The following is a 144,179-nucleotide window of genomic DNA, read 5'->3' on the forward strand; positions in this document are numbered from 1 at the left end:
CATTACTACCTTTCTACCCTTTACCACTGCTCACATCCAGCCCCCCCTGCCCAGCGAAGGGACCAGCAGGGTCACTCCAGTCTCAGTGGCTGACCTTGGTGAGCCATCAGAAAGGTTCACTGTTCCTCAAGGAAGGTCAAGGTCAAGGAGAACCATGTGATTGCATGTGTAGAGGGTCCCTCAGGGGTTTAGGATTCTGATTGGTTCAGTTCATGGCCATTTCCTGCTTCCTAACTTTGATCACTTGTTATGTGCCAGTTTTCACTTCTGACAAATACTCAAGCCCGTGAACATCTTATGAGACAATCTACAACACTCAAATTTAGTAACTTCTCAGTATTAATATGCTATATCTTTAAATGTGTTTGTTTTTAATAGAGCCAGTGCAGGCTGTAGACATAATTGCAAAGATAAAGATATTCCCTTCCTCCCTCCCACTTCCCCTTTCTTCAGTTTTTCAGAGGATCTTAAATCTCTGTTATAGTCACCCATTGTAACACTAGAGGGGAAATCAATGGGGAGGGGAGGGAACTTTGCAAGGGAGACAGGAAATCCTAGAGACAATTAAACTGCATCATAAAACAAAAATTTTACAATTAAGAAAATACACAAATGCTATGACATCTTGAAAAAACTTATATTCCAGTAAATGCCTTAATGCTCCATGTAAGGGCTCAACGAGTAAAAAGAACCTAGTATAGAACAAATACAGGCAGGGACAAACATCAGAAATCACCATTTCTCCCCCCAGACAGCAAATCTCATGGTAATCATTAACAGGTGGCCTAACAGTCTTAGCCATTGATTTGACAAGTGTAAAAGCTTGACAAAACTATAGTGCAGCAAGATAGATATTTTTTGGTTTTGTCTTTCAAGTTTTTCCATTTGTACATATCATATCTGGTTCATTTCACTCAGCTTGATGTCCTTCAATTGCATCCATTTTGCTGTAAACTGTAAACTTTATAGCCAAACATTCCATTGTGTATTATATCACATTTGCTTTGACCATTCATCTGATAGATGCTCTACTGGATTCCCTGCATCTTTCTCTTACAACCTTGATCTAATGACAATATTTAGAAGTCCAGTGTTCTCTCTGTACTATCATGCCGCCTTCATGCCATTTCATTGGTGCCACTGGATGGGCAAATTCCCAAAGCACTTCATATTGAATCATTTCACTATCTCCAAAGGATTTTCATGAACTCCTGTCAATGACCACAGTAGACCTGATCAGCTCTGGGGATAAAACTGCTGCTCCTGCTTTGTACTGGAGACAGCTCATGGAGACAAGCAGGCTTTGGCAAGAGCCCAAGTTTGAACCTAGGGCAGAAGGCGCGCTCTAGGCTGGGAATACACAAGCCAGTGGGAAGTGCTCCGTATCTATCCCATGACAAAAGCAAGAGGAAGTGGGGAGAGCCATCAGTAAGAAGCTACAGGCAAAAAGCAAGCCTTAGTGCCCTGACGACACCTAGGAGACAACCTTAACTCAGATCCCAGCACCTCCTTCCCTCTTCTCGCTGCCTGCTTACAATCCTACCAGTCCAGCAACAAGGATTTCTGCTCCAGAGACAGTCATCCTATTCAAAGATCTTCCTCCTTCCTATAGCCCCACCCACTTACCTACAGCCTTGGGAGGTTCAATAGACACTACTCAATCCTTCCCTCCTCAACTCCGATGCTGTAGATGTGCTGTGCAAGCCCTGGGAATGTGGTCATCACCTACAATAGCTCTTTATTGAGGAGATCTCTCTGGGTCTCGGGAGTTGGGGTTTAGTGTAAATAGCCATAGATTGAAAGACAGTCACCACCAACTGCCCTGTTGCCTTAGTTCAGGTTGCAATAAAGGTCCAATGCCTCTTCATATATCCTACATTATGTGTCCTGGATACAAGCTTCTAGGAAATTCAGCACTGAAACTCTGCTTAACGACAGACTCCCCCAGGAACCTCGAGCGGCATCTCCCTAACCTCACTGGGGTGAGACCCTGGCCTCAGCCTGAACCCGGGCTCTGCACTGACATTTCCTCCAGGAACCAGACACCTGCCTTTCCACCTTCAGAGTTAGTCCTATTGTTCTGCTCCTTTCTTCTGATTCCAAGTCAGTCAGAGCACCGTCAGAGCCAGCACAGAAGCCTCCCCAGGACCACACTGTGATCTTCATCTTCAAAGCTGCCCTGCCAGGCCTCAGACTGGAAATTTGCATAACCGCTAAAGGAAAGTAAATTTGGGGGCTGGCTGCCTTTGATAACCAAATGCTCCTCTGGCTTTGTTCTGAAGGCACCTCTCTAAAAGGAATTCAGTGAGGGGAAAATAACTAGACTGCATTTGGCACAGTGCAGTCACTGTGACTGGCTTGGGGTCTTTGCTTCAAATGGAAATCGAGTGGCTTCTGTGTTCCACCCAGGTCAATTGAGTGGCTGGACTGGACTTCGGGTGTCAGCTCTAGGAGGGAGCCACCTGCAGAAGCAGGAGAGAGGTCAACACAAACCAGTCCCCAACCTCACTCAGCTTTCATCCTGCATAGGTCTGGCTCCATGACTCCGCGAACCAACGCCCAAACAAGAGGGCTCCTTGTTCAACAATCTAGAGAAAGCACCCTCCAGAAGGGAAGTAACATGTGAAGCACCTATTCTTTTTTCTCCCATTTTTCCCCCATTTCACCCAGTTTTTATTTGCTGCTTAATGTCATTGTCCATACAGAATTAGATGTTCGTAACTCATAAGTTGCATTGTCATCTTTGTATTGCACCACATCCACCGCAAATGTTAATGTGAGAACACAGGGACAAGGCCTGGGCCCCTGGGCAGAGGGAACTGAAGCTAGTGGGACATGGCCTGGGTCCCCAGGCAGAGGGAACTCTGAGGCTAGTGGGATGCTCATTGTTCCAGAAAGCCCTGCTGCTGGGACATCCCACACTGCTAAGTCAATTCACTGTGAACTTCACAAAGCAGACTTCTGAATATTCACGCCACCTTCTCAGGGTCCCAGAGGCACTCTGCACCTTCCCCAACAAGCCATTGAAAGGGACTCTGCTGCTCCAAGGAAGTGAAGCCCTCTTTTATAATCCCTACCCCCCTCTATCTGGGCAACCACACACACTTTATCCCCTTCGCATTCTGTTCTCTCTAAAATAAAGTTAGCTCTAACTAGTTGCCTCATCCCTGTCTTTGAACCCTAAAATCCTAAAACCTAACACCACCTCAGTTCATACACACATTTGAACAGAACAGATGGTAGCCCACAAAAGTCCATGTTCCCTTTCCTCCTTCCACCTTTGGCCAACCAACGAAAAGGAAATAACGATGGGAAAGACACTCCGGTTTGCTCCATCTTTACTGTGATGTCACTTGTAGCCACAATCTGAACTGTAAGGATGCCCCCTCCGAGCATCTGGGGCACCCTGGTACAGTCCAAGGTCCAAAGCATAGAACTAGGTCAATGATGGAACGCAACTGTTATGAGCAAGCTGGCACCTAAGCCCTGGGACCGAGTCTATTTCACATCCTGCAGGTCAGGTTTAGGGGCCAAGCAGAGCAGTCACCTGATGGAGATGGGAGTTGCATATTACACAACGTGAACAGAAGTTTAACAGGGAACCAGCACTGAAGCCCTGGTCATTTGCCATTGAAGCTTACCGCCTTACACCATGGCTTCACATACTCCCTGCTTTGTCACCGTCCTCATGTTCACTTAAGAAATATCAGGGAGCACCTGCCCAAGTCGGCAGAGAAGTTGCTAAGTCAAACTGAGCGCCACCCTTAGAGCTTCCAGAAGCCTGGAGGCTCTCACCACAGACAACAGCAATTAGGAAGTGACAGGTGCTGTGCATAAAGTGAGCAGAGTTCTTTAAAGGTGAACAGCTGGAGACTAAATCAGATGTTCTGAGACAACCTTCATGTAAAATACAAGATCAGTAAATCACAGGCATGCATGTATATATACATTCTCAGATAACTACCATGGAGACCAGCATACGGGGAAGGGACGATATGTTGCAGAATACACCTCTACTCCCCGAAAGAGGACTTACTGACAGCAGGATACCAGGCTATCTGCCACTGTCTATACCTACAAAGCCACGATACACTTCCGTGGCAAAACGCGGGAATTGTGCCTGATGCTGAAGATGTGTGGAAGAAATGGTTGAAGGAGCAAACGGGGAGGGGGTTAATCTGTCAAACCATAATAGGGAAGACAGTGATAATGTCATCAGCTGCCAGCTGCCGCTGGCCTGGGGGTCTCAGGCAGAACCTCTGAGCCCTTGGAATCCAAACTGAAGTCTGAAGCTTTAACACTTTTGGTAGCTTGGAGAAAGGCAACAGCATCGCAGAAAGCAGTGACTCGTGTGGTGGGCGGCAGCAGGCCTTGCTCACAGCTAAAGCGACCGGCCCTTGGAGCCTGCAAATTCCACAGCCAATACCAGCGAGATGTGCAACACACTGGGGTCCCGGCGGCCAAACGGTGTCCTACAGAGCAGAGTACCACAGACCTGCCACGCAAACGGTGTTTGTGGCAGGGAATGAGCTCGGCTGCCACAGCACAAAAGCCATCACAGGTGAGACAAACAGGCAGGACCAATCGTGTGCTGATTAAACATTGCTTACCAGAGCAGGGAGCAGAGTGGTTTCAGCCGCAGGACCAGCCTGAGACGTTCAGGGACTTCCCCCTTTTGTCTCACTATGGAGTTGGTCTAGAGATGGTGCTTACCTCCTGGGGAAGCCCCTGAACTGTGGTCCGAATGTGGTCTAGGCAGCTAGCGCGGGGTCCTAGTCGCAGCTGCACCTTCCCTGCCTGTACAGTGCTATCTGCGCACCTGTGCACCAGGGAGGCCCCTTGGGGCCACGTGCCTCCTAACTTCTTTCTCTGCTTGCCTCGCACCCTTAGCCTGGGCTCCCGACCTCCTGGTCCCCACACCCAGCACGTGCTTGCCTCCTGCGGACGGACTCTAGGAACAAAATAACAGCAATCTCTCCCTTTCACCCTTTTGCTTTCCATGTACTTTATCACTTGTTTAAGCTATGTTGGCGCCCTGGCTTAAAATGCTTTTCAAGTAAAGGCTAGAACCTAGAAATACATATTTGGTCCAAACTCGACACTAGACCACCACAGTCCTCCTGCTAGGAGTTTTGTAAACCAGCGAATATGAACAACAGGGAGGCCCTCAGCAAGCAGCAGAGAGGACCCGTGATGGCCACCCTGCTGAAGCCACTGCCTTCAAGCAGACACTCACTCGCATTTCGGCAAGTTTGGAATGCACTTTCGCGACCTCGCCTCATCTCCGTGCAGAAGGCCAGCACCCGCCATGACCCGTGCCCAAGCTACTCAGCAAGCGCATGCGCACAGCAAGGACCGCCCATGCTACCTCCTCTTCCCCCATCTCCCAGGGCTAAGATGCAGAAAATCCCAGTTCCGTACACTTTAGCCGGCCACCCCGCTATGTGGAAGTGGTCCGAGGCCATCTCCGCCCTGACAGATCCGTCAGACTCCCTCTAGGTCTAAGGACCTCCGTCCCTAACTTATCTTCTGTTTTGGAAGGGGAGAGAACACAGCATTTCCCAAGGCCAAAGCTAGTGAAGGTGGTGCTGCAGGGGGCTGGGGAAAGGAGCCAGGGGGGCAGACCCGCGGCCGGCTCCCCCTCAGCATCACCGGCCTCGTTAGCAGTAGCAGCCGGCTCCCTCCCTGCTTCTTTGCTCCTGCTGCCTGTCTCTTGGAGACTCTGCTTTGCGTTCACAAGCAACTCCTGCCCGAATTTCCCCCCATTAAAAAGAACAGGCGAAGCCCTTGCACTTCAGGCATCTCCGAGAAAAAAAGAAAGTCAAACGCAATCTCCTTATTAGTTGTTACAGTAACAGCAAAAAAAATACCTCAGACACACACACAAAGCCAAGAGAAAACCCACTTTCGGAGCTACAGTCACACACTTCTCGCGTCCTGTGTGTGACACACAGGGTCGCGGTCTTACCTTCGTGCCAGGACGCCCACATTCTTGCTGCGCGCCAGGAAAGTGTCTGCCCCGTCCGCCCGCCGCGAACCGTGGTGCTTCCGGCCGGCGTGGCGCTTCCGGCCTGGTGCTTCCGGCCGGCGTGGTGCTTCCGGCGGCCTGGCGCAGGTATCTTATATACCGTGACGCTGGCCGCCAGGTGTCAACACTTACCTGAGGGGCCGGCTGCACGGCTATTACCTCAGGGTTTCTCAGAGCGAGGTTTTGTGCCACCTACCAAACGCATTTTGAATTTACCTAGAGAATCTGATTAAACATGCAGGTCCCGAGCCCCTGCTCAGATCTGCTGAGACAGGTGCCAACAGCGTCTGAGATCTGCGAGCTGAAGGCTAGGGGGAAGAAAACAGGACCTGGCGTAGTACGCACAGGGCCCGGCCTTGGCTGAAGCTAATCAGGGTAGATTGCAACCAGTTCACATTGAAAGCATCTGAAGGCTGAACTCCATCAGAAACAGGCAGTCTGAACCACCATTTAAACTACGGAATGCAAAACTTCAATTGGAAGGGGGAGGTGTCAGATTTGCTTGCTTCACAGAAATCTGGGAACACTTTTTTGGGGGGGTTGTGTCAAAAGGAAAGATGATTTTCTCAAAAATCGAAACTGTCTCAAGAAGAAATAGTGAAAGCTCTTGGTTGAACGGAACACCTCTGTTGTCTTCAGCTTTGTGGTTCTGGTGCAGTTGGCTGAAATACCTCGAGCCTGCAGCCAGCCTTCTGAAAGGCAGGGATGCTGCTGACATATCCACATCTGACATGAAATACTTAGAAAACAACCAGTGGATTTCCGAACTGCAGAGGGCACTTGAGTAGCCGCTGCCCAGTTCTGCCTGGCACTGGAGCGCATCCCCCTCCCCTGGGCCCAGACGGCACCTAGGGATATGTCGGAAATGTCTCGAGTTCATCAGCGCTTCCCAACTCACCCCCGGAGTGTGGCCTCTGGGCTCAGGCGATTTGCAGGAGTGGCACGAATGTTGAGTGTTTGGTTCAAACCATGTACAAAGCCACGGTATCTCACACTGCTTAAGTGTTTACTGTGGAGGTTGGAGATTTGGAACAAAACATTCAAAATCATCTCAAATCACCATTTTCCTCATTGAAGGCTGGAGATGGGAGTGCTTCCATTTCTATGTGAAACTAATACAGTGTTTGAGGTTCATGAAACCTAGAACAAGTGTTCTAAAATGCACCTGTGGAGGGATCCAGACTGCCGTTGGTTCCTGTACAGAGTTTTGTTGAAATGTCACACCTCCTGTCTGCTTAGGTGCCATCTGTGGCCACTCTCGCATTCCGGAGGCCACAGGGCCCGCAAAGCCTTTCCACAACAAGCTTACTCTGCCCGGAGCCCTGTGTCTCACACATTTACAGGGCAAACTCAGGAAACAACTGCTGCCTGGGTTCAAAGGTGAGTTTCTTACACAGCAGGAAACAGATGTTGCGCGTATTAATTATTCAGGGTCCTTCAGGCTGTTTCCCCATCTGTAGAATGGAGATGATACTGATACTCACGGCTCCGCTGTGGGAATTAAATAACGCAGCTAAAGCCCTAAGAATTGTGCTCTGCAATGAACAAAAGCTGTTAGAAAATCTCACAGAACTCTCCTGTTATTATGTCTTTTCCTTAAACTCCTAAAAGAGCTTCTCACTTGTAGTTATAACTGCATTCAGCAACATTTCTTGGCACACTCATTAGCTTGAGACTTGCTTCAGCAATTTTGACTTCATTAACATTATCATTATTTCTTTAATTCCATTTCTATTTTTTTCCAACGAATTCCCCTTTTGGCTGCAAGGCCCCCGGGAACGAGGGAGCGTCTCTTATAAGACAGTTTTAAAAGAGACAGCAAATAAGGACAAGATCAAGCCTAGAAAGTGAACAGTGAGTGCACTGGCAAGTGTGCGTGGCAGAGCCAATTTCTCAGGATGAAAAGCTGCACACCTGGGGAGGCGGGATGACTGTGCATGCCGTGAGAGCCGGCGGGGGGCAAGGAGAGAAGACACGGTCCCTGCAGCTACGAGCACTAGACCACTTACAAATCCCTGGTCCACTAATTAATTGTTAGCTGAACTTAATCCTGCTTTTTGCAGTGTGTCTCAACCCATGCGTAAAAGACCTCTTGACCAGCATGGTCTGTGGAATCCCAGCGGACTCTGATCCAAGCGATGGGGCTCGGCACACCTGATTTCCATCAGGTTCCATTCATTAGACACAGGGGTGTCGATCTCCATGATCATGTGTGTCTATTTCTTTTTATTCATTTGAGAGGCAGAGAAAGGTCTTCCACCTGCTGGTTCACCAAAGACCCACAGTACCTTCAGCCCCAAGTCAAGAGGTCTCCCTGGGTCTTCCACATGGGTGCAGGGACCAAAGGACTTGAGCCGTTCTCTGCTGCCACCCAGGCCCGTCCTGATCCTGTATTTTACCTGGCATGCTTACCAGCGACAGAGATGGACACTGCCCCTGCTCCATGACACGGACTTCCAGCAACTCTAACTTCAGAAGCTCACAAGATTCAATTCTCATCTGCACTCCCACAGTGAGGAAGCCTGGGGAACAAGTGACCTTCCTTTTAGACACCAGCCCGCTGCCCCTCGGGCCTGTCCAGCAAGTATCACTCTGTATTGTAACTACGACTCTCTTTCCTTGTCTGCACTCCTCTGGTAGGAAGCTCCTTGGCAAGCAAGGTGGGTGTGCTTTTACTCTCTGTACTGCTGGCCTCCAGCACTGCCCTGGAACTGGTAGGGGTGCATCACAGCTGGGGCTTAATGAACGAGTGAGCAAACGTGGCCAGTGGCTGGATTCATTTTGGACATAACGCAGAACCTTGCTCACAGCTCCCGAGGGGGACTTCCACTCACTTTTCAGAAAGGCAGAGGATTAGAGGGAAACCACAGTGTCAGAATCCAAAGACTGTGTGGTGAAGAATGGTGCTTTATTTTAAGACGTCTTATGAAGCTTTGTGGAACAAAAGCACGCTTTCTAGAGAAGGACAGGGGAGGCGGAGGATGAGAGAGAAGCCGGAAGCCAGTGAGCCACACGGGGGAGGAGACAGGGGTCGTTTGGGGGGAGTTGTGAGTATTTACCGGTCAAAGTGAGTCGCAGCACTGGGTGTAGCTCTCTGACAACAGAATCGAGGGTGATTTCTGGTAGATAACCGGGACCAGGGGACTAATAATTGGAACATGGTGTAAAGAAATAACCAATAATTAAGAGCCATTTTATTGTCAATACTGACTGTGGTACAGCTGAAACACTCAGAAGGAAAACCGCAAGAATCCACAAAAGGACAGAGTCCGAGCAGCGCGGGGGACACGGCATCTACAACAGAAAACCATTTTGTCGCATTGACTCCGTTCGCCCCAGCTGCGAGAGACGATCACCAAGTCGGTATCTATAGAGCACGTTGCAATTACGCTAACACGTAAAAAAAACAAAAAACAAAAAACCACCAGACTGTATTGCAGAGTTTCCCGATGGCCACACAATTAGCCAGGACTTGAGGCCGCTTCCCTCGGTCGTGGCTTCTCTTGCTGTCGCTCCGTGACCTCCGCTTAGCCGATGCACCTGAGTGACCTGGCGCTCCTCGGTGCTGTCAGTCCTCAGATCGGTAGGCGGGGAAAGTTTCCGTTCTGTGTAGCTTCAGGGGACTGCCGACACCTTTCCCAAAAGGAATACAAAAGCAACAGTTAACTTCCAGGAAAACCCACAAATTAGCCAAGAACGTGTTTCTAGAAAACGGATCCTTGACATACGCAGACCTTTGTCTGGAGACAGGCCAGTGACAGCCCTGAGAGCATGGCGAACGTGCCGTGTGCAGGTGACCTACACCCTGAGCCACGGTCCCTAATCCTTCACTGTACCAACTCCTTCATTCACGGTGTCTGGGGAAATGAAACTGTGTAACACTAGACTAGGAGAATTTATGGTTTGGATAGTCTTTGGAAAACGGGTCAGAAGTAGGATATGCTTCCACTAAGCCATCTTGTTGAAACAGTGGAAGGAGATCCTCTTTTGCACAGGTGTGTTAGCAGGGAGCTGGACGCTAGCAGAGAGGAGATGTGGCCTGTCTGCTGCACAATGCCCACCCCAACAAGGGCTGACAAACTCCACTTGGCATTTATTATTTCAGATTTAGCTTCCAAATAAAGCAACACCAAGAAAGTCACAAAGACAACACACAAGAACACTACTGGCCCTTTTGTGATATAACACAGTGATTAGCAAACAGCTCAAAGCAGCCACAGGTAGTAAGTGACAAATGGGCAGGACTGTTCCAATAAAACTTTATTCAGAAACACAGCGGGCTAACTCACGCCCACAAGCCAGGGTGGGTCCTCTTTGTAGTGCTGCACCCTTGATTTTATGAAACAGAGATGTTTGACTGCCATCTGCTGGCCGCGTCCATAGTTGCAGCCTCCTGGATCTAATTCTGGTGGGGACATCAACTGGATCTGGGTTACCATGGCAGCTTTCCACTCATATTGCCCCGTCCCCATTCTTTCATAACCAAATGCAAAGATCAAAGTGTGGTTAGACCTGGAGAGACACTGAAGCCAAGTGGAGCATATGTGCTGGTCCACCTGCGTGCCCAAGCAGATTGTTTTCAATTAGGGGACCTTGGTGGCATGGCCTATGTTGGCCTTCTCTTGTGCTGTCACAAACAGCTGTGACCACAGCCCACTCCCACCTGACCTTCCTGACACAAATCAGGAACAGAAAAATGCATTGTTGACCCCTCGCTGGTTTCCACAGGATGGCGAGTAAACATCAACTTTTCCCTCCCGGCCCTGCTGTTAAAGCCTTCAGACTGGTGTGGTCTCCCGGAAGCTACTCAGGCCCCAGACCCAAAGCAGGCCACAGGGGACGCCGGGTGGGGATCGTCACAAGCCTCTAACCCAAGCCACACACAAAAAAAGGAACCACCAACCAGTCACACAGGTGCCAGGCACAGAGGCGGTGATTAGGATTAAAAGTCTTCAACATAAAATATTCCAAGTGACTAAAAATCATCTCTTCCAAGCTCCCAGTTTGAAGATAAATTCCATTCTCTGTTTAGCACCGCATGCTAGTGCGCACACACACACACACACACACACACACACACACACACACACACTGGTGCAGAGTAGAGGTGTCAAGGGCCTTTGGCTATTTGAAACAGTTTTCACAGGCAATAAAAAAATCATCAAGTTAGAAATGAACCTAAAGGCCTGGCCTGGTGGCCTAGCAGCTCAAGTCCTCAACTTGAATGCACCGGGATCCCGTATGGCGCCAGTTTGTATCCCGGCTGCTCCACTTCCCATCCAGCTCTCTGCTTGTGGCGCTGGGGAAGCAGTCGAGGACGGCCCAAAGCCTGGGACCCTGTACCCGTGTGGGAGACCTGGAAGTGCGCCTGGCTCCTGGCTTCAGATTGGTTCAGCTCCGGCCATAGCAGTCACTTGGGGAGTGAATCATCAGAGGGAAAGTCTTCCTCTGTCTCTCCTCCTCTCTATAGATATCTGACTTTGCAATAAAATATATATATATACACACACATATATATATCTTAAAAACACAAAAAGGAAAAGAAATGAACGTAAGTTAGTAGATTTCCCAATCCTGCCTGTGATTGCCTTGGGGGTCAGACCAATGATCTTTCCAGCCTTCCATGGCCTGCAGGCCAGGCATTCCCCACCCTCATACACAGAATCAGCAATAATGGGTGGGAGTAGTCTTCTAAAAAAATCCAAGTCTTTAATAAAGTTTGGACAAATTCCCTGCAGGAAACAGAGCACAGTCGTGTCAGTGCAAACCCAAAACCTTCCGTCAGGTGCACAGCAGGTGCACAGCCGTCACCTGCACTTTCACAATAACTTCTTAAACTCCCTGAGTTTTCAAGAACAGCAGCTGGCTGCATCCATGGGGTGCTGACACCACGGAAACGGCTCCTGCCATGAGGGCTGGGTGGATGGCTGTGTCGCTGAAGCACAGGACAGTAATGGAAGGATGTCCCTCATACAAAGGGGGCAAGCTGGCTCGGCGTGGGCCACATCTGCGACCTGATACTGTCTGGAAGGAGTAATGTTAGTTTCTCCAAAGTTGCCACCTGCTGCTAGAATCCTCAAATTCAGCATGGAGGCCTCATGGCCTAGAGATGGGAGCTCGGGAGGCATTTCACTGCCAGGCCAGGCACCGTCAGACCACTTCTCCTTGTGGGAGGGCCCAGACTTCCTCTACAGGTAAGCTCATCCAATGGATCAAAGAGCTCTGCACCTGCAGTCTCCCGCCCGCTGGCCTCGTGACCTTGAGCAGGCATTGCAATTCAAGGGCGACTGCCCAAATTGCTGCCAAGAGAACCCATTAAGGCAAGGTGGAAGATGCCAGGCACACACACACAGTGCCCTCTCCAATTTCCTAGCTGTTTGATGACACGGGTGCCCACTTTTCCTTGGTTTCGTTCTGAAACAAGTGATGCTACCTTTCAGAGCGATGCCAGCAGAGGGCTGTGAAAGCATTGCAGCAACAGAGCATCCTGGGCAGGGGGCAAATGTTTCTAAGACGTCAGGGAATCAGGGGAGCAGCAGGCTGAGGCCACACCCCCAAGCTCACGTGAAAGGGGGGGGGGCCTGACTTCCTGTTTGGCTGCTTGTTCCCTTACAAACACTTGATCTGAAAGATGCCCCCAATCTGCCACTGCCAGGCTTTGGACCCCCAGGGCTTCCCCTCACACCTCCAGCACCTGAGGCACCCACCTAGCTGTCTCCTCACTCCCTGCTGCTTCCTCTTTGTCTGAATGCCTCAGGACACTGCATCTGCTGATGCCTCCATGCAAGTATTCCCTTCGCTCTCACTACGGCTGCCTGTTCCAGACTTAAGGTCTCCGAGTAAACATGGAAGCTTCCAGCAAATGTCCCATCTAAGGAAATTCCTTTGTCATCATTTTCCTAAAACCAGCAGCTTGGCCCGACTTCCTCTTAATTATAAGCCATTTTGTCTCCAATGTTACAGGAACCAAACTTGATATTAAGCAGATCTGCTTAACAACCGACTACACGTCTCGTTCAACTGCAAAGCCTTAGGCGGGAAGAACGCCTGGTGCCTAGTCCTGTGCACGTTGGTCACCTACCAAGACACAGCATAAACACTGGCCAAGAAAATGAATGAGTGGGTGGATAAAGGAGAGATGAAGACGCCTTAGGTCCTTCCTGAGGATCATGTAACAGAACATGTAACCAGCCCCTGAAATGTTCCGTTTCTTGGTGCAAATGAGCATTCCAGTTGTCTCAGGCAGCTGCACTGAGATCCACAGAGATCAGACAGGAGGTTTCTATGCAAAATATACAGTGTATCCCATGAAAGTAACATTTAAATGCTGTTTGTATTTAAAATGTGCAATTACTTCTACAGGTTTGAAAGGGAGAGACAGAGGTAGGCGCAGAGGCAGACAAAGCGAGATACCCTGTCTACTGTGCAGAGTTAGACGGGCTAAGAGGTAATGAGGGTCTCTAGGCCCTGGCGAAGTCACTGTTTGAAAATGTAAAATCTCACTTCTCTCCATTTTTTACCTAGTTGCCATTACCCTGAGTTGTCATCACGACGAAAGCCAGGAGACAGAGCGCACACCAACCCCAGCTCTGAGTTCCTGTCAAGGAGAAGGGGCCATCAGAGGAGGAAGCCACCAGTCCCACCCTCTGGAATCCTTTTTGTTCTGAACAAGGAGCTACACATTGCTGCCCATTGTGAAGGAGTCCCCACCCCGTCACCCCCTTTTCGTTCGTTTGTTCATGCTTTGATTGGTCCATTTGTCCCCTCCCTGAGACGGTGCCTAACACACTCCATCTCCACCATTCTCTCAGGTCTGTTCCTTTTCTACCCCTCCTATCACTAGGACAGGAGACCTCTCTCTCTTAAATCAGCTTTGCTTTGCACAGTGAAATTGTCCTCATGAAAATTCTTCTTTCCTGTGAGACCAGAAATGATTTTGCTGTTGTCTTTCACGGCAAATTCCCAACACTGCCACCCTTCAAATGCCTGTAACGGCTGGGACCAGGCCAGATCAGGATGAAGCATGGCACTCAGGCCTGTCTCCCCTGGATGGCAGGGACCCATGTACTCGAACTGTCACTGCTGCCTCCCAGGAAGCATTTGAGCTGGAAGCCGGGATCGGGAGCAGAGTTGGGGCACACAATGTCCTCATGGAAGGTATGGCCCGCCTGCAAGAACGGCATTATGGCAGACCCTCACTGAAGAGGCCTCTCTTTGCAGAAACAGGCCAGGGCTCTCAGCACTTCCCCTGGAGCCTGTCATTGCGCTTCTACAGAGAACAGAAGGCTCTGGGCCCAAACAAGTGAGAGGTAGACCAGAGGCCAGGCATTCTCTGCTCCAGGCCATCCCAGCACCTGTCGGAAAGACTTGCCTTCTGATTAAGGAGAGGGGTTAGCATGTACCACTTTCCCCAAACTTGCCTGATACATCTGTTTTCAGAGGGCAAAGAGGACATACTTTAGGAACAGCTCTCCACAGAACATGGGCAAACAACACTCTTGCTAATTTATCCAGCGCATGCTGAAAAGCGTGCTATGCATAGGACAGTGTTCAACACGGCTTCCTGAACACCTCTCTGTCACCAGTTCTCCACTTTCACGACACATCGCCCTCGTGCTGCAGCTCTGCAGAGGGGCATCGCTATTAAACTGGAAAGCACAGTAGGAGAGATGGTGAAGGAAGATGAACGGATTCGGCAGGGTTAAAACTCAGCTGTAAGACAGTGATGACTTCATCACCAACCAGCAGGTGGCAGTCTAGGACTAACTTGGAGGAGATAAACTTTTTTTTTTTTTCAAGATTTATTTTATCAGAAAATCAGATTTACAGAGAGAAGGAGATACAAACAGAAAGATTCCCCATCCACTGACCCACTCCCCAAATGGCCACAATGTCCGGAACTGAACCGATCCGGAACCAGGAGCTCTTCTGGGCCTCCCGCGTGGGTGCAGGGTCCCAAGGCTTTGGGCCGTTCTCCACTGCTTTCCCAGGCCACAAGCAGGAAGCTGGATGGGAAGTGGAGCTGCCGGGATTAGAACCGGCACCCATATGGAATCCTGGCGTGTTCAAGGCGAGGACTTTAGCCTCTAGGCCACACCGCCGGGCCCTCAAATACTGTTTCACCAATTAATTCAGACCACGCCTAGAAGAGAATCAGTGTCATTTCTGAGGTTAACCTGCAGCACTGCCAAGAAAAGCCGGTGTGGGATCTGTCCTGGTAGTAACAGAGGCAACACCATCCGGGGACACCAGCGACACAAGCACACAGATCTTCCAGTCCCTCCCTCCCTGCCCCGATTTCCTTGTTTCTGGGAGTAGATGAATTCACGTTCCCATATTCTGGTTATGCAGACAACCAGCCTTGATAAGAAAGACGATGTTACATAGGTAGCCTGGAAACATCTTCTACCTTCCATGATTATTATTTACGTTACAGTCTATTTAAAAAGTATAACTAGTAATTAAAATAGAAGCAATGAGAAATGTTTGTATTAAACATTAATGGGGGCCATGGCTAATCCTCCGGTAAACATGTGGGCGCTGGTTCATGTCCCGGCTGCCCCACTGCCCTTCCAGCTCCCTGCCTGTGGCCGGGAAAAGCACGGGAGGACGGCCCAAAGCCTTGGGATCCTGCACCCACACGGGAGACCCCAATGGGACTCTTGGCTCCCGGCTTCAGATCAGCTCAGTTCCAGCTGGTGTGGTCATTTGGGGAAGTGAACAAACTGCAAATCTGTGTTTCCAGTGAAAATACATAAGTCTTTAAAAAGAATAAATATTTAAATAAGAAATTGAATAAACTTGAAAATTATTTAAATAATGAATGTTTTATACCTATTTCTGCAAGTAGTAACTATTACAATGAGAGTCTAAGTCCTAAGTATGACAAAAATGCTATTGCAAAAATTACAACATCTTGCCAAGTTGAAACGGGAATAAGTTGCATTCACAACAACCCCTCCTAACCCAGCTCTTTAAGGGAAGGTCACTGCATCACAACTCAGCCGGACACCGAGGAGGCGTGTGCAGGGTCTGCTGCAGGCCACACGTGAACAGATGGAATCAGAGCAGAATGTAAACAGCATTGGCACCACAGTAACACAATGCGCTCCCCGTGAACGCCAAGAGACCGGCTCTGTGCAAGCAGCGGACTATGGCATGAATGCAAGGGCCACAGCCGCAACTCTCCTGCCCTCCTGACTGTCACTGCTTCCTGCAAGTGCCAGGCCTGAGTCGGTGGCCACACGAGTGACACGGGATCCTGATCTTCACCTTGGAGGTGAGCATGATCAACACGGCCATTTGAGGGATGAGCAAGTCTGGAGGTGAGATGGGGGGAGGGGGCAGGAGTTCCCTGGGCCGGGGGAGGGGAGTGGGCGGTGGACACAGCACTGTGAGCCAAGCCAGAGGAACAGAGGATCAGAAGGGGGGACTAAGAGGAAGCTGCTGTGAGCAGCACGGAGGAGGCCTGGAGGCGGGGCCACTAGGTTCTGTGCTCATTCATGCATGCTTGCGCTTGTTGATTCAGCAAAGCTCAGCTTACAAAGAGGAGTGCAGACTCTCGTCCCCCTCCCCACAAGGCCTCCCCACATGGTGTGCCTGCTGTATTAGTCATGGATCTATAAAGTGTACACACACAAGTGATTCTTTCATCAAAACATCAAAATGCACATTTTAAACAACAAGGACAGCTTAAAAAATCATCCTCCCTGCCTAGCCCTACATCCTCCTTTGGAGACTTTTTCCCCCTAGGTTCCCAAGGGCTTATTAATGCTGATCTCACACAGGGAGCGCAGACCCTCTCATTGAGACAGAGCTTCCTATGTGTGAGCATTCAAAAGAATTCCCTGAAGGCTTCTTAAGGCACTGCTGGCTGGTCCACTCTCCGGGCTCCAGCTCTGTGGGACTGAACAGGAGCCAGCAGGGTTCACCTTTGGCAGACTTGCAGGTAACCCGGCCTTGACCCAGTGTTGGGTTTGCTGCGAGTGTAGGCTGCTCAGCCATCTCCTCCACGCTGTGGCCCAGAATCTCTGCAAGGAAGAGCCTAAGAACCTGCCTTTCCAACAACTTCCCTGGATCATGGTAACAGGTGGCAAAGGTTTGCGAGTCAGACTCTAGAGAGGAGCCTGGCCTCAGGAGGAGGGGCTTGGCAGCAGGACCAGGACAGCAGCAGTCACCCAAGCTGTCCCCATCCCCAGAGCTGTCCCCCACAGGCACCCATGCTGACCCCATCCCCAGGACCGCCCCCTCCCTACATGGAGTCCCAAACTTACCCTGCAGGTGGTAGAGCTGTCCAGTGCTGTGCTGCCGCGTGATGTGCTGCCAGTAGGCACTGCGGGGCAGGGGCACCATGGTGCTCAGTGAGGCGGCTCGCTCGCTCATCTTCATCTGCAGCTGCAGGCAAGTGGAAGAGAGTGGTGCGTAAGTAACACTGGGCTGAGACCAACCAAGCAGACACTGGGAGAACACAGGGCCCCAGCACCAGGGAGCTGGCCTGCCCCACAACCCCACCCCACCCCTGCCAATCCAGAAGCATTTCCAGTGGTGATGCCCAGGGTAGAATCCATTGTACATTCTGCCAGCAACATGCCTTGAGTTGCCTTGGACACACCTCCTCTGATTTGGCTCTGATTTGGGGAGGGGATGGAAATGAAAGGAATGAAAGGGAAGGGGAGGGGGCACTGCCCAGGCCCGCAGCAGTGGGTACAGGAACAAGCACATACTGGGCACGGTTAGAATTAGAAACCTGGAAATTTAGAGTAGCAGGGAAACCCAAGATGTGGAATTAAAACATCACATACTCTTTTACACTATTTTTTTACAATAAATAAAATAACTAGAAATTACTCCACAGAATTGCAAAGTCAGGGCACTTCTGCTCTACTGGACACTGACCTTCCAGAAATGCCTGCCTCTCTCAAGCCATGGATAAAGTCAGGCTGTATGAAGCCCACTCAACAAGGATGCTATGTCCACATTCATGGTCACTGTCATTGTAAGGGGTAGCCTAGAGAGCCCAGCAAGGCTGGAGGCTGGCTTGAGGTCCCCAAACAATGCAGGACAATGCTTGCCTGCAATGCTGGCAGCAGGCAGGCTGGGAGGCAGAGTAAGGGCTCCCCAACACACCAGAAGACATGCAGCCACAGGCCTAAGCAGGACTAAGTGGGACTAAGTGGGCCTCACAGGCCTGCAGCCGAGGGCTCTCCGAGCCACCTGTGTTGCTTGACTGCCTGCACTGTGGCTGATTAGGGCCTTTCCTGGACAGAAGCTTACCAAAGGCTTGTTCCTTCTATCTTCAAGTGACTTCAGTTCTGAGAACGTAGGCTTCCCTGGCCTAGAAAAATCCCTGCATGGGCTAACAACCTCACTGTCATACAGGATGCTCCTCGATGTGTCGCCTGAACTCAATGGGGCATTATCCTGAAGCAAGCTGCACACCACACATGACCCACAATAACATCTTGCAGATCCAGAGGACAACATCAACAAAGCTCACACATCAACTGTTTCACTTCCTGCAGGGGTCAGGAAAACTTACAAAGAGTTAAGTATCCTCAGGCAAACAGCCACACTTGTGAGCGGGATGCTCGGCCTATTCCACATCCCAGTGTGACTGTACCATGTGGTGTGGCTACTTCCACCTGCTCCCTGCCCAAGGACTCTCACTACTTCTCCTCTGGTTAACACCTACCGTCCCTTCAGGAGCGCACTAGGGAATCTCTTTCTCCACACGCTCCCCTTGGATTGCTCCCTTGCCAGGAACAGGAACATTTCCTCAATACCTCACTGAATATTCTTCCTCAAACCAAGCTACTGTTCCGAGGAAATGCTAAACTAGCCTGCCTCCATACAACAGATCAGGACTCCTGGAGAACAGGGAGTAAATCTTTATTTTCTGTGTCCCCCATAACAGAGCAAGAACCTCCAGAGGCTAAGTAAATATAGGATGAGTGGATGAAAGGATGGAAAGAAGAATGGAGAGATGGATGGATAGGTGGTTGGATGGATGGATGGATGGATGGAGGGAGAGTGGAGGGATGGATGGATAGGTGGAGAGGTGGATAGGTGGTTGGGTGGATGAGTGAATGGATGAATAAGTAGATGAATGGATGGATAGATGGATGGATGGATGGGTGGATGGATGGATGGATGGATGGATAGTTCCCTCTGTTACCAGTGTCACCTCAGGAGCCCACCAAGGAAGTAAGACCTAGCTTCTGCCTTTCAGTGCTCCACCTCTCCCAGTAGTGAACAGCAGGGTTACACATAGGTCTATTCTTAACCAGGCCTAAATGAGTTCTAATACGTGATTTCCAGCGGCACTTAACTGATGGTGAAGCCTTAATTCCTCCTCCATGAGATGTCCCACTACTATCATAGATAAAATCATATCACAAATAAAAAGTACTTCAGAATTCTGGAAGGAAATAATAGCAAAATATATTACAATAAATAAGCAATTACACTCTATTTCAGCAATCCCTTTCTTGAGTTTAAAAACTTAGTTAACTGAAGTTCAGGAGCTAGATGAGATGAAACTGACACTTCATAAGGATACAGATGCATTCATGTTTGTCAGAGTCTGCTTTACCTTTTAAATCTTGCATCTTTAGAGACAGAGAGACCTAAATTCTGTTAGCTCAATCCCCAAGTACGCCTGCAGCTGGGGCAGGCCAGAGCTGGGGGTGGGAACTCAATTCAAGTCTCACATGTTTGGCAAGGACCCAAATACCAGAGTCATCAGCTGCGGCCTGGCAGGGTGCACATGGGCACAGAGTCGGGACCCAAACCTGGGACTCAAGTCAGCCACTCCCTAGGGGGTGCCCACACAACCACTGGGCACCAAGCACATTCTAATATGATATGACTTATTAATGGCAAAATACACCTGAGATTTCCCCCTCGTCGGGCTGAATTACATTCTAGCAAAACCCTGCAACGGCACTGAGGCATTACAAAGGTTCATTCACATTTCTGTTATGGACCAACTAGTAAGTGGACTTGTGGATGAGTCTCCATTGGCACCACTCAAGTTCACTGTTTCAATGTGACAACCATAACAAATCTATAAATAAAGCAAGCACAGCTGGGTTCCAATAAGACTCTACTTACCAAAATAGATACAGGCTAGAGTTTGTCCCCCTAAATTAGAACTATTCTGCATGACTTGGAAGGAGTACTTCCATCAGGAATTGATTGTTGGTTGAGAAAACCAGGGTGTAGCTTTTAAAAGTGTAAGATGGCCACAGTTTCTTGACCCAAGGCCCCAAACACATATGTCTTATATGTACATGTGTATGTACATGTGCATATACATGCAAACATCCGTTTAGGATTATATGTCTGCACAGAGAGGACCATGAAAGATACAAACTTCAGGTTGAAGTTGCTAATAAGGGGACAACAGGGGAGAAGAGATGTGTTCAAAGAATCACAAGACCATTGCAGCACTAATCACCATCTACATGACCATAATTTTGCAGTTAGTCAAATTTTACCTACATGTGCTTATGTCAAAATAAATAGGATTCCGAAGCCAGGCCTTATCTCTAAGGATAGTTGTGGAAATTAGCTGAAATGAAGCACCCAGACTTTCAGCAAAGAGCCAGATGGAGCGGCTCATTCCAACTGCAATTATCCCTCAATTAGACTAAGCCTCGGAGCTCGGTTTCTGCTCACGCACCCCCTGCCTGTCAAGCCCAGCCCCTTCCCTCATTCGGGCCGCTGAATTCCACACTCCCCGCGCCTTGCTTGTTGCATGTATTCCTTGTTTCACCCATTTAGCACTCCAGCTAACCTTTGGAATTCTCACTGTGCTGGACCCTAGAAACGTACAAGTGAGTAAAAGGCAGTAGCTCTGTTCCCCAGGACTTGGCGGGGCGCAGGTAGCTGCTGGTTGAAAGCCCAGCTGTGGTCTCGTGGCCTCCTGCCCCCACGGCAGTGGCACTTCTCTTGCTGTTAGAGAGAGCAGACCCCGTGGTCAGCAGAATTCCTGCACCAGGATCAGAACGACTCACATATGCTCATATGCCCAGTGCACAGAGTAGGCACTGATTAAAACTCAACTGAAGGGTTGAATCAGCAGAATACCTGTATAATCCACCTTCCTTCTGCCATCTTATCCTCTCACAACCCAGGTTGCTTTTGGGCCTAGCAGGTGCCAATCAATGTGCCCAAAAATTGCTTCATCTTGTTCCACCTGTTGAGATACAAATTATTTCATTTCTGCCAGGAAAATAGCAGAAGATGATCAGCGTTTGGTCCCCTGCACTCACCTAGGAGATGAAGAAGAAGCTCCTGGCTCCTATCTTTAGCCTGGCCCAGACCAGCTTTGTAGTCATCTAGCAGGGAATCACAGAGTGAAATTTCTCTCTCTTTAAGTCTATCAAATAAATAAATGGTTTTTAAAAACAAAACAAAAGAAGATACCACGTCTGTGTTTAACACCAGGCCTCTGATCCAGGACTGCAGTTGCTAACAAAGCTATGGCAGTCCACATGGAAATCCTAGAGATGTGATGAAGACCTCGAAAGATGGGCTATGTCCGTTCTGTTCACCTTGAGATAAGCCCTTGACCTTCACTGCCGAAACAACAGGAAGTGGCCCAAAGCACAGACTCCAGCAAGCGGGCATGCTCCTGCACGACAGGGCAGGACGTTAGAATGTCTGCCAGGCCCTCACTCTACCCTCCTCCACTCCCAAAGGCCTTCCTTCTAGCGGAAATTAAATATCTGCCAAGCACATGGTCTCTCCTCTAGCTTCTCCAGAAGCCTGTCCACGTGGGCTGCCTCTTCCCGATTCCAGCTCTGACAGGTGTTTGGCAGCAACCGCCTCAAGCTGTCTCCGCTTTCACCAAGTCCTCTCCCCTGTCCTGACATCTGGAGGAACACGGATGCATTTTCCTTTTATCAACACATTACCCAGATATCACAAAACATTATTGCACTGTCCAGGAAATCAAACAAGCGGGGGCCTACTTCTCCCATGTTACAAAACAAGAAGAAAGTGGCTAGGAGAAAGCCTGCTTTTCAGCTAAGGAGAAAATGTAGACTCCTCCGGGTGCGCAGAGCTCTGCCTGAAACAACGCCGCCATTGAGGCGCGTGCCTTCCACAAGCAGGCTGTTAGTGAAATCAACCATTTGGGACCAAGTTTCTGAGTGTGGTATTTTGCTAAGCACCAGATGCACTCAAATGGTTATTTTCATGGGGAATGAAAGTGATTTGCATCCATTTACTCAGAGCCATCTGAAAGCTCAGCCACATGCACAAAACCACATCGCTGCTCCCTTTGCCCCTGCTGATTCTCTAGCCTCCTCGCGCAGGGAATCCTCTCCCCACCTGTGCACTCAGACACCCCCGAGAGACTGAGTTTCCCACGACTTTTTCAAACAGACTTGCTTTGAAGCTGAACTGGATTTGGTTTCACAGAGAAACAAAAGCGAGACATAGAGAGATGGAAAGAGATCTTCCAGCTTCTGATTTACCTCCCAAACATCCACGACAGCCAAGGATGGGCTACACCAAAGTCAAAAGACAGGTCTCCCGTGGCGGGAGAGGGGGCCCCAGGATTGGAGTACTCATCTACTGCACTCCAGGGAGCACATCAGCAGAACTGGAGTCAGAACTGAGCTGCCCGGATAGGAACCAGGCATTCCAATATAGCATGCAGATGTTCCACGCAGTGTCAGACAGGCTCTCCGATGCCCATGTTTTGCCCAGAGCCTGCAGTTATGAACAGACCGGCAGACTCAGGCACCATGTAGAGGCCTTGACCTCCGTGCTGGTGCTTGTCTGCACTTGGCGTGGCAGAGCACTCATGACCAGCTGTAGATTCATGAAGCTCCTACTGAATGTCAGGCCCCACTCGGCAGGCAGGGGCTTTTCTGCATAGCATAGTCTGATGGGACATACTTGGTCCGTTATTTGATAATGCACCCATACCGCCAGCCCTATCACCCAAATTCCCAGTACTATCTGCTTCTAACCTCATCACATCAGGACAGACCTTCTTCTCCCAGCCCACCTGATGCCAACTTGTGTGAGCAGAAAGGGAAACATCAGAATAGCTTTCAAAGCTCCCTACTTCCTCTTCCTACGTACCAGCCCATGTGACCCACACAGCACTCACATATGGCATATGAAGTATCGTATATGTGCTGCCGAAGCGAGCACTGCATATGAAGTATAAAATGAAGAAAAGAACCTCCAATCACAGACATACCGACCAACCCATTGCATTGTGGCCCAGTCTAATCAGAGCTTGAACTTTGGTACCTGTGACATTTGGGACCAGGTTACCGTGTACTCTGAAGACCACTGTGTGCACTGGAAGACGTTAGCCGCACCTTTAGCTTCCGACCAGTGGGTGGTAATAGGAGCCCCAGTACCGACCACCAACAGTGAGCAAAGTAGTACAAAATACCACATTGGAAACAACTGCTACCCAGCGAGAACCAATGGTTTGGGGTGCTCACGTTCCAGTCTGCCCGGCAGCATCCTGGTCACAGCTGCTTTCAAAGGCCAACACCCTGAGCAGTCCCACAGGGCCCAAGGATAAGCACGGTCCATGATTGGTTTGAAAATCCTAATAGTTTTGGGATAGCATTTTCATTTATACCCAAGTCTATAAACTGACACTCAGTTTTCTTCCTCATAGCTTCCACTTGAACACTCAAAGACATCCCTGCTTAAAAAAAACTGCCCTGGGTCACCCTTCTGATCACAGCTCACAGGGCACTGAAGAGCTTCTCACACAGCTTGCACCTTGCTGACTGAGATGGCCCAGTATCCTGCGGCACATGACTCAACTGGCAGCAGGCCAGGGACACAGGCACACACACACACGCCGAGCCTTTGGCTGCACACCCAGCCTGACATATTCCTCAGTGAGAGCTGCCCTTGGTACCACCATGAAGGCACCTTCAACACGGACAGAAACCTTGAAAATATCTTAACACAAGTCTAACAGATAGCCGATTATAAGTTGTTGCCCTTCAACCAGGGACTGCAAACTCAAGTGCCCACGTGAGTCATAGGGGCAACGTCAAAACCTTGGTTATCCCGACAACAAGAAGTGGTGAGAACGTCATTCCACAAGAAAAGCAAATGGCAGCTGACATTACACTGTAGCTCAGGCAAGCTGCACGTTATGGAATATATCCCATTTTAAACATTGGAAACAAATTTAACTTAAAAAAAAAAAGCACCACATAAGCCAGTTCCTTAGACCAAACAAAAAACAGCCTGCCTGGGCCAGTGTAGAACCCTTTCTCTCCAATCCGGACATTTTCACTTCTTTACCCTGGACTGGCCAGTTGAGATACTGACTGATGTTTCGTTGCTGCTTGAACTTGAGCCAATAGGTAACTTGCCGTTTCTCCTTCTATAGCTTCATAATGAAGAAGGTTTTGATAAAGTAAACACATTCTTGGGCAGGAACCAGTTAAGTGGCCAGTTTCCAGCTCTACAGAGACCATCAACTGGACCCGCACACACACACACCACTGCACCCCCTGTCAGATGCTGAACCCTTCCCAGCTGGTGTCACCTATCCTGGCTCCACCCTCAAAGCTCTGCTCCAGGGAACCTTCTGGTTGCCAACTGAAATACCAACATGCATCTACTGGGACAGCCACACCTGGAACCTTTTCTAAATTATATTCATCATCTCTGAAAAGTGCCAGTTCATAAATGGCCTGTGGTTTCACAGATCGCTTTTATGATCCTTGCCTTTGGCACACTGTTGGATTGGGGGGAGAGAGAGTGAATCCACATGGCTTAGAGGGAAGAGATGTTTTAAATATGTCCAGTTGTATTTAATTCCCAAGAGAAAGATTGAGCAGGAATTGGGGAACTATGATCTGCAGCTGATATCTTTGTTGAGCGTGGCGCAAACTAAAACCAGTTTTTATCATGTTTTAAGTAATGAAGACAGGAGGCAGTAGCAAAGACACAGCAGCAGAGCCCTCATGGAGCCCACAAAGTCCAAGATACTTGCTGCTTGGCCCCTTAGAAAAAATGCCTGCCAACCTCTAAAGGAAATGGATAAATTTCCTATTTCCTGACTTACACTGAGTAAATTCCATCATCCCTCACACCTCATCACTACCCCCTCTCCTCTGCCATGACTAACACGGAAAGAATCACATTAGTGGCTACTGTTCCCGTGGCTATCACATTGCCCCGTGATCCTGCACTGTCGAGTGACAGAGAACCCCCCAACCAGCCCACTGTCGTGCCAGCATCAGACTTCCAAGAGTTGCTGTCTTGCAAAGTCACCATCTGGAACATTAATGTGATTTTTTGAGTTCATAAACAAAGCCACATCATGCATAACAGTCCATTTGTGCAGCGATGAGCTAAGAAACAAGCCCAGCATGGTGACAGGAGTGCACAGCCCAGGGGAGGGACTATGTGAGGGAAGGTGACAAGTGACAAGCAGGTAAACTCACCAACACACAGTGCAAGTTACGATATTGTTCTGAGATGGAAGCGCATGTGCTCAGGAAGTGGGGTTGTTTTCTTAATACTCTGGAGCAAATTCATGGCGCATCACGCAAGTCTGCGCTTCGCTGCAACCGATCCTGTCTGAATGAAACTTAGTCTATCTCAGTATTAAGAATTTTCTCCATTTAGCTTCTTTCAGTTTCTAAATATTTCCAGCTGACTGGGACTCAATTTGATCAATTTAGCGTTAGCGGGTAGCCCTGAAGACACTCATGTGAGGAGCCACTCTGCTTTAAGTTTTGGCTTCACTGCTTCCTTAGCCTCAAAAATGAGATGACACTGCCTGCATCTGGAGGGTAATGTTGAAGCTGTAATGGTAACACAGGTGGGACACGTGTGGTAGGCCTGGCACCCATTACAAGCTCAGTGAAGCCAAAGTGCGTTCTCTTCTTCTGACTCCCCAATGCCTTAGCCCTCCCCTCCCATCCCCTCCTCTCCCTCCTCCTCAGCGGCAGAAGTGCACAGCTAACACTTAGTCATCAATACTGAGCTGGACTTCCGGCACAGCCCCTATGTCTTGCCTTGCAAAGTTTCCTATCAAGTCTGCAAGCTCAACCACTTAATTATTTTTACTTGCATTTTATACACTCACAGAGAGAGACCCTGCCCCCTTCTCTCCTCACCAGTCGCACCAGCTCCATTCGCCATATGCTGGAAATTCAACCACCCTTCCCCCCTATTTCTAGAATTATGTCTGTATGGGTTTCCAAAGTGAAGTGAGGAAAGGGACACTGTGCTCGGACACGTGTGAGATTGCTGTAACCTGCCTACTATTCTACCTTGCCTCCATTCATTTTAGGCACTTGATACACACACGACTCTTCCTGCAGTCATAATTACATACAGTCCTTCCATTTCTGCCTCACAGAACTCCTCACACATCACGTGCAATCATCAGTCCTCCATTGGTGGACATGTCACCGCTTGCCAGTTATTTATTTTACTACTGCATGACACAGTACCATAGGCTCTGGAATTTCCCTTCCTCTGTTCCCAAGCCCAGCTCCCCCTCACACACACACACTGATTTCCCCTATATTATTACAATAGTATAGTCCTTCACAAGCAGTCATAAGTCCATCATTCTGCTATTAAAGTGTATCCTGACGTTGCGGGCATGGACAATGGCAGAGAGTCCAGCATCCTATTGTCAAGATATATTTATCGGTTTCACTGGGGGTCCGTCCTCGACATAGAGATACACACTGCATTATATCTTCACATCTATGTGTGGCCATCTCTACTACACAGTCACTATTTCTCCCCTTAAATGAAAAGCCATAAAACAAAACCAACAGAAAGAAAAATAGAAAAGTTACAATCACCTCTCTCCAGTTATTTCTATTACAAGTAAGTTCCCCGAGAGTAAGAACTCCTGGGTCATTTCCCAAGCATCACACACACTGTTTAATGCAACGGTAGGGAATCTCTTCAGCCATTTGGACATTTATAACCTCGTTCACAGGCCATAGAGAATTACCAACGTAAGAATTAGACTGCTAAAGATTTACTAAATTCCAAGTGGTTGCTTGGGCAGGCCACACCACATGACATCACAGTTCCTGGGAAGCCAGATGTTTCTCTGCCGCGAGGGCTCCAGTGGGTAGTAGGGCTCAGCCACTCTCTGTAGCAAGAGAAGAAGGCGTTTTGCCCTGAGGCTTACAGTGGCAAGAGGCCCCCATAGCGGAGTGTCTGAGTCCAGTGTCTGAGCAGACTCCTGTCCCCGGCACCTGCTAATGTGCACATCGCGAGGACAGTGACAGTCACTCAGTGACAGTGACAGACCCTGCACCCACAAGGGAGACCCAGAAGAGGCTCCTGGCTTCTGGCTTTGGTTTGGCTCAGCTCTGGCCATTGCGGCCACTTGAGGAGTAAATCAACAGATCTTTCTCTCTGTCTCTCCTCTCTGTATATCTGACTTTCCATTAAAAATAATTTAAACATATATATTTAAAAAAGGCAAACATGAGCCTGGCAGGACAGTGTAGCAGTTAAAGTCCTTGCCTTGAATGTGACAGGATCCCAAATGGGCGCCGGTTCTAATCCTGGCAGCCCTGCCTCCCATCCAGCTCCCTGCTTGTGTCCTGGAAACGAAGTTGAGGATGGCCCAAAGCCTTGGGGCCCTGCACCCAGGTGGGAGACCTGAAAAAAACCCCTAGGTCCTGGCTTCGGATCAGCTCAGCTCAAGTCATTGCGGCTGTTTGGGGACAGAGCCCTAGGACAGAAGCTCTTCCTGTCTTCTCTCTGTATATCCACCTTTCCAATAAAAAGAAATAAATCTTTTTTTTAAAAAAAAAAAAAAAAAAGGCAACCACAAAGCGGAAAAAAAAAGCCTGTTCTGCAAAAGAATGGCAGAAGGAAGAAATGGCAATCCCCCTTACCTTAATCTAATGAATATTCATGTGCATTAAGCATCTACTAGTACCCATCTTTGCTGGTATATCCTTCTAGGAAGCACTACGGCTGGGTGTAAAGATGAGTGTTTGATTTTGAGGAATAAGGACAAATAAGTCTCCAAAGAGAACACAGCAAAGTGAACTCATCGAACAGTATTTTGAATGGTATAAATCAGAGCTCCTTATCCAAGCTTTAAGCTCCTTTAAGTTTGTAAAAGATTTCTCAATGTTGTATTGTATTTTCCCCATAAGACCTACTACATCGCTTTGCAAGCAGTGCGTCGGTATTCTATATAAAAGCTGTTCCAGCAGTAGTTAATATGTCAGCATATTTAAAAAGGTTTAATTCAGGAGGGAGAAAAAGCTTATAATTGCCTTAAGTGTATGTTTAAAAAAATCCATAAGTTAACCCAATTGACTAGAAGTCATAGATAAAAGAAGAGGTGAAGACAGAGGTGGGGCGATTCGTGAAGACATAATGCAAATACACCAAGCAGAGGTCAGAGTCAGGGTCCAAACAGCAATGAAATTCATTCCTTGATTTCTCTGGTGTCCTCTGCATGCTAAAAAAAAAAAAAAAAAAAAAGCTGGCAAGCTGCATCTGAAACTAGTTTGAATACAAACTGATTTGATTCAAGATTTATGGAAGAAGAAAGCTACTTGAATTCTACAAATTCATTAGCAATATTTATTTGTGAAATCCAGTTTAGAAGTAACTCCATCCACTGAGCAAGGAAGAGGTGGCACAGACCAGCTTGCACCTCACACGCAAGCCTGTGTGTCTTCAGGGCCCCGGAGGCTGGGGGAGAACTCCCCATGGGGCCTGCCTGCCACTCCCGGGGTGGGGGCCGGGAGGGGTCCCCCTCTGCAACCCCAGGGAAAAACCAGCAAAATAGCAGCCATTCTTCACCCTGAGGCTCCCGCCTAGAAGGAACGTCTAAAAATGACAGATCGTGGAATGAGGAACATCCCACACACTGCCACTCCTTGTTCCCAAATTAGACTGTGCTAGACGCTGATCTCAAAGGTGGCAAAAATAGCTGGCTGCTCAAGGGAGGACCCAAGCTGCCCCGTGGTCCCTGCTGCAGGAGCAAGGCTGCTGGCCGCTGGTGAGCAAGCAAGTCCTCTCCCCAGCTCCATCCATGCCAGGTCCTTCCTCTAACTGCACTCGCAGCTTCTTCCCACGCCCCCTTTCCCCTTCAGAGCAAATTACAACAAAGCAATGAATTATGAGTCCGAAGGTAAGGGAGGAGGAATTATAAGATTGCTGCTTGATACCAAAACCACTAAAAGAAATGGAATTTCTCTTAAGAGCAATTTTTAGATGCACATTGGTAGATGCTGCTCATATTCAAGGTGCTGGTGGTTGAGCCTGAAGTGGTCCCAGGACTCACATGACTGTTGAAGCTCTAATGCCTTCCTGTCTGGCGGAAGGATGAAAGGTGGAGGCTTAGTCCAATTTGGCATCGGAGAGGCTGCGCCCCCTGGGAGGTCCTCGGGTCATGGGGTGTGTCCTTAGTGGGCTGTTCTTGGGAGAGGTTTGATTAATAGAGCTCCAGCTCAACTTAGGTTCATTCATTCTCTCTCTCTCTTGCTTTCTCACTCTCTTTCTCTGGCTCACAAGAACTATGACACAATGGACGTGTGTTGTAGAATTTAGATATCTTTGCTATGCAACAATAGAAAGCACCTGTAGTAATACACACACTCATGGACCAGCAAATGGGCAGCAAGATGCCAGAAGGACTCCTTGTTGAGTGTGCCTATAGTCAGGGGCAGCAGATTGAAGATGTGCTGTCCACACAGGGCACTGGGCATGGCATTGCCAAGCCTTTTCACTTTTCAAGACAAGGCAAGGATCTCAATGACATAAGAACCTCATGTTCTTCTAAAGGTATTGGCCACTAAGAGGGAGTCCCCAGGGCAGCAAGGAGCTGGTCTCAGGTAGGGCAGAGATGTGTGAGGCCCTGACTTAGATACATGGTAGGAGGGCTTTATCCCCGCACATCTGCTATTTCTAAGCAAAGGCATTAAACCTTCAATCCTCAGGTCACCGTGAAAATTACAAACTGCTCAAATAGTCCTTAAAATACCATGTATCACAAACCAATATCTTAAAACATCAAATAACACTGCCCTACAGGTTCTGAAGGTCAGTTTACTGGGCAATGATGCGAAAGCATTGGCATGGCTGGATCCTTCTGGAGGCCAGGAGAAAGATCCATTGACAGGCAATATCCACTGACTTCTTCTGGTTGATGGTCCCTTCTTTCACCTTCCAAGCCAGCCATATGATATCTTAAAGTCCTCTGTCTCACTCCCCCATCACCTCGCCCTCCTTCTGACATGAATTATGTCTCATTAGAATATGTGCTGAGGCACTGGATCCACTTGAATAATGCAGGATAATCTCTGCATCTCATGAGCCTTAACTTGGTAAACTTTTGCCAAGTGCCTTTGACCACATAAGGCTGGAAGATCTGTTCGGGGAGCCATTATTCCACCTGCTGTAACTATTAGTACAATTGTCCTTCCCTCTGTCTTCCACTTGATGAGCTCTGGCCCCCCCAGGTCACAGGGCTGATGCGAATCCATGCACTGCAGGCCCCCTGGTGCAGCACTGCAGCCTGTGGTCTGGAGATGTGTTGCGGGGTGTTTCACAGCAGGAGCGGTTAACAGTGATTAGCACTCCTGGGAATGAGGTGTGGGCCAGAGGTGAGTGGCACCATCTCTCTCCAGCGACAATTGTGGGTCACAGGGAAGCAAGGCAGCCAGGACACAGCAGGCCTGGGTGGGTCCATTCTCTCCTTGCCAGAAAACTCAAAATGCTGACCCAGGGAGGGAGGCTGGGCCAGCAATGTTGTCTTCACACGTTTCTTTTCACTGTTGTATCTCTTTCCCCCCATGGTTAGGGATTGTTTCAGTACATTGATTTTAAGCCTTGCACGATCCCTGGCTTAACTTCCTGGAGATTCAAATCCCATTTTCAAGACTACTCATTTAAAAGAGAAAATTGTTGCCTTAAAAAACACCTATTTTTGCACAACTCGTTAAGCATACGGTAAATGAAGAGCAAATGACATTATTTTCTACTTAAATCTGCAAAGGGATGATCTGAACGAATTACTCATATTGTTGATTAATTTTAGCAAAAATAATGAGAAGGTAGTAAATGGGAAAACATGTGCATACAGAACCTGCCTTTCAAACACAAAATAATTTGTGCTAATTAGGGCTTTATAAATAAGGTAATCCTGGAAAAAACTTCTTAGATTGCTGAAAGGCACCTACTGGGATAGCTATACAATTCAAATGCAATCATGTGTGGCCCAATCAGTTTTAAATGACTTGAATAATACTCTATAGTTCTCTCTCCTCTAGCTCTCTCTCCTTTCATCTATCCATCAATATCCAGAACTGATCATTATTTGGGGGAAATGGACGTTGAGACTACAGTTGTTTACAAAGGAAGTATTTTCAAAAGGCTACTGGGAAGGAAACTCAAATCCTTAAAAATTAATCATAACCCTGGGGTCAATAATCGGTGTTTAAGAACTTATGCTGGGCCTCGCACGATGGCTCAGTGGCTAAATCCTCCCCTTGCAAGCACTGGGATTCCATATGGGTACCAGTTCATGTCCTGGTTGCTCCACTCCCCGCCTAGGTCTCTGTTTATGGCCTAGGAAAGCACGGTAGGGTGGGCTGATGCCTTGGGATGCTGCATTAGCATAGGAGACCCAGAAGAAGATCCTGGCTACTGGCTTCAGCTTGGCATGAAGCCTAACGGTTTTGATACACATTGCATGTTAGACTATCTGAGTTTACACCCTTGCTTTGGCTCCCAACTTTGCTTCCTGCCAGGGCAGAAGCAGATGCTGGTGTCTCCTGTGGAAGCTCTGGATTGCAGTTCTGGCTCCAGGTGTTGGTGCAGCCTCAGCCTGGCTGTTGTGGATACTTGGAGAGGGAACCAGTACACAGCCATACTGTCAGTCCTCTCCTGTCTCAAAGACTCAGAAAAGAAAGAAAGAGAAAAGGAAAAAGAAAAGAACTTTGCGTGTGTGAGCAACGGCTGAGTTCCTGTAGGACAGGTGTACGAATGATTTGCTTTGTCCTGGCTCCATCGTGTTGTCTTCAATTTTCAAAACAAATCTGATTGCGTTTGAAACCAGAAAGTAGCAAATGTATGTTTCCAATCATTTCGTATAATGCTTTTTGATTATCTAAAATGTGTAAATTATGTCATCCCCAAGTCCATCTTGCCTTTAAGTTTGTTTTACTCAGGAACTCAGGGAAAGAAATGTGGCAAACACGAAAATGGGTTTGATGGAGCCCTTGGTTGCTAGAAAACCCCCGGACAGGGCCATTCTCATCAAGCATTTCTGGCATCAGTCTGGACCCAACATTCTGCTCAGCTGCTAGTAAGGGCAGTGCTAAGAGCTGCCTTCTTTCTTTCACTGCAACTTATTCTATCATGGCCTTTCGACTGAATGTATTACAAAGGCATCTCAGTTCAAGCTCAAAAGAACAAGATGAGACAAATACCACTGCCTTTCCCACGTCACAAAGGGGACGACTGGAGCTTGGGGAAAGGCAGAACTCGGTCTCATCCACAGGTCTGAACATTTCAGGGTTGGTCTTAGAACGAGCTCTGGCTTCATGAGCAGTGACCCTAAATACAACACGATGGCCATCCCTTCTCTGCTTTGAGTCTACTCCTCAACCTGTCAGATTAGTCAGGGTTTTAGAGAAAGCAGGAGAATGTATTATCCTCTCTCTAAGTGTGTGTGTGTGCACGCACACGCTCCTGTGCACACATAAGTATACATGTATATTTATATGGGGATGGAGAGAGAGCAGGGGAGCATGTACCACAGGGAACAGGCCAGTGCAGTGATGGAGGCTGAGAAGTCCTATGGTCACTGGCTGAAGGCCCGAGAACAGAAGAGAGGCAAGTGTGAGTTCTCTCTAGAAGGCAGACAGAGATGGATGCCCCAGTTTGTGACTATCAAGCAAAGACAGCCACTCTCCCTCACCTGCCTTGGATTCTATTCGGGCATTTGGTGAGCCCCGCCCCCCCGGCACCCCCGAGAGGGAAAATGCTTGATTCAGCCCAAGGATACAAGCCCCAATTGCGCTCTCAGACACACCCAAACTAAGGTTTAACCATGGACCTGGGCATCCTGCATCCTGATCAGCTTTGCAGATGATAGAGTAATTCAAGATGTTCACAGAAAAAATGGAATAAAAAGTAGAAGTGCACCGATGTATCAAAACTATTTTGGTGCAAAATTATTTTTTTCATAGTTTGCAGGAAATGTGTATTAAACTTTTTGCACTAAAATAAATTCTAATTTTACTTAATTCCAGTCTTCTATGAATGCTGCACAGTTTGTATATGCCTACTAGTTTGCCATTACAACCCCTGACCATAGCCCAGGACTGCATTGCAAACCTTTCTCGGCCACTTTGGCAGTCAGGCCTCTGTCAGCAGGTGTGAACATGTAAGCCACTTCTGGCACATGGCAAGCATTTGTTCTATTCCAACACTCAGCCCAGACTGTGCCTAATTTCCAGGACCCATAGCAAAGGTAAAATGTGAAAAAGAATAAAAGTATTTCTAAATAAGAAGGAAAAATTAAAACCTCGGGATAAGAGGAAAAGTGTCAAGATTTTGGTTTCTACTCATCCACGTGTGTTCAGAGCACAGCTGTGCCCATCTGGACATGTTTGCCACGGCTGCTCCAGCTGCTTTTGTGCTGCAATGGCCTTTAGTGGTTCCAACAGGGCCCACATTACTGCACACTGATGAAAGCATTTACCATCTGGTCCTTCACGGTGCATTTCCTGACCTTGGCTCCGACACCCAGAAGGCAGGGCACACGAGGCCTCAACCGGGGCTGCCTTGGACCAGGCTGCCCTGCATGCTTCCCTGCTCCTTCAATCCAGCCAACCCACAGGTTAAATCATAAAGTTTCAAACTACCCACATTCTACCAGGAAAAACCCGGTTCCTCCCAGGTGCGCAGCTCCGTGAAGCTGTTTCCAACCACATATGTGGAATTTGCTTCTTTCATATTTAAAGTTTAATGGATTCATTCTACTTGAAGAAACTTCTGAAGTATAACTCTTTGGACAGTCCATAGCACAATCCAATTCAAGAAGAGGTGCTCCGGGGGTGGGCTAAAGCATCTTGCACATCAACACATCCATGATGACTGTTTATCAACCCAAGGCAGTACATGCATGGCTCTGTGTGGCAGGCAAATTGGTTCTTGTTGTCCTACAAAGTGTCATGTTTTTAATTGGAATTAATTTCCAACTGTTACCAACTAGAAAATATTACACAGAGACACATACCCATACTTCAAAAAGTTAGTGGAAATGGCATTAAGAGATAAATTTATTTTGGTGCAAACAAAAATTCAGACATACACTGGTTTTCAAGAAATTCACAGAAATGGGTATTTCTGGGGAAAAAACTATGGATGGATCCCCATTTCTACTTTTGAATTTAAAAATTTTTTGTTATTTGAGAAACTCAGAGATAGGAGAGAGAGAGAGAGAGAGAGAAATGCTCTCATGCAGTGGTTGACTCTCTAAACGACCACAACAGTTGAGCCTGGGCCAGGTTGAAACCAGGTCAGGAACTAAGTGCAGATTCCCATGTGGATTGCAGAACCCCAAGCACTGAGTCATCAGACTTTTTGCCCGGAGTCTGCAGGACTCTGCTGGAATGGAGACAGGAGCCTGGACTTGAACCCGGACACATCAGATGGGGTAAACACTAGGACAGATGTCAAACACTAGGACAAAGGCCCACCATCTTAACTCCACTTTCCTGAGGACTTTTTCAAGTATACACATACACACACACACACACACACACACACACACACACACACACAATCAGTTTCCCTTGAAAAGTCCAGAGATCGACCTGTTTGGAGCTCGTAATATCGTGTCAACACTTGTCTCAGGCGTTTCATTTGAGTGTGCTTGTCAGCAACACCCCCCCCCCCCGCCCTCTCATTTCTCCACCCTCTCATTTCTGCTTTCACTCTGGACTCTTGGTACTTGAGCTTATTGTCTCTATTATTTCTGATACAGCTACAAATACACCCCCACAGGCACGTGATACACAGTTATGTCTACTGATATCCGTACACCAAAATAACTTGATGTGGACATGCATGCATGTTCAAATCACAAAAATGCATAAACAAAGGGTCAGGGATACATACATGCTTATACTGTTAGCAACTGGTCCCTCTGGAATTTCATGGATGGAACTGAATACAAAGAATACATGACTGAGTATAAGAGTAAACCATGTGCTCAAATAATGCCGGCCATATTCCAGCCCAAATTTCCCAGATTGCATTCCACAGTGGCATACTCCGGATCATAAGGAAGAAATCCCAAACCTACCATTGAATTTTTCACGCTCTGTAGCAAGCGCTCATGCTGCTCAGCGATAGCCAGGGCAGCAGAGTGGACTTTCTGATAGATGGCCTCTCCGTCTCGCGTCTGAAAGATAAACAGCCCTTCGCCAGTCTCACACATCCTGTGGAAGCAAAAACAAGAGGTGTCTGAAAACCCAGCTCCCAGACATTCGAGGCACAAAGAACCCGGCATCCACCAGAGGCTGATCCCTTTGGCTATATTTTACATTAGGACTGGAGGCTCGCATCTACTGGACAAAGTTAACTGCAATCAAAATGGTCAGAGTGTCCAGTAAATTGTTACTAACATGGGCAGGGAACCCATTCACTCTAATATGAGCAGACTGTGAGTTGCTATTCTTACTTGCAATTCACAAATCCAAGGAGAAGACTAATTTTAAAAGCAGGCATCTGAGGTGGCAGTGAACATGCACCTGGGGTCTCCTCACACCCACATCAGAGTGCCTGGTTTGGATTCAGATTCGAGTTTCCTTCCGATGCACACCCCAGGAGGCAGCAGATGTGGTCCAGGACTGTAGGTCCCTGTCACAGCTTGGGGTTTCTCCGTGGAAAGGAGAGCTTTCTCTCTCTGACTCGCGCTCTCTTCCTAATAAATGAACAAATAAAAATAAAAATACAAAATCCTAAAAATAAAACCAAGCCAGCTCTGGATAGCCAGCCTCGTGTGCATGGCGCAGAGGCCCGTGTGTAGGTGCAGTGCCTGCTGCCACGCAGAACTCCACGTCAGAGGGCAGCCCGGGCCGCTGAGAGGCGGAAGGAAGCCTCCACGCTTCTCTGAGTCTAGCCTTCCTCACTGGTGGTGGCTTTAAGGATGCTCTCATTTCCAGCATCACAGACCAAATCCTACTTCAGCTTCCACTTGGTGTGAAGAATTCAAGCAGCTAAGAGCTACAGACAACAAAAAACAGCAAACAAACAACAACTATGATGGGACAAGTACCATAGCATAGCTGGCTGCTTGTGATGCCAGCACCCCATATGGGTGCCTACTTTAGCCCCAGCTCTTCCAATTCCAACCTAGCTCCCTGCCAGTGCATCTTGGAAAGCAGTGGACTAGGGCCCCAGTGCTTTGGCCCCTGCACCTATGTGGGAAACCCAGAAGAAGCTCCTGGCTCCTGCCTTCAGTCTGGCTGAACCTTAGACATTGTAACCATTTGGGAAATGAGCCACTAGATGGAAGATCTCCCTCCTTCTCTCTCTCTCTCTGTCTCTCCAGTTCTGTCATTCAAATAATTAAAACCTTAAAAAATTGTTTTAAGTTAACTTTGGGGTCAGTGTCACGGCACAGCGTATTAAGCCACTACCTGTAACATTGGCATCACAGAGTCCTGGCTGCTCCATGCTAAAGGCCTAGGAAAAGCAGCAGAATATGATCCCTGTCACTCATATGGAAGAACTGGAAGAAAGTTCTGGCTCCTGGCTTTGACCTGGCACAACACTGACCGTTACAGGCATCGGGAGAGAACCAGCAGACAGAAGAGCTCTGCTTGTCTCTCCTGCTTGCTATGTAACTCCGCCTTTCAAACTAAACATACAAATCTTTTTTAAAAACTTGTTTATTTTGGCACAAAAAGTATTGAAATTTGCGCAGTTTTCAGGATCCACATTTTCAGTGATCTTTACAAAGATCTTTCATATGCGGACACTTACTAAAATACGTTTAATCATTGTCATTTTAAAATAACATTCACAAAATCACATGTACGGCCACTAAAAACCTGTGATTTTGAGTTGTACACATGTCAATGGTAATTTATGAAGCTGTTTTTCTTTTACAAAGCTTAATGATTCTAACATGCAAAAACATGCTTCCCGCTTCTGAATGTCTTGCTGAAAAATTCGACACCAGCTTTGCTGCCTGGGCCTTTTGCACATCTCAAAATCTACTAAACATGGCACGGAAACTAAGAAGTTCAGCGCTAACCACTGTTGTCGTATTCTTTTTAAATCTACCCCGTCCATGAACGTATGCAAAAAACACATTCTGGACTGAGTTTCTGGCTTCTGGCTTGCGTGCTCAGCAGTGAGCCAAACCAGTGAGAGAACCAGGGGCCTGGGAGTGTAGCTTTCTTCCCATAAGACAAATCAACATTTAAAAAAAATCTGCAACAGAAAGACAAAACGCACTATAGAACTCTACAGAGAACAGACATGGAGATTTCGGCGGTGTTTGCTCAGGGCCTGGGCCCTTCCTCTGGACAACGGGACACAGGCAGACGGTAACGAAGGAGCGGGACCTCCAGTCTCCCACCAGCTCTCGGCTGCCTCCAGCCCAAAGGCTTTCATCTTCTTTCCCCCCTCCCAGTTTTTTGTTTGGAACCGTTTCATAAGCAGCTTTACAATACACTAAAATGCTACTCCAGGTCCTCACTAAGATTATATAATGGCCTACATACCCAAGGCAGTAAGAACAAAACGTGGGGCAGAGGGGTCAAGAGGACGTAGAGGAAGGGAGAAAAAAACCACATGAAAGCAATCAGAAGGCTAATGGTCTTACATAACCTACCTCAGCGGCTGGCTTCTCCTCTCAGGGAAAAGGCCCAGAGCCCAGGGAGATGCACTAATGGTCCACCCACAGCACACAGCAAACCCAGTGCATTGCCTTTTGAGCTCCTCAATTCTTTTCTTCCCTTTCTCCATGGATTTTTAGCCTGAATGCTTGTCCAGCATCCAAAGTGGTCCCAAATGACCCAATGTCCTTCCTTCAAGGCTCAACACTACAGAAACTGGCGGATGAGAAACCCAGAGAAGATGAAATAACGGCATCTGTGTGAGAAGCATTCAGACCCGGAAGCTCACCACTCTTGTGAGACACCATACTTCCGAACTTCCTAATAATTACTTTACTTCTGTGACAGGCTACAGACAGACATGAGCTTATCACCGCAAACCACGGGCTGTTGAATTCCTCAAGAACCCAGAAGAACTCAACAGCTCAGAAAATATTCCTCTACATACCAACTACGCATCCAGAAAACGTAATAAGAAGAGAGTGGCCGAGTCGGGCAGCATCCGGCAAGAAGTGCCCGCCCCGCAGCCCCGGGCCCAGCACAAGATGCCATCTCTGTAACTGATGTCACTGGTTAAACTCTCCTAACTATAACCAAGCAGGACTCACTGCAGGTATCCAACACGGCATGTACACCACACGCAGGTACAGAGTGTGCCACTGTCGCACTGCACGCAAGCTCCTGCACAGGGACTCGCTTTGATATTCACAGCTTTTCCACTCGTGCCTAGAGCACAGCTTGGCTTACAAGGGGCTGAGACAGACAGTGCTAGGAATGCCTCACTGGAGACCTCCCCTCTATTTCCTTGAACAGGCTTAACTGCAGTCGAGAAATGCTGAATTATCGTGGGGCGGAGAGTGTTTTGGAAGAGACGCAAAAGATCCCTGAGAGAAAGGACTGCGCATGTGCAATGTGCAGGTGTGCCGCCACTGTGGCCGGGCTGCAGTGGATCAAGCTTTGGTGTCCTGAGACAATGTCTTCTCCTTCAGTAATGACATGTCACACCAACGTACTTCCTAAAAAGAATACAATGAGGATCGAAATTATGAAAATCAAAGCAAATTATCTCATGGTAGATACTATTAAAAGGTAAAGTTAGGGGCCTAGCACGGTAGCCTAGCGGCTAAAGTTCTCGCTTTGCACACACTGGGATTCTATATGGGCACCGGTTCTAATCCTGGAGGCCCCCCTTCCCTTCCAGCTCCCTGCTTGTGGCCTGGGAAAGCAGTCAAGGACCGCCCAAAGCCTTGGGATCCTGCACCTGTGTGAGAGACCCGGAAGAAGTTCCTGGCTTTGGTTTGGCTCAGCTCCAGCCATTGCGGCCACCTGGGGAATGAATCAACAGACAGAAGATCTTTCTCTCTGTCTCTCCTCCTCTCTGTACATCCGGCTTTCCAATAAAAATTAATCTTTTTTTTTTTTTAAGATGTAAACTTAGGAGGAAATGAATCCATTGAAAAGTGCTATATTTCCTCACTGTCAAGATACATTGTGTGTGTGTGTGTGTGTGTGTGTGTGTGTGTGTGTGTGTGTGCACACAGGGGTGATTGGAAATTCATATGTTGTTAAAAGAAGAATGTATATTGTACATAACATTTACACTTAAGGGTGCTTTTTCTTCTCTCCACACTTCTGGAAAAACAACTGCTAATCCACTGCTGCAATGTACATTTACAATTACTGATAATAACTGAAAGAGTAAGGTCCTGGTGCACCTGCCATGAGGCAGCGCCTGACCCACGCCGTGCCGGACGTAAACACCAACACCAGCACCTGTGACATCAGCACGACCGGTGCAGTTACGTCATTCTATGCTGCAGTCTGCACTCTGAAGTCACCAGCTGCCACTAGCACTCCCAATGTGACAAGTGACAGTCTTCACACACTGCCCAATGCCCTCCCATCGGCTAAGAAAGCCCTAAAGCAAGCGAACTTGGCAGAAAGATTGAGGAAATTAGACAGCTTCTGAGTTAAAGGAAATCTCTGCCCTGCCATACCCCAGGGTGACGGCAATATCTCGCAGCTGTGTCATCACTTTCTGTCCTGTTCTTGTCATCACAATTATGGCCTGACTGATCTCGGCTCGGACAGATGCAACCCAGTGTCCTGGGCGAGTAGTGATCTAAGATCCGGGCACCCCAGCCCACTGGCTACTGTGGCTGCTTTCCTGGCGCTTGTGGTGAGAGGTGGTCAAGAACTGGAATCAGCTGAAGATTCTGCATTGTGTCCTGAAGGACCAGTTGGGTTTCTGAGCAAACGCAGCTCAAGTGAGCATCTCTCATTCACAAGAACCTTTGGTGATCATCCAGCCTTTGTGACACCTGTGTAATGCTTTCTTCCCCAACTCCAACAAATGCACTGCAAACGCAATCAGCAAGACTGTGCCATGAACCAGCTGGCTCCATTGTGAATTCCAAACAGACACAAAAATAAACAAAACAGTACTACTCTGCCTAGCAGCAAGCGAGCTCACTTCTTGGTAAATGAGAAAGTGCTGGCGACGTAGCAAAGACCTGCCAGCAACTAACCATGGTATTTCCTCCAAATTCAACCACAAGGACCAAAGATGCGAGGCGGTTGGATAACATGGACCAACAACACAAGTGGGTGAAGGTAACAGGTTCAGGTGGTCTATGGTACCACGTTGTGACTGTAACTCATGGTAATATTTCTATTCTGTATAAAGAACTTGAAGAGTACATTCCACACACAAGCAAAAGGAAATGGAGAGGCTTACTGCCTGGTACAATCGACGAACGCTGAATATACATGTTGAATCATCATATTGTGCCCCACAAAAACACAAAATTATTGCATGTAATCTGTAAACATTCAAAGAGAGTGGAGCAGGTGTTTGGCCTGGTGGTGAAGAGGTCAGTGAGGGTGTCCCGGTCTCAGAGGCCTGGCTCTGGCTCCTCACTCCACCTTCCTACCCTGCCCCACTCTGAGCAGCAGTAACCACTCAAGTAACCAGAAGTTCTGAACTCCTGGCTTTGGGCTGGCCCAGCCCTGTCCAATGTTGGCTGCAGGGGAATGAACCAGTGGATCCCACTGCCGGGTTCATTTTAGGGATCAAAATGAAAACAGAAGAGAAATAACATCATCATATATATTTAAGTTTATGTATGCCTGTACTACCTCAAGTTGTCTCCCATTTTGTGAAACACAGATGCACTTCTCCGCACCTGCACTGGGATGTTTGGGAGCAGGGGTGGAACATGGGGAGCTCCAAGGCCACCTGTGTCACATGGCAGAATCAAACCAAAGGGCAAGTTTTCGAGTCTCCTGATGCTTCACTGGCTTCCCATTTCAAACATGAGGAGTGAGGTCATGTTGATAAAGGTTGGTGCTGCGGCATAGAAGGTAAAGCAAGTCAGCTGCTGCGGTGCCAGCGTCCCATGTGGGCATTTGTTCAGACCCCAGTTGTTCCATTTGTGATCCAGCTCCCTGGTAATGTACTTGGGAAAGCTTGCAGAAGATGGCCCAAATATTTGAGCAACTGCACTCCTATGGAGAAGAGCCCTGGAAGAAGCGCCTGGTTCCCGGCTTCAGACTGGCCCAGTTCAGGCAACTGCAGCTATTGCAGTAGAAAGAAAAAAAAAATCTCTGTCTGATTTTGCTTTTTCAAATAAATAAATAAAACCTTTTTTAAAAAATCACCCAGATCCTTCTGGAGTGGTAGGTATTGTGTTTTATACTCAGCTAAAGACCTGGCTTCAAGGGAGTCTTTAAGTAGGATTTGCTGTTGTTACTCTAATCTCTGAAAATAGCAAGGCCAATGAGGACAGAATTCTCAAGGGAGACTTTATAAGGGAGTGCTGATTATGTTTTTGTCTTAAAAGGTGGGTGGCTGCATCACGGAACAACAGCAGGGAGCAGAGAGCGATCAAGGCACCTGGGCACGGAATGAGTGGGGCTGGAAGCTCACAGGCAAAACTGGAAAAACTTGAGAGTGGAAATGGGGATTCAGAAATGGGACCTCCCGTGATGAAAACCATCAGCGTTAATTAGCTAGAAATCAGGTGTGCTGCTTCTCGCTCTCCAGCTAGGATGACCGAGCCCACTCCCAAGCTCTGACCACACCTCGCAGCACACCGAAGCACAGATTCACAGGCTGGGTGGGCAGGACCCACTCAGGCCTCCGTTCAGGTTGTGCCTGCCCCCCTGTCCTTGTCCTGCACACCCACTGCCACAGGTTTCCTAACAGTCAGGGTCCCCAGAAATGCAAAAAGACCTTCACTCTTGTTTTTTAAGACACAAAATCTAACTGTTACTGTGTGGACATGAAGCCTTGCATGGAAACAATGAATGAATGAACTGCCCGAAGTCACAGGACACAACTAATATAAAGCATAGTGGCTGCTCACCAGTCACTGCATCCGCTCTGACTCACTTAACATGTAAAGTCAAAGAAAGATCTCTCTTCCCACTGTTCCCTTCTCATCTGATGAAATGAGACACATCTGACTTTTTGTGCCAAGGAATCATTTTCACATTCTTTCTGCAAGAAAGCATTTGCAAGAAATAGGTGGGAATTAGAAGAGCTTTGATCAGTTGCTGAGCCCAAATGTAACGTGCAGCCCTATCACTCACTCCCTGATGGGATCAAAGGTTCACAGGGTAGAGGAGGCAACTGCAGCTTTGAACTCAACACAGCAGAGCCAGCCTGCACATCACCATCAGCCTGGACTCAAGCCCCAGCCTTTCTCCTGCACCCTGAGCTGCTCCTGCGCGCTCCCCAGCACGCCTCCTTGTCTCCTGCCCTCAGGCAATCCATCAGCTACTGTCCAAACACTTAGATCCCTGATCACTGTGAATAAACCTGTTTACAGCGAGGACTGCGATGCTCTGCTAATTAGAATCGACTCAAGAAGTCCAGCAAGAAAAAAAAAAATCAAAATACAGATCATGTGTTCATTATCCTCTGTGTGAGGAACAAGTCAACCTTGTCACGTGGCCCAGGGATCCTGGACCGCAGGCTTTGCTCACCTCCTTGCCACGTGGAAACACACGGGTCGTCAATCATCCCCCCCCCCATCGGAGCCCCAACAAGCAGTCTGTGTGCTGCTGCCCAGGAGTGCTCCCCGGCCAGCAGTGCTCCGCGTGTCGTCACAGTCACGCATGCTGAATCCCAGGGGAGAAGACAGCGGGAGCGCCTCGCCTGCTGCCCCTTACCCCACCCTGTGCACCTGTCCCCGGCTCACTGCACAGTTTCCTCCTTTACAATAACGAACAGCTGCGAGTCCAGCGGAGTCCAGCGAGTTCCTCCCCAGCACCTTTCCCATCCTCACCCTGCCGGGGTCCTCTTCCTCTAGAATCCTCCGTGGTTCACCCTCTCGCACCTCTTCTAGCTCTTTACACGGCCTCTTATCCCGCGCAGTCCGTCCTTGGCACTTTCCATTGTCCTTCCCACTCTAACTTTGCATGGTAGGATATAACAGCTATTGTACTTCTTTAATATTTGTCAATGCCCACATCCTCTCTACTGAGGAAGTTTCACTAAAGAAAAGCAGTCATGCTTCATGTTCACTGTTCTATCTACAACCCTGGGAGCCACACAGGCACCTGACTGCACTGGGCGCAGCTCTGCAGAACGAAGGAATGCCGCCTGCCTGCAGTTGCTATAATCCTCAGCGACGACAGCAAGGTGATCACTCACACCCTCGGCTCACCTCCTCCTTCAGCACAGGGTAGGCTGGTGAGTGCTTCATGCTTCCTCAAAGTCAGAAGAACGTGGCACCTGGCACGACAGGTACACAGTGACGACACACTGAAAATGGTGCCCAAAGAGATTACTCTGTGGGGTACAACAGGGACTACTGGAATATTTGCAGTAACTTTGCATTATTGAAACAATTATTTTAGGTAAATGTTCATGAGGAATGAATGCCATATAGATGGGGTACTATAGCTCCTGCTCCGTAAAAGAATCCTCTTTCCTGGCAGGCCTGAGTGTAAGCCTCAGCCCGTTTGTACTGGAATCATTCTACCACTTTTCATGGTAGAGAGAATTGAGGCTACTGTATTGCTTATTTACTTTCAATTCTTGAACAAGAATTAGAATATGATTGGCCCAGAGCAGTAGCCTAGCAGCTAAAGTCCTCGCCTTTTACATGACAGGATCCCGTATGAACGCCGGTTCTAATCCCAGCAGTCCCCTTCCCATCCAGCTTCCTGCTTGTGGCCTGGGAAAGTAGTGGAGGATGGCTCAAAGCCTTGGGACTCTGTACCCACATGGGAGACCCAGAGGAGGCTCCTGGCTCCTGACTTCAGATCGGCTCAGCTCCAGCCATTGCAGCCACTTGGGGAGTGAATCAGCGGATGAAAGATCCTCCTCTTTGTCTTGCCTCCTTTCCGTATATATGATTTCCCAATAAAAGTTTTAAAATAAATCTTTTAAAAAAGATTTAGAATATGCCCTATAAAACATTCAGAAATTAGAAATGCCTAGAGAGCTAAAATAATGAAGGGAAAGAATATTCAAAAGTTTCAGAGTACAGATACTCAGAAAATGGAGACTTCAAAACATATCAGAACAACTATCATTTCACTTGAAAACTCACCAGGTTGAGGAGGAAGCATTCTTCTCCAATGAAAATTTATTTCAGCAGTTAAGCTTTTTCTAGGTGAAATACGCTAGAAATAAATGCTTCACCTTCCAAGGCTGTTCAGATACCTTTATATCCAAACAACATTTGTGCGATGTGTACACTCCATTTGAGGAAAAGTACCTGGATATGCAATTTGGAATTCACATTTTCTTGGCATAACTAGCGTTTCTTGTAAAATGATGTCAAGAACATTAGCAAGAGAGCCCCTCTGGCTGGTAAAGGAAGGCATTCACGTGTGATAATTATTTGGAACATTCCACCAAAGTCACTGAGCTGCTCTCGCTCCTGCAGGTGCAAAGCCGTGCTATTAGTCTAAAGCAGTCTGGATGCAAGGTGGACTCTGACAGTGAGGCTTGCTACCTCAGCAGTTGGCTGTAAAATTAACAGGGAACTGTACTGGACACCTGTCACCTTTCTATAAACAACATTTCAAGAATGGTTGCATGAGAATGATGATCCCGTCAGAACCCTGCGTCACCTGGCTGTTCCCTAAGAACATCAGAGCCCCTGCCAATCTGATGGGCATAAGTAATACTTTGGGTCTGTGAAGTGGGGGAAAAAACCTAGAAAGACCTAAAATAAAACCAGCAGTATGCCTCTCAATCCTTCCAAACTAATTAAGTGTGCTGGATCTTCAGCAGCAAACTATTGTGTAATTGCAGCTCACTAAAACTTCATGTTTCAACTCTGAGTTTCCTCTTGGAAAAATATACAACTCTGGTCAGATCTGCTTCTATCAGGGAAGAGGTGAAATAGCTGGTAGAAGACCCCAATGACCTATAACACATTGCTGCCCAGAAAAATGGCCAGTCTTGTCTGCAGGAGCCCCCACTCCAAAGCGAAAGAATACACAAGGTCTCTAACACGAAATTCCTGTGAGGAATACTTCTCTGCTAATGCATAGCTTAAGACACATGTACAAATTACTAGGAGCTTGCAAGTGTGTGGCGTACTGCAGAACGGCTTCCACAGCAGCCCCAATGGAAGAGGCTACTATTACGACACAATCATACAAAACAGTTGGAGAAAGCTTGGGCTGTGCCAGTGTGTCTTACCTTCCCGAGTTCAGCAGAAGTTAAGATTAATTAATCAATTAAGCCTTCTTGGAAATCAATATTATGAAAGCAAAGGACACAAAAATGCATCCCGAATCTACCACTTGGTGGCCTTGTGTCATTGGTGTCAAGCCATTGCCCAAGATGTCTTTTTAAATAAAAACAACCAGCAATGCCTTGTTTTTAAAATCAGAGAGGCTAAACCAAACGCTGCATGTGAAATGCCTGGCACAGTGACTTTCATGGAGCAAGGACTCCGCAAATGTTACTGATTATTGTCAGTGACTTCAGTGCCTGCTGGAGCAGCGTGCCTCAACCACATACCTGGATGAAATGACCCTTGTTATAACGCTTGCTCGGGGCAGGCCACGGTGCCCAGCAGCTCTGGCACACAAGCAGGCACTGCAAGTTGTGAGGAGCAAAAACATCCTTTCAAATGATCAAATTTCTCTTAGGAACAAAACACACTTAAGAGCCACTGTTCTGGAGAGCAACAACCCAGTGAGTAATACTGTTCATTATGATCAACAGCCTCGTGATTCTACTAGAAAACTTGTTAAAAATCTATGTTGTTCATATTTTGCTTGCTTTCAAAAGGCTCACATCCAGTCCCTTCCTATGGCCAGAGTGCCAGGCCTGGCATGAACTATCCATGTTCTGGTTGCACCCTATGGACTTTGTATAAAGTGCCATGTACAGAGCCTAACACATGGCACATTTGGTAGCAATATCTAGTGGTAACTTAGTTCCTTTTTTATGGGCCCACGACATGGGAGGTCAGCACACAATAGCTTCAGTGAAGCCACTCTAGAAGAAGCTGGACTATGGACTGAAGTCTTGGGTTATTATGTGGACATTGAATCAAGCCAACCCTGAAATTAGATCTGCTTTCTGACTTTTAAAAGTCAATGAATTTCTTGTCTGTGTGTTTGGATCGCTACAGCTACTTGTTCCACGACAGGCATTGTTCCAGATATGCTCCCCTGTGTGTTTTGTCTAAGTTGAAGAGCAATCCTATGAGACAGCAATACACCAGTGTCGTTTCCACAGCAAGTTAAGTGGCATACTCCATGTCCCACAAACAGGATGTGGTGGAGTCTGATTCCCCAGCCCAGTTCATTAAGCATGCCCTATTGTCAGCTTGGATGGGAGAACTGACCCTTTGGACAGGGACAGGGCTTCTCCCTAGTTCTCAGAAAAGATGGATGTGAACAGCTTGCCTATGGTCCCCGGGAAGAAGAATCCCTGTGTTGTAGAACATAGCGTCCTGTGGCCCTTTCACAGGCCCATGTTGGAGATGTGAAAGCCATTTGGTCAGTGAGACTTAGCTTCTGTTTGTTTCTTGATGTGAGAGGAGAAAATTATATTAGTTAAGAGGAAACTGCCTTGTTTTGAACACATCCAAAAACAGAAAAGGAAAACATTATCTCCACTAATAAAGTAAGGCAGATATGAAACCTTCACGCTTCAGGGAACACAAATGATCTTATTATCCTGCACATCTTGATGGTAACTATAAAAATTCATCTTTATTTGAGTTTCAGGCAAAATATAAGCTAGTAATATTACCTTGCATTTAACACTCTCTGTACCCTGCTAGCCTGAGTTCTGTTCCAAAAGGAAACAGAACAGCAAGGCCACTACTCCGGGGTTCTGGCTCTGTCAGCTGTATGACTGTAGCTTTGATCTGCAGCAAACAGAGAGAACAGTGAGGCACTCTGTCCAGGGTCAGCGGCGAGGAAGGAGCAGAGACTGGAACTCAGGGTCTTTCTGATGCCCGCACCAGGACTCCACAATTACACTATAATGTTCAGGATCTCAGGAAGACCTGAAGAGCACAATCCCCACACATTCTCTTTTGATCCTTTCATTTCAGGTTTGTACCAGACCTACAAACCATGGGCCCTGAACAGAACTGCCATTCAAAAATCTCAATACTCTGCATGTCAACAGTATTGGGAGTGCAATACCGTGTGGCTTGCGTTGTAGCCATTACTGTCTTCTAACTGCTGAACTTTCTGGATGAAACACCCAAAAGGACAGACTATAAAGGGGCCATCAAGAGTCACAAGTCAGCACTTTACAGATTTGGCCAAAGAGCATTAAAATAACTCTGAAATTTATGTCCCCAATACATCCTTACTTGTCATCCACCATTTCTTCCACCTGACCTACTTTGCATCTTCCCACATCCACACCTGTCCCTTCTGTCCCATTGCTGTCACAGTGACTTGCACAAAATATGAACTCAGGCATCTCTGTCTCTCTCCGCCTCTAACTCCCACCCACCCACACATGCAACAAGTCCAAACTTACACAACTATATGGTCTTCTATAGTACTTTGGAGAAACATCAGAAATATCCAAATAATCTTGTAGATCCAGATTTAAGCAAGATAAAATTAATTTCTACCTGACACAAGAAAATGCTGTGAGAAAAAGTCACAATTGCAAAATGCTTCAAGTACATACTGAAGTTTTGGTTTTCAAATATTGCTATGAAAGCCATATATTTTTTTTCTTCTCTAGCATTTCATATAAACAGCACATCGAAAAACAGCTGAAATGTTTGAGTAACTACTACCTGAAACAAGCCCCAAGGTCCTAATCAATACAGATCTTTCTGCCACATCAGTAGGAATGAGGAATGATATGAGGTTTATAGTCAATAGAGAAGTCCATTTGTATTATTAGACATTTTCCGTATCTAGGTGTCGATGGTTACAAAAAGCATATAAAGAATTTTCAAGATCCAAAGAGAGATGTACTTCAACCTTACCAAACAAAAGCTTAATTTTCTATAAAGATTTCCCCCTAAGGATAATAAATAAATAACTTACAAAAGAAGAACATTGCTATAAATATTAAAGCTTTGTATTTTTAATGTGACAATCTTGATGTAGTCTGAGAGATTCACACCAACTCATTTCTAGACAGTTGAAAACACAACAAACCAGACAGGAACTGCGTGGCAGAGAGGAATTCTAACACCTTCTAAGGTCACATGGGGGTCATAGTTCTGAGAAACAAACGTGAAGCAACTGGGCTTTGTTCAAAACAGAATGAACAGATGAAACTGAAGGGAGCATGACTAGCCCCAAGTCACGTGAACTGGGTCTTAGCTTGTCCAATGTTAGCACTCTCCTTACGTCCAACATTCAGAAGAACTTCCATGAACCATTCTCTAAACATTACAATCTGGTTGTTTCCGCCTGAATGCAATGTCAGATCACATACTGAAGGACTTGTATCTCTAGAAACTGAGTCTTCAAGAAGCGTTAAGCATCAAGTTTACCTGTGGTGTTTTATAAGACAGTCTACATTCTAGGGTAAAGGGACAGAGGAAATGAGAAGCTGACAGGAAGAAAATGCAGTTACTGATTAACCCAAGTATTATTAGCACCATCTCCTCTCTCTCCCAGATTAATGTCGAAAAGGAGCAAGGGACAGCCTGAGAGTGCTTGTGACAGAGCCATAGTAAACCTCGTCCAGTCTGCACGTCATTTACCACCCTGTGAGCAAACCACATGGAACCAGATCTGTGTGTGACGTCTCACACGACGGTCCACCAGTCAGCTCAGATAGAAGCAGACCTGTGTGTGACGTCTCACACGACGGTCCACCGGTCAGCTCAGATGGAACCAGATCTGTGTGACATGTCACACGACGGTCCACTGGTCAGCTCAGATGGAACCAGATCTGTGTGACATCTCACACGACGGTCCACCGGTCAGCTCAGATGGAACCAGATCTGTGTGACATGTCACACGACGGTCCACCAGTCAGCTCAGATAGAAGCAGACCTGTGTGTGACGTCTCACGACGGTCCACCGGTCAGCTCAGATGGAACCAGATCTGTGTGACATGTCACACAACGGTCCACCAGTCAGCTCAGATGGAACCAGATCTGTGTGACGTCTCACACGATGGTCCACCGGTCAGCTCAGATGACTACAGGCACTGCGAACAGCAGCTCGTGTACTCCCACAACCCAGGGTCTGTTTACCCTGACCTATTATACAGTCCATTTTCAGTATTTCTGCCTAATTCAGCTTCTGTGTGAGGTACAGAACCAAGTAGTAATCAAAAATTTTGCAAACATTAGAACCTGCTCCCCAGAGCAGTTAAAAAACAAAAAAGCATACTGATGGATGAAAAATGTACAACACCTCTCAACAAATGGCAACTTTATGACTTTCTGTAAGTATACTTCAGGTTGGCTCTGCAGTGTAAACTGAGGTCTCACACTGACGTGTGCTCGGTAGACATTAAAGCAAAGAAATAGGAAACGGGTCGCTGGAATTCAGAGCACTCACCTCCCCGCCTCAAAAGTGAACCACGTGGTATCGCGTCCATATCGGCGCAGGGCGCTCAGTGGCCAAGAGACCAGTTTGACTCTGGGATTCTGGATGTCCCAAAGACAGATATACTCATATGTTATCTGCAAGGCACATTCGCCATGTACATCTAAGTTAGGAGATGGCATCAAATACACATTGAATCTCTCTGGGAGAAAAACAAGAGGTTAGTCTAAAATCCCCAGGAATAAAACATCAAAGACATTGTAGGAACATAGAAGCATTTAAAACGATTTCTAGTTCACATACAAGATTTAGGTTCAAGAAAATAAATGTTTCTCATAAGTGAACCGTTGTAGATAATGACATTTTATATGCAGAAACTATTAACTAATATAATAATGACACGGTCTGGCTGCCAGCATTACGATAAACACCATTCACATGAACAAATACCATATTTACAATTTCTAAAACTGCTTAATAAAAAGATTTATATGCCAATAAGACTACAGCAGTGAAATCATTAAAAGCTATTTTTTGTGCCAAACAAAATTAATTACACTCACACTTCTGTGTTCATAAAAGACTTAGGAACACGATAATTGTCTCGTGGTTTAATGATATTAAGTTTGCACTGATCAACTTACAATTTTTATAAGTCAGTGAATAAATCTGTACTTCACGTTATTTAAATTAGATGCCACACCGATTATCTGAACATCACACTAACACTGATTAATTCACCAACAATTTGAAAAATTGCCTGAGATAAACCAGTCTTAATGAAAAGAGTTCTTAAACCATATCTTGGAAAGAAGATTCACTTGGTTACAGTGCAACCACGATTACTCTAAATAAACTCCTTGGCCAATCACAGCAAGGAAATTTTTACACCCACAAATACAGCTGTAGTATTTCCATCACATTTCTAGGAAATGCAATAGTTAATGTGGTCAAAGAAACAAACTTTATTTGAAATATGAACAAAAATGTGACTACTATATCAAAAAAATCTCCAGCTGTGCCTAAGGTACATAAATGACATTTGACAAAATATTTTGCCACTAGCAATTTCATAATAGTGGTATTCACAATTAATTGTGTTATAATAAAATAATCATTGGACTTTCCATAGACTTTACTTGACAATAGCAGATACTAATGTAAAGATTGTGTCCATGAAATGTACATATGTATCTAACATTCAAATGTTTAAAAATCATTTCAAACTCCCATTTCCAATATATTGGCTGATTTCCACTTTCAAAATATATTCCAATGGGACAAATTTCCCCTACTGAGGGTTCTAGGCCAAGAAAGAAAGGATTTCTTCATGAAGGAAAGGGAAAGAGAGGTCTTTTCTTTGATCAATTTATTTTCTCAAAAGTTCTTCTGTAAATCTACCACACTCGAGGATGACAATGGGAAGAGTGGTGAAAATGACCACTTTAATTAGAAGCCATACAAATTAACATTATAAGTTCTATAACAATCCCTGGTAGGTACATACCAAAGGTACCCATGTTTTCATTTGACAGAAGGGGAAACCAAGGCACAGAGGATTGGCCCAAGGAAAATGACCCCTGGGCTTAGACAATGCTTCAATGCTTAAGTTATAGCATGGTCTCGTTTGCAAACAGAGGGCTGTGAGAGGTAAAGTGCTAACCTGAGCACTCCACCTTCAAAACCACAGTAATAATCGAGTCCTGTCATGTTCTCCTCATGATGTCTGGCTCCCAGGCAAACACCCAGGAGGCCCTGGGAGTGCATCCACTCCATCCAGGACTGTTATGTAGGGAACCCCAGGGGCAGGGGACTGGGGAGTCACCACAGAGCCCTGTTTAACAACTCAGCCTCTCTGTGGTTCAGTTTCCCAGTCTACAGGGAGACCCACGGAATTAGCATCACTTCTGCATCTCCATCAATAACATTGCCCTGGAGATGGGTTATAGAGTGGGTTATAGATCTATAGATGGGTTATAGAGACATAGAGTGTATCCAGTAGAGTTTCAGATTGTAAATGTGTCATGAAGATACAGTTTGTCCACGAACTTTAGGGAATGTGCGCTCTGGGAAGGCACCACTCCACATCTGTCCAGTGTAGTATCCAAACTGGGTCTCCTAGAGACCCTTGATGCCTCGTCTCAGACCCAGTCATCTGCCTCCAGCAGAACTCCGAGGTCCATTCTACCCGTACTAGGCTCGGCTGCTTGGAAGTGGACCGGTCAGTGCTGCTTCACCTTCAGGCTCACACTGGAAGCTGACAATGATTTCTGCTGGAGTGTTCATGAATATTTTGGTCATTATTATTTTCAATGATTTATTCCTACACTTTTGTCTTGAATGCACACTGTAATTTTGGCTCAAATATTTCAGAGGGGTAAAAAAATCCACATTTTTAGAGGCATTGAAACTTGATGAAATATTCATGACGTGTACATTCTAACAAAGCACTGGAAAGCTTTCAATAATATTTTCAGTGAAAAAGACAAGAAAAAGCTACTACACTCTAAAATCTGTACATTTCAATTGCTCATATGGGACTACAATGAACCATTTGCTAGTTATTGAAGCTGGAACATGCCATAAGTTCCTCAAAGCTTTAGTTTCCTCTTCTGTAAAATGGATTAAGGAACAATTCTTACGCCACAGGGCTGATGTGCAAATTAAAGAACCTCATATGTGGCAAAGCACCTTCTAACACTAGCACTAACTTAGATACATCCATACTATGCATTAAATATAATACAAAGGGAAAATACACTGAAATGTTAACACAGGTTGTAGGCTAGATAATAGGCTACTTTTATACCTTGTTATAACTAAAAAATGTACAGAATATAGATGCCTTGCATTGTATTACAAGGGAACCCCAACAGTTTTAAAAGAGAGATGGGAAGAATTCTCCATACGTACCACTCTGCTCTCGTTCAACTCCAGTAGCCAGTAAGTCGGGCTCCCCAAGGCTAATGTCATTGATACGTGTCCCTACACACTCCATCTGGAGGACCTTGCACCATTCATCGGCCTCAAGATCTGTAGAAACGCCCAGAAGATTACCTCAGGTGCTCAGCACCCACTCAGAGGTTGAGGGCAACGCCTGCCCCTGCCAAAGACAAACCTGAGTCGCAAGCGAAGGTCTTGGAGGTGTCATCATCGAAATAAATGCCGATGGCGTGTTTCTTTGTGCTCTTCGGCAGCCGAGCTACATTCTTCACATTGTTGAGTTCCGTAACCTGAAAAACGACAGTTCAAAGTTCACCCACAACCACTGAGTGTATGCATCCAACATACCACAGTAAAACTGAGGAAGAAAAAAGTGGTAAGGGCTGGCACATGGCGGGTTATGTTGCCACTCGGAACAGTCACGTTTCAAATCAGAGTGGCAGCTGTGCTTCCAGTCTGGCTTCTTGCTAATGTAGCATGGGAGAAAGCAGATGCTGGCTCAAGCACTGGAGTCCCTGCCACCTACAAGGAAGGCCTACATGGACTTCTTGGCCTCTGGCTTCAGTCCAGCACAGCTCCAGCTGTTGGGAGCATTTAAGGAGTGAACTGGTGGATGTATATCTGTCCAGCCATCTCTCTATATATATATTTATATATATATATATATCAATCTCTATTTCAAGCAGATAAAATAAATAAACATTTGTTGTTAAAGAAGCAGTAAGGCACAGCACCATGGGTTCCTCTGACAGTGATGTGCCTGTGTGCTGGAAAGCTAAGGATTATTTAAGTGAATTTAGCATTATCCTTAACAAAGAGCAAGGAAAGTTAACATAAGATCCTTCCAGAATGTCCAAAAGCCTATGAAGTGGCACATGTTCAAACCTCATTACAGGGTCACTGCAATGACACAGCAAGCTAATCCTCTGCTTGGCAGCGCCAGCACTCCATGCAGACATCAGTTCATGTCCTGACTGCTCCACTTTCTTTTTTTTTTTTTTTTTTTTTTTTTTTTATTATTATTGTTGCTTACATTGTATTATGTAGTACAGCCCACTTTCAATTCAACCCTTTGCTTTTGGCCTGAGAAAGCAGCAGGGGATGGCTTGAGTCTTTGGGTCCCTGCACCCATGTGGCAGACCCACAAGAAGCTCCTGGTCTCTGCACCCATGTGGCAGACCCAGAAGCTCCTGGTTCCCAGCTTAGTAATGGCCCAGTTCTGGCTATAAGAGGACTTTGGGACAGTGAACCAGTGGTTGGAAGATTCTCTCTCTCTCTCTCTCTCTCTCTGTGATTCTGAATTTCAAGAAAAATAAATAAATATTTTAAAAAAGAACTTTATCACAGGTATAAAATTTGTTTTAGTCTTTACTTCCAACTTTGTTCTTCAGAACTTTCAATCTTAACAAGATTCGTGATATCTGTCACCATCACTGCCTTCGATCCAGAGCTGACTGCAAAAGCCTCCACATCCTTTAACCCTTCTAGGTACCCCAAGTCTCAAGTTCAAGTCATGAACTCCAGCACTGAGTCCTTATCACCTTGGCTTCCCAAGGACCCTCCCTCTTGGCTTCCATATGTGCGAACGCCACAGAGCGCCACCTCTTCGCCCTCCCACAAAACTGTTGGCGCCCTGTGTCTCCTTGAGGGCTGCCCTTCATCAAGTGACCCCCCAGGGCTTCAGGTCTCCTGGAGAGTGTTATTTGGGTTCTGCTTGAGAGAAGGCCTAGGTAGCTTCAGCGTGCTTGCAACATGAACAAGCCTTTCATACCAACAAGTTGAACTTCCCTTAATTTATCCCACCAATCTTTGCCTACAATAATGCTGTACTATTTCTCCCATCTATTACTCCAAATTCAATAAATGCCTGGCTCAAGGAGTAGGTGGGAAGAGAAAGAAATATCCTTCATGCACACAATCTGCTTATTGCATTGCCCCACTTCTTAACCTCCACTGACCCGTTTCACAATGCAGATGCAAATCTCAGCCTGGAAATCACTGTGCACTCTGCAGAGGATTGTTTCAAAGTGCAAGTGTACTTCCAGTATTTCTTTAAAGAAATAAAGCTGGGACCCTTCAGATCAGCCTCTTCCACAGCTCTTCAGGAGCTTCTTCCAGGTCTCCCATGCGGGAGCAGGGGCTCAAGAACTAAAGCCATCCTCCACTGCTTTCCAGGCCATAGGAAGAGGGGTGAACTGAAAGTGCAGCAGCCAAGACATAAACTGGGATGCGGGTGCTGCGGGCTCGTTCTCCCACCATGCTGGTCCAGTTCTAGCATTTCTGTGTATACAACAGATTTTCCACTGCACTTTGGAACCAACTCCAGTGTCTTACACTGACCACCAAGACCCCCACAGCCAAAAACCTGGCTGCCCCGTCAGCATCCTCCTCCCTGCCACCTTCCCCATGCTCTCCATGTGCTGGTGACATCAGACTCGATTCTGTTTCTGGAAGGCACCAGGATGTCCCTGCCATGAACCTCCTCCCTTTCTCCAACTGTATCCCTACTCACCTCACAGGTCTTAGCTCCTACATCAGTTACCCACAGAAGTCCAACCAGACACCCCCCACCCTAGACATCTAAACCACGTAGGGCCACACCACCTGGTGACTCCCACTGTTTATATGGGCTACCGGGTTAAGTTACCTTCTTGCGGCAAGAGTGAAAAACACATGGGGAAAGTGTAGTATTCTTGATCAACAGTTTGTTCCTTGAGTCTAGCACAGAGTCTGTCACTTGGGGAGGACTCAGCAGGTACCTGTGGAGTCTAGGAACAAAAGCCCAAACCGCCCGGAAGCTCACTTGCATGGCTCTCCTATGAAGCAAGTACTCCTCCCCTGCCTCTCCTCTCTTCTCCCATTGGGAAATTTTCACTTTTCTTTCAAACATTCCTTCTTCAGGAACATTTGTAATAATCTGGAAGTAAATTAATTATTCCCGTAGATGCTACACAAAGATCCACTTCATCATCTCTTAGTATAATTGCTCCAGCTATCCAACTCCCAGGTGGAGCTGAATCCTCTGTGACTAACTGATGAGCTGAACCAATAAAAAAGCAATCATATGGAAAAACAAAACTTGCTGAGCCATCCAATTCCACCCTCTGTACTTGGTTATTCACATAGAATGCCTCATTTGATTCTCATGGAATCCGATGACATCATTGTTCTTACAGCCCACATTCTCCAGAGGAGGAAACTGAGAGGGACAAAGGCCAAATTCACGCAAGTTCATTGCTGAAAGCCCAATAAAGATGAAGCAAACTTGAAACACTAACCCAGCTGAAATGCTAACAACTAGCTCTAAAATCCATCCCCAAGGATCATTAACCCTCGAAAGTCACCTCCCCCTGGAAGACCCCTTTGCTGTTAACATGCAGAGATAAGACACACATGCCAGACTTTATTCTGCTTTTCTATTGAGACAAGACATAGGAGAAGCCCACTGTTGGCTAAACACAGGGCTGACTTTGAGACATGTCATTCGTTACCTACCCACCGAGGGCCCAGAAGAGGCACAGGTCACCCAACCAGTCAGGAAATGGCAGAGGGAGGGGGAGGGAGACTGAGTTCAGTTCAATCACCCATTCTGGAAACAGGAAGGCAAGAGAAGGATGAGGTCTCAGAGCTCTGTGTTGCATCTGGGAACAGCGGCTGTCCCCACCTTGGAAACACACCTAGGTGCGCCTGCAGGCACACACATACCACACGCGCTCCCGGAAGCACACCCTCACAGGCCTGACTTCTAAGGGTGACAGTCTAGACCAGTTCCTAAGACAGCTTTCTTCTTATCATAGCACTGACACAGGCCTCGTAAGTCAGATACAACTTTCCTAAAATGCATTTATTCTTCCCTTCACTCAATTTTGCAAATAGCAAAACCTATGTAGGACTATTTAATATTCCTTTCATAAAGAAATACTTTGTCCCAGAAGACATGCCTTTTGATAAGATCTCAGATTTTCACTAATACCAATGGTTCCTTACAATGATGACTCCATGAGGGAAATGAATAATCAACAGTGACTGTTAGATGAAGTCCCACCCCTAAGAGGAGGAGTGTTGAGGGCTGCAGTCCATCATAGCCCTTCTGGCTGACCTTGGTGGATTTGAGGATGCATTTAGGTTTCATTTCCAGACCTACCACCAAGGGATCTGGGCGATACTTTGCTCCCCAACCCCTAAGGTGGCATCTACATACATCCTGTCCTGGGCGGGGCCTTCCCATCTGCCCATCCCCCCAGCAGAGCTGAGCAGCAGATGGTGGAGGCGCTCCTTTGCTGGGGCTCGCCTTTCCTGGAGCAATGCAGATGACAGAAGGCTACCTTGTTGGTGGCGTGCTTTTTGGCTAGAGTATGTGATGAAGTTGGATGGTGCTGCTGGAAAATCAGTCTGAAAGAACTCTGATTCACTTTCTACAGACACACGCTAACTCCAGGCTTCCTCCCACACACTCCGAGTACGAGCCATTTCCTCTGAGAGCAGCAGCACTCTTCCCACAGCTGGGAGAGACAGAGCTGCAGCCCAAGTCCTGCTTGCCCAGGGCACAGCTAGCTGAAAGTTTCGGCATGTTCCCACACACCGCGTCGCTAACCATGCCTCTACACAAGTCACACCAGGGCACAGATGATCTTATCATTCTAGATGCCTAACTTAATCTGCAAAGATAAAGTACATCCTATTTGTGCTGTCTATTCCAAACACACCCCTTACAAAGACTTTCCACCTGCCCCAGATACACTGTTGACTCCCCCATGCTCAACTACCAGCTACTGAGATGGAACCCCATAATGTAAAGGCAGAACCCAGCCTCCTCCTGTCTCCCACAGCAGAAGATGTCCTTGCCTGCTCTTTATCAAAAAAAATTCACTGACTTAAGGGTGGGTGTCTCCCAGCTGACCTGACATGCTTGGAAACATCAGGCTCAAAGAGTCATTTGCTTCTGCAAGAGATAAGGATCTCACTGGCCAGCAGAGTCCTGGAGTGATTCTGATAGGGGAATTCCAGGTCTGGGCAGAACGTAACAGCCACATTCACGTAACCCCTAGACCAACCAGAGCCCATCCATCATACATTCCTTAAAGAGCTTCCCTGAGCAATCGAAGGAAGGTCACACACGCACTGAGCAAACAGGAACGTAGGTAGGCGCTGATCACGTGACTCTCTGCCAATAAGAACCTTCACCCCCAATCCTTGGGGAGCCCAGGATTTCAGCAACAGCTGCCCGTCTCCTTGCTCCGCGTTTCGTAATAAACAACTACTTTCTCTTCCACCTCAGTGTCAGTGATTGGCTTCCTGTATGCTTGGCGAAAGATCCAGTTTGGGGGTGCCACAATGATGTCTCCAACCAGTTTGGGGTGATGTTCAGCAACACTATCCATCCTCGACCTTCAGCTACTCACACATGACCTCTGTGAGGACCGTCACTGACGGATCTATAAAGCTAAAACATGCCCGTTCCTCTGTCACTACCCTCCCCTGTTTTAATTCCCTCCTTGCCGTTGACCTGGCACCTTGGCACACTGTGTAGTATTTTGTTTATAGTCTCTATCTCCTGCCCACAAGGTAGAACCAAGGGTCAGCTGACACGTTCACCACTGCAGCCACAGTGCAGAGAAGTCCAGGTGGTTCCTTCACAAAGCACTGCTTCAGTGGGAGCCTTGCCTCCTGGGGTGCGCAGCCTCCTGCCCCACTGTTGAGCAGGAAGACCTGCGCTGGTGTCCTGGCATGGTTGCCAAGGCTACATGTGAAGCAATAGCATCCTATATGGGTGCTGGCTGCTGTTCCGGCTGCTACACTCCTGATCCACACCCTGCCCGTGGCCTGGAGGAAGCAGTAGAAGATGAGCCAAGTGCCTGGGCCCCTGCACCCACATGGAAGACCCGTACTGAATGCTTGGCTCCTGGCTTCAGCCCAAGCCCCACAGGCTGTTGTGGTTATCTGGGGAGAGAACAAGAAGACAGAGAAATCTCTCTCCCTCACTTCCGTCCCTCCACATAATGCTGGTTTTTGAAATAAATCTGTGTTTAAAAAAATGCAGGAGGACTACATCATAAAGATAACATGACATCAGTAACATGGCCTGGGTTAGACCATTAGGGGTCAGTGGCAGAGGAACTGGGTGTCATTCCTGATAGGCAGACTGGAAAGTGCGATTATGTAGATCAAATCTGTATAACTGCAGTAGAATCATACAAAGGAGGTCTGGCGTGGTGGCCTAGTGGCTAAAGTCCTCGCCTTGAACGCATCAGGATCCCATATGGGCGCCGGTTCTAATCCCAGCTGCTCCACTTTCCATCCAGCTCCCTGCCTGTGGCCTGGGAAAGCAGTCGAGGACAGCCCAAGGTCTTGGGACCCAGCACCGACATGGGAGACCTGGAGGAAGTTCCTGGCTCCTGTCTTTGGACTGGCTCAACTCTAGCCATTGTGGCCACTTGGGAAGTGAATCAACGGAAAGAAGATCTTCTCTGTCTCACCTCCTCTCTGTATATCTGACTTTACAAAAGAAATAAATAAATAAATCTTAGCAAAAAAAGAGAAAGAGCCACACAAAAGGAAGATCTGTAAGGCTCCTCAGTTCCTCCAGATACATAAAAGCAATTGACCGCCTTGTCCTGGGGCCATCCACACACAACAGGCCCTCCTGATCAACACAGGCTAGCATGTGCCTGGTCCAATTACAGGCCAGGTACTAGTTCTAAACACTTCACATTGATCATGGACTGTAACTTCATCACAGCACAAAGTTCTAACCAGCCGCCAGTATTCTACTCCCATTGTATCTACAAGACTGTTGAGGCCTAAAGAGGTTAATTTGTTCCCACCGCTGAGAAGCAGGAAAGAGACACAGAGGAGCTAAACTATCAAAGGACATCAAATGGATACAGTGAAAAATGATCAGCGGCTATTAATCCTTATATTAGGTCTTTTTAGTTCAAATGAGGGTTGGAAAGGGTAAGCAAGGGTTTATGAGGCAAAGAGAAACTTCCAGGTAAAAAAACCCACATGCGCCTTATTACGGAAAAGCAGAGTTGGTTATGATAAAAGAGGCGCGTGATGGTGGATCATGTGGCTGCAGCAGCTGGAGCAGGACAGAATCCTACAGGGTCTAATGTGTAGCACAACCATGGGACGTGAAGGGACAAATGACAGGATTTACACTGAGAAGTGGGATGGTCATGTCAGGATTTTCCTCCCACCCAAGCTGTTCGGCAATGTCTACAGACATTCGTGGTTGTTAAGATGGGAAGTGCCACCAGCACCACATGAGCAGAGACAGGAACGCTGCTGAAAACCCTCCCATGCTCAGACAGCCTCACAACGAACACCCAGTCACGGGTTTATGAGAGGACAAGGAACAAAGCAGCTGCATAGTCCATTACGAGGTGAGCCACTTGTGGGGCGTGTGTAGTGGGCTTGGCCATACACAGTGGCCTTGACCTTGGGCAGCATGGCTACAGGGCCCGAGAACAAGAGACGGCATCCGTATCGCCGCCAACCATGGCGATACGTGTTTGAAACTTTCACTTGGGTTAGAACTTGGAAGAATCAAAGGGCAGAACTTTTGCTTCTATGCAAGCCCTGCTTTCTCAGGATCCCAGCAGGGGAAGGGAATGCTCAGCCATCTCCCAGATTGGACAAATCTATAAGTATGTCATCCAATTAGGAATTCCCAGAAACGAACAGCCCGAGCGTCTGCTCAGAGCCTCACTCGAGCTGACTTGTTCCTCATAGCTGATACTTCTCCAAATTGCTTCAGCCGGCGACTAACAAAGTGCTTCTGCACCCAAAGTTTAATCTGCTCCCAATATAGTTTTTGCATTAGCAACTTGGTAAACAACTGCAAATTACACAGTTCAATTTTCCAAATGGATTATTTTGTAACTAGACAGAGAAACTGGTGAAATTTCTTCTGGGGTCTCCAGGGGAGATGAATAAAATCAGAATTTAAAAAGCATGGTCCCTTGAGACATGTGCATTTCCCTGTCAAAATTACACAATTAGTGGCCAATCAGTGGCAGCGTGAAGTAGGTCTCGGGTCTGCTGTGGAGGCCAAAGCCATTTAGGAAAACAAGGATTTGATTTCCAATTTTTCCTCTTCTTTTGCTGATGGTAATTCACAGATGATGATTTATTTATGTTTACCAAGTGGAAATGAGACTGCTACCTAAAAGGCAATTTTCTGCCCAGCCTTCGTAAGCTGCATCCTAATTATTTTTTCCCTTGTGGGACTGAATGAATTAAGTGAGCAACTCACTTTGTATATGCAAATTGCCCAGCCCCACAGAAACTTCCAATTACTTCATTCTTAAAAAAGAAAATTAAAGTCATTATCTTGCTGAAAGTGGATGGGCACAAGGCCCTTTAACTTTGGTAGGTTGTCTTTGAAAATAAAAAATAACATAAACACAATCCATTTCTGGGTCCACATTACTTCCTGACATAGCAATAAACAACCAACAAAATTATGAGGATAATGATGTTGCCTAATAATTTTAACTAAGATTTCAAAGCATGCTGATAAACATTCCTATTAAAAATTTCCAAAGGAGCGTGCTTAATGTGTTTAAAACTTTTCACTTTCTCATATCGCCTTTCGTTAAAAAGTATCAAAGGTTTACAGACTGGATGGAGGGATGGGCAGGCAAGCCAGCAGACATGCTCAGTTCTAAACAAAAGTTGAAGTACAACATATTGACCTTAAAGTCTCCCACAGGACCTGCAAGTGACTATTTTATAAAACATTCCTTAGGAACAAAGCAGTCAGGGCAGTGACAGCCCAGTCCCTTTAGGAGATGTCTTCAGAGCTCCTGCCCAGAGACAGGTAACATGCCAGAGAGACACAGAGGCCAAGGATTCGACCCAGGCTTCCCAACTCCAGGACGGCATCCTTCCAAGCACACCACTGGCCCGGATCTCACAGAAGGGAGTGAATGGCTTGCAATCCACTTAGCTTTCCTTCCAGCTGTGTGGAGAAGTTACAAGTGCAAACTCTGAACCCCTTCAAGTAGAGTGAGGCACTTAATTTCCTGAACAAAAACAGGGAACTGCATTGAACAAGGGAATCATGAATGATATTTAAAGCCGCCGGAGTCTTAACACTGTTGCAATTAGAGTTATTCAAATGCACAGCCATCTCTGACAGCCCTGGGGCCTGGAGGATGCTTCGTAGAAGAGGCCAAGACATGAGAAATGAACTGTTCCCTACGTGCATTATTCATTCATTTATTTTCCATTTTTTTTGCATGAGAGCACCTTTAGCTATACTTTCGGTGAGAAATAAACCAAGTTTTACAATTACACAGCCTAATTCATGTCTTAAACTTCTAAAATGATTCATGTTTGGAAAATGACTTTTTTCCCTTAATAGTATCTTCTAAACAATAAAAAGGAAGGAACACTGCCTTCCTACAAATGCCATCGGTTTCCTGTGGAGGATACTTCCAGCTACGCCACCTCTGTGTTGATCAAACAGCATCAGGTGTGTTCCTTGTCTCTCTTGGAAATTGCTTCATTTATATGAAACTCTAAAATCAGGACCACAGTGTGCTACTTAAAACTCCAGTGTTTTATTATCACAATTCAAAAATTACAGAGCATTTAGATTTTAAAAATGCATATTTCAGAAGTACTCCAGCTGTTTATATGCCCCCAAGAGATTAATACTCGATGTATCAGATCTGACAGAGCAGGGGGAGTAGATCAGCTCCAGGAACTCTCTGGGCTCTGAGGCTTCCCGGGGATAATTCTTCCCTTCTCATGCTTTGAACTTTAGTTAATGATTATAATAGATGAAAGAGAATGTGGCTCACCACGTTCCCCAAAGATTTCCGTATTAAATTCCGAAGCCTGCAGGTAAGAGTCTGAAGTAGGGCAAGTCTGTCCTATACAAGCCCTCGCTCACTTCACATTTCAGCAAGAGCTTTTCAGTGGGTTCTACACTGGAGTTTCTGTTCCTTCAAATTCCCCATCGTGGCTTTTTTCTGCCCCCATCACTCTCCTCCACATTTCACCCAAATCAGAAGTTTTCTTCCTGGTTTCAGATGCCCCAGCTACAGACTTTTTCAAGCAAGCAAAGAAAAGCAAGAGACTCAAACATTTATTTGCATTCTATTTTCTCCACTGAATTCCAAAGAACTGGGGTTCTTTCTCCTTCCTCCTGCCACCATGACAGGAGTCTTTTTCCCTAAATAAATCCTGTTTTGCAAACTTGACTTGTCCTCATGAAAATTCTTTCTTGTGAGACAAGGATTGAGGTTGGTGTCGTGTTTTTGCGTCCACCGTCCCACAACACAAGGAGACCTTTGTAACTTCAGCCCTATTCAAATAACCTTATCTCTGTCTTTCAAAAATTCGTCCATGCTCAAATGCAGACAATTTCTAATCAAATCTTTAACCAGTTTCCTCTGCAGGGATACCAGCCTCTCCTGACCTACGGCTCCTCCCCAGATCACCATGAGACTACCTCATCAACTATGTGGTGCTGCAGTTCAACTCCAAGAAGCTATGGGAGGAACGTAAGGAGTGATTTGGTGACTCCAAGACTGACCCCACCATTCTGGACACAGCGGCCACCTTGCTTACCAGCTTACCCAGAACTACCTTAGATTCCCTAGGTCTTGGCCACCTTAAGGCCCACTTACCTAAGTAAACTTAGTGACCTTCAGATTCAGGGGATTGGTGGAGCTCCATTCATCCCTGGTGTCCACCTACAGCTGGGCCTGCCAGTCCCTGACCCCACATTCCCTGTACCCACCTCCAGGCTATAAAGATGCCTCTGCCCTTTGTTCTCTTCTGGTGCTTTCTCTCTCTACTTTGCTTCTCTCTCCCTCCCTCTCTCTCTCTCCTCTTCTCTCTGTTCCTACTTCCTCCCTGCCAAAATAAAGACCTCTCCTGTGCCTTGTTTATTGTGTCTGGTGTCTTGGGTTTGTGGGGGAAAAAAAAAGCTAACACTTATAACACTTAGTATGCTGGAAGGAAAGCAAGGAGCCTAGGACTCCAGAGCAAAGTTGGATGAGGAACACTAAGAGACAGGGATAAACTAGAGCCAGGGGGTCAAGTCAGGTGTTCACGTGGGCCACTGGAACGACCTGGCTGGAAGATCTGGAGTGAGGTCATGAAGGGGCTCTGAATGGACGCTGCAGGATCAAGGATTGGTATTCCAGTGTCTTGCACCGCAGTGGTGGCCACACAGGGAGTGAGCAGTGCTCCGCGTGCCCACACACTTGGGACAGACAGCCAACACCATTGTGGACGTACTGAACTGGAAATAGCAATCTTCACGCATCCCTTTCCTTTTCCTAAGTATCTAGGGGTCTACCAGAAAAGCATAGGTTATTTCTTCACTTGTCTATGTTTCGAAAGCAAGGTGGAGGGGAAAGGAAAGACTCCGGTATTTCTGGAGGGATTTGGAACTCCACCAAAGCAGGAAGGACTGAAGAGCCACACACAACAAACAACACATGGATCTGATGGCGGACAGCACAATTACAGAATGGCTGCATTTCACAAGAGAAAAGCTGCTGAGGCTGGCACTGTGATGTGGCAGGAAAATTGGCATACTGTATGGGCCTTGGTGTGGGACCCAGCTGTTCCACTTCCGACCCAGCTCCCTGATAACGTGCTTGGTAAAGCAGCAGCTTGGTCTCCTACCACCCACAAGGGACACCAAGGGAAAGCTCCAGACTCCTGGTTTCGGCCTGCCTCCGTGAACCAACAGATGGAAGATTCTTTCTCCCTCTCTCTCTCTCTCTCTCTCTCTCTCTCTCTAACCCTGCCTTTCAAATAAATAGAAAAATTAATCTTTTTAAAAGAGAGAGAAAAGCTGATGAGGAGCTATCATTTCTGACCACCTAAATTTTGTCTTTGTCCATTAGATAAGCCCAATAAGTTTTTAGGCATTTTCAACATCCCTTCTCTCAAGAAAAAAAATCATTCCTATGGCATTGTTTGCATCTTATTATTAGCTAAGATACTGCACACATAGGGGAATGACTGGCACATAATCCAGCCAGAAGTGGTTTAGAATATAATAGAAATGGAAAGCTTGCCTCACTATTATTTGCAAAGGTTGAAAATTATGCTATCATTGCCTTCATGGATCACTGCTCCTAAGTAATAGATCTGCAACTCAATGAAGCCTTCCTGAAGACTAAAGAAAATCTTAAATCTTATTTGAATATTTGAAATATCTAGCAATAGGGAGACAAATAGCAGAAGAGATCTGGTCTCTACCATGGAAAGAAGAAGGGCTGGGCGCAGGGCTGGCCCTGGAGCGGAGGACTGCTTCATGGGCTGGTGGGAAATGTACCATGCAGAAGACACTTCCCTCAACTCTTTCCTCTTCTGTCTCAAAGCTTGCTTCGCGTTCTCTCTTCTCTGTTGAATGTGCTCTCTGTCTGAGAGCACAGGATACTCTGTGCTTCTCGAACTGGAGAGGGAATGAAACTCCCCAGTGCGTGCCATCCCCGTACAAGTAACTGTGTCAATGAAGACCTTTAGAAAATGCCAGAAAGCCATTGGTTTTAGAGAATTTACGTCACTTCCCCTACTTAGCCACGTTTCTGGGCTAACGGATCTACTGCCTTAACGTACGTAACAGAGAGTTCTAACCCCAGTGAATGCTTAAGAAATGAGGAGTAAATAATCTTCACTGTGCGAAATAAAAATTAAAATATTATTCTTCAAATAAGCCTAGTCCCTCCATTGGTGAAAGAATGATATTTTCTCAGCTTGAGAATAATCAGAGCCTTTGGGGAGTGTTTGACACCCTTTCATGAAAAGACAAAATACAGTCTAGACAGTGTCAGGGAACATGAATACAAAATGCTGTCACAAAGACTTAACCTAATTTGTGAATCCATATGATAGATCTCCTATTTAATTTTCTATTGCTAAATAGTGTGTTTTAACACGCAAGTATTATTGTTAGTAAGCACACCTCATTGATAGCAAGAAAACTGCAAGTCTGAATTAACTTAGGCATCAAACTCAAAGCAGCGAGTGGGTGGAACTCTGTCCTCTTCCACCAAGCCCTGTTTTTTGCACACTCCTGATGACCGCCATGCCTCACCCCACTACCGCCCACATTCCCCAAGCCTTGAGTGAGCACCTCTTCAGCACCAGATGCTGTCTGCATCAGGGAGATCCAATCTGTGCCTTCCAGAGCCTTCTCTGCTGGGTGTCAGGTCTACTAAACTCAGAACAATCCTGTAACAACAACATGGTACATTCTACATTGCAAATTAGCAACTACAAATAACAGGAAGCTAGAAGAATATCTTTTCGCAAGTCAATCATCTTGAACAACAGTAGATGTTATTTTACAGATGTTGTTTGTCCTTGGAAAAAGTATAATTTGTATCTTTATAAAATAAAGAATCAGGTCTCATGAATTTAAATTACCTCCTTGCAAAACAATTTCTGGAAAGCTGCCATGACAGAGTCTTACCTTATGATAACACCTAAAATATGCAGCACGTTCATCAGAAAATTTCTCCAGCCTTTTGGGGCCCTTGCTCGAAGCTTTCTTGAACACCAACCAGCATCTCTGATAAATCTGGAAGGAAATACAAAGACTGAGCTCAGCGTCGGCAATGACTCCTCTGTGTCTGAGATTAGCATTTAAATGTTTTCTTCTTGATGTTTTCACCTGCAAAATATTCACAAGCCCGAAATGTGGATGGAGCTTTGGGAACATCAAATCGGAAAAACTAAAACTGTTTGCACAGCAGGCGTATTACGTGGTCGTCCAGACAATTACAACAATCAAAGGAAAATAAGTGTGTGAAGGTCAATTTCTTCATATTTTGAGAACAATATCACTATACACATTTCAAAAAATGTCCCAAAGATAAAAAAAAATCGCAAGTTAGATAAAATGGCAAGGCCTTCAAGGTATATGCTCTCATTTCCAATACAATTAAATCTGAAAGTGAAGAATTTGTTAAAGATATCACTGCCAATTCTTGGAGACAACCAATGTGTGTCGAGTGAAATTCCTCACAATTGATGGTGAAGAATCGGGATGGATGCTAGATGAACGAATGACTGGAAAATGACCTCATCAAATTTAAAAGCTTTTGCTGTGTGGAAAATGCTTGTTAAAATGAACAGAGGAGAAAAAACCTGGAAGGAATCATTTGCAAAGCACAACTCTGACCCAGGACGCATGTCTGGGATAAAGAACTCTGAAATGTCAGTGTGAAAAAACAAAACAAAGCACAAAATGTGGAAAAAACATGAACAGGCTTTCCACCAAAAGAGGAGACACAGATGGCAGAGAGTGCAAATCCTGACCAACAAGGGAAATGTAAATCGCATGAGTTATCGCGATACATCTGTCAGCCAGATCCCCGCTCGTGGCTAGTGAGAACGGAAAATGGCAGACTCGCAAACACAGGTGGCGATTTCCTCAACAACTAAACATGCCACCTGCAACAAGCCGGTGCATATTTAGGAATCGTCCCACAGAAATGTAAACCTGTATCTGAGACAAAAAAGGCTGTGTGGAAGGTATTGCTCAAAACAGTCCCAACCTGGAAGCATCCGGTTGTCTCTCAGTAGGTGGATGGTTCCATCCACGCCATGGAATGCAAGTCAGCAACAAAATAGATGGGTCACTCTCCAGAGAACCATGCTGGGTGGAAATAAAAGAAGCCCAACAGAGTACACACAATTCAATTGCATTCGTATACCAATCTTGATACGACAATATTACAGAAATGGAAAACAGACGAAATGTGTAGGTGCAGGGAAGTCCCAGCAGTATGTTGACTATGACATCTACTGCAGGTTGGGAGGCCTCGTTAACAGATGACGAAAGGGCATGAGCTCTTTGCAGAATATTCCTCACAACTCAATGTGAATCCCACTTACATACATTAATGTTCATAGCAGCACAATCAGTAATTGCAAAAACATGGAAGCAACCGAAATGCCCATCAGCAGAAGATTGGATAAGAAAGCTTTGGTTCATCTACTCCATGGAATACTACTCAGCTATTAAAAAAAAAACAAAACGCAGTTCTTTGTGGCTAAATGGGCCCAACTGGAAACTATAATGCTAAGGGAAATGAGCGAATCCCAAAAGGTTAGATACCACATGTTTGCCTTGATTTAACCTGTAATTTTTGTTTGGTTGTTTGTTATTTTTTGAACCTGTCATTGATACTGTCTCAACCCAGATGTTTCGAAGAATGGAACTTGCATTATTTTTAACATATTGTTTACTCAATACTATGTCAATTAATTCCATAATGTTGTATATTGATGCTGAGGTTTTGTTGGGGCTTTTAACTGACCGGAACTTTACTCTGTTAGCTCTACCTTCAGACCAGAGAAGGTCTCCCCAAGAGGCCACTGAACTTATCTGGACAATAAGATGCTGGACTTTATGCTAGGTATATGCTTGCAATGAAGGAATCTCAACTGAACTTGAACTGTGGTTATGCAGCAAGGTGGAGGAATCCACTATGGGGGGAGGGGTATGGGAGGGGTGGGGGGAATCCCCAGTGCCTATAAAACTGTATCACACAATACAATGTTAATAACAATAAAAAAATCCTATTTTAATATTTCAAAAAAAATACAGATAGCAGCTCAATGTAACATTAACTAATTCTTTTATAAAAGACATAAAACTAGTTCACTAAGGCCTTTAAGATGATGGGCAAATCCAACAGTTACCAACATTCTCACTCAGGTCTGTTTTCACACCTACACATCACAGTGTAATTAGCTGCTACGCTACTTAGCTTAGCAGTCCATCACTTGGTCTTCAACAGTATCACAGTTACTTTTCTGGAGAATGCTTGAACATCAGGAAGATAACGAAAAGCATGTTTTGGCAGCAAAATTCCTATTAGAAGGAAATAGAAAATCCTGCCATGTAAGGAAAGAACAGCCTAATGAGATGTGATCGCGTAGGCCTTTAGTAAATGCTCTCTACAGAGGCCCAAATGGTAAATATTTTAGTCTTTCAGGACACTACAGTTTTTGCTGCAATCATTCAACTCTTCAGACAACAGCAGATACAGCCACAGAAACACACATGCATGAGTAGGTGTGACTATCTTACAATAAAACCTTTGTAAAATCAACCAGTTGGCCAGTTTGCCAACCTTCAATTCACGATAGCATTTTTCAACTCTCCATACTTTAGACTCCAGTCACCTTTGACGAACATAAACTTCTGTTTGATAAGTCCCTCTTGGGGATGGTGTCAGGTGGAAATCCTTATATATTCCACATTCCCTGACTAGCCAAAATTTTATCTCAACAAAATTATATGAATACATATGCATGAAGAAGCATCTTTACTGCCTCTCGTCCCTGTTCACAGCCGGGGAATCCCTGCCCTGTAATGCAAGGGGCTGCCCCCTTAATGAGCAGCGTCTCCCCCAGGGACGTCACAGCCTTCCCCAGCTCCACCTCGGGGTGGGGTTAGATTCCCGCAGTCACTGTATCACAGGGGAGCTGTGTTACTACTGTCTCCCATTTACCAGCACTCCTTTTCTGTAAATGTCAGCTTTCTCTTTCCAGAGCATTCTCTCCAAACTCTAAGGACAGATCCTCAGCCACACAATGCTAAATTCGACTCAGTTCTCAAGTCCCACACCTTTCCCCTATTTTCCAAAATGAGTCATTATTTTTCATCCAGGAGGCCAACACCAATGCCTGGCATGCATTGAACACACTCTCTGTGTGCTGCGGGACGCCGAGCCTCCCCTGTGGATTATCTGAATGAAGCTTCCCAACCACCTTCAGAGGCAGGTGTTGGTATCTGCCCTCCTTCGCCTGAGTGCAGCGAAGCATCTCACACTAGGTCATGACCTGGAGAGATAAGCCAGGGTCCACGCTGGAAACCAAGCTCTCCACTACAACTCCAGGGTTTCCTCAAAAAAGTTGGATTCACAAACTCAGGCTGAGGGTCGAGTCATCTGTAACAATCTCAATTTCCAGCCTATCATAATCTGACAAGAGACATTCTGTTGTAACCGCATGCTCTTGCATCTGGGTGACTACTTCACAGCTGATCTATTTCAGGCTGACATCTGAGATGGTAGCTTCCCTGGCACCACGTGCTCACCTACTGTTCAAGGAGCATCTCTGAAACCAGAGGTTCCAGCACCAGTCGCCCAGTAATCCACAGGAAGTGCGAGCTTTCAAAGGGACCCCAAGGTACTTCTCCCCTACGTGAAAGGTTAGTATTTGCAATGGAAGTCCAGAAACCCCAAGTGCAGGCAATGTTTCTGGCACCCTGGACATGTCTTATGCCATTCCCAGTTTTCCTAATCTTGTCTCACCTCTCCGGCTATTGGGTTTCCTTACTTATGGTGGCAGTAAACTAATGTCCAGGGTCACAGACACCTTGCTGGTCTGTGCGGCCCACTCACCCCTCGATGAGCCACGAGCCTCCCTTGAGACTGAAGCTGCCCCCTTGGAATGCAAGACATCTCTGTCATCTGAGAGGTGTCGAAAATTGGCACTAAACAAGGACTCCCCAACAGTAACAGACAATGGAGTGGATTGAAGCCATCTGGAAGTCAAGGGAAGACACTGTACCCAGAGAGAAACAAGACAAAGGAGAAAGGCCATTGGACCTGCTTTTGTCTGCAGACTTCTGTTGCAATACCCAACTTGGGCCGGAATCATCTTTGAGACCAACGTGCTCAAACTTTGCAGCTTATTTTAATGACTCTGCTGTGATAGGATTTGAGAAGTTGGTAAGCGCAGAGTACAAAGGAGGCTGTTCTTTGCCATGCTTGAATCATAACATGCAGGATGCTACCAACTCTGTTTAAAAAATAATGAGCTGGAGCAGAATCGTGTGTACACATCTTTTTTTAATGAGTAAACAACCTCTATCCATGCCTGTTATTTGCACGGCTTTCGATTTTAAGGAAAGAAATACTAACTTGGAGAAGGGTGCACAATGGAAAGCAAGGTATATTTTTAAATTAACTGTAAGGAATACCAGCAAAATTGGATGAAAGATCTTCCTCTCCGCCTCTCCTCCTCTCTGTATATCTTTCTAATAAAATTTTAAAAAATAAGTCTTTAAAAAAAACGTTTTAGCTTAACTACTTTGAGACCACAAAGCCTAGAAGGGCACTAAATTCTCATTTCCTTATTTTTGAATGGCTAAGTGAATAAACAAATGAACACATAAATGAATGGGGGAAAGCCAGACTAAGAGCTCAGGCGTTTCTCAAAACTTCATATACGATGCCCTTGGACTTGAATATGAAGGATCCTCAGAATAACCTTGATATTTCCAAATAAGCCTCAACATTTGTTTAGAAGACCCCCCCCCAAATGTAGAATACAACATTTCAAATTATTTCAAGAGGCAATGATTTAAAATATTATTTGAAATAATGATGTGCCATATCTTTTTTTAAAAAAAAATCTACTTCTATAAAATGCTATTTTTTGTACTATGGAGAAAGAGCCCTGGTAGTCATTTGAGCATCAATGTTTTCCAGTGTCAGTGGGTTTTGCTCTAAAATCGCAGAACCTCAAAATGAATACATTTCCACAGAGGCTGGAGCAAATGCATTCCGCTAATGAGAAACAGTTTCCAACAAAGAAACAGAAACATCTATCAGATGTGGCAAAAACCAAAAAAAAAAAAAAAAAAAAAAAAATTAAATCTTAAATTAAGGAGTTTCCATTTAAAAATGAATTCTGAGCTGGGATCCAGGTAAGGAGTTCAGAGGGCAGCATTTGAGCAAGGCGCAGGCCTCCACACCTCTACGTTACCGGAGCCACGCTCAGGGAAAGGCATCCCGGGCGAGGGCTCGGCACAGAAAATGAGAATGTCACTGTGTCTGAAAGGAAGAGAAATGAATTCCACGGTTGAGAAAGCACTCAAAATACACACACACACACGAGGACCGGATGCTGCCAGAAAAGGGCAGAAGGCCGAGGAACAACGGTCATGTTGTAAAAGTTTTAAGCCAAGAATGTGAGAGAAGGAAAGCTGGGTGGCTAGAGAGAAAATACTTGCCGACTCCCATGGGCCATTTCCAAAAACGAAACGTGTTTTCTAAACTAATTCCTGCTGTGAAGAGATGTCAAACTGACACCTTGTGCAAGGTGGGCTTTTCCGATTTGTTTTGTATTGTTTTTCAGGGACAAGAGACACTAAACATTGACAAAACAAGAGCAATTTATTGCACCTGTTCACATCCTCACCGCAGGGATCTGCATCACATCTCTGTCCCAGTACTCACTGAGGGACAGGCCGCTTCAAAACGCCTGTGGAGCAACAGGTATCTGCTGGAGCAATGAAGGTGCCTCTTTCAGAGCGCCTGGGTGAGTCCCGGCTCCAGCGAGTGCGCACCCTGGGGAGGCAGCAGATAATGTTGGAGCAGTCGGTTCTTGCCACACTCAGGCAATAAACCTCTGGCTGTAGCTTGACCCAGCACTGAATGTTGCAAGCATTCAAGGCGTAAACTAATGGATGGAAAATCTGTCTTAGTCTATACTTCAACCTTTCAAGTTAAAAAAAAATTAACTTTTAAAAATTAATAAAGCTTAAGAAAAAGAGGATGAGAACCAATGCAATGTCTCAACTGGCTAACCCTTCACTTCAAAGCTCGGTATTCCATATAGGAGATCCGGAAGAAGCTCGGGGCTCCTGGCTTCAGATCAACTCATTTCTGGCTGTTGCAGATTTGGGGAGTAAACCAGCAGACAGAAACTCCTTCTCTCTGCAAATTTACCTTTCCAATTAAGATAAATAAATCTTTTTAAAAAATTTTAGGGCCCGGCTCGGTGGCGCAGTGGTTAAGGTCCTCGCCTTGCACGCCCAGGATCCCATATGGGCGCCAGTTCTATCCCGGCAGCCCCGCTTCCCTTCCAGCTCCCTGCCTGTGGCCCAGGAAAGCAGTCGAGGACGGCCCAAAGCCTTGGGATGCTGCACCCGCGTGGGAGACCCGGAAGAGGCTCCTGGCTTCGGATCGGCATAGCATCGGCCCGTTGCGCTCACTTGGGGAGTGAATCATCGGAGGGAAGATCTTCCTCTCTGTCTCTCCTCTCTGTATATCTGCCTTTCCAATAAAAAAAATAATAAAAATAAATCTTTTAAAAAAAAATTTAACCTCTATTTAGCAACTAATCACTGTGATGTCAAGATACAAACTGATTAAAAAGGAAATGTTATTACATCATAAAGTTAATATTAAGAGAAAGAAGACCTAAATTTTAGAACTGGAAAGCCCAAAAGGAAATGGAATTAAATCAAGGTTACAAAAAATCATTATCAGTCTGACTGAACGAATGAAGTGCCTTTTTGAGCTTCGGCGTTTTCAACTTTTGGACAGTAAAAACAGAATATATTCTACACATGTCCACACTTAAGTTACTGATAAAAGATCAGTTACGTTGTTACTCATGTCTTATTACTAATGAAACTGTAAAGGGTTAGGAAAAAAACAAAGCCTAATTCTGAAATGACTGGGATGCTAACACAGCACTCTCTGTGTCACCCACGTGGTAAGAGCAGTCAGCAGGGCCCTTGTGCCCACTGTTCAGGTGAGAAGAACTCACGCCAGCGCATCTTATGCTTGGGGGTCAGGTTCCAAGCGCACCAGCAGATACCTGAATCCACAGGTGGCATGAGCCCTCCACATGCCATGACCATTCCTTCACATCACACCTCTGACACGAGTTCATTTATGAATTAAGTTGAGTGAGAGCAACAGCAATACCCAACAAGAAAACAATTGTAACAAAGTTCTCTGAACACAGTAGCACTCTTTCTCCCTCTCATCTTATCGTACTATACTCGTTTTTGCATAGCCAATTGTCAGCACCACTACTCTTCAGCAAAATAAAGCCCTGGAATACCATAATGGCTGACCAAATGGCCACTCAGTGACTAACGTGCAGGTGGCACAAGGTGGCACACATAGGGTGAACATGCTAGACAGAGAGCCAATCGCTGTAGCTGCAACCGTGCAAGACTTCGTCATGCAACTTCAAATGACGTGCAGGCCAACACTAGGAAACTGCTTATCTGGGGAATTTTCTATTTAATATTTTTAGAATTTGGTTGAACTCAGGTTACAGAAACCACATAGAAGTGAAACCATAGACAAGAGAAAACTATCATACAACTGAATGATGCCAGGACTGCCAACACAGGCACCCCCTTTGCATGGGTAGGTCAGCAGCTCACAACTGGGCAGGATCGGAGCCCCCATGGCATTGAAACAAATGTGGTTGTCACAGGAAATGCCAACAGGCACCCCAAAGGCTGAGACCAGAGACAGTGTGGGAGCGGAGACAGATCTCCCATCCACTGGTTCAATCTCCAAATGCCATCGACAGCCAGGCTTGGGCCAGGCCAGGGAGAGATTTTGGAATTCCTGAGTTACCTTCCGAGAGCCGCACGGGCAACAAGCAGACCCAGCACTTGAGCCTAAGTGCACCGCTGGCAGAAGACTCAGGTGTTCCAGCAACATCTCAGCCCCTGTGCCTAACGCTTGCTCTTAAACATTTGTCAATGCACAGAAGAATCCACACTACAAGCGGTTAAAAAAAAAAGATTTATTTATTTTTATTGCAAAGTTGCAAAGTCAGATATACAGAGAGGAGGAGAGATAGAGAGGAAGATCTTCCATCTGATGATTCACTCCCCAAGTGACCACAACAGCTGTGATCCAAAGCCAGAAGTTTCTTCCAGATCTCCCACTGGGGTGAAGCGTCCCAAGGCTTTGGGCCGTCCTCGACTGCTTTCCCAGGCCACAAGCAGGGAGCTGGATGGGAGGCAAGGGCGCCAGGTTCCCTTATGGAATCCTGGCGCATGTGCAAGGCAACAACTTTAGCCACTAGGCTATTGTGCCGGACCCAGGATTTTATGATCCAAAATGTCAAGAGTGTCGAGGTTGTTCAGACAAGGAATTTTTTTTCTTAACTAAGAAAAACACTTCTCAAAACTAAAATTGTTGGGCTGGAACTATGGTGTAGCAAGTTAAGCTGGCATTGTACCAGTTTGAGTCCTGGCTATTCCACTTCCAATATGACTCCCTGCTGATACACCCGATAAAGCAGTGAGTGACAGCCCAAGTTCTTGAGGCCCTGCATCCACCTGGGAGACCCAGGAAAAGCTCTGGGTTCCTCATTTTGGGCAGGCCCAGCTCTGGCCATTGCAACCACATGAGGGATGAACCAGCAGATGGAAGACCTCTCTCTGTCTCCCTGTGACTACGCCTTTCAACTAAACAAGATAATTCTTTTTGTTTTTAAGGATTTGTAAAAATCCAATTCTTATTCCACTTTTAAAAAGAATACTTGATCAAAGTGAAGTCAACCTGATGAGGAGGCAAAATTCCCACATAAGTGAAGTGGTGCCAGATGCAGGAAGGCAGGCATCGAGGTGACCCCACCTCTCTGACATCACACAGAAGCCTACAGGGTCAGGCACAAACAGCCACCACTTGTTTTTCAAGCTGCGACGTGTCTGCTGTTCCAGGAGACTTCAAAGAGGTTTTGGACTCAAGTGGCACTCATTAGTTCTGGCCCAGGAGGTTTGAACAAAACCCCCTGAAATGCCTCTCAGACCACAGTTCTCTGAGCCTCCTGGCATCCAGCCCAAACTTGAGCCTGACCAGCAATGTCCTTGCCAACCACGCAGACATGGAAAACAAGAGGAAGGGGAGGCGAAGAGCATCGCTCAACAGGAAAAGCAGCACACCAAGGCTGCAAACAGCGGCAGCCCGACACACCAGGGCTCTGCTCTGCCTGCAAGCTACGAGATAGAGGGCCACCCAAACCTACCACCTCAGGACCACCAGCCTTCCTCCCTCCTGAAACCATGCCCACTTCCTCACACCTGGAGGAGGCAAGCCCACTCCTGGGCCCTTCCACCTGACAGCCTCTCCTTCAGTTTCTGTGACTTCCTCCAGGAGCCCCTCCCTACCCACATGCCCACAAACACACAGCACGCAGAAAAATGTGGGAAACCCCCGGGGACGAGCAGAGCCGTGGGAGCCCCCCAGCAGAGGGACACGCCGCGTGGCCTTGAACAGGTTACTCAACGTCTCTGTCCTGGGGATAGCTACGACCGTGCCTGCTCCATCGGGCTTTTGACAAACTCAAGTGAGTTATCATGACATTTAAAGCAACTTGGAATAAAACTTGGCATAGCCTAAACACTTCAATACACGACAGACATTCTAACCAGACTGTAGCATTCGGGGCCACGAGGGTATTGCTGTGTGTTCTTCCTTGTTTCTTCACCAGCTGAAGTGCCACGCTCGCTGCGCGCTCAGCCCTCGGTACATACTTAATGCACACAGAAGTTATGTGCGAGGTCTCTCCTACCTACATCCACAGCATCTCAGCCTTCCTCCCTCATCAGACAACTGCACACTTCATGGGAACTGCTTCCTGCTGTTCTTTGGACTGTGCGATCTGCAAGGGGCAGAGCCCACAGTACACACTAATCAAACAGATCTCACACAAGAAAACAGCTCCGTGGGCCTGGCACAGTGCCCAACGGTAAAGTCCTCGCCTTGAATGCACCAGGATCCCATACGAGCATCAGTTTGTGTCCTGGCTGCTCCACTTCCCATCCAGCTCCCTGATTGTGGCCTGGGAAAGCAGTCAAGGACAGCCCACAGCCCAACCCTGTGCCCATGTGGGAGATCTGGAAGAAGCTCCTGCCTTTGGATCAGCTCAGCACCAGGCGTTGCGGTCACTTGGGGAGCAAATCATTGGACGGAAGATATTTCTCCCTGTCTCTCCACCTCTCTGTATATCTGACTTTGCAATAAAAATCAAAACTAAATCTTAAAAAAAAAAAGGAAAGAAAACAGCCTCCTGGTGGAATGAAGAAATGAGCAAATGCATGACAACGCTTCAACAGCAGTGTCCGTAAAGCCAACACGACTCTCACGGACTCTGGCAGAAGCCTGCCTCTGTGAGCCTTCACTGGAACTGCCCTCGCCTCTAAATGATACGGTAAAAGTGGTAGTGTCCATCAGCAACCAACTGAAACCCTAGTTCCCGAAAAATTATGCTCTAACCTCAATAAATGAAGACAAATGACTCAACTTCTTCTAACTTCTTGGCAGGAAGCTGCTGAATATTGTAAAAGCCAGGAATGGCATTTGCCCCCTCGTTCACTGTGAAAGGAAGCAGCTCCAGGAAGCTGTCCCTAGGTGTCCTAGCTACGGTAATTTCCCAAAACTCACCCAAGATTTAAATGCTTCTTTTCATCCTTTGGAGCCAAAGTCATACAACTAGAATTGTTTATTATTCCAGACTTATCTGAGAATTTTAAGTTTCAGCATAATCCTTCCACACCATGTGAAGGGGAAAAAAATGAATCAACATAAAAATCCATTACACAATTTCAGATACTTTTTAATAATGGGCAACAAATTTGGTTCTCAGCAAATAACATCATACAAACTGGATGAGTGTAAGCCACATTCTCCACAGGATTAAAGAGCCGATCAGCAGGCCAAGTCCCAACTCTCCTTCCCACTGGGGCCGGAGAGAAACGCCACAGCAGACAGAAAACCACCGAGGAGAATCACGCTCCCGAAACACGGATATCCTGCGACCCAGCAACCCACTTGTAGGCACGCTGCCAACCCTCACGCAGGTGTGAAATAACGGCCGCACAAGGGCGTGTGCCACGGCACTGTGTGAGGCAGTTAACATCTAAAATGACAGGCAGCAGTGAGGGAAACTACAACTCCTCCAAAAAGGCAAGCCTTCATGCGAAGGAGATGGAGGCAGCCCTGCATCTTCCCATAGGAACCAGTGTCCTGCCAAAGAGACTGGGAACCCACCAACCAGGATGCCAGCAAGAAGCTGGTACTCAGCCTTCCAGAGGCATGCGCCTGAACGGATGCCACCGTGGGTGAATGCTGAAGCATGACGCTAAATGAAAGGGGCCAGACACCAAAGAGCAGGCGTTGCGATTCATTTACATGAAATATACAAGAAAGGAAATCCATATACATGGAAATAGACAAGTAATGTTGGATTTGGGGCTAGGAGGACAGAAAGTGACTTTTTAAAAAAAGATTTATTTGTTTTTATTGGAAAGTCAGATTTACAGAGTGAAGGAGAGACAGAGAGAAAGATCTTCCATCTACTGGTTCACTTTCCAAGTGGCTGTAACAGCTAGAGCTGAGTTGGAAGTGGGACAGCCAGGTTTTGAGCTAGTGTCAATATGGGATGCCAGTATTGCTAGTGGTGGTTTAGCTTGTTAAACCACAACTCCAGACCCAATAAGTTTTTAAATTCCATCATTCACAGGTATGTAAGCAACAGAAAGCTCCCTGGCTTGTCAGGATCAGTCAGACCACTAGGTGTCAGTAATTAACCCCTAGCCTGGGGGAATGTTTTACAGCCCTTGCAATACCCTTTGCAGGAATGTTTCAAACCCTCAAAAGGATGCATTGTAATACAGCAGCTGCACAAGCCCCTTAGAGCAGTCAACATTACCCCTTGGGGCTTTCCAAACCCCTGTAGAGTTACACTCACACCCCCTGCTGGCCAGTAGCTTAACAGAGCCCCCACCTGCTACCCTGCGTGGGCTGAAATATTCCTTCAGACCCTACCCTGTTGGCTTCTTAAAATAAGTCTTTTTCTGCCTTCACACACTGACTCTGCAGCTCAAGCCCGACTCGGCCCCCATCTGCACTCCTAGGACACAGAGGTTGCTACTGAAAGAGTTCCACAAACTGGCTTCCCCTCTGTCATGCTTTCATATCCGATAGCTGGAAAACCCTGAGCAATGCACCCACTGACAAACCCTATTTCTGAGCCTGTTGATGCAGCCAGGTAAACTAATGAACAGGCTAAGAGACGTGAGCAGTTTTGTGTAGACTTTCCAGCAAAATGCTTTAAAATGGGAAGGGACAGTTAGTTTGTTGTTTTGCCTTTCCTCCTTTTTCTAGTCATTTTTTAAATTAGTTTGAAAGAGTTACAGAGACAAAAGGAGAGACAGAGTGTATCTTCCATCGGTGGCTCACCTCCCAGGGCTCAGCCAGGTTGAAGGCAGCAGCCAGGAACATCATCTGGGCCCCCCATGTGGGTCACCGGAGCCCACACACTTAAGCCATCTTTCACTGTTTTCCCAAGACACTAGCAGGCAGTGCATCAGAAACAGAGCAGCCAGGAATGGAAATGGGACACGCATGGGATGCGCTGCAGGCAGGAGTTTTATGCACTATGCTACAACGCCATCCCCTCTTTCTCCAGTCTTTAAAATGCAGGATACACAGATCTCCAAGAGCCATACTAGATCAGAAGGTGGCTTTGAGGCAGAAGATCATGTATTACAATGGCAGGACTACAAAAGAAACCTGGATTCTAATCCACAAGAATTGTCATAATAACACTGACTCCTTTTACAGATCTAAAGAACCTGAATAAAGTGCTATTATCCTGAAGCTGAGGTATTTTCAGGTAAATGTAATTCAGTTACAATTCTATCATTTTATTTATAAATCTGTGTCTCAAAAGAAGACTACATACAAGCATTATGTTCTGTGGAGTTTTTGTTGACTTTAGTACTTGAAAGTAAACCAAAGGCAAGTTTTACTTCAACACGCAAAGCCCTCTTTCTTCTTACTGAATCCAAAACTTTTCAAGGCAGGGAAATAACCAAATAACCATCCCTTCTGTGTCTCAAAGCCCAAGGGTGGACACAAGCGGTTCCCTTGTTTTTCTTTGCTATTTTTTAAAAAAATACTTCTATAAAATGCATCTCTTTGTCAAAAATACATAAAATAAACCGTCTCTTCTGCCTTCCTAAGGCATCTAGCTTTACTGAGCAACTTTCTCAGTTTCCATTTGGGGAAATTAACAACAAACCCCTGGGGTTGGCATTCCCCCCAGTGGGTACTGGCGCATAGCCATGGCAGGATACACCAACCCCAGAGCTCTGTTCTGGGGCGTGAATGTAACTGTGGGTGTCAAGACAACAGCCAGCGAAAGGAGAGGGAGAAGCTGAGGGTACTTTCCGAAAAGCACCTGGGGAATTGCAAGTGTAAGGGAGCCTTTCAGAATTCCACCAACAGGAATATATGCTAAAAACGTCACCTTCTAGCCACACCACAGCTAACTGCCAGCAAAATAAAACGATCAAATACGACAAATCACTCACAAGTGGCTGGCCACCAGCAGCAGAACTGCAACCCCACGGATTAAACAAACTCCCTCCATCACTCAAAGGCCAAACCCATGCTTTTAAGCAAGTCGCTCAAGCATCCCATTTAAAGAGAAACAGAAATCAATAAAATTCTCTGGGTTGCTGCTGCAGCAAGTACAATCATTTTCAGCGTCCTAATGAGACTTCTACGGAAACCTCAACTGTTTCAAGCCACTCCCCGAGACAGGCAAAACGTACAGTTACTGTTGCAGCGGGCAAGAGATCACGCCGGGCAAGTGCAGGATGTTCTAAGGCATCTATTAGCCAAGCTTGGTGATGGCGGGCACTCAACTCTAGGGACCACAAGCCTGTTCAGATCACTCCTTCCTAATTACTAGCTGTAGGTACTAGGCCCGCATTCATCTGCTGATAATGGAAATTAGCAAAAGAGATGTCACAAGTGAAAACAAACAAAGCAAAAAAGAAATGTCACAAGTCTGAACTGAAACCCCAGAGGAAGAAACTGCCACTATGAAATCTGCAGAAATGGTCATTACTATGAGAAGATCTATGTTCTATGATCTATCTATGACTGAAGATCTATGTTCCAGCTTCCCCAGCAATTATCTTAAGAGACGTGGACACACTTAGAAAACTGCCAACATTTACCTCTTCCTGGTTGCTTTGCCCACATTCCATCAGCCCTAAGCCTCACCTACCTGGAACTCTCGAAAACACACAAAATAGAAATACAAAACATCTTAGTATTTGCATCTTCGCTGACCCAAGCAGTGAGCAGAGGGTGAGGAATACAGATATACAAGGGCCATGTTCAGGAGCTACTTCTGTCCTCGGAGTCTGTGCGTGGGAAGCCAGGGAGCAAGCAGCTACCCGGAGCTCAACAGCAGAAGTACAATAGCAATGAAAGCACACAGCAAGGGGGTGAGCCCCTTCCCAGTACCAGCTTTAACAGGGCTTCAGAAGAAGTGGTTAAACAACTTCCCAACACTGTCTCACCTACCCCCAGGTCCCAGGCAATGATGGCTACACACAGGTGGGCAAAAAGTATTACAGAGGCAGGGGAGGCCTGACTCTGAACTAGCTGCCTGAGACAGAACACTGTAAATATTGTCAACAACAACGACAGATCTCATTCCTTCATCAGCATTGCCTGTTAGTGATGAGCACCTGATCAAGGAATTGTGCTTGTCTCTCCAGCTGGGAGTTAGACATGAATAAAAGAAAAAGAGCCTGTTTTCAGGTAACAGCCAGCACTGCTGCTGTCCCTGGAAGTCCAGACATGGCGGCCATGGGTATGCAGAGAGCTCTATTACGGAGAGATGGAGTCACTCCAGTTATTTCTGACAAACAGTTTAATTTAATTACATGGCTCTAGGGGACGTCTAGCAATTGGAAGTCTTTCTGGTATCTGTGGATTTTTTTTTAACTACAAAAACTTGGTTTCTGCCAAGGAAGATCACATTTGGTTCATAATCGAACCCTGAGCTCCTGGCCAGGTCTGTTTGCCAAGGGGACAAGCAGGACGCCAAGGTTCTTTGACAGTAAACTTTCCCTTCCCTTGGCAGCTGCGCCCCTGGCGCATAGCTCTGGATCAAAGGGAACGAGTACATCTCTTTCCTGGTTATTCAGGAGTTAGAACTCCCCGGATGCTGGCACTACCCTGCCAGAGGAGCCATGCTTTATGGCCAGACCTGCCACCAAGCAGAGAAAAGAGACCCCTGCCAGGGCAAGTGTTCTTTATTCAACACAGTCAACCAAAGACACAGACTTGGCCAGCCTGGTAGCAAGCCTGAAATCTGAGAGCAAGCAATGCAGGAAACTGTTTAAAACACACACACCCTTGGTTTGGTTCAACTCCAGGGCCAGACCTCAGAGAAAAGGGAGCCTTGACCAGGAGAAGCAGCAAAATTCAGACAGAAATTTAGGGAAGGAAGGGAGGGAATAGCAGCCAGAAGCTGCCAGGAAGCAACAAAGCCACACACTCAGGCCAGTTTTAAAAAGTTGATTTGTCTCTTAATGTTTGGCCAATCTTCAAAACAAATTGAACCAGCAATTGGGATTGAATCAGAAGGCCTGACTTCCCACAAACCTGATATGATTTCAGTAAAGATGAAGGAACTGCCTAAATCACTATTTAAAAATAATTTAAAATTGTAATAACAGGGAACACACACTGTCTGCTTTCCATGGGATTAACGATCAACTATGGCGGGAGAACCCAACTGGGAGCTCCTGCGTGAATGTAGACTAGGTCACTGTGCCAACAAGCTGCCCCGGGCGGCCCAAGGAAGAAACATGTTCTGAAAAATGGGCCCATGCACAATTTCGCCATGGAAGACCACAGGGGATACTTCCCCAGGCAGAGAGAGGCCCTATGTCATGAGGCAAGAGGACCTCCTGGGAGCCCCATATTGTCATCTCATTTTTGTCTATGAAGGAAGTTCTGAAAGAGGTAAGCAACAGCTTTGAACATCTCCAAGCTACATTTGCTTCTAGATTTTTCCACATTCTCTTTCAACTGCAGCTCTAGGTATCTTCCATGTATCATTAGCTCTGAAGGAAAAAAGCAATAAACCAACAGACATGTACCTACTCCTAGGGGTACTTCAGTGGGGAAGTTACTCGTTGTATATACATGTTGAAAGAATATATATTGGAGAATGAAATAAAAATTTTAATACTCAAGTCCCAAAGAGAATTCACTGTGACTCTTTGGATAAATTTCTAGGGGTGTATCCCTAATACTCTTCTCTACCCCACAATCCATAGAATGAGCTAGTACCAAGGTTTCCAGCCAAGAAAGGGGAGTATGATCACTCCTTCTGCAGTGCCCACCTTTGGGGAAACACTTCTTTCAGGGAAAGGACACCCAGGATTAGACACACTAAAAATAGCCCGGCCTTGCAGAGCAATGTCACGGAATAGTTCACAAGCCAACAAGGCAAGAGCTCCAACCAGCTCGCAAAGCAACCGTGTCTTTTTAAGTCCGATTTTTAATCCAAGGACAGTTGCAGGTGGTTTCAGCTATAAGCTCTCAAGGGTTTGCTAATTGTCTTATTGCAAATTAGTTATGAAGACATAATAAGACATCGGTGCAGGAATTCTCAAGACCCCAGAAATGCCATGCATTGTAAATCGCAGCATCAGGGCGAGCCGGGGTCTTCTACCCTGCGTCCCGAGGCGCAGACTTCCTCCAAGACTCTCGCTGCATCTCCCCAGTGAACAAAGAAGGACCCTTCACCAGCATCTTCACTGCCGCCCCGCAGCACGGTGAGCTGACACAGACCTCAAACGGTGCTTTCTACATTAACCAAAGGCAGCAGATTTTCCCCAAAATCAAAGCGTGCCGTTAAAAACACAGCACAGGGGTTTGGAAGAACAAGTGCTGCTGATGATCATGCATTCCAACGAACGCGCCTATCGTTTGCTTAGGAGAGCTTGTGGACCACAGGGGTTCCGTGAGAGCAAGGGGTTGAGGCAGGAAAAATCCCAAGTTAGAGCCTTGCCCGAAGCTGAGCTGCCCTTCCCTTGGCCCAGATCAGCCCATTCCGCCTCTGTTTTCACCCTCCCATCACACTGGGTCTCTCCCTTCAGCAATCCCCCACAACCCCCACACCCCAAGGCAAAGCAGAAAGGCACTGAAGTGTAGGGACAGAACTGAGAGGTGAGTGGGGTGAACCCCTGCCTGCCCCCATTGCAGAAGTTCTTAGAGCCAACCTCCAAGGTTTGCATGCCTAAGATAAGTGGAATGGCACCCAAAGTCTTCCATTCTAGGGCCTGAATGGCCAGGGATGCTCCCGTATAGATATTTAGCTAACTGCTGTAACATTTCTGTTGGAGTTTTCAAATTAAGTGCCCACAAAGAGCCTATGGTTGGTGGCTCCTCTCAGAATCTTGAATGAGTTTCTGATGTTAGCACCGCCAGTTACCCTATGGATACACAGGCGCTTTCTCCCACCAGGCAACAAGTAAGAGAGCTTTTTCCCTGTGCAGCCATTGTTCACTCAGGCAACAAATATGTAATGAACATCTGCTGTATGACAAGCACATTTCTTTTACTCTTATGGTCTTAAAAGCATTGCATTAGCCCAGGTACTCTGACGTACAACAGATGGAAAAATTCATTCAACCTTGCCTTTATAAAAGAAAAAAAAAGAATTTTAATTTCAAAGCCTTGATAACTTTCCAAGGGGAAAGAAAGAAACCTAAATGTCAAAAAGAACCAATACTCAGAAAGTTCTTCAGGAAATTACGAGTTCTTTCTTTTTCTCCAAGCTTGGTTGAGCACATCCATGCCCGTGTTTGCCTCTACCTGTGGTCCTTCTCCATTCACTGCTGAATTAATTAATTGTGCTTAACTTAATTTCATTAAGTAATTCACTGACAGCATGCCTATGCCTGTGGTGAATCCAGCACAGTGCTGGGGCGCGAGGAGGGGCGGGGCAATCAGTAGCTGCAGAGCTGGGATCCCACAGGCAGAGGCAATCAACCCTGCATGCAGCAGGCAGTAGGCTGGCTGGTGCCAGGCAATAAGGAATAGATACTTCATCTTTATCCTTGATTCCTGGCAAAGAGCTTCCCAAACCCTCGGGGTTTCCTAAGTAACAGGAGTTTCTGGATTATCTTTCCCTAGGCAGTTTGCCTCTTTCAACCAGATTTGAGTTTATTCAATGAGACAACCCTTCCATCAAAGAAGCCAATCGAGTGATCAGAGAACCAGAACTGTCAGCAGCTGCCCCTACCTCATTCCCCCTCTACCTCTCTCAGAAAGGGAGAGGAAGTGGAGACTGAGTCAAGGATGACTGGGGGCACAATGGGGCATTGTGTCACATCAGGCTGAGCTACCACTTGGAACAAGTGTCAGAGTGCCTGTAAGCCCCAGCTGCCCTGCTTCCCTCTGGACTCCCGGCTGAGGCCCCCAGGAAGGCAGCAGGATGCCCATGTGGCCGACCTGGATGGAGTTCCTGCCTCCCGGCTTTGGCCTGGCCCAGCCCTGGCTGTTACTGTCACCTGGAAAATGAACCAGCAGACAGAAGACCTCTCTGTGTCTCCCCTTTTATCTATCACTCTACCTTTCAAATAAATACATGCTTAAAAAACTACCGATGAGCCACGCCTGGTACTGAAAACTCTACAAAATCAGGGTTGGAGAGCCTCAGCACTGATGCACTGAGGTGCCACGTGGACAGCACCTCCACAAGGTGCACGAGGCTGCTGCCCATGCCACACCTGGCCCTGCACATCTCTGTCGGCAGTTCCTCAGTTATATCCTCGGTAGGAGACACAAGCTAATAAAGGACAAGGAAGATGGCAGACACCACAGGCTACTGCAGAGCTTTTTGTCGGAGAACTGTCCAACAGGTGCCATTCTGCAGTCACAAGGAAGTATCATAAATGCCCCAAGGCAAGGGTACCACCCTGAGCAAGGAGGAACAAAGTAGTCCACAGTAAACAAGATGGGAGCAGCCAGAGGCTCCCCATGGAAAGCATCAGAGGTCATGGGCAGTTTCCACGTTTTATCCTAAGTGGCATACAAGACATGTAGACTTTTGAGCAGATCAGGGTCTAACTTACAGTCTTTTAAATCACCTTGACCCATGAAGGGAAGATTAGAAGCAAGGAAGCAAATCAGGAGACCGACGCAGCAGCCAGGGGCCAACCCAGAGTGACAATGATGCAAGTACTAAAAAGAAAAACCTAGATGCATTTGAACATAGAGCCAACAGGACTTCCCAGGGAGTGCTAATGAAACATGAGAGATCGGGAGAGGAAGGTGACTCAGGAGGGATGAAGATGACCTTGGCTGAGAAGGGAAGGACTCACACGGAGCACACGTGGGGAGTTGGGTTGAGGGTCCAGTGGAAGTGTCTGTGCTCCAGTGAGCTGTGACAAGGGGCAACAAGGGCACTGATGCGGTGGTCAAGGTGCATCTGTGGGCAAGTGCACGTACCACAGCAGTCAGAACACAGAGCGCTCCCCGGCTCACGACACGCTCCGTAAGGTCATCTTTCCTGGTGGTTGTTTGAGCTCTTCCCCAAGCTAATGTCAGCTATGCAGTATGATTCTCCCCCACGATGCTGGGCAATATCAGCCCTGAGCCCCTGAGCCCTGAGCCCCTGAGCCACTGTGCTAAACACACTTTCCACTCCCGAGAGTTTCAACTCAGCAGGGGCTTATCAGACATAATAATCCCATCCTCCATTGAGCTTCTGTTTTTGACAAACATACTAAGACCAACATACTAAGAATGCAATTGGAGGGCTTGGCACAGTGGCCTAATGGCTAAAGTCCTTGCTCGCCTTACACGCCTCGGATCCCATATGGGCACTGTTTCATGTTCCAGTGGCCCTGCTTCCCATCCAGCTCCCTGCTTGTGGGCTGGGAAAGCAGTCAAGGACGGCTCAAAACCTTGGGACCCTGCATCCACGTGGGAGACCTGGAGGAGGCTCCTGGGTTTGGATTGGCTTGGCTCCAACCATTGTGGTCACTTGGAAAATGAACCAGCAAATGGAAGATCTTTCTCTCTATCGCTCCTTCTCTATACATATCTGTCTTTCCAATAAAAATAAATAAATCTTTCATTTAAAAGGTTGATTATTTATATACAAATTAAAGAAATGAATTTAATATTAATTAAATGCCTGGAATTATTTATATCCAAGGGAACAGATGCTAACCATTTAGCATCCATGTCTCATTTCATCTTCCTGACACCTGATTTCTTGGAAGAAGAAAATGCAGACTAAACCACCAGAGCGAAAATAAAAGAGACCTGTGCAGACTAGGAACGGTCAATATGCACTGCGGTCCCAGGTGTGCTGACTCCTACCTAGTGAACACAGAGATGCTGAAGAGCTCTCCTGGATTCCACTTTCCTCCTTACAATACAGGAGTATGACTGCTGCCCCAGAGGGGCACTGGAAACATTGCCAGGCAACACAGAATCTGGGAAAAGCAAGGGCTTTGTAACCCTGAGGCCACCTAAATCTTACCATCTTTATCAAAATGCCACAAGCTGGTGGCTTAGCAACAATAAATGCTTATCTCTCACCATTCTGGCAACTGGGCAGCTGAATACCAAGGCACTAGTGCCCATTTCCTGGTTCAGCATGGCAGTCCTCCAGTTGAGGGCAAGAGGGCACCCCAAGTCTCTATGGTCAGGCCACTGATACCACCTGTGAACACTCCACCCTCAAGGCCTCACCACCTCCCAGGAGCACAAGCCCCTGTCACCACCACCATGGGAGTGAGGACTTCAGCACGGGAATACCAGCAGAACCCAAAAACTGAGCAGTGAGCAGAGACTTCATTGCCACGAGCATTTACCACCATCAATGACCCCGATTCATGATGACCCCGATTCACAATGAGCCCGATTCACAATGACCCCGAGCCACATGACGTGTGAATGGCAAAGCAACACTGAAACTCAGCACCTGTCACTCCAAAGACAGTCCAATTCAAACTCAGGCTGTTCTTTATCCCACATTAAGCAAAATGTGATGGTTTCAGAACTTCAACTCTCACCACATAGCACAGGACCCCCATGAGAATGCACACTTACCCCCGTTCTCCAGGGATAGAGATGGAGGTCAACTTAACCCATGTGAAGTTTCTCAAATGCTAGTAAGTCTTGCCCACTGGCAGTCACGGCTGTAACAATGGGTACAGGAGCAGAGGTTAGACTTGAGTTAAAAGTTCACTCTGCAAATTCTTTGGGGGGCGGGGGCTGGACTTGGCAGCATTATTTTGAAATTATCAAATAAGCAAAATGATATTAAGAGGTTATGACAAAGTAAAAAGTACAAACATGGCTTTTAGAAACCTTGATCTTGGCAGGGATTTGGTGTCTAAGGAGACAGTTTATAGAAACAAAATTGCTTCTGAGAAAAAAAAACTGCTTTAAATTCATCATCAGGGAATATATGTAAAGACGTTAAAGATGTAATTGCTAGGTTAGAAGTGGGTCTAACGCTAGCCTAAACATTCTTTTCTATTATTATTTATTATCATTGGAAAGTCAGATATACAGAGAGGAGGGAGAAAGACCTTCCATCCAACAATTCATTCCCCAAGAGGCCACAATGGCCACAGCAAAGCCAATCTGAACCCAGGAGCCAGGAGCCTCTTCCGGGTCTCCCATGCAGGTACAGGGTCCCAAGGTTTTGGGCCGTCCTTGACTACTTTCCCAGGCCACAAGCAGGAAGGTGGTGGGAAGAGGGGCTGCCAGGATTAGAACCAGTGCCCATATGGGATCCTGGTGTAGGTAAAGGACTTTAAGCTGCTAAGCTACCGTGCCAGGCCCAACATTTTTTTTAAAGAAAAAAAATGAGAAAAAAAAGTTAGGAAAAAAATGAGTTACAGAGACCACAAGGGAAAGTCAGAGTGAGATCTTCCGTCCCCCGAATGGTCACAATAGCCAGGAGTGGGGCCAGCCGATGGCAGGAATCAGGAGCACCTTCAGGTCTCCCACTAAGCGCAGGGCCTAAGCACTCACGCTACCTTCCTCTGCTTTCCAGATGGATGCATTAAGAAGGAGTTGGATCAGAAGTGGAACAGCCAGAACTCGAACAGTTGCCCACGTGGGATGCTGGCCTTTCAGGCAGCAGCTTTATCCACTATGCCACAATGCTAGCCAACCTATAAATCCTCTAAGGGTAGAAACAAAGCCCCGTTTCTGTATTTCCAAGACTGATGTGATCCTGACCTTTAGTACCTATCTAGTAATGGAATGAATGAACACTTTAATCTTTTCATCATTTATTGACAGGCCAGATCTTGGGCATCATTCCAACATGTGGGATGACACTGTTTGAGTGAGAAGCCCTCGTCCATCCCCTGGAGGACCCTGAGCAGTGGTGCAGAGGCAGCTCTTAGCACCAGGTACGCCAAGTCAGCAACTGCTTAGACACAATGTCCTGCTCCGCCCAGGACACAGGGAGATGAGATGTCCCCGAAAGCAGCAGGGTTACAATCACTTTGTCCTCTCATTTATGTCTTTGCATTTGCTGTGTAAATGTCTATAAGTCAGGCAGCACTACAGAACACATGCACACGTTCCAACAAGACTGCTCAGTTCTTTCTAGACTGAGTTAGAATCCCAATTTGAATAAAATCAGCCCCCACATCATATTCAAATTCACCATTTTTCTTACAGTAATTAAATATGTATCTGTAGCTGACAATGAGTTCTCCATATGCATACTTAAATATAGCTCCTTTTCCCATTATAACAGGATTATATAACCAGGCACACTTCTGTCCACTTCAGGAATTACAGCCAAGGAAATGAGAACATGGGGGCTGGATTCTGACACTATCTTTAGCCCAAGGGTGTATGACACTGCAAGCGAGCACTTTACTATCACACACTCACGCTGCTCCTCTAGGTCACCTTACAAGCTGGACAGAGATGGATTGTGCCAGCATTTGCTGTCAGCAAGCGCATTCCCCGATTGCTGCAGCCTCCCAGACCAGCATCAAGGCACCAGTGGGACACACACACCGTGCCCCACATGCTGGCTGGGGGCCAGCAAGCTGCCCACCCCGCCCCCCGGCTGCGGTACTACATTTCTGTGTTGCCAGCACCTCCTCGGGAGACGCACAGCCCAGCACTACTCATGCTCTTGGCTGACCATGGAAACCTTCATCGTCAACCAATAAAAACAATACTCGGTCCTCTTGCAAACGAGGTCACTTTCTAAAATGGATTGAAAGAGAAAACACAAGCTCAAAACTCTCCCAGCTAGCATCCACACTGACTCGAGAAGCATGTTCCCAAATCCAACACGTCAACGTTGAAGACTCCTTAATCACCAACGCAGGGTATTACTTCAGCAGACCAAAAAAAAAATTCCCTCCTAAACGTCTGGGTCTGGGTCCTAATTTGCCCTAATTCCCAGCATAGTTGAAGATATCACTTAGAGGTCAAGGTTACGATGCAGCAAGTCAAGCTGCTTCTAACTAAACCAACATCCCATATGAGCAAGTCCTAGATGCTCCACTTTCTTTAAAACAATAAATCCATTTTACTTTTGATGATGTTCACATAGTTGAAAGGGATGCATGCCCACATGGACCTCCAATTAGGGTGGAGAAGGTGGAGGAATGGGACAAAGCGGATGATACAACTGCCTCCAATCTCCTTTTGTTCTTCTGGGGAAAGTAGAGAGAGAAGGGGAAAGGACCGCTCCCACCAGCCCAACCCCATCAGTACCCGGGAATGGGGGACAATCACCTCACACCATCCCAAGGTCCCCGATGCGGAGCATGTCCTGAGAATGCTGCGTAAGTGGTTTTCATAGTTCTGAGATGCTGTCCATTTCCTTGCTCTGAGGTTGAGGAAATCCTTCCAAGGTCCATTGACTGACATAGTCCGCCTTAGAGTCTCAATTTGCCCACATACTTGTCCAGGAGAGCTGTCCAATTTTTTCTACCCTCCATGGTACTTGATGTCCTCTGTAGGCCTCAATGAACTGATGCTGCACTCTTGATTCAACATCCCCTCAATGTGCCGAAAAAAGCTGCAGAACATGGCTCAAGGGCTGTACATTAGAGAGACCCAGAGGGAATTCCAGGTTGCCGTTTTTGGTCGGGCCCAGCCACTGCTGTTATGGAACAAGTGAGTAAGTGCTACCTGTGTTTCTTTTTGTCTAACTCTGCCATTCAAATAAATAAATAAATAATCATTTTATTTTCTTTTAAAGATATTTTTGAAAGGCAGAGTTTCAAGGAAAAGACAGAATCTTCTCTACTACATGCAGAGCTTAGCCTACTACATTACAGCACGGGACCCAATAAATTAATACTAATAAAAAGTTCACATGCAAAAGATACTCTGCAGGTATGACTAACTGAATTGACGCTCTTGAAATGGGAGGATGAACTGGGTGGACGCAAGGGAATTCCAAATCCCTCTACTGGGCAGACATAGGGTAAGCTGAAGGCAAGTAGATGTGACAAGAGAAGCAAGGCTGTGATCGACTTTGATGATGAAAGAAGGAACCACGGAACCACGAATCACAGAATGACAGCAGCTTCTACAATGTGGCTAAGGGATGCCTCCAGAAGAAATACAAGCTCGAAAGACGCTATTCTGTTACACTTCTGCTTGCACAGGTGTATTTCTCTCTAGGTAAGTACATTTTTTTAAAAGAGTTATTAATTTTTATTAGAAAGTCAATTTACAGAGAGAAGGAAAGACAGAAAGATCTTCCACCTGCTGATTCACTCCCCAGGCAGCCACAGCAGCTGGAGCTGAGCGTGCTCGAAGCCACAAGCCAGAAGCTTTTCCTAGGCCTTCCACGCAGGTGCAGGGTCCCAAGGCTTTGGGCCGTCCTTGACTGTTTTCCCAGGTCACAAGATGGATGGGAAGTGGAACAGCCTGGACACAAACGTGAAACACGGGATCCCGGTACATACAAGGCAAGAACTTTAGTCACTAGGCTACCATGCCAGGCCCAGGTAAGTAAGTTAAAAAAAAAAAAAGAGAGAGAAAACACCTCATGGACAACTCTTCACTTAGTTCCATTGGCATTAAAAAGATACTGGCCAATAATTACATTCCAGGGATGCACAGATTTATGTAAATGCCAAGAAAGCATTCATAATTATGTAAGGAAAATTGAGAACAAGAACTGCTCCATGAAAAAACAGAAGGCAGGAAGACACCCTAGCATTGGCATAGTTTTTTACTTTTTTACCTTCCCATGGTGAGAATGAGCCATGCATCATATACATAATTAACGCAAATAATAAAAGATCAAAGCACGTTTGTCCCCCATCACAGAAAGGAGGCACCAACTGGGGAAAACTCAGCTGCAGTAGAGCTGTTTATGACATTAGTTACAAAGGAAGACCTGAACAAATAAACAGAAAGCAATGGACAAAGGACCCATCCCACCCAGAGCTGTATCCCCAAAGAGCCTCCATAGAACACTCAGCTCAAAGAAAACCAGTATCATCTCTTCGGAAATGTCTTCTCGCAAACATTGCACCTCCAGCAGAGCCACCACTGCGTCCCTGGTATGCTGTTAACTCACCTAATCTTCCTGCCAAAACAACTCTTCCAAGATCAGTGTTCCTTCAACATCAGTATACTGAGCTTCGTTGATTAAGAAGCAGAGAGAGCAGAGAGAAAGAGAAAGAGAGAGAGAGAAAAGAGAGCTGCCATCCTCTGCTTCACGCCCCCAAATGCAGGCGAGCCATGCTCCTCTCCACCCAGACTCCCTGTGACAAGCAGAAGCCTCATCGCTCACGTGACCCCCGCTGCCTGCCAGGGTCTGCGCCATCGGAGGCCAGAGCGAGCGTGAAGCCCCAGCACTGTGGGCGTCCTAACCAGCATGGGACCACGAGCAGCACGCTAAGTCAGACAGGGGAAGGCAGTCCCAGGGGCACAGAGCTCGCTTATTTCACTCAGCCTCGTGTCCCACGCCCCCGTCCCTGCACAGACGTGACAACTAATGAACAGAAGGTTCCCACAGCTCTCGTTAACTCACATCGCACCTCTCTTCAGTCTCCTTCTTTACAAATCAAAGTGATCTCTTCTGAGACAGAAATAGCACAATTTGTCCTCAAAGGCAGAAAAGTACACCACACACCCACCAATGGCTCTTAGGCCCCCAGGTCCCCCCACAAAGCCATTTAAAACCCAATGTAAAGGCAGCGTGGCTTAACAGGCTAATGTTCCACCTGTGGTGCCAGCATCCCACATAGGTACCAGCTCATATCCTAGCTGTCCACTTCCTATGCAGCTCCCTGCTAATGGTCTGGCAATCAGTGGAGGACGGGCCAAATACTTTAAGCCCTTAGGCCCACATGGGAGACACAGAAGAAGCTCCTGGATTCTAGATTTGAGCCAGCTCAGCTCTGGCCCTTGCAGCCATTTGTGGAGTGAACAAGAAGATGGAAAATCATACTCTCTCCATGTTTCCTGTGTTTGTAGTTCTGCCTTTCAAATAAAAATAAATTTTTCAAAATGGGGGATAGGGGTATGAGAAATGGAACTGATAGCAACTCAGCTACAAACACGGACTTAGTTACACAGGCGATGCAACTAACCAGGGTTTATCTTCACCAGCAGTGCTTTCTCACCAAGTTAAAAGAATCAGAATGAAGAAGGAAAATTCAGTAGTAAAATCTGCTATGACTCAAACCGCAGCTAAAGGGAGGGTCACAGAACACTAACTAGTTACACTGCTTTGAATAATGACAAAAAGAAGATGTTGAAAGAAAAACTGGGGCTCAAGGGAGGATACTTCCACAGTTCAACTCCTTTCAGTTTACTTCAAATCAGTCACAGTAAGAAGAGACACCATGCCCTGACCTGCACCTGCTTCTCATCTCGGACAAGGACCAGCGAGCAGGATGCCCACACTGACCTTGACCTGTGACCTCCAGCCCCAGTGAGGAGGCATGCCCACACTGACCTCCAGCCCCAGTGGGGAGGCATGCCCACACCGACCTCCAGCCCCAGTGGGGAGGCATGCCCACACCGACCTCCAGCCCCAGTGGGGAGGCATGCCCACACCGACCTTGGCCTCTGACCTCAAGCCCCCATGAGGAGGATGCCCACATACACCTCGACCTGTGACCTCAAGCCCCCGTGAGGATGACCACACCAACCTCGGCCTGTGACCTCAAGCCCCTGTGAGACACCTTAGTTCCAGTTCATTTCTCAGCAAACCTTGTCCCTCATTTGCACTTCCTTGACTGTCCCTCTGCGGCAGGAAAAATGAAAATAAATAAAAGTAACATCTCCTAGCAAGCTAGTGAAGTTGCAGTTACTAGGCAACCCTCCATATATTTTAAAATAACTTGAAGTCCTTTGGCAAAGGAAAGAGAATATTCAAGACCCCATTAAATGCTGACTTTTTAAAGCACACCTGAGAGCAAGAAGAGAGATTGGCTCTGCTGGCATCCTTGGAATTCCTTTTCCATCTGAAAACTCAAGTACAGTGGTGGGCTTTCAGGAACTCCTGACATCTTTTGACACACGGGGATGGCAAATGTTCATGCTCTGTTCGGAACTGGGGTGATGCGGGCTTTGCAGAATTATTCAGAATAATGAGGAGAAAAAAACATCAAGTCAAAAACTGTCAGGCAAGTCGATGTGACTTCACCATAGGGTCCTTCAGGAGGAATCCTGCTCTCCCAGACAGGTGGCTATTAATGGGAGCGTTACTGGCACACGAGGGGCACAAGGCCGTCACGAGCAGTTGGAATCCAAAGCTGCTGAGCACTCATTATGAGTTAGCACCCTGAGATGAACTCTGCATAAACAGGGTGTAAAAGATGGGGGCACAACAGGTGAACTGCCACAACTTGAGACCAAAGTCATCTCAAGGCCATCCCAAGTATGCAAATTTCTGAGAATCCGTCCAACTTTGCATACACATCTATGGGATAAATGCAACAGCCTTTGCCCTATTCAATCTAAAAAAAAAAATTCTCAGTGTCAAGAAACAGTTTATTATGTTTATTCAAAATCCTACTTTTAAAAAGAAAGAACAATGTTTTTCGACTATATTTCAGAAGAAAAAGGATAATTAGTTAACATCTTATGATTGAAATCTCTCCCTAGGGCTCGGTGGTGTGGGGTGTTAGAGGTTAAACGGAGGTGAGGCTCCCTGGGCCCCTCCCACAGCGCACCTGCACCTCAGCGCACAGCAAGACGCCTGCGCCAGGTGCTTGAGTCTCCATTACCCAAAGATACAGAGGAAGCTCCTGGCTCTAGCTTTGGCTGCTTCAGCCCTGACTGTCGCAAGGATTCAAGGAGTGAAAACAACAGATTAAAGGTGCCTCTCTGCCTTCCGAGTAAATAAATACACATTCAGAAATAATACATCATCCCTTCCTAGGTTTGAAAGCTGTTAGTCAACTTAGAGTTCATTCGACTTCAGCTTGAATCACCTGAGTTTCTCTCTTCTTTCATCTTAGTCTTCCATCTCCAGCACTTCGGGGCCTCACTTTTCAATTGCCTTCAATGCCTCCCCGATCACTGGATGAAAAAGGCAAAGGAACAAAAGATCATAAAGGCAAGGTGGTCAGCAAGTGGTTTTTTTCTTGTTCAAGAGAGAACTAAAGGCCAGATCTCCAAGTCTGCTTTGAAGAACTGGAAAAACGGACACACCTGGATGCCCAGGCTGGCTGTGGGAAGTTGCTTTACTGCAATAGGGCCAGTGCTTTCTATTTTACCACAGTCCCTACACAGACTTCTCATTCAGGTGGACAGCCTGCTCTGCCTTTGAGTTTCTGATGCTTTGGAACAAAGTCTTCAACAATCCCACACATCTCCTAAGCCAGAGCCAGTCCCCTTGAATCAATACCATCGATGAAGCATCAACTGTCCATTAATTCACACAGGTCTCACCTGTTGACTTAGGGATTGTGGGCACTCTCGTTTCATAGAATGGAGATGGTGAGGTTAGGAAACCGAATGAGAGGTTTCAGCTAGGTTATCTGAAGCTCCACCAAGCTTTCCTCCATGGTGAGCCATCTCATCCAGGGGAAGTGAAGAATCTGCCAAGGAAGGAGATGGAGGTGGAAAGGACAGACTCATAAAGTAAAGGAGTAACAAGGGAGGGCGTGGTGCACAATGAAAAGGAGCAGTTTGTCCGCATGGCTAGTCAATTAGTCCACAACCAACTAAACAACAGGAACAGCTGAGATGATATTTCTCCGCCTTGGAAGGCATTCCTGACTAGGGATGCTAACTAGTTTGAAGATCTGGGACAGGGCTCGATGCAATGGCTCAACTGCCTAATCTTTCACTTCCAAGAGCTGAGATCCCATATGGACACTGTTCAGTGTCCAAGCTGCTCCACTTCCCATCTAACTCCCTGCTTGTGGCCTGGGAAAGATCAGAGGATGGCCCAAAGCCTTGGGACCGAGCACCTGTGTGGGAAACACAGAAGAAGCTCCTGACTTCAGATCAGCTCAGGTCTGGCTATTGTGGCCACCTGGGGAGTGAACCAGCAGATGGAAGATCTTTCTGTTTCTCCTTCTCTCTGTAAAATACCTGCCTTTCCAATGAAAACAAATAAATTTACATATATAAAGATCTGGGGCAAAATAATTTAACCTAATTGCTCTGTTACTTGTCAAATGACATTTATCAGATAGATACCTATCACTTTCACTTCTTTACACTCTGGCTTTGTTTTTCAGCAAGGTCAGAAGAAATATTTGTTGCATGAGCTTGAGTAAGCAAAGAGATTACTTCTGCCCAAATCTGAGCCCTTCTTAGCAAAGCAACATCCATGACTAAATGCTACTGAGCACCTACAATGTACCAGGTATCCTGGATAGGGCCCAGCTTACCATAGCAACCCTCTTACATCTCAGAGGTGGGTAAATGTGCAATCTGGGAATTAGGATGCTACTCAAGGTCACAAAGCCGGGAAGTGGCCGACGCAGCCTGGATAGCGCCAGAGTGCGTGGTTCCAGTTGCCACTGCCTAGAGGGATGCTACCCACTCATGTGGTTTTAGTAAAGCTATGTGAAAAGGTACAGGAACCTGTTTGGCTCAGCACAGACACATATGCTGTGTCACATGCTACACATGACGGCCACTGCTATTGTCGCTGTTGGTGTCAGGTGGCCTTGACTGTCCTCGGATGCAAGCTCCGTTCTGCCTGGTTGTGTCGAGCACAATGGACAGCTGGCATCCAGCAAGCCAGCCTCGCTGAGCCCTCTGGCTCATTCCCATTTTAACTGCAGAGGCCCAGGAGTGAAATCAAGTGGATGCACGTGCGGATGGGATGTGTGCCCAATGGCTGAGCGGAGAGAGGCCTTCTGGCCCACTGAGCGCACAGCGCCAGGCACTCTTCCAAAGCATCACGTCCTGGGGCCATGCAAGTGAACTCAGGCAGAGCAGATGGGGCTGGGCTAACTGAGTCACAGATGAGGCCAGAGGAACGCTCTCCCCCAACCCTGGCTGTGGAATTCTCTGTCGAATCCATTTTGAAAACTTCCATAGTGTCTCTCCTAATACCCCCACAATATTGTCAGTTTTTCCAGTTAGTCATTCTTACAAAGTGATTTTTCTGAGTGTACATCTCTGGCTGTGGTTTCAAGAGAATGACAACAAAACAGCTCTTACCCATGACTAGAAATTTAGCAAAACATGGCTTATTCTTTCTAGTAAGAAGCTAAACACACACATACATATATATATATATATGCAAGTACAAAGTGTAAGACTGGCTGCTTCGAAAGCACTGCATACATTTTCGGATTAAGTGTGCCTCTTAATCACTGAGCGCGAGTGGAGAAGAAGCCCTTCCACGGCAAGCGTTGCCTGATCCACGGAGGGGGAAGAGAAGCTGCAAAGCCAGAGGCAAAGCGAAGGCCTGGGCCCTGCAACAGCGTCTTCCCCAGGAATCTTGAAGAAAATAAACAAAGAATGGCAACAAAAGGTGAAGGGGTATTTTGCGCAGTGTCTGTGGGGTGGTCTGAAAAGCGCCCGTGGCCATTTTCAGCTCTCAGGGTATAACTGGACCATTTGCAGTGGACTGGCCCCAGGTAGCATTTGTCTTTTGGCACATGCACGCCAGGGTCAGGGTAGGCCAGCTAGCAGCCTGTCCAGAGCGAAATTTCTCTGTGTGCATAAAGCGTGGTTGTTACCAGTTGAGTTTCCAACGTACAGAATCTAATTAGAGGAAGTAGATGGTAAGGAAAGGTAAGTCTTCTGGCCCAGAATGAATGCTCCTGTCACCATCTGGCTCCAAACCCTCATTTATTCTTGCTTTGCATACACTAAAGGCAATTAAGACGAGGAAGGAATGTAAAGTACTTAACAGAATGTAAGAAACCCCCGTCTCTTGCTTAAAACCCACCCTCAGAATCCCATCAGATAGAGACGCAGTCATTCCCCAGCACCCATGGAGGTCTGGTTGCAGGACCCCCCACAGACACCAGACTCAGCCCATGCCACGGCGCCCTTCCTCACGTGGCAGTCTTCATGTACAACCTGCCCTTGCCTCCAGCATGATGGAAGTCAACCCCGGGTGACTCACGCTGCCTGATCTTACACAAAGGCTATGTTGTCTCATTGTATTGTCTATGCAATAGCAACAAGGGAAAAACATCTGTGTGTGTTCAGCAAAGACACACATTTTTTTCCATAATATTTTCAAACAGCAGTTGGTTGAATCCTTGTCATGGAAGGGCCCAGCAAAACTGCTCCAGAATGTATTTCAATTTTACTTTTTGATGCACTTTGCCCCTTGAGTTACCAATGCAGTTGGCTTGCCTCATTCCCCACCCTAGCAGCCGTGGCCTTCATAAACCAGGATCCCCTCTCAGTCACACCACAGCTTCGATGGCATTCGAACAGCCAGCACAGGGGAGTGTTCAACCATTTTTTTTTTAAACGTTTTCTTCTTTAAAGTCAGAGTTACAGGGAGAGAGAGCCTCCATCTACTGGTTTGACTCCCCAGGCCCCTGATGGCTGCAATGGTTAGTGCTGGGCCAGGCCGCAGCCAGGATCAAGGAGTTCCCACCAGGTGCTGGAAGGGATCCGAACACCGGAGCCATATTCCTTCCTTTTCTCAGGCCATTAGCAGGAAGCTGGGTCAGAAGGAGAGCAGCTGAGACGTAACCGGCGTCCATATGGGAAGCCGGCATCACAGTTTCTTTACCCACTCCACCACAGTGCTACCTTGCAACTTAATTATTTTAAAGCATTTTTATATCAATGTTGAGTACTTAGATGTATTATTCAAATGAAACTGATATTCCTATTTCACAGATAAGGGCAAGGACGCAGACTACAAGTACACTGTAGATGGCTAATTTTTTTTTTTTAAAACCATGATTTGGACCCAGGCAGTCTGTGTGATTCCCCCAAAGTCATATTGCCCTAAAGCAGTGGGTTCTCATGAAAACCTCAGTTTTTAGGATTTCCCAACATGTGGCAGGTATTCAGAAAGGTTTACGGAGTAAGCCCCCAGTCGTGACGTCAGTGACAATAACAGCTAACGTTTATTGAATAGCTGCACTGCTACCTAGACATCTTACACGCATCTCAACATTAATAAGCTCAATTCTGGATTCTTCCCCTTTGCTCCTCCACAATCCCCATCTCCATTTGCTCTACATCTCAGTGAGTGGAAATGCTGTTCCTGCCGTTCACAGGGACTCCAAAGCAGAAAAGCCTCCCCTCGTGCCCCCGCCTTCTCCAGGTCCTTCCTCAAGTCCTTGTTTTTATTTCCCAGAGTTTCCGGAGCCTGGCTGCTGTGCAGCACTCCGCAGTAATAACCTCACTGAAGCTGCCGCCGGGACTGCCACAGTCGCCAGATGAACTCCCAGCTTGGGCTCTACGCCCGCAGCCAGCACGGCTACTTCAAAACAGAATCAAAGCCTGGCTCACTACCATTCAGTGACTTCATTGAGAACAAAACACAGCGTCCTCACTGTGGCGGAGGAAGGTCCCACACACTGACTGCGTGGCTGCTCCCCACAGATCACGTGGCCTCCATCGCTCGCCTCCTGGACATCACTGCGCAAGCACCAGTGCACGTTGGCTGGGCTCGCCCCTCACAACCGCCGCTCACACTCAACCAGCTCCCCTTTTCTCCTCTTCCTCTTTTTCCTGCCATGCCAACCAACAATGTGACATCGCATTTTGTTTTCATTTTTTGTGCTTTATTGTCCATCTCTACTAGTCCCAAGAGCTTAGTCCTACACATAATAGATACTCAATGAAAAGGTACTGAGTAAATGAACTGTGGAATGCACGCGTCCATCAATCAAATATTTCAAACTACACGATGGAGTCAATTGTGTAACAGTTATTAAATTGGTGTCTACTGTCAACGTGGTTTCTGACAGTATCATATACATACCACAAATAGCCAGAACTGGCTAAAAAATATCCACTTTCTCATTACCACCCTTCCCAGCATTCCAATGGCTGAAGCACAACTGACAGAGGGCATGGGTCTCAAAAACCATTGAATATGCTCGCCACTGCTACCAATTAAAAGTCACTCCATTGGAGTATTTTTTAATGGAGTATGTATTTATTTGAAAGGCAGAGTGGCAGAGAAGGGGAAAGGCAGGGTTCCCTCCCTCAATGCCCACAGCAGCTGGTTCTGTGCCACACTGGAGCCAGGAGACAGCAGCTCCACTCTAGTCTCCCACATGGGTGCCAGAGGAGCACGTGTTCTGCTGCTGCCTTTTCAGGCTCACGTACGAAGCTGGGACAACACTGGCATCACTGTGGCATCCAAACTCATCTGCCGCAACACCAGCCCTGCAACCAAAGGAGTTACTGAAGGTGTTGAAAATTCCAGAATTCCAACACAGTGCGTCACTTTTTCAGTTTGGAGAAGAATGAAATCAGGATGTTCATTCAGACACGTACGAGGAGCGACTAACGGGCTGAAGGCAGCACAGCTCACCATGGCGCAGTGCATATCTCATTTCCTCTGCTTGTAATGAAATTCCTGAGTTCAAGAACAGAGGACCCGGGCTGTGGCAACTGCAGGACGCTGCAACTGTTTCCATGGTAAAGACCAGAGTGCAAAGGGAAGCCTGCAGCAAGGATTTTCTGTCCTTACTTAGTTTGGGATCCAGAGCCCAGCCCCACACCCAGGGCAAGGCTGACAGCAGAGTAAATGCCATGTTACCATACGGCCAGATTCCTAGTCTTAAAAGCAGGTCCTTGTGCCCTCATACACCGCTGGCAGCCACGTGCACAGTTGTGACCCACAGGGAAGTTGCTCTATGACACACACCAGGGCCATACGCATTCCCAAACTCCATGGCCTCATTATCACAGCTATCCCGAGGAGACAATCCAAAACACGGACACAGCAACAAGCCCGAGCGCTGCTTGTAAATGAGAAACAAGTTAAACGTTTTGGCTATCGAGGCAATTGTGTACCTAGTCACACCAGGTTTCAAAACCATGGTTTTACAGACTATGTATTTTTCATTTGGGGAATCGCTTATAACACAATTCACATAAAACTTCTGTAGGATATGATATGTAAATATGTAACAACTGAAACTAAATGAAATCTTAGGCATTTCATTTGGAACAAGATAAACTAACATGACAATATTTTATGGGAGCAATAGGTTTATAGGATTTGCTCAAAAGGTAAACCTTGAAAAATCCAGCACCACAAATAGGAAAAGAATAATGTGTATTTGTAGCAATGCTTTGTGTGTTACTTAAGCTTAGTTGATTATACTGAGATGATGATGTTAGCAGTAAATCCTTCTAAAGGTTTATTTATGGAATGTGGCTTCGGTCGGTTTTGCCCAGGGCTTCTTAGCCCCGTGAGTGTCCTCAAACCTCTCAGCTGCTCTGCTTTGCTAGTTTTCTGCAAGTCAGTTTCATGGCATTCACCTCTGTTTCCTTACAACCCAGTTTTTGTTTTTTTGCCACATTAGCAGCTTTTTGAAGTTTCTTCTCGCTTTCAGAGAACTAGCTGACGTACTTCAAGATATGATCTAAAAGAGACTCCTGGCGCGTCTGATTACTAATACTGAAACGGAATGCATCGGAAACAAACACGCAACAATGAGCAAGACAAAGAGAACCGCGTCCTCCTTCCTTGTTCTGACTCCGTCAGCTGTAAACGAATCAGAAGACTGAAGACGCACCCAGATTCGATCACTGAGCAACTTCAAACTGTTGGTGGACGATGGAATTTAAAGGCAAAGTTTTTCTGGTGCAAAAAATTGTTGAAGTTCATGCCTGAAAGGAACCTTCATAAAGCACATAGAAAAATGTGTACTGTGAGAGAACTGTGCATGCGTCTGGAAAACATAGTTTGCAACAAAATAAACTTTTGGTCCTATTTTCCATGAATGTTTTTGCCACTTGGTCAAGTAATATGCTTGATCATAAAGCCCTTAGATCAGAAGCGAGGCTCTTGTCTGCATCACACTGTTAAACAGATGCAAACTTATATCTTCCTAAGGTACAGAAATCCTTAGTATCAGTCAAAGACCTCCTGCTTCCACACTATTTCCTCAACATGGGCCCAGCAGCAGAACAGGAAACAGCAGGGCAGTCCAGTGAATGTCCCACACGCCCCCTGCCGACAGCATCCTACGGCAACTTCTTCCTGTAAAGTGACACACACACAAACTGGAAGTGCCCAAACTATCAAGATAAATTGCAATGCCAAACCAGCTTGATTTACTCTGAAAATCTGACCCAACTACCTTTTCCCAATGACTCAATATAACACAGCCTCTTTCTGTCCCAAGTAGCAACATTTAAATATGTGAGCATGGATATCCAAATGCCATCTTTCTCTCTCCGAATAACTGGAACTGCTGCTGTTCCCTTGGCAAATGTGAAGAGACAACTTAATCTTCTAATTTGTAACAAGGAGAGAGATGTTGGTAAAACCATCTGAGCTATCAGTGTACTTAGTAAAACATTAACAATGGCCATGAAAGGAACCTTAAGTTTCATCCCGATTTTCCTGATGTCTTACATAATATAATCTTTGACAAAGCCACAATAGTTATGACAAGACGCAAAAGTAACATCACCTTGCTACCACTCCTGGCAAATGCATAGATTTACACGTGCAGGAAGCGAGCATGTCGCTCTCCAAGGTCCCAACAGATACACAGGAAAAAGGGTCAGGAGCCTTCATGCACGGGTCTTTCTGCACATACAGTATGTGGGTCTACGCCCTCATCACCCACAACAGAAGTACAATGTATCTCAAAGAAAACAAATTCACCACAAAAACACACTGCACCCCTCACTGCCTAATTACGATCACATTTATTTTTTATTAGGCTACAAAAGGCATGAGCTTTGCATTGCAAAACCAAATAAACAACAAGCCAAAAGATAAAAAGCAAAGGACAACCTGACTCACCTCACCTCTACCCACTGCCACTTTTTAGTGAAAAACGAACTTCGTAATAGTGGCTGCCAAAAACCACTCCTTCCTGCATTTTCTTCACCCCTGCAGAAATGCAATGTGCACACACCAGTGCCAAAATTTCTTCCTTTTCCTGACATTTCATAACAACCAGGGACACTTCTACAAGAGACAGCAGTGGAGTGAAGTACAGAACCTTCAGACCCACTGTTGACGCATGATGAAGAAGTCAGTCTGTTGTGGGAGAGTTTGCACCTTACAACAGATGATGTGACCTTTCAGACTTCCTTAGTTCCATTTCACAGCTGACTGCTGGGGTGGGCACCATGGTGCGGCACTTTAGACCACTGCTTGTGATGTCAACAACTCACAGCCCCGTGTCAGCTTGCTTTTATTATTTCATAAGCTCATTGTCACCTGCTTTTATTCTAATCCAGATTCCTGCACCTAGGAAGGCAGCAGATAATCTGCCAAGCATGTGGGTGCCTGTGACACAGGTGGGAGACCTGGATGGAGTTCCCAGACACTGCCTTCCAGTGAATGGAAGACTCTGATTCCCCAATCCTCACTCAGCCTTTCAAATCAGTCCATCAATCCTTTTAAGATAAACAAACAAACAGTGCTTACTACAGTCTGAATGTCTGTATGCCCTCCTCTGAATCTTAATCCCTCACGCTACAACATGCTACATCTTTGTGGTGATCGGTCCACAAAGATGCCACACTCCTGGATGGATTTGTGTCTTATGCAACAACTCAAGAGAACTAAGCAGGACCCTACCTTTTTGCTGCTCTTTGCTCTTCAGACTCTCACCATAGGAAGGCCCAGTATGCATGGAAGACCCGGAAGAGGCTCCTGGCTCCTTGGTTTGGATCGGCTCAGCTCCATCCTTTGCACCCGCTGGGGGAGTGAACCAGCAGATGGAAGCTCTTTCTCTGTCCCTCCTTCACTCGGTAAATCTGACTTTCCAATTAAAAAAAAATACCTTAAGACATAGGTATATGGCTAGAGCCTTCCAGAAGCCATGAAGTCTCCCTCGGCCAGCCTTTGCACATAGCGCCTGCTTTTCCTCCTCGCAGATGGGCGCCCCACATAAGCCATGGTCCTATTGGTTTGCAATAGGACAGTGACAGGGAAAAGGCCCGGATGCTCAGCTCACTCCTTTGTCAACTTTTTCATCCAATCTACAGTTGGTTGAATTGCTGGATGCAACAGAACGTGCACTGCGAAGGGCCAGCCGTCCCGTCAGATCTCTGCACTTGGAGTGTTGATTTATGCTGGCCTCCTTCTCTCCTCCGATTGTCAAACTTGAACTAACGTTGTTCTTTTCATATTCTATCATTTAAGTTTAATACAATTGTCACTTATATGCCTCTTTAGGTCAAAGAACAGAAAGAAACATTTTTTAATAACCCTATATTCTCCTTGCTGGCCTTTTCTCCAACTAGTGCACCAATCAATGCCTTTCTCGGTAAAACCTTTGGGATAGAAAAATGAAAAAAAAAATTCTAACAGTATGCCCAACACTTATCTTAAATCAAGATTACAAATTCTCTAGAACTCATGCATGACCTCACCTCGTGGAAATCTGACTTATTCTTCCAGTTAATATTAGAGCAATTAATATAACAAAAGGATTTTTCTCATCTTTGAAATATTCAACTAGCTTCAAAAACTAGGCTTCAAAATTAAATTCCAATAAAATATCCAATCTCCTTCACACACTTGATCCCGTGTCTCTCTCTAAAGTGAATTGAACTTCAGAAATGTATTTCTGTGTGATGAAGAACTTTCAGTTCCATATTGTCAGTCTCAAGAGGTCAACCAGCCGTCCAGCAAATAGACTTCCTTCTAATTCTCTAATCCATCTCGACACATCTGCTGGTCAGCACAGCTTTGCAAGTCCACCTATTACAGAAATGTTTCACTGAAAATTACAGGAGCATAGTCAACAAGGATGAGAAAAAAATCAAATGTAGGGCCCAGCGGCATGGCCTCGCAGATAAGGTCCTCGCCTTGATTGTGCCGGGATCCCATAAGGGCGCCGCTTCTGGTTCCAGTGGCTCCACTTCCCATCCAGCTCCCTGCTTGTGGCCTGGGAAGGCAGTCAAGGACGACCCAGAGCCTTGGGACCCTGCACCCGCGTGGGAGACCTGGAGGAGGTTCCTGGCTCCTGGCTCTGGATTGGCGCTGCACCGGCCGTTGTGCTCACTTGGGGAGTGAATCATTGGACGGAAGATCTTCCTCTCTGTCTCTCCTCTCTGTATATCTGACTTTGTAATAAAATAAATAAATAAATCTTTTTTAAAAATCAAATGTGCTCTCTAGGTGATAGAATTATTTGGTCAAAAGTTCTGACAGGACTAAAGAGGAATCCAAGCCACTGACAAAGGCCTTTTCGTCCTCTGGTGACACTGGGAACCCCTCTTTTATGCTGGTGCATGGCAGTATTCAGAAAAGGGTATGTAATCAGGCCTTTTGATCAAAATAAATCAAATCAGTATGCATAGAACTGTCACCTACTACTTATCTGAAGTTTTCATTCACACACTCAGACACACACACACACACACGCGAGTTGATAATTTACCCAGTCCAAATTCAATGCATTTAACTACTTGCTTTCTTCTTTCTTTTAGTAGATGAATCTGTTGGAGAAACTATGTGCTTTAAGTTTTTAAAACAGTGGGTAGGGGCCCGGCGCGGTGGCGCAAGTGGTTAAAGGTCCTCGCCTTGCACGCCCGGGAGCCCATATGGGCGCCGGTTCTAATCCCGGCAGCCCTGCTTCCCTTCCAGCTCCCTGCCTGTGGCCTGGGAAAGCAGTCGAGGACGGCCCAAAGCTTTGGGACCCTGCACCCGCGTGGGAGACCCGGAAGAGGCTCCTGGCTTCGGATCGGCATAGTATCGGCCCGTTGCGCTCACTTGGGGAGTGAATCATCGGATGGAAGATCTTCCTCTCTGTCTCTCCTCTCTGTACATCCGCCTTTCCAATAACAAAATAATAAAAATAAATCTTTAAAAAAAAAAAAAAAAAACAGTGGGTAAAATATGGGAGGAAACCACAGGCCAACAAGCAAGTCATACTCTCCCAGTCCTGGGCCCCTTTTTAGAAGCGTTCAGGCTGCAGGTTTTCAACTGTATGAAAAGCTATTACCCATTGAGTTTCCCAGGAAGCAGATGCTGTGAAACAGGTGAGCCTGTGGGATGTTCCCTGGGGAGGGCTCCCTGGCTCAAGGCCTCTGGGCAGCTGAAGGCTTCCTGATGTCCTTCACTCTGCCTCTGGACCTTAGAGGAGGGGCACCTGGCCAAAACTGGGGCAATCATTGGGATGGGCTGTCCCCAGGAAGGGGTTCACTTTTTGGTAAGGTGGTGTTCTAGCCACCTTAAGGTCAACCACATTCTTAGTACTGGGGAAGCCAGGAGCCAGTCCAGAAAAAGGAGGGAGGCAACGTACAGCCCAGTCACCATCACCTCTCCACAGCCAGGTAAGGGATACTAGAACGTCAAACCTCATTAGTGACATATTCCTGAAGAGGATGTGAAGGTACTAAGTGTCTTGCTCAAGTACCCATCTGGGAAGTGAAAGGGGACATAATTAAAAGTATGGAGATCCAGCCCTGGCCCAGAACATACACCGCACACTAAGAACAGTAACACCACCAAGAGGCAAGAGGAATTCTTAAATTAACTAGCTCTTCTACTAGCTCATTCACCAAAGAATGGGGAACGTCTATCATGAAGGAAAAAGAAAGATGAAAAATAAACCTTGCCTAGTGATGCTAAAATCATTGCAGTGGTTCTCTCAGCACACACATTTTTAAATGTCTATGAGAGTTCTAAAGAAACAATATAGGGCAACACAGTTCAACAGAATTCTCTACAAAGATGTTATAACTTTGTCCTTCAATATGATAACCACTGACCACTGGTTCTACCGCTACGCATAATGTGGTTCACACGACCAAGGCATTGAGTCTTTAAGATTTTATTTCAGTTAATTTAAGCCTAAATGTTCACGTGCGGTAAGTGGTTATTTCTCCCACGATTTGCTTGGGGGTGGGACAGAGTCAGGAGAAGCATCGCCAACTCAGAGATGTCCCAGCTGGGATTTACCAGGATGAGCAGAAAGAAGCAATTCTAAGAGCAAAGAGGAAACCTTCCCAGGTCAAGGGAAAGACACACGTAAGGGAAGTGCCACAGGAAGGAGAACCTGGCTGCCAAGGCAGGTGTGCACAACGTGTGCACCGACATTGGGCAAGGTGCTGTGAAATGCCAAGTGAGGCTGGCACAGGGTGGATGTCCTAGCACCCTTGCTAGCCTGCAGACACAGGTGAGTAAGAGGCATGGGACAATTTCAGATAAATGCAGGATTAGGTTTCATTTGTTGGGTGATCAATTTGCAATGAGCAGTATAGACATGGGGCCAGGAGCTAAGTCAAGAAACGAAAGGCAACAATTTCTTTATGAGTTAAGTACCTGTACACACGCAAGTAGACACCCTTTGGGTTAGGACGAGCTGCAACATTCACCCACACCCTGGACACAGGGTACCTGCCTCAACAGCTTCAAAGGAGATGGAACATTCACCACTCTGCAAGAATAACGTCCTTCAGATTTTCCTGAAATACGATCTTAGGGTGTGCCCAAGGATGCCACTGCTTTAGTCTTTAAACAGCAAAATGGAAATTACCTAAAAATGTCCATTATCAGTGGGCAGAGAAAAAGAAATCACAGCATAAATATTAAATTTCTTTCTAGACAAGCATTTTCCATGAATATTTTTTCTGGAAAATAAGTCATGGATTTATATTCTGCTAAATGCTTACTTAATAACTACTTTTCAAGTAAATACCACTCTTAAGGGGAAAAGATGACAACACTGAAAAAATGCTCTAATTGTAAAGTGGCCTATAAGCCAGTATTATACTTGAGAAACATTATACACAAATGAGTCCATTTTCCATCTTTCCTGGGACAAGCACTGACAGCTCACCAAGCCCGGTGTGATGAGATGAGAGGAAATGGGCTCTCTCCTGCACAGCTATGCAAATCCTTCAGTCAGCTTTTCTCAAAGTCCACATGTGACTACCGTGCAGACGTCTACTTCCGAGGATTTCTTCCCCTTTGGGTGAAAGGGGGAGACCTTGCCGTGGGCTGTAACAGAGGGGGAGCACATGGAATTATCTCAAAGCTCCATAAAGGAGGTGCTGCGTTGGTTCCAAACCAACTCAACCATGTACAGATGTGTAACATGGCCAAAATCTCAAGTTTTTTTTAAAGATTTATTATCTTTTAAATTTTTATTGGAAAGTCATAGATACAGAGAGGAGGAGAGACACAGAGAAAGATCTTCCATCTGATGAGTCATTCCCCAAGCAGCTGCAACAGCTGGAGCTGCTCCAATCCAAAGCCAGGAGCCAGGAACCTCCTCCTGGTCTCCCACGTGGGTGCAGGGTCCCAAGGCTCTGGGCCGTCCTTGACCGCTTTTCCAGGCCACAAGTAGGGAGCTGGCTGGGAAGGAGAGCCTCTGGGATTTGAACTGACACCCATATGGGATCCCAGCCTGTGCAAAGCAAGGACTTTAGCTGCTAAGCTACCATGCCAGGCCCCCAAAACTCAAGTTCTTAGCAGCTGAGCACCACGGTTGGGAAAATGGTGAACAAGTTCTTTAGAGACACATTTAATAATAAGTTTAACCAAGGAATGAAGGAAAAAGGAAGGTTACTGTGAATCTGAATGAAGGAAAAGAAAGGACACCAAATGTGGCCCTTGTCACTTCGCCACCGCAGAACAGGGAGAGATCCAAGAGAGCTCTCCGTGTCCACACTGTCCTCCCGCTACAGGGACACCTCGTGGTGACAAGTGCAGCAGTACACATCAACTCCTTAGCAAAGGTGAGTGTAACTGCCTTTACTACGGTGTTTACACCGAGCTTCACGCTCACAGGCACCTGTACATGTTCAGTGAATGCTAAGGTGACGAAAACAAATAGATTCCTCTAATTCCAGACATAAAAATGCTTTGCAAAATTTGCAAAGTTGTTTTAAGAATAAAATTTCTGGTCCTCTAGTGAATATGATTTAAAAATTCACTGGCAGATGTGGCAGAAATCATCACATTGGTAATTTGGTTTACGTCTACATACAATGCCACTAAATTGGCCATTGATTGCTTAAATTAATTTGGGAGATGATGATTAAAGGCTGGCTTCATGCATAATTAATTATATTGTCCACATGGACAAATGCATAAAGATGACCACGATATTAGCTGGAAAGCACTTCTTGACGGGGAAATTACACCAGTGAGGCGGATTCCCGGAGCTGATGCACCAGCCCGTCCTGGCTTGCGAATGTGTGTAGGCATCTGTCTGGGCTTACAATTCACAACTGGCAAAGTGCATCATTCAAATGCATCCGTACAGCTTTCTGACTGCACATCTTTGAGCATATGTCCACAAACTTTGGTAACAATGGTAAAGGATGAGAAGATTCTATGATTTTCATGTTAAGATTTACCTGGCCAAGGGACTATAAAAAATACATAGATGGGCCCGGCGCGATGGCACAGTGGTTAAGGTCCTCAGCTTGCACGCCCAGGATCCCATATGGGCGCCGGTCCTAATCCTGGTAGCTCCACTTTCCATCCAGCTCCCTGCCTGTGGCCTGGGAAAGCAGTCGAGGACGGCCCAAGGCTTTGGGACCCTGCACCCGCGTGGGAGACCCAGAAGAGGCTCCTGGCTTCGGATCGGCATAGCATCCGTTGCGCTCACTTGGGGAGTGAATCATCGGATGGAAGATATTCCTCTCTGTCTCTACTCTGTATATCCGCCTTTCCAATAAAAATAAAATAAATCTTTAAAAAAAATACACAGATTCCTGAATGGCTAAGTCTAAAAATTCTGAATGAAATATTAAGAACTCTGGCATATGGGTGGGGGAGACAGGGAAAAGAGGAGTGAGAAACACTTGCTCTGAACACCTGGCCGATCACTGACCAGTCCTCCAAACCTGTTCTCTGCCGCCCAAGAAAGGTCCCCAACGCACAGCAACATCTCCACACCCAGTGACTGCACTCAGTCTGGGCCTCCACTTCTTACTTGGCACTGCTGGCATTTACACAGAGACGGTGAAAAGCTTATAAAGGAGACCACTCCTGAACAGCAATGAGAGGCAAGCAATATTTGTGCTTGTGCACTCATTGCTTCCTGGATGTTAAGTTTGTTTTCCTAATTGAACCACAAGTTCTTTGAGGATGAGAGCTGTTGCTGTATAAGCTTTGAAAACAATAACCCTGAGTATCATCAACCTCTGACAGTGATAGCAGCAGCAGCCGGAGAGCAGAAATCAGCATTAATTGCATTCGTATTGCACCAAGCGCTGTGCTAAGTCCTTCGTGATGATCACATATTGGGTAGGTATCAACAGTGTTTCCATTTCCACCAAAGGTTGAGGCTTATACATAAATAAGCAGCCCAAAAGTCACATAATCAGTAAGTGAGATGGGATTTTTAACGTAGTCTTATGCCCAAGCCTAAGTTCTCAAACCATTGCATGGTGATGGAGTCATTCATCCACCCCCTTGCCCAACAAATCTTCAGTAAGTGCGCACTCTGTGCCGGGCAAAACCAAACGATCTTTTGGGCCATGCACCAGACCTTCCCTGCGCCTGCCAAAGGTTCCCTGATGGGTTGGCTGTGCAGTGGGATACAGGAGAAGAGAGAGTGACACCAGCTTGAGTGTTGGTTTGCTCAGCTGGCATTTAGCTGGGTGACTAAAATGCTGAGACAATGGCGGCTGGGGTTGAGAGGACCCTGGGGGTGGAGGGATGGGGGATTGAGGCCACCAACATCAGATACACCAACTTTGAGATTCCATTAGAAGCTGGCACAGATACGGGGTTAATCAGAGAATGTTACAGAGTAGTTCAGAGAGGTCCAAGCTCATAACATCTTGGTAGAGCAGAGAAAAACTAAACACGAATGACTAGGGGAGGACACTGCAACGCAGCGGGGTAAGTCAGTGCTTGGGATGACCACAACCCACATCAGAGAGCCAGTTCACGTCCCGGTTGCTCTGTTTCCAAATCAGCTTCCTGATCAGGCGGCTGGGAAGTGCTTGTGTCATTCCCACTCACTGCAGGGACCTGGATGGATTTGGGGACCATGTGGCCCTCATTGCAGACATCTGGGAAGTGAACCAGCATCGGTCTACGTTTCAAATAAACAAACGTTTAATAAATTAATAATGACAAGTAATGGAGGAACTACCTACAGACAAAGAAAACAGAATAAACCTTGATGAGTTTTCAAAAATTTGAAAAATTATTTGAGAGACAGAAAAATAAGACAGAAGAGGAGTAAGGGGAGATTGCCCATCTTCTGGGTCACTCTGCAAACACCCACAGTGATGATGGTTGGGGCTTGGCTGAGGCCAGGAGCTGAAAACTCAATCCACATCTCCCAAGAAGATGGCACCCATTCCTTGAGCCATCACTGCTGCCAGCCAGGGTCTGCACTGGCAGGAAGCGGAAGCCAGCAGCCACGGTGCAGCTGGAGACTGAACCTAGGCTTTCCATATGGAATGCTGGCATCTTAACCACGAGGCCAAATGCCCATCCCCCATGGCAATTATTGATTCAAAATGTCCCCCCACATGATGTCATCAAATCACACATTCAGTAGGTGAGTGATGTGCAAATTGCTTGATTCACTGCTCATCTAAGAAGAAATTGCTAGTGCCTTTGGTAGATGAGTCAGATGACTATAAATAGCTCCTGTCCTCCCCAAGCCAGGACCCCCAAATAGTAACACTGCTGTCTCCCTTCAGACACTGCACCCAGAGCGCGGTTTCAGAGCTCTGTAAGCCAATGGGATCGCGGAATGTGGAGGAAAACTTACTAAGATTTCTGAGTTAAAGGAATAAAATTTCATCAAGCTTTTTCAAGTTTACAAAGAGTCCGTACATATTTGATTATTTAATCATTAAACTGTTCAGGATATCAACTAAAGGTATCTACTTACCTCCAGTGGACAGAGATGTTCTTATACAGCTTTCTGCTTCAGGACCGTCATGGAGCTGCAGCTAAGTTGCCATCAGGAATGCCTGCATACCTTAGCAGAGTGTCTAGGTCAAGTCCTGGCTCCTCCACTTCTGGCCCAGCTCCATGCTGATGTGCGCTATGGAAGGCGGCCGGTGATGGCTCGGGTTCTTAAGGGTCCCTGTCAGTGTGTGGGGGACCCACACTGAGATCCTGGCTTGAGGTTGGCCCCACACTGACAGTGTGGGCACCTGAGAAACAACCAAGAGGATGGAAGATCTGCCCACCTCTCTGCCCTTTCACATAAAAGTAAACGAGCAAGTAATTTTTCGTATTGAAGGAATGCATTCTTTCCATAGAAAAATCATAAACCACAGCAAAATATACTCATTCATTTGAAGATGATTCATCTAGCAAAAAAACAGAGCTGCTTAAACATTTTTTGCCTTTAGATACATACTTCCAAAATAAGAAATTGATACGGGCCCAGCAGCATGGCCTAGCGGCTAAAGTCCTCGCCTTGAACGTGCCCTGGGATCCCATATGGGCGCTGGTTCTAATCCCGGCAGCTCCAATTCCCATCCAGCTCCCTGTTTGTGGCCTGGGAAAGCAGTTGAGGACAGCCCAGAGCATTGGGACCCTGCACCCATGTGGGAGACCCAGAAGAAGTTCCTGGATCCTGGCTTCGGACCGGCATAGCATCGGCCATTGCACTCACTTGGGGAGTGAATCATCGGACGGAAGATCTTCCTCTCTGTCTCTCCTCCTCTCTGTATATCTGACTTTCCAATAAATAAATAAATCTTAAAAAAAAAAAAGAAATTGACACAAAATAAAAAATTGATCTCTATATCTCTCCATCAATTCTAACTCATATTTGAGTTTACCAAATAAAACAACAAACCAATCAACATTCTATCAACATTCTGAGGAACAGCATTAAATCGTGTTCATTGTACAGACTAGAAGACTGAGACCAGGAAAAAGCCAAGGGTCATGGCGCTAACAAGTAACAGACTCAGAAGGTGTCCCTGGCTCCTCTTTTTTCAAACCTGAGGGAGCATTCCCCGGCACAACAGCTGCTCACTCTAACATCTTGTTTTCTGGTTTAATTATAAACCCTCCCAAAGATGGTGATAATCCACAGATGCTTGTCTGGATGCCATTAATAAAACCATTGTCCTACTAGTCCGTAATGAGGATTATGACTTGCCCGTCAGGCACTCCCTTGGAGTCCAAAGCCTGTTTCAACCGGTACCTACTAAATCCCTCTCTGTGCCTTCCTCTCACACAGGGCTCTCCTCTGGAGACTTCCAGACTTTTCTAGAATACACCTATTGAATGCCCCTCTAGGCTACATGCAGCCCAGATTAATATCACTAACATCCCTGATTTTGGACACCAGGTCCTTAAGCCACTTTCTAGAAATGTCCTTCTCCATTAATGCAGATTCCATTGGAACTTTAGTTTATATAGTGCTTTGACAAATATATACTCTGCCCACTGTATAAATTATGTTTCATGACATTTTAAAAAGTTAACCAGCAGTAAACCGGTTAACAAATAATAAAACCAGATTCATCTTATCATATTTGACCTTACCTCTCCATAAGCAATAACCATAATTCATTGAATACTCTGAAATCTATTTGGGTGTCAACACAGACAAAATCTTAAGAAAATACACTGTTTACTGGCTTCTGAAATGCTATAAAATATAAACCAGATCTAGACTGAATGATATTTCATCTCCTTCTATTTTAAATATTAGCCCATAAATGTTGACAAACATTTAGGACTCCACTATGTCAATGTAATAATATAGAGAAAATAATGTCAATTACCACCAACTAGAAAGTCATGGTAACCAGTCTTTGCAATGAATCACCATGTGTTGCAATTTGGCCCAAACTCTGATTCTTATGAATTATTCATACTGTGTCATTAATAATGCATGTATTCTTCTTATTGGAATGCTCTTTAACACAGAATAAATGTCCACTACCAATTCTTTCAATTGGCAGATGAAATAAATCTAACTTTAGAATATTTTTAATGCTCTCTTTAAATATTGTAATGGTTGGCCAGGACATTTGTTATCAAAAATAAGAAGGCCCTACAATTTCTTGCCTAATATAAATGGCGGTTGCATGATCAAGAATCCCAACACTGGTTGCCCTGTCAAATGAAAACACTGACAGAGCTGAAGGGGACTGGTTAGGTCTGTTTCATTTCTCCTTAGTTACACATTTATACATCCACAATGACACAGGACATGACTGCTAAGAGTAACCAGGAGTGAGGGACTCAAATATGCTCAATTTTATACTGTGAAAATTGTTTTCAATTTTCAGTAAAATTATCAAACACAAAAGCAAATTTCAAAGCCCAAACACCACATACTGCTAGAGAAAGATGCTCAGTGTGCCATGCCCCCGGAAGGGACCCCTGTACATCACCACAGACAGTAGGATACTCCTTCCAGCCTTGCTGAACCAACTTTACTCTCCCACCCCATCTCACCCAGCCCCTTGCTCCGGCTCCCGCCCCCCACTGCAACAGCAAGGATACCTGTCCCCAAGGCAAACAGGAGTCCCCAGTTAAAACAATGAAAGCAAACTCACGCCAGCACCTCCCCCACCCTCAAGAATTCCGGGTCCCTCACTCAAGCCCTAGGAGAAGCAAGCAGAGCAAGTTCTCAAGTCTCCACCACCACCAAGGAAGAGCAGGGGAGGAAGGGACCAAAGACAGAAGAGGCGGAAGCCACCCTAGTCCACACTTGCACCTTCAGACTCATTCATGCTTTCGTAACACACAGGACGCGCGCTCTCGGTTCCTATGTATCCCTGATCCGCACTAACTCATCTTCCAAGGGGACTCATGTGTGTTTTCCACCCTGGCTAAGCACAGGAAAAATTGAGATTCGGGCATCTACCAGAGATTGGCCCCTTTCCTCCTTTGCCAACACCTGGGACACGACCACGCGTCATGCCTAGAGAGCACTCTAGGGACTCATCTCTCCCACAGGGTCATGGCCACTGACCTACTTCCCACCAAGAGCACGTGCCCCTTCCCCAACCAGGCTATCCATGCCCTAGAAAAGTTAAGTTGGCGACAGTGATGGGGAGAGAGGGGGCACCAAGAGCCTGCCGGCAGGTGCAGCGCCCTCCGCCCGGTTTTTTAGCTCCAACTCCCATGGCTACCAAGAAATATTTATTCCTACTGGATGGGCACCAGTGGCCACTGAAGCCGACACACGGCCACCAACGGAAAGCCAAGTCATCCGAGAGATAAAGATAGATCCATTACACAGCCAGACGCCTGCCAGACAGTGCCAGCTCCGGGAGAGTCGATTTCGGTGGAGAAAACCACAATGCAATTGAACAGCGAGTGGCCAGGACCTCCTGGGACGCTGGCTAAGGATAAAGATCATTGATCCGGTGGAGATGAAAAAGGGAAAGAATCAATACTTACCCCTAGGCGCCTGCTCCGAATCTTCACGTACCCTTGCTTCACTATGTCATTAAAATTGGAAGCCATCCCAGACAGCCAGTACTCAGGCGCACGCACCCTAGCTGGCTTTGGGGAGGGTTGAGGGCAGGGTCAACAGAAGGTATGGGGTTGGGGAGAAAGTTGAGCAGACGAAGCTGCTTCGGCTGAGGCTCGCTGAGGCTTTAGAAGGCGCACATCACTTTTTCTGCGCCCTAAATCCTGGAAGTGGGCAGCCGGTTTGCAGCCACTACAGGGAGCGCAGAGCGCGCGGCGCGAGGAGGCGAGGCTGGAGCGCCGGCGTCAGCTGACTCCCTAGCCAGCCAGCAGGAGGAACGGTGGCTGCTAAGAGCTCCAGCCCTGCCTCTATCCCCGTGGAGAAGGAGGAGCGGGAGAGGAAGGTGGCGGCAGGGGGAGGGGGCGGCGAGGAGGAGCCGCGCCGGTCCCTGCGCCGCGCCGCGGCCACCCTGGAGCAGACGCACTGGATCGCGCTCGGCTCTCCTCCTCCTCTCTGCCCGCCCACCTCCCCCTCCCGCCCGCTGGCTTCCTCTTCAGATCCCGCCCTGGCTTCAGCCTCAGGATGCGACCCAGCCCGCCCCCAGGCCTCGCCCACAGCCTGCCGAGGTGAAGCTCCCGCGGCTTATTTCTGGAGGGGAGGAAATTTCACTTGTTTCCAGCCGCCGCCTTTCAAGCCTCTGCCAGGGCTGAATTTCTGTGCGCCACCCCAGAAGATGGTGTTGCCCTGCTGTGCCTTGACCTTGGCAAACAAAGAGCAGGACGGTGTCACTGCCTCCTCGGGTTTCCTTCACGTAGGGTCCCGCCCTTCAAAGTCAGGCTTTGCCACATTTTTTCCTCTTGGAGCCTGCGTTTCTCGGAGAGGTGCTCACTGAATCCATAGTGGGTATCAGAAAGGCTCCAAGGATGGCAGACTTCCAAAGCCTTTGCTAGGATCACTTACCCAGAGTCCCTGCATCGTTTGGGATAGGCAGCACTCAGGTGAAGACCATGTTTACACCTTATGAGCAGCTATAAACGTAGCCTGTGAAGGTAGAAAAAGGGGGAACCAGATCTGACACGTGCCTCTGACAGTTATTACCCACTGGAAACACAGCTGAGCTGTTAACACTGGAGGAGCACCAGCCTGCTGGGCACATGCCAACCTTGTTAAAGGAATAACGAGTTAGGAAGGGGCATCCACGGGAGACAAAGAAGCGAGATCACAATAGTTAGTCCCTTGGGACATACCCCAGGCCCCACAGCTGGCCACCGGCAGAGCCAGGATGGAAGGAAGGTGTATGGTGTATGGTGACAGGCTCTGCTCCTAAACACAGTACAGGACCTTTTTTTTTTTTTTTTTGAAGTACACCTGTTAGTTTTCAAGGGAGATTCTTGCCTTCCTTTTCACTGTCCATGAAGGCAATTCCTGCTCGCTGCAGGTGGCTAGACCAAGTCTGGGTGATGCAAGATCAAAATTAGTAAGAATTCACTTTTCAAGTGAACTGTTGGACCGAAGACGTAAGAAGTCCTTTCAGCCCCAAAGCTATGTAACTCTTTTTTCCTTTCTTACTACTGCGACCACAGCTGTTGGTCACTTCACCCGATGGGTGTCCAAGAAGAGACTCTTGGGAGAGCTTGGTCTAAAATTCCAACAATTCAGAAGCAGATATTCTGATAAAGAAAGCTTTTGTTGTTGTTGTTGTTAAGTAAATCATTTGCTTAGTTCATATTGTCATTCTAGGAGAATTGATATTTAAGTTTAAAATTTGCACTAAAAGAGGAAGAAATGGTAAAATCATTTGGAAAAAAGTTTCTGAAGGGTTAAAACTAAACAACAACAACAACAATAATAATAATTTCCAAGGTTGCCATGCAATAGAGCTGCTCATAGAAGGCGGTTGTGCTATACTCCACTGGTAGACCAAATCGAAAATATCATGGAAATAAAAAATGAAGGTCTTAAGGCATACAGGGCTAGATGTGAATGGCTCACAATCATAGAAATAATTAAGACAAAATCTGAGGCTGAGAAATCAATCCCTCGATGATACTCAGCATCGAGCACAACAGGCACCCAGGCATGCAAACGAGGTGCAAAGAGACTAGAAACAAACAGAAAATGTCAAGCCATATGGGAAAAATGCTTTTAAATCTCAAGATTGAATTCAGCATGTGGTTTTATTTACCTGATAAATTCAACTTTAGATATATGCAAATTACACAAAATTTATCACTCACAGGCTGGCTACCTAACACCTGTGCGAATTGTCATGCCAGAAAAGGAGCAGGAGACAGGGACCCAAGCCTCACTGTACAACCATTCGCGCTCTGAGCTCACACAAAAGTCACTTTCACAGGACTTATGTCTGATGCAAAGAAAAAACATTTGCGGTGTCAATCGCTGTTTTTAATTCAACTTTCCACACTTAGACCTTGCTTATTGGTGCATTCTCTGTCTTTTGGGCATTTCCATGCTCCCAGTTCTGAGTGATCTCCAGGCAGTGGGTGGTCGTGGGGCCCAAACACTCCCATAGCACATTTAAAGCCATGATCTAGGCTGGTCAGCGGCCACACACCACCTTGGGACTGGCCCAGGGACGGGCATGGGACTTGAAGATCCAACCAAAACTCCCTTGGCAGAATAGCTGGGAACGTGGAGTGCTGTGCCCTAACAGGAAGGTCAAGTGTGGCAGCAGCTGCCCACACCGTTTTATCTCCAGAAGGAAAGCCTGGCTGAGAACAAACCCGAAAAAGGAGAAGGAGGGGTTGGAGGCAGACAGACCCAGAGAAGCATCTCTACCTGCAGCGACTATTGCCGCGGTTTAGACCTGCGCTCAAGCCACTTTGGGCTTTGTCTTCAGTAAGTGAGCCCCCTTGTTGGGGTTAGAGGTAACACACTCCTCTGAGCTGGAGCTAGGAGCAGGCAGGGGACACACAGCAAAGAAGACACGACAGTCAGGGCTGCGTGGACGTTGACATTCTCTATGCACAACACTGCGACTGCTTGCTGCCTTTGGTCTTGCACTCCAGGGCTTCAGTTGATGCTGGTGCCTGCTTCTGACATTGCCCCCATTAAAATGGTTTCAACTAAGAAAAATTAAGGTGTTTTCCAAAGAGAATCCATTTGCTAGGAAGAGCTCCTCCCACACGGGCATTGTTGATCTGCTGCCACACGATGCCATGTACAGAAAAGGGGCCTTCCTATAACCGTAGCATGGCGAAGTCCAATGCCAATCCTGGGTTAACACGGCCTGCTGCATTCAGAGCAGAAGCTCATTCCAAGGGAAACACACACACAACGCTTGCCCTGCCCTCTGCATTCCATCCGGCAATGTCCTTTTATTATCATTGCCGCTAGGGCTCCTTGGCTGCTCAGGACACAAACTCCTGTGGTGGAATCCAGAGACCTCTGTCCTCTTCCAAAGCAGTCAGTTCCTAGCCTTCGTTAAGGAAGCTTGCATTCTGGCCAACCAAGTACCACAAAGCACCAAGGCTGGGGCTGCCATGGCACTTGTCCAATGCCCTTCCCAAAAATAACTTGAGCTTTGGCCCTGGTGCCTGCTGTTCTCGGTGGGAGTGTCACAGAATTGTACGTAGCCTTGCCTCCAACGAGGGGAGGCTGCACACACCAGCCTGATCTGGCTGTTCCCAGGAAGCGACCTGCTCTGTGGCCAGGTTTGTCCTCTGCTGAAGAAGACTGACTTGGAGGATGCCACCAGATGAGATGGGAGAAAACCCAGGACAGGTCTGCTTCAGTTACTCAGCGTTTGCTTCTTTCTTCCCTGCACCCAACAAGTGTTGAGTGCCAACTGTGTTGCAGGTAGTGTCCACAATAAGATTACACATGCACCTCCACATCCAATACAAGTTACAGCACAGGAGAGAAAAAATACACGTATTGAACAGTTACAGATGGTTGTAGGAAGGAATTCAGCGATTTTCAATGTGGGGAGTTATAAAGAGCCCTACTTTAGAACAGAGTCAGGAAAGCCCTCTGAGTCCAGGTGACATTTACACTGCAGTAAGAAGATAAGAAGGGATGAAAGACATTGGGGAAGTGTGGTCCTGCTGTGGAAGACAGCATTCGAAAACACTGGAAAGCAAAGAAAGAACCAGGCAAGTTTAGGGAGATAGAGAAATGGACAACATGTCTGAAGCCCAGAGAAAGGCATGGATGACATCAGAAATGCCAATGAAACCACTGGCCTTGGGGAGCAACTGCATTTTACCAAAAAAGATCAAGTTTTGAAGAAGCATCTGATTTGTGTTGCAAAATATTAGCCTGTCTGATGAATTTAAAAAGTTAGGAGCCCAGTGCGCTAGCCTAGTGGCTAAAGTCCTTACCTGCATGCACTAGGATCTCATATGGGCACCAGTTCTAATCCTGGCAGTTCTGCTTCCCACCCTGCTCCCTGCGTGTGGCCTGGGAAAGCAGTCAAGGACAATCCAAAGCCTTGGGACCCTGTACCCAGAAGAAGCTCCAGGCTCCTGGCTTCAGATAGGCACAGCTCCAGTTGTTGCAATCACTTGGGGAGTGAATCAACAGATGGGAGATCTTCTTCTGTGTCTCTCCTCCTCTCTGTATATCTGACTTTGCAATACAAATAAATAAATCTTTTTTTTTTTAAAGAGTTATGAAGAACTGAACCGAGAATGGTGAGGTTATGCGAAACCTAAGGTCCCCTCCCCACGGTTTTCAGGACAATCCGTGCCGAGGAGAACCTGAACTTCTATTAACTTATAGATGAGCGTTTGGGAGCACGTGTGATGGTAGTCGTTCACAAATTAAAAACTTGGATAATTGTTTACCCCTGATTCTCACAATTGTAAGGAGATGCACTCAAAGACACAAATATTTACAAGGTTGTCCACTGCCTTGCTACAGAAGAGGTGCTGGCTCTAGGATTTGCCTTGTACTTTATGGTTTGTTCATAGCAGGAGTGTAAACATTTCTTTTTTCTCAGGGAGCTTTTACGAGTTCGTGGCTGAGCTACCTGCAGCCAGCTCCACCTGTGATTCCCGTCTTTGGCTAGTCTCACCCAATCAGCTTGTTAGGGTCCAGCGTGCTGGGTTTCCTTTGCCCGACCCAATGGCCCTCTTGCTGGCATCTACTCTAAGACCATCCTGGCTATTCACTCTGTGTGTAACTGACCGGAGGAAAAGCCCCCTGGAGGATACCCCCATGAGTGGGCAGTCAGCTCACTCCCAGGACAGCCACTGCTCTTCCCTGGGTCACAGGTAGAGCAATCAGCCAGCCTCGGGGCTTACCCTAAGACTATGCGGTGGTGTGTTAGGGGGCGGAGGGTCAGGCACCTGTCCCTGTGTGGAGAGTTTCTCAATGATTTTGCTTCCTTGGTCTTTCAGACTTCTGCGATGATGAAGCAACCTTCAGAGTCACATCACTGTTCCGTTACAAATCCATACCATCGCCGCTGAAACCTAAGGAAGATACATCACACATCTGCTCACTCAGCAGGTATTGTTTGAGCTGTTATTTGAGCCATCCAAGCCATCCAAGCCATCCAAGCCATCCAAGATCTGAGGCAGGAGGGGAGTGGATCCAAAGAAACCAGCTGTTCCTCTCTCATGGCAGTGGGACATATTAACGTACAACTACGCATGGCGAAAGTTGTTCAAGGTAGAAAAGGACGCAGACTGACCCCGTGGAAGGTACAGAAAGAGAGATCAGGGGACTGACATGGATTGGGGAGGGGCTGTTACTAGGCAAGGTAGAAGGGTGGTGGGAGAGGGCCACTGTGAGCTGATGGGGGACAGGGAGGCACGAGGGATGACCAGCACAGAACGTGGGCGTGGCTAGAACTAGGAAAACGGGAGGACCGCGTCAGGCACAGAAGGGAGAGTGCGAATCAGGTGGAATACGCAGGTTGTATGCAACTAGGTCTCACTTTTTAGTCATGTGGTTTTTGTGTACATAAAAACGCCAAGTGAATATAGTAAAATTAGCAGCGCGTATTTGGCAGCCGAATAATAAAGATTTCCATCTTCACCTGCACAATTTTTTTTCTAAAAACAATAAATTCCAAATTCAAATAACTGCTTCTTTTGCATGAGCAGGTCCCATTCGATGGCTTTTAGCCAGGCCACAAATAGGAACAGACCTCCTGTGACCTTGGCCGGGACACAGGGAACAGCCTCTCACCCTTCACCCACTCAGGGATTTTCTGAGGTTCTTTCTGATGAGAAGAGCCCCTCTCTCTGTGGGTGACTGCAAAGCGTTCCATGAAAAACCAGACCAACGTACAAGAAAACCAGCAGCAAGAACTAAGCAGATGACAAAGGCCTCTGGCGTTGACAGAGCCAAAAGGAAGCATGGGAATTCGAGATTAGAAGTCAATACGCCAGAGGTCCCTTTAGGGTCATTCCCCTGCTTGGTGGGGTGACTTTGGATAAGCCATGAATTTCTCCCTGTCTGAAAACTGGATCTGAAAAACAGAGATAAAGGAGCCAGCCCTGCGGGTTCCCTCTCTGGAGGCCCGTGGATAAAACGTGTGAAGAGGGCAGTCATACGTTCAGAGTGCCCTGCCAATGTTAATTAATCCACACAGCACCCCTGCCCCGTGATAGGAGCCACATGTCACCGCTTAGAGACCTGAGACAGAAGGACTGAATGATCGGTCCGGACACATGAGAGAAGCCTGCATCAGGGTGGAATGAGTTCACACTCAGCAGCACTGGCATCCAAAATGTAAGCATTTAAAAAAAAAGATTTACCTATTTTTATTGGAAAGGCAGATATACAAAGAGAAGGAGAGATAGATACAGAGGAAGATCTTCCATCTGTTAATTCACTCCCCAAGTGATTGCAACAACTGGAGCTGTGCCTATCTGAAGCCAGGAGCCCAGAGCTTCTTCTGGGTCTCCCATGCAGGTGCAGGGTCCCAAGGCTTTGGGCTGTCCTCGACTACTTTCCCAGGCCACACGCAGGGAGCAGGGTGGGAAGCTGAACTGCCAGGATTAGAACTGGTGCCCATATGGGACCCAAGGTGTGCAAGCGAAGACTTTACCCACTAGGCTTTTCTGTTGGGCTCAAGATGTACAATGTTTTTCAAGAAACAGCTTTGGTCTTCAGTGATTTGCTGTGGCGTTTGTCTTTACCCACTTGAATTCCATTTTGCTCTCTAAGATTTCCTTCTGCTTATTCTTTCATTTACTGTTCGTTACAGTTTCTTAACATGAAAGGTGAGGTTGCTAACTTTTTAAATACTGACAGTGTTGTTAAATTCCCTGTAACGCTTACTTTAGTAAGACACTTGCTTTTTTTCAAATAATTTTAAAATCTTTTGTTTTTAAAATTTATTTCCTCTTTGTTTTATGCATAACCCAAAGTGTATTATTTGCTTTCATTATTTCCAGATACCTTTCTATTAATTATTTTTTTTTTAAATTTGAAGTTCAAAGAGATAGATACGTAGAGATAGACAAAAATCTCCATTTGCCAGTCCTTTCCTCAACTGCCTGCAGAAGGGCTGGACCACGCCAAAGGCAGAACGCAGACACTCAGTCTGGGTCTAACATGTGAGCGGAGGGACCAACTCCTTGAGCCACCATCCGCTGCTTCACTCAGGTGCATGCCGGCAGCATGCTGGCACTGGGAGCAGAGTCAGGCCTCAAAGCCAGCCTCTCTGCAATGAGGCGTGCGTGTGCTGAGGTTTCTCCAGTCCTCTGCCAAGTGCCTACTCCTCAGGTGTTGATCTTCCATGTAACGTCATCACTGATGGATTATTTTTACTTGAATCCTTTGGTGGTGTGGAGTATTATTCGTCTTGGCAAACACTCCGCGTTGATTTGAGAGGACTGTGCGTTCTGCTGCTATTGGGGCAGATTTACATGAATGCATTAGGTCTCGTTGGTGATTTTCCTGAGGAAGAGAGCTGGAGCTGTTCCCGGTGTGCAGCTGTGTATTCCCTCTGGCTGCTTTTGCTTTGCTTCGTTCACGTTGACGCGCAGGACTCCTGGCTCTCTGGGTGAGCTGACCCCTCCCGTGCCCTCCCTGATAACCTCCTCCACCCTGAAGTCTGACTGGCTGCGTGTCAGTATCATCACCTGAGCTTTGTTTTGACTAGGGATGACCTGGTATATTTTCCCCATGTTTATTCGAATCTGTGTCTTTCAGTTATAGTGGTTTTCAGAAGCAGGATTGTATTTGTTCTTTTTCTTTACTCATTTATTTCATCTATTCATTCGAGAGGCAGAATGACACACACAGAGGGACAGCAATTGGTGGAGAGGAGGAAAAGAGTGAAGTGCTGAGATCCTGTTTCTGCTGGTTCATTTCCAAAACAGATACAACATCCGTGCAATTAGGCCAGGAGCCAGGAGCTCCACTCACGTTTACATATTGGTGGCAGGGGCCAAAGTACTTAGGCCAGCCTCTGTTGCTTTTCCAGGCACATCAGCAAGGAACTGGAGTGGAAGCAGAGAGAAGCTGGGACTCCAACTGTCATCCCATATGGATGCTGAGTCCTAAGTGACAGCTCTGGGGCTTCCATTTCTGTCCTCTGTCCTCCATGTACCTGGTGAATAGAAGCGCCACAGTGATTCAGCATGATTATTAGAAAGTCCACTGTGACTCAACGTGCTTATCTTGATGTGACACTGAGTTTCTCATCTTCTGTTTATTTTCTCTTTATTTCATCTAGCCTTTTCTTTCCATGCCTCTTATTTTTTTTTTCAATTAAAAAAAATGATTCCTATTTGTTTTCTTTGGTTAATGTACAGTACATGAGGTACTTAATAAATATTTGCTAAACCAATGACTGCTTGGTCGTTGTATGTGATAAATCAATGACCACGTGGCCATGGCTTGGTGTGTGAGTTGTTCTCTTGTTTGCTTGGAATAAATCTCAACATACGGAATTGATGTGAAAAGGCAAGGTAACATCCACAGTTAATATTTTCTTCTTCCCACAAAGATCTTCCCATGGGTCTTTCCTTTTTTCTTTTTAGACAAAATTTACATTCAGTAAAATTCAAAGAAGTTGTGTATGCAGTAGGCAAGATCTGACAAGTGTATACTTAAGTAGCCACACCTCAATCAACACTTCCTTCCATGTGTAGGAGCTTTCCATTAACTTGCATTTTCCCTTAGGCCTACCCTCTCCCACTAGAAGCATCGATGGCTTTCGTTTCTATCTTAAATTATGTTCCTCCTGGAACTCCCTATAACTAAGATCAACATAAATGAAATTCATGAAATTCAAAACAAATGAAACAGCTGTTTCTCTTTCTCCTGGCGCTGATTTTCATCTGCTTTGTAGCCAGCATGTTTTTGAGAATCCTCCACGTGACTGTGCATGTCAGTGTCTAATTGATTGCTATAGGTGCTCCCCGGCATGCCGTCACCACAGCTATGTGTACACATATATTCTTCTGTGGTGGCATTTCAATTGTTTCCAGTTTTAGCTGCCAATAATAAAAGTACCGTGAACGTATTTGTAGGGTTTTTCTCTGGACATTTTGCTTTTTCATATCCCTGGCTTAAATCTGATCAAAGGAATTCCTGAGGGCTAAGGGGCGCATTGTTTAATCTGCATGAAACTGTCCATTTTCCAAAGCGGTCAGCAATGATGAAAATTCCTGCCCTCCCACATCCTTCCCAACGTTTGGTATTTTCAGTTAGTTTTAATTTTAGTCATTCTCACAGCAATCAAGTACATTTCATCTCAGCTTTAATGTTGGTTTCTTTGATGTTGAAGGATGTCGAGCGCACGGGAATGTGCTTATCAGATATCCCTCAGCCACAGGCTCCCTCCAAGGACGCGCACCAGCTCTGGCATGGGGAGCCTTCCCCAGCTCCTTCTCCTTAACTGTGTTTAGTGCAGGGTGTTATCACGACTCCCTGAAAAAAAAATGCAAAACAAATGCATACACTAGTTCAGTGAAGGATGCAGCAGGCACCCAGACAAGAACTCCTCAGTTGACGAATTTTAGCACTTTTTGCTGAGTGCTGAAGAGTGCTTTTAATACAAATAAGACATAACCCACTTTGTGTTTCTTTAGTCTGTTTTCCTATTTCCAAGCAGAAACAAACAAACCAAAAAGTTTAAGACCACGGACAATCACTGCCACCCAACCTCAGAATTCCTAAGGAATGTAGGTGCTCCTGGGCTTTTGAAATAAAATAAATCAAATACTCTATAGGCCATGTGAAGACTGAGTACAATGAAATAGTCTGTTTTGTAGAAACTCTGAAGGCAAAACAGAAGTTAAATGAATATAGTTTAAGTATTTCTTTGATTTCCCTTGTAAGCTGAAGACTTTAAAGCTCTCAGTCTATTCAAATAACTGAGACTAGGGGTGATGGGAGGAAAGCATGCGAGACCTGGCAGAAGCATTTTAGCTGAACAAAAGATTACACTTGATCTTCCTTTTCAAGTGGCCCTCGGTAGGTCATGCTCCATTCACAGGCACAATGAAATCCACAGCCCTCCTGTGGCCTGGATGTCCGACACGCCCTGGTCCTGGCCCTGCTGCTACCCACGAGAACGAAAGCTGCCTTTCCAGTCCCAAAACACCAAAAATGCTCCTGCAGAAACGTGTCAGCTTTCGATTACTCCCCTCTTTTCAAAAAAATATTCATTTGTTTTCTATTTATTTGAAAGGCGCACACACACACACACACACACACATTCAATCTTCCACGCACCAATTTCACTCTGGATGCTAGCCAACAGTCATGGCTGAGTGCAACTGATGCCTTCCTGGTCTCCAACCTGGGTGGCAGGGATGCAGCCGTCATCTGCAGGAAGCTGGACCGGAAGCAGATGCAGAGGAAGGACTCAGCCCTGAGCACTCTGACGCAGGCTACGGGAGCCCAGTCTGTGCAGAAATGCACTCCTCACCTGTTCACCTCTTTTCTGCACTCTCTTTCTCTTTCTTCGGGTTCTTCTCATGACTGACTTCTTGTCCTTTAATTCCCTGCTTGTTGTCACCTTCCCCATGCAGTCTTCCTTGACCTCTGTACTCATATTAGCACCCTGCCTAGGACCAAGTCACTTGCCTTCCTGAAACTGTTTTATCCTGCTTTTGTTGTTTTTCAACATGGTCATTACAAATGGAAATGATCTTGTTTTCTATCATGTTAGCATGTCTCCTGTGTTTTCCACTCCCGTGAGACCAAGTGAGATTAGGGACCTTTCTAAACCCAGCAGCCTCAGGGCTCAAGGCCCTGTCCAGCACTACTGCAGGGCCTGCAGCTTGATATTGAACGTTGCATTTGCTCTGAGATGTGCAATGAACAGTAACATAAATAATGTGCATATTCCCAGCTCACTCAGAGCTTCCTCTTCAGTTAGTCACTCATACATAAAGACCTGGCCTCGCTCGCATAGCAAGATGACAACCTTAGATGCTCAGGCAGTTTGATTTGTGAAATGCATTGATTGGGCCTCTGTTGATGGCATTCTTGCCAACTAAGCCCTTAACTGGGAGAGAGCACCACGTGGCAAGCGACAAGGAGTGTGCATGTCTGCCTGTGTCTACAGGGTCTTATAAAGCTCTGCATTTGATCATGGGGGCTCAGCCCCGATGATCCAGTTGGTCCAACCCCTCACAAAGGCCGCCTCTGGGCACTGTACCTGATGATGCTTCCATGCTCTCTGAGCCAGTAACCTAAGGCATCAGGGATTAAGTCTCTAAGCTCCCAGGGACACTCACAGAAGGGGGCTTGAGCAGAGTCAGGACAATGACAGAGCCTTGATCAGGGTCACTCCTAAAGTTTCCTGTGCCAAATACAGCCTCAGTTAAAATGCATTTGTTATGCCTTCTTTTTCCTGATATGGGGATGTCAACCATAAATCTCAAGGGAGATGAGGAAAGACTTTGCTTTTTTACCCATGTTCTTGACCTCTGGAAATGTTCCCCATGCTGTTCTGAAGAGCAGTGACCTGTCAGAAATCCAGAACCGTTGCACTTACTGTTAGCAAACAAGCTCCCTTTCCTCCTGACTTGGGATGTATCCCCTACACCCTCTCAGTCCCCTGCATGCGCTCCTAATCCCTCCAGACCTACCTGGGGGCGCAAATATGGGAGGACTTCCCCCTTGTAGTAGGTGCCATGACCGACACTCCTAAAGCGAAAGGCTAATGAGAGGAAGACATAAACAATTTACTTAAAGTTGACAATGGAACCTCCAGAAATGAAGACCCTAAGGTCACAGAAACACTTCTTCATTTTTACGCTTAGGTTCCAGGACAAGTGGACAGGCTTGCAGAAATACGACCGCACAAAGGGTGTGGCATAATGGTAACAGATAGAAGGCCTACACATTTGTGTTCATCTACTGCCTGGAATGGGAGAACTCAAGAGAAAGAAGGGCAGAGAGCAGGTCAGGGAAGGGTAGTTAAGCCTACTTCCTTCGCCAAATGCACACAGCAGCTGGGATGGGGCCAGGCCAAAACCAGGAGCCATGAACTCCTTCCAGAACTACTGTAAGGGTCCTGGGTCCCAAACAACCTAGCCACCATCTGCTGCCTTGCAGGAAGCTGAGTGGAATTGGAGCAGGCAGGACCCTGGCCTGAGCCCCAACATGGAATGAAGGAAAATGGCAGCTAACCTTGTACAGAACCAGCCCCAGCACTTCCTGATTTATAGATTGTCTATATACTTTGCTCTGCACATAAAGACACGTGACTATATTTGTTGTGTTGTAAAATATGAAAATAAAATGAATTCTCTGTAGAATGAATAATTTTTGGGGTGTTGAATTCTACTTTTTAAAATGAATCTAATTCTCCCTGTTCAGGATGCTGTGCTCAGCTCACACATCACTACCCACCCTGCATCTCAAATCTGACCCAGGTAGTTCTACACAGGTGCCAATATCTTAACCAACAGGCTCAATACAGGAAATTCTTGCCTGGAAGGATGAAGTTGCAAATAACTTTTTTGCTTGTTTCAGTAACTTTCTGAAAATCCTCTTATCTGATTGCTACTCTTCTCCCTTTATTCCCCAAAGATTAAAATAATAATAATAATAACAATAATAATAACCTTTTCTCCCCTAATAAGCTTTGTTTTCATCACATGACTGTTTATTCTTTATGGCTCATCCAAATACCTTCATCTCTCCCACATCCATCAGTCCCTGCCTACCGTAACACAAATGTCAAATTCTAGCCAGGGGTTCAAAGACTCTGCCTAAACCAGACACCAAGAGGTCGCCCTCTGGTAGCTTCCCCCTTGGAAGATGCTGCTGAGACTCGGGCCTCCACAGGGTGGGAGTGAGCAGCCTGGACTGTGTTGCACACGCAGGTGTCATCAGGGAGTCAGCTGTCAACATAACAGTGGGGAGTTGTTGTAAGATTACTTTAGGCTAAAGACATTTGAGATTCAACACGTTCAAGAGTGGGAAGAGTCTTGGAGGAGCTTCTCTGATGTGAGATGCGAATAAGGCAGCAACTCTGGGAGAGACAGGTGCTCTCAATTCCTCTTCTTGGCAGATCCATTTTGAGAAAAAAGAGCTCTACCCACACCTCACCCCAGAGAGATTTGTGTCCCTGCAGCAGAGGAAAGCCTGCTCACACCTAGATAGACAAACACCATCACAGGCCCTCTTTTCCTCCATCGCTTCTCCGGAAAGACCCATGGATCTTTCTCTCCAAGTTGGTAGTTATTTTCCCCTAAATGCCTGTCTCCCTTTCTCCCAACCCTATTAGGAGGATACATAAATCCCTATAAGTTCCAATTTTGAGTTACTTATCACTGAGTTAGCCTACATATGCTGTCACACAAATAAACCATTTCTTCTTGTGTTGTTAATCCATCTTTTGTTAGCTTAATTTGCAGGCCCTAGCAACAGAATCTGCAAGGGAAGAGGAAAAGCTTTACGCTTCTCTCTCCTGCCCTATCTTCTTCTTACTCCCAAGGCAGTTAGTTAATCTTACAGTTTCATGAGTGTACTTGAATTTATTTCTCATGTTTCGATGACCCTTTTAAGAGTCTAGCCATTTGCAGAAGATGAGAAACTAAGCAATTTGTGTTTCTTGTTGATCTCCCTCCCCTCCTGTTCCTGCTTACGTACTGCAATGTGGATTGTAATCGTAGAGATGTTTGCATCCTCACCGCTGTCGGGGGCTGGTGACGGCACTGCTTCAGCGTCGCTGACATCTGTCTGCGTCTCTGCCTGCTTCAGCTTCCTGCTCATGCACCTGGCAGGCAGCAGAGGGTCCGAGCTGCCATGTGGCGGCCTGGGTACAGCTGCAGGTTCCTGACTGCAGCCTGCCTCAGCCGTGGGCTTTGTGGGCTTTGGGGAGTGAACCAGAAGATGGGCTATCTCTCTCTCCAGCTCCTCTTGCTCTGTTGCCTTTCAAATAAACAGAGGAAGATGAATTATTTATTGTTCATTTATTGCTTTTCTATTATTTATAAACATCTGCAGTTTAAATTTAATAAACTGGCTTATGCCAATGCCATCCTATTTCTTGTTATATCTATTGAGATTTCACCTTTTTATTCTGTAGACCTATTATTTACTTTTGCTTTACTTTGTCATTTAAAAATCATTTTAAAATTCACGTGTATTATTTTTGGTATTTTAAATAAATCCTACTAGTAAATTATACATATCTTAATGCACTGCCAGGTTTTTTTATCCTTTCATTTTCCTTCTTTGCTTTCCTCTGATGCTCTGATTTTATTTTACTTTATCTATTTTCATTGACAAGCAGAGACAGAGTGAGAGAGACAAAGATCTTCTCTGCTGTTTCATTCTCCAGATGCCACAACAGCTGGGGCTGACCCAGCCAAAGCCAGGAGCTGGAAACTCAACCCCAACCTCTCAGATGCGTCCCAGGGACTTGGGCCATCACCGCTCACTCCCAGGGTGCGCACTGGCAAGAAGCTGTATCGAAGCAGAGGAGCAAGGACTCCAGCCGCACACTCAATGCGGGATGCTGGCATTCCAGCCCTGCTTACCTGCTGCGCTGCAGGCCGCCCCCATGCAGCACGACGAACAGCAGGAGGGTGCCTTTGCCTTCCCATTCAGGAACTGCACCCGCGTTTGTCCTGCCAGTCGAATGGCTTCAGATACAGACCTTGTGGTTTCTACAGAACTCTGCTGGAACTTACTGCAAGTAGTTCTTCCGTCAGTTCTTTGAACCTGAGGATGAGCTCATCAGCTTGATGAATCTTTATCCTCAGCCAGAAGCTATATCTATGTCTTAAAAATTCCATCCGATTGATAGGCCTGTTAGCAAGGACCAATGGAAGGTGCTTCAAGATACAGAGAAGACAAACAAGAGGCATGAAAATACCTGAAGTTGTAGAAAGAACCAGATGTTTGCCAAAACATGCTTGAAGGGGGTTGCTAACGTCTGTGGGATTTACAGATGGAATAAGAATCTTACAAATCACACTTGAAGGTTAAGAAATAGCTAAGCTTACTTGTACAATCTGAACTTAAACAAATGAAATGGTGATCTTTATGAAACCTCTGACTGGTGTTTCTTGCATAGATAAGCCATTTGAAGGCACAGCACACACACACACACACACACACACACACACACACACACACACACACACACACCCTTCACATAAGTATACTCTTTCTCTCATAGCACTTCAAGCGTTTACCAAATCATTCAATACAGATCTATTGGGTGTCTATATTAGCCCAGGTAATGGGGAAGGCATGGGCAGACAGTGAGAGATGAGGGAGGGTTACTAGCAACATGTTCACGGTGACACGTGGCTTTCTGTTTGTGTAAGTTTGAACCACAGTTCACTAAGTGAACTTTCTTTTTCCACACCCAGTGCGGCTCACTCAGTGTTTCCGTTTCTGGGACATCGTGGTGTGGCGATGCAGACTTTGCCTGGGGCTACTGAAGGAAAAGATTTATTTAACATCTAATGACTTCGGCTTTGGCCTCATCTGTTTTTGTGATCCGTAGCTATCGATGTGTGCCTTCCAGCCGTGGCTGGTGACTTTGCCGTGGGAACTGCTTCTCCAGAGCTCCTCAGTGCCTGCTGGGTGACCCTCAAAGACACAAGGACACTTGATCTGGACCCACCAGCGTGTGCACCAGGGAGTGGACTGGAGGTGGGAAGGCTTGGAGTCAGACAGCAGGCAGCAGAGAATGTGACCACAAAGGCCTCTGTCATGGAGACCCTACTAAGCCACACAGTGACCATGAATGCACCACACATTCTCACTGATCCATCGATGGAAACTGTGAGAAACAGAATTTTAGGATTCCTGAATTCCTAGTTGCACACACCACAAAGAGTAAGGATCAACACATCCTAGGTTATCCAATGCCTCTTGATCTGCAGAACTCCTGTGACTCAAGACAAGGAACCACCCTCCAAAGAGAAATAACCAACTCCAGTACAAAAACAAATGCTGAATGACCTTCCAATTCTCTTTCCAGAAAGTGATGCTATAAATCATTGTCACATGAAGGAAAGATTAAAGGTATGCTCATAAACCATAGATTAAAAGGTATTGTGCACATATGAGTAATAATTTACCAAAAATAAACGATGCTTTCTTTATGACATACATGGTTTTCATCAGCTCTTGAGTAAACTTTCTAGCCTGTATTTATTTGAGAGGCAGAGTTACACAGAAAGGTGGAGAGATAGAGTGAAAGAGATCTTGCAGCCACTGGCCAGGGCCGAGCCCGACTGAAGCCAGGGGCTTCTCCTGGATCTCTCAAACACAGGCAGGGGCTCAGGCACTTCCACTGTCTTCTGCCTCTTTCCCAGCACATGGCCAGGAGCTGAACTGAAAGTAGAGCAGCCTGAGCTCAGCTGATCCCAAGCCAGGAGCCAGGAGCCTCTTCTGGGTCTCCGACATGGGTGCAGGGTCCCAAGGCTTTGGGCCGTCCTTAATTGCTTTCCCAGGCCACAAGCAAGGAGCCAGATGGGAAGCGGGGCTGCTGGGATTAGAACTGGTGCCCCTATGAGATCCTGACACATGCAAGGCAAGGATTTTAGACGCTAGGCTACTGCGCCAGGTACCTGATATGGAAAATTTAAATATAAGGTAGACAACCTCTAAATAAAGCAAGACGAAAAAAAGTCACCAATGATTATCTTACTGTTTTTTAATTCTTTGGCTTAATGGAATTTGTAAAGCTACTAAATACTTTTGAAACTGCAACCAACTACCACTTTCCACATGAAAAAAAAAATTAAGTAATCTTAGACAAAGCCTTAGAGACAAGATTATTATCATGAATTTACTTGCTTAATGCTTGTTGGATCTATTCTGGTCCATTCTAAGGGTATTATTAGCTTAAATTCCAAGGGTAAATAAAAATCTGATGTGTAATATGGTGTTATTTGGCTCTTAGATTTGTTCTTCGGACAAGTTGAGATTGAAACATTGTCAACAATGCTCATGTGTCTTGCAATGATGCAATTTATAGGATTCTGGGGCTTAGAGGGTCACATATTCAGCGTGCTCAGACTAAGTTTAAATAAGAAGGATGGCTATCTTTAGAAAATTACTGAGATGATTCAAACCTGTTGTTTTCCCCTTCATCTACCCAAGCCATTTTCTTTTTTTATTTATTACTTAAAATTCCTCGTCTCAGAAAAAGGAGCCATCTATTTTTTCCTGTAGATCACTTAATGAACAGTCATCCAGGAGGAGCTATGTCAACACCCAGGAATGGCTGGCACCAGAAGTGCTTGGGAAACACCGCCTTGAACTTGTCTGAGAGTCTCTCCTGCCCTCAAAGCTGTTCTTTTTTTTTTTAAGTTCTTTATTTTATGACACAGTTAAATAGGCATTGGGGTTCTCCCTCCCCATCCCCACACCCCTCTTTGTTCTCTCCAGTCTTTCACTAGGCATCTTTTGAGTCCCCTCAGAAGTCCATCCTACTGCCATTGAGGTGTCTCCCAACAATGCAGGGGCTTAGCTTTCGTTTTGCTGTGAGACCATCCTTGTATGGCATGTCCGGGGATGTACTTCTCTCTGCTTCTGCCTATGGACATACTTCATTCCACTGTGCTTCCAGGTTTCCCTGCACTTGCGTGGGAAACCTGGAAGAAGTGCCTGGCTCCTGACTTCGGAGCAGCTCAGCTCTGGCCGTTGTGGTCACGTGGGGAGTGAACTGGCAGATGAAAGATCTTTCTGTGTCTCCTTCTTTCTGTGGATCTGCCTTTCCAATAAAAATGAGTAAATCTTGGAAAATAAATAAATAAAACGCAATTGTGTAAAAATGATATTTAGAAAACTTTCTTTAGGATAAATACAATGTTAATTTTTAAAAAAAGTGATGGGAAAGACACAGACTTCTCTTGCTAAATGTACAAACATAGCTATCGTGATATTCTAACAAAAAACCACCAAAGAAAAATATATTGAAGTTATTTCAATATATGACAAAGACCGAAGGTTGTAATGTGAAACACTAAAAGCTGGATTTAGAGGATAGAGGTCATCTCAATTCTCATATTTACAGCTTTCTACACTTTGAAATCTATTTAACAACCTCTAGTTAATGGATGCAAACACAGAGTTGTATTACGTGAATGACTAAGACTGTTCCATCGTGACGGATTTCAGATTCTTCAGCACAATGTTAACTATTCGCACGGCGGTGCAGGTTTCCCGTCTCCCCATGCTCACCTTCCCCTCATACAACCCACACCTCACACTGCGCTCACACAAAGTCAAATGGAATAAATGGAATCGGGACATTGGCCGAGCCAAGGCATGCACGCCCTACTTCCTGTTTCTGCCGAGGGAAAGCCTTCCTTGATGGCTTTGCATGAATTTTGGAGACACATCTTCAACGTAAGGGGTCATTTATGGGCTCTTGATTGACATTAGTACTCTTCTACTCTCTGTGGGTCGTTTGGGGCACCCATCACCTCCTGTGCCCTCTGCAGCCGCTGAAAGAATGAGTACACGAGCAACAGCGTCCAAAGGACACTCAGAGCAGCCTTCATTTTACAGCTCCACGCAAACTTTACTTTTTGAAACCTGACAGAACTTCCTGCATCCTCCATAAAACTATTGTCCCAACTGACCTGCTTTGCTGTGTGTTCAGTGAGAAAGCCAAACGTGTTTCAACCTGTGTTGACAACACCGTCCTTGTTTTCTAGTTCAGAACCAAGAAATACTCCTTTTCATCTCCAGGGAGAAACTGGTTTCCTTGTTTGAAGAGGTCCAGTGTATAAATAAGGGAAGCAATTTCTGCAACTTGCAGCAGAGTCACATTTAGGCAGAAATTATCATCCTTTTATGTGTATCTGGCTTATTCTGAAACGACTTATTGTTCTGGGGAAAAAAAATAACACCTCCCCCCCATGGGGAGCTTAGCTTCTACATGAAGGAAGATGTTGAAGTTCATAATAAAAGATTTCTTGACTTTATAAGGGCCATCCAATGAATATTTTCTCATTTTCTGAGTTAGCTGGTAGTGGTAGGTTTCATTTCCTTCCATGGCACCTGTGCTAAAGGCCACCTTCTCTACGTAAAACCAAGGAAGTCCTGGAGTGCTTGTTCAGTGAGCTCAAATTGTGCCTCCCCAAAAAAGATCCACTGAAATCTTAACCCTTGTACTTTATTTAGAAACATTATTGTGGGTATAATTAGTTCAGATGAGATCATCCCAGCCAGGGGTTGGCCTTCAATCCCACAGCACTGATGGCTTTCTAAGAAAAGGGGACACAGATACCAGGGAAGGTGAGGGTTGGCGTGATACATCCCTAAGCCATGGGACACCACAGATGGGCCGCAGCCACTGGAGGACGAAGGTACAGGGAGGGAACCTGTCCTAGAGCCGTCCTGAGAGTATGGCCCTGTGGGTACCTGCAGAACTCAGATCATGAAGTTCTGTTATTTGAGCCACTTGGTTTGTCAAACAGCCAGGTATCAGTGACAGAGACAACATTCTAAGAAAAACACATCCGAAGCCCCTTTGTCATTTTACAGCCATCCCACAGTCACACACAGTTAAATACTGAAGATGATGACACACCTGGGCTAAAGAGTGTAGCCATCAGCGAGTGTGTGATGTACCACTGACCAAGCAGTTCTGTGCAGGGCATGACTTGACTGTGGCATGGCAGCCTTGGAAGCCAACACACATGGATAGATGAACTCATTTTCTAGGATAATAGATCTGCTATTTGGTGAAAATAGGACCAGGCAGCTTGTTGCTGAGTAGTGAACATTCATAGCTCTCAAGTCGCTATTTCTCTAGTTTTGCCATAGCCACTGGTCCTGTTTGGTCCTCTAAGTTGTACAAAGTAGAACATAAATTTTCAAAAACATAGACTTTTCTTTTCTCTTAATTTTCCATTTAACCTTTCACAAGGTTGGTTTAAGAGTCAAGAACAAACTCAATAGAGTTACACTAGGCTATCATTTTGTATTATCTTTTGTATGGTCATTTATCCACTCTACCCTGATGTATGGTGAAGTCAAGTTTTCTGCTTATTAACCTTTTAGCAAAAACAAGCCTGACTTTTCAGTTAGAAGCTAAAATATTAGGAACAATGACCTCAATTGGCACTACATTTTGCATCAAGAAATTTGGCCATGATGCTCTTATGTAAGTGGCCTTTGGTTACCTGGAAGGAGAAATGAAGAGGAAGACAGATGATGAGCTAGTGAGAACAGAATGGACAGATTTAAACTATGAATTCATCTAAATGTTTGTAAGCAATCGACTTGTGATATTCACATAAAGCAAGTGCTTGGCAGGAAGGCAGATGGTCATGGTTAAGGGGGCAATCAGGAGCCAGAATCTTACTTTAAAAATCCTTGTCCTTAAGAATCCAGATGACTCACAAAACCTGTATGTGTCTGTCTTCCCATGTATCCAATGGACAACAAGATGGCCTCCCCTATAGGATGGTTAAGGGCACAAAGGCTCTTAGATTCCAATTCAAGAAAAAGAAAACGCTGATTGCATCTAAAATTATTTATTTATTCAAAAGGCAGAGAAAGAGCTGTTTTATCCCAACTCTCTCCTTAAATGCCTGCGACAACCAGCAATGTTTATTTTGATGCAAAAACTTTAAAAAAAAATAGTACCCATTTTCTTGAAATTCTGTCACAGGGGTAGATGATAATGAATAGATAAAATAGAGATAATAAGTAGTAAATCCCTTAAACAGCGCAGTAAGCACTCAATAAATGTCTAACATCATTACCAAAATCCGCAGAGGGGGCAGTTGTGTGTCCTGGCGGCTAAGAAGCCAGTTGGAACACCAGCATCCCATGTTGGAGTGCCTGGGTTTAGTCCTGGCTTTCATCTCAGTTCCACTCTCCTGCTAATAAACACTGGCCTGGGAGACAACAGGTGGTGGCTCTGATGACCAGCTCCCCGCCTCCAAATGGGAGGCCTGGACTGAGTTCCCAGCTAGGGCTTCAGCCTGATCCAGGAATGGCTCTTGCAGGCATTGGGAAAGTTAACCAGAGGATGAGAACATTCTGTCTACCTCTTTCAATAAATCCATCCATCCATCAACCACTCAACTGGTCAAAAGCTTTAAGGAGCATACCAGAAGGATGGTAGTCAAAATCTAGGGAGGAGAACCTGAGCGCCAATTCCAGCTGCTGCTTAGCCACAGCAGTGCAGGCCAGTTCCTTGGAGAAGGCAGGCTGGCAAGCAAGAGGAGCAAAGTCCAGCCCGCTGCTGTGTGAAACAGAACCAGTCTCCTCTGCTTATGTCACATCTGCAGCTGCTTTTAGCTACGACAACAGTTGTGGGTTGTGACAGGAGTCTAAGACCCACAGAATCTAGCATACTTTGCAGCGGGCATTTATAGAGGAAGCAGGTCCTGCTCAAGCTCGGATGCTGTAACTGCTGGCCCTGTGTGAAGCTATGAGTGCTGAAGGACAGACCATGTGTCAAGTGTACCGGAAGCCGTTGCAGAGCAGACGTGTACTGAGCCTTAGGACTCAGCCAGCTGAGCTGCAGTGCAAGCTACAGTTCTGCTTTCCCCTGGATTCTGAATTCTCCTAGTTGCATGTGACATGACTCTGGAGGGTGGCCACAATATTTCCTTTTCCTTCTTTAACATTAGATTGGCCTTCAGTTGCCTGGCTGCTATAGCCATTTAAAGTGCACTTTCCAGCTGACCCAAGGACCAAGTGTTACTATTTGAATTATTACTTTCTGCTAAGAACTCTCCTTAAACTTCATGAATTCTCCCAAGTTCTAAGATTATATGCCTACACGTTCTTTCAGAAACAGAACAACATGCACAGCAGAGAAGCATTAGCAATTGGATTATTGCAATCAGGTGCTACATAAACACACTGCAGTTAGTAACATCACATAGATGGTGGTGGTGTCATAAGATTATAATAGAGTTGAAAATTCCTCACCTCTCATGACTTCAGAGCACAATGCATTATTCACATGTGTGGGGGGATGATTATGGTATAAACAGACTGTGCCACCAGAGTGTACAGTGAAGAATAATATTTTAGGATGTGCTCCTTTTGCTCATAAAAGAAGGCGCAGTCTTGTGAAACGAAGTGCCATGTTACGCTGGCAGCAGTCTCAGCTGGTCTGTGTGTGCCATGTATCCTGATTACATCATTTTCTCTTGTGCCTGATTTGATCTCACATGGTTCTGTTTCCCATGGCCCCAGGGGCAGTAGGATACACACACACTCCATATTGCCTTGCTGAGCAGGCTGTACCATCTAGGTCTACAGAAGTGCACTCCATGATGCTCACCCAATGAACATTCCCTAACGATGCATGTCTCAGAACATGTCCTGTTGGGGAGCCAGGTTTGTAATTGCCAGAACTCTCCTGGCTACTAGAAAATGGTGGGGGAGGGCATCTTTAGAGAGTTGTAGAACAAACTCCCTCTCCCTCCCAAGCTTAGTAGACTTAGCACAATGCTGGCCCCCGTTGTGTGAACATGTAATTAAACTCTGGAAGTTCTTGCTACAAATAGCCAGGAATATATTCAAATATGCACACATTTCTCGGGTCTAGTTGAAAACAACTGAGGAGATGGTGCAACAGTTTCAGCTGCCACTGGGGACACTTGCACCCATTTTGGAGTGCTGATTTGAGTCTCAGCTCCTGTCCTTCCAGCTCAGCTTCCTGCTGGTGTACTTTGGAAGGCTGTAGACTGTATCTCAAGTACCTGGGTCCCTGCCATCCATGTGGCATATCCAGATGGAATTCTGGGCTCCTGGCTTTGGTGTAGCCCAGCCCTGGCTGCCTTTGCAGGTAGGTGGGGAGTGAAATAGCAGATCAAAGATTTTTATTCTCTCTCTGTCTCTCTGTGTATTTGTGTCCACCTTACTTCTCCCTCTCCTTTGTCATTTTGCTTTTCAAGTAAATAAATCAATATTAAAGGTGGGGGTGCTGTGTTTTGATTCAGTTGACTAATCTTGTGCCTACAAGCACCAGCAAGCCATGTGAGTGCTGGTTCGTGTCCCGACTGCTCCACTTCCCATCCAGCTTCCTGCTTGTGGCCTGGAAAAGCAGCAGGGGATGGACCAAAGCCTTAGAATCCTGCAGCCATGTGGGAGACCCAGAGGAAGCTCTTGGCTGCTGGCCTTGAATTGGTTCAGCTCTGGCCATTGTGGCTACTTGGGGAATGAACCAGCAGATGGAAGACCTTTTTCTCTGTCTGTCCTTCTCTCTGAAAATTCCTTTCCAATAAAAATAAATAACCCGTAAAAAGAGAGTGAGAGAAAGAGAGAGAGGAAAAGATTTATTGCCATTAATGTATTTTGGAGAATTCAGTCAGGGTAGAAAACACTTTGAAAATCATTTTCCTAGAGAGTCTTGATGTTGCTCCTAAAATTAAATAACTAACACAGGCTGAGCTCTTTGGTTATATCTGGATGCATAATTGGTTTGTCCACTTCATTCACTCAGTTGTTATTAGTTGGAATAATGTATGCTTTAAGATGTTTTTATGTTTGAACTCCTCCGCTTGGCATATAACATTGCATCTTGTCCATACAAATCCCTCTAATTACTTGTGTTAGCAACAGTTAACTGAACGAGCTTAAAGAAGAAAGCCCCACCATGTGTGACAATTGAGAAAACTGCAACACTACTTATGCTAAGTTAGTCAGACACAGAGACGAGCACTGCATGATCTCCCTTCTGTGTGGCAGTTAAAGAAGCCCAGAATAGAGCGAGGACTGCTGGGCAGGGCAGGAGAGAGTTGATCATCAAGGGGAGCAAGGCGTCAGTCATGCCAGACGAGTGGGCTCCAGAGGACCAGGCACAGTCCTGCCACTGCAGCTGAGCGGACTCAAGTAGTTGAGATCTGTTGAGGTCTTAAACGTTCTCATCACACACAAGCAGGAAATGGCAATTGTGCGAGATATGTTAATTAGTGATTCCACAAGTCATCCACACATCAAAGCATGAAGTGGTATATCCTAAGCTGTACATATTTTGCACCAAGTACATTCCGAAGAAGCTGGAGACACGAGTGAATAACTGAGAAGTGTGTAGGGCAGTGCTCTCACCGAGTGTTAGCTGGTGTCACAGCCATCAGCACCATTACTGTTCCTGCCATCATTGTCACCACTGCCGGGCTACTATTAATCAATAGATGAAGGAATTAAGGGAGATTACCTCATTTTTTTCTGATCAAAAAATAGTGTAAGAAGTAGAATCTTTCAGTCACCCTGCAGAGCCACACTCTGCGCCACCAGATTCATCTGGTTTAGAAAGGTATTGCTGGTAGGGCCAAATGTTTGAATCAGTTGCCCGTGCAGAGCCACACTTAACGTCCCTGTAAGAGTTCTTGTGCACAAATACACACGCGTGTACATACACACTCAGCTGTCCACATTCATCGTCCTGTGCGCTCAGGGCATGTCACAAACTACAACTGGCTCTGTGTGCTAACTGCTGTGCCTGCCAAGGAAAAATAAACTAGAAGGGTTTTTTTAAAGCCTTTCAAAATACACACTGGGCATAATAATGCAAAACAATTGCTAATGAAAAATAGTCTATAATTGTCATCCCATTCGTGGCAGTACATTCCTTAGTGTCACCAGGGTCATTTCAATAAAGGCAGAATTTTATTATGTAGGAAACCTGGAGGAATTTCCACAGGCTTCTGATGCACAGAGACTTTTCTTCCCTTCTTCTTTTGCTTAGCTCAGGTGGCTGTCCGAGCAAGGTGTCAGGGAAGCCAACAAGAAGGATTATTCCAGTGGGGGCATAAGTAGAACTGAAAACTTGCAAATTATCATCAAGATGGTAGATATTATTAAAAGGAGGAAAACAGTGCTGACTACACCTGCCAGCAGAATGTGCTGCGTGCCGGTCTGCATCACCCACTGAGAAACGGAGCCTGCATTTTGCTTGTTTGGGAGTTCTGTGACAGGTTCCAAGAGCACACGCAGCTTTCTCACCACAGCCATCCGCCCCAGGTCCGTTGGCAGCATATGCTCTCTGCTCCCTCCCTCTCTGCTCAGTGACTCAGGAACGCACAGGCTTGAGCTCCATTACAAAATGATTCCCAATTGTCCTCTCTTGGGTTCTATCTCTAAAGTTCACTCAAGTGCAACCCTTGGCCAAATTAATTGGCTGGCTTTGTACTCCTGCCAAAGCAGGCAGGTGGAAACGACAAGATCTCCCTCTGGGTTAGCCCATCAAGCTGCTGACTGGTGTCAGTGATTGAGGTCCCCCAAGGCCTCCGTCCCATGCTGGAAGAGTTGAGTGGTGTACAAATTTGTCAGGCCAGAAACTAACACAGTTCTCCCCCAGTGACAGAAAGCTGCGGTCTGAATGTTCATCCGTGTGTTTGTGTGTTCGTTTTTGTTGTTCAGAGCTTGGATGCTGAAATCATGTCACTGATGCAAGGGTGTTGGGAAGCAGGGAGATAATTATCTGATGCAAGTCGGACCCTTGTCCACTTGCCCCTAAGGCAACATTTGCCTCCTCCACCAAGTTGGCCAAGACAAACTGTTAACTCTGAGCCAGGAGCTGGGTCCTCCAGACCTCAAACTACCTGATGTTTAGATCTTGTATTTGCTAGTTTTCTGAACTGTGAGAAATGAATGTTGGTTGTTTATTATCTGTTCTGAGTAGGGTATGCTTTTAGGGCATCCTGAAGGTACTGACATGTAGGATTTTGATCTCATTCAGATATCTGACAGAGGGTTCTCGGAAAAAGAATAAACAACATTCTGGTGAGGGTCACAAAACCCGAGTGTGCCAGAAGAGTAGGAAGCAGAGACCCCATAGGGGTCCCTGGGAAAGTGAGCCCCCATCCCTGATCAAGAGACAGAGCCGGAAAGGGAAGTCTCCTCTTTGCCTTAGAAGTGGCTGGCTCAGGACGCAGTGCATGGTAGCCAGGGCCATTTCGGATGATTGATGCTAACGTTAGACTCGCTGGCAATCTGACCTGGAACTGTGCATCACCTGCATTCACCCTCTTCCAAAGCCGCGTTTGTTGTTATTGTTTTGAGAAAACACTCCTTCCTGAGCCCAACGATTGTCTCCTCAGTGCAACCCAAAGCATTTGTTACTGTGACACCACTATTCCCTCTCCCTCTTGCAGAAACAGAGTGGGCTCAAGTTAGGGCAACTACCTGGATCCAGCCTGAGGAGTGGCTCTTGCACAGATGTTTCTGTTTCTACCAGGTTAGGGTGCGGTCTGATGGGAGAGTCATGGGTTTGCACATTCTCATTTTTTTTCAACACATTCTGGGGTGAGATCATGTCTCCCCTTCAGACCATGAGCACCCTTGCTCCTCACTGCCTCTCAGAAGTGAGTTCCTCCAGTTCAGCACCCTGAAGGGCGAGCCTGGCTCCGTGGGGCTGCCATCCGCGTCTTTCTCATTTCCCAGCTCCATAGGATGTGCAGGAGAGCAGGGACTGATATAAACAGCAGGCCACAATACTCAGCACCAAGGGCTTTGCTTCCTTCCCCAGAGCCATCCGTGTCCTGACCAGCTGTGTGACACCAGCCGCAGGCAGGATGAAATCTCGTAAGAATCCAGGGCCTGTCCTGAAAACTTCCCCCTTCCAGGAGACTCAAATTCACAGCTGGAGGTCTTCCCTCCTGGGGCTGGAAAATCGGCAGCCACTGTTTCCTTGAAGTCCTGGCAATGCTTGTCTAGCACAGGGAGGCCCAGACTCGAGTCAGGCATCACAAGCGGGGTGAGGCTCCCAAAGGGCGACTCAACCTGCAGTGCCACAATGTCTGCCCTCCTTTTTGCCTTTGAATATTGTTTTCCTATCTTATATATCCTCAACTTGAATGGATGGATACAGAAACTTCTAGCATTATGCACATGCTGTGATAAGTCATGCCTGAAACCTTGAGATCTTTCATTTCGTTGTCAAATGTTTGGAAGAAAAGTATACTGTTCTAATTAGAGAATGCAGATGGCATTGAAACTTACAAACTAAGTCATTTAACAAAGTAGAACATGAGGGAATCATGCTTTATCAAATGGTCTTATTTTCTTAAAGGGACTTTTTTTTATTTTTTGCATTCGCACTTTGAAAGACAGAGAGAAGCTGTCCACACATTCTTGTAGGGATACCAGGGTAAATGCATTAAGCACTGGTTACAACATTGCTAACCATCAATTGTAAAAGTGGGTCTTTCTAATTATAGGCAACACTGAACATTTGGGACTGAGATGTTGCTGGTTATATAAATTGCAGCTCTCACTAAAGCCAAATATACCCTAACTGGATTTCACCCCACATTTCTAAATTTCTAATTATATTGTAATGCCATCAGCACTACCTTTTGCAAACATGTAAAACTGCATGCCTCAAATTAATCTGCAGGGAGGCTTCGAGAGGCAAGGGAAAATGTAATAGAGGGTGTGACCCCAGAATCCAAGCCAAACACCCAGAGGCACAAGCTCCGGGGAGCACCAGCAGCTTCTCCCGACCCCAAGCTTTACTGCCCTAGGAGGGTTCTAGAAGGGACCCAAAGCTGCTGGACTCGGCCGTCCCCTCCGCAGGTTCACAGAACACCCGCCCACCCACGGCAAGCTGTAGTAGTGAGACACATCATGCAAGTTCCACTTCTCAGATACAGCGAGACGGAGAGCAAGGACGCAAAGAGCCAAGCATGAATGGATCCGACACGTTTGCACTGAGCACAGACCAAACACTCCCCTCCGCAGGGTGTGCCTCAGCGTTGTCACGGAAACGAGTACGAAACCCACTAAAGGGGTTTTTAAAACAAGGTTGTAACTTCTCAGACAGCGTGGGAAAGGGTCTCCTGGCCAGAGGGCCAATTTATTAGTGTTTCCCAAACTGTTCAATGCGAGCTGGTCCAGTGCTGCGAAGCTCATCTCTGTATCAAGATGTAGCAAGCACATACTGCATCTCCACGGAAGCCACCAGCACATCCTGTGTGTATGTCCGTAACGCGTCCCGACACATGGCACACACTTACAGGACTTTCCTATTTAAAGCAAAACTTCAAATAAAGAACAGAAATGCAGAAATGCATGGAGACGGCAAAAGTTACGAAGCTGACACATAAATGACCCCCCAAAATTGCAAATATTAACCTCTCTAGAAGGTGATATTCATGCACACATAAATCTAAATCGTGGGTGTGCAAATGCTCTATATTAGCAAGGTTTACTTAACTCCAGACTGCTTCAACCAACACACAAATGCATTGCATAGGTGTATGACAAACGAAAGCCATACCTAGATAACTGGAACATTGATTAGAAGCTTATTGCACTCCACACCCTGTTCCAAGCATTTTACCTCACTTAATCTGCACAGTGACATTCTGAAATAGATAAACTTATTGTTTTCATCTTCCAGCGTAAGAAACTGTGGCACATAAAAAAAAAGCTGGAAGACATGATCAAGTCAATGAAAAGTTCTAATAATGAGCTCTCGTAATAAAGT

At 46.4% G+C, this 144,179-nt stretch overlaps 1 protein-coding gene across 3 annotated transcripts; it reads right to left on the reverse strand.

Moving 5' to 3' along the window:
• Positions 1-9,077: 9,077 nt before the first annotated feature.
• Positions 9,078-115,742, reverse strand: DOK5 (docking protein 5). 3 transcript variants are annotated; one of them, XM_040981045.1, is made up of 9 exons: positions 115,339-115,742; positions 66,266-66,373; positions 52,991-53,105; positions 52,786-52,905; positions 49,885-50,074; positions 35,358-35,493; positions 17,302-17,422; positions 15,421-15,430; positions 9,078-9,651 (listed from the first exon to the last, which is right to left on the reverse strand). In XM_040981045.1, the coding sequence occupies exons 1-9, from the start codon at positions 115,402-115,404 to the stop codon at positions 9,597-9,599; spliced, it is 921 nt and encodes a 306-aa protein (XP_040836979.1). In that variant the 5' UTR covers positions 115,405-115,742; the 3' UTR covers positions 9,078-9,596. The 3 variants fall into 3 exon arrangements, with proteins under 3 accessions (XP_040836979.1, XP_040836978.1, XP_040836981.1); XM_040981044.1 differs by lacking the exon at positions 15,421-15,430 and having other exon boundaries at positions 9,078-9,661; XM_040981047.1 differs by lacking the exon at positions 15,421-15,430 and having other exon boundaries at positions 9,078-9,661; positions 17,302-17,416; positions 115,339-115,404.
• Between the last annotated feature and the right edge of the window lie 28,437 nt (positions 115,743-144,179).

The sequence above is a fragment of the Ochotona curzoniae genome, unplaced genomic scaffold, assembly GCF_017591425.1.
Source record: "Ochotona curzoniae isolate NIBS_2020 unplaced genomic scaffold, NIBS_Ocur_1.0 contig_3520, whole genome shotgun sequence".
Taxonomy (NCBI): Eukaryota; Metazoa; Chordata; class Mammalia; order Lagomorpha; family Ochotonidae; genus Ochotona; species Ochotona curzoniae.

Bases quoted from the DNA above. Each gene is read 5' to 3' on its own strand.
- DOK5 (XM_040981044.1), bottom strand. From the start codon at position 115,404: ATGGCTTCCAATTTTAATGACATAGTGAAGCAAGGGTACGTGAAGATT. The intron at 66,374-115,338 runs GTAAGTATTGAT...ATTTCCTTCCAG, and splicing joins TTCGGAGCAGGCGCCTAGGG to ATTTATCAGAGATGCTGGTT. The intron at 9,662-17,301 runs GTAAGTTTGGGA...CTTTTGGGAAAG, and splicing joins ACAGCTCTACCACCTGCAGG to GTGTCGGCAGTCCCCTGAAG.